Source organism: Carcharodon carcharias, chromosome 10 (genome assembly GCF_017639515.1).
Source record: "Carcharodon carcharias isolate sCarCar2 chromosome 10, sCarCar2.pri, whole genome shotgun sequence".
NCBI classification, from domain to species: Eukaryota; Metazoa; Chordata; class Chondrichthyes; order Lamniformes; family Lamnidae; genus Carcharodon; species Carcharodon carcharias.
The window spans coordinates 119,593,127-119,737,305 of NC_054476.1; the positions used below are offsets into that span (position 1 = coordinate 119,593,127).

General features: G+C 41.0%; 2 protein-coding genes across 5 annotated transcripts in view; both read right to left on the minus strand.

The window, feature by feature from the left end:
- Positions 1 to 231: 231 nt before the first annotated feature.
- On the minus strand, positions 232 to 91,659 carry dhrs11a (dehydrogenase/reductase 11a). Of its 2 annotated transcripts, XM_041197337.1 has the most exons (7): positions 91,335 to 91,659; positions 45,217 to 45,426; positions 29,427 to 29,521; positions 21,919 to 22,048; positions 18,661 to 18,753; positions 9,307 to 9,372; positions 232 to 3,364 (listed from the first exon to the last, which is right to left on the minus strand). In XM_041197337.1, exons 1-7 carry the CDS (start codon positions 91,464 to 91,466, stop codon positions 3,323 to 3,325), a joined length of 768 nt encoding a protein of 255 aa, XP_041053271.1. In that variant the 5' UTR covers positions 91,467 to 91,659; the 3' UTR covers positions 232 to 3,322. The 2 variants fall into 2 exon arrangements, with proteins under 2 accessions (XP_041053271.1, XP_041053272.1); XM_041197338.1 differs by lacking the exon at positions 18,661 to 18,753.
- A 30,238-nt stretch (positions 91,660 to 121,897) lies between these two features.
- The window catches only part of ggnbp2 (gametogenetin binding protein 2), a 58,177-nt gene continuing 35,895 nt past the window's right edge, over positions 121,898 to 144,179 (minus strand). For 2 of the 3 annotated variants that reach the window (XM_041197343.1, XM_041197345.1), the window contains 9 exons: positions 138,095 to 138,208; positions 137,713 to 137,922; positions 136,283 to 136,457; positions 133,253 to 133,444; positions 128,569 to 128,719; positions 127,552 to 127,677; positions 126,053 to 126,207; positions 125,248 to 125,490; positions 121,898 to 122,579 (listed from right to left, as the gene is read on the minus strand). In XM_041197343.1, the coding sequence (XP_041053277.1) occupies positions 122,382 to 122,579; positions 125,248 to 125,490; positions 126,053 to 126,207; positions 127,552 to 127,677; positions 128,569 to 128,719; positions 133,253 to 133,444; positions 136,283 to 136,457; positions 137,713 to 137,922; positions 138,095 to 138,208 (1,564 nt within the window). In that variant the 3' untranslated portion in view covers positions 121,898 to 122,381. The remainder of the gene's footprint in view (positions 122,580 to 125,247; positions 125,491 to 126,052; positions 126,208 to 127,551; positions 127,678 to 128,568; positions 128,720 to 133,252; positions 133,445 to 136,282; positions 136,458 to 137,712; positions 137,923 to 138,094; positions 138,209 to 144,179) is intronic. The other variant, XM_041197344.1, reaches the window with a different exon arrangement.

Below are 144,179 nucleotides of genomic sequence, written 5' to 3' on the forward strand. Positions count from 1 at the left end.
TACACAGAAATGGTAGGAGAACGTTTAACCACCGAGTACTGGTCCATAGTTGATGGTTAACAAAAAGACTTCCCAACAACGTTGCTTACAACTGGACCACAAAGTGTGGCTTTAGTGTTAGGTTGAAAGGCCACAAAAGAAAAAAAGGATCAAAGTAAATTCTGTAGCACCTGTGCTGTATTTTACAGAAGTTACTTTCCAAGGAGACAACATCAGAAATTATTCTTCACATTAACCGCTTAATTATTATTTTTATTGTATTATTCAGAGAAGAATACATACAGATATCTTTTTGGTCACAGGGCACTTAAATAAAACAGGGATTGTTAGCATAGTTCAGCACATTGGGGGAAACAGACTTTTGAGCTCTTGATAATCTGGAAACATGCTTGGAGTATGGGTAGTTGAGAAGGGCATAAGCTTATATGTGAAGGGGGTCTATCAGGACTGGTCATTATTGCCCTTTAAGTAGCTTTACGTCCCCAATCTTCAGAGTTATTCAATTTTTACTTATTCAACATTTAATATATTTATTATTCAGGAATACCACACAGAACATGTGTGCAAATATAAGAGTGGCTACCAACAATTATATAGGATTCAGCAGTTTTCCTAGAATATCAATGAGAGAAAGACAGAAATACCAACTGAGATGTCAAAACTTCCGTCAGGTGCTCTGAAATTTGGGGTGAGCGGGAAGAGCACATTAAATAGGAATGGGTGGTGACTGAGTAGCCTAACATCACACAAATGTGGAATGCTCATTTAGATAGGTACTAGAGAACTCCTAGCAAGACTCTACACGAGTGATGGTAAGTTGTTCAATCAACATCCAATCCAATCCTCACCTGGCTTTCTCACACTGGCCCCCACAATAAGAGTTATCATCTTTGAGTTGAGGGAGCAAACATATAGAAATACCCAGCAGGACTGCAGGGGAAAAAAAACAATGTCAGCAGCTTGAACTGGGAAATCTGTAGCATACTTCAGTGAAGAGGAGAGTGGCTGAAGTTTTATCACACATATTCCCTTTCTTTAAATTATTAATTTTATATTAAAAAATGCTAATTGTGCAGGGTAAGGCAAAACTGCGTCTAAATTTTGTACATGAATTATATGTGGAGCTAAGAACCTCAAAGTACAAGGTGATTCACAAAGTTTCAGGGCTGGCTGCTACAAGTAGTTGGAAAGTGACTTTCAGGCCAGTTGGGACCAATCAGAACTGAGAAATGGACTAGGTATCACCTTTACAGAATCCTCTGGGCTACCTTAGAGCAGCTCATTCTCTATTTTAAAAAATAAATTGTTGAGTATGCTCCCTTTCTGTTAGCTTTCACTGTTAAAGTGGCAATGCCACACAGTGAAATCCTGATAAAGGTCATATTGCCAAAACTGGAAAAAAAAAGGTGCTCCTTAAAACCTGCAAACTTGTCATTTTTTTCTTGCTGGGGTTAATGGGACTTGACACAACTTTAAGTCCCAAATTAAACCACTGTGATTTTCTCGCATGTAGGTAGAGAAAACATGATCAATAGAAGATGCCTGTTTTTTTCTAAGATATAGGTATCTTTAAAATTTGCATTTCCCTTTTTATTTTTATTCTTTAGGGAATAAGCGAATTTAAAGTAAATTAGCATCTGGATTACCAGGCAGCACAATTTTGGGAGTGAAGCATTTCTGGAAATCAGCTAATTGATGTCCAATGCAAGTTTGCATACTATCTGCTCTACTCCCATATGGTGGCCTCTTTGTAATAAAGATGATGTCACCTGGAAATACATCACCACAGACAAGACCACAAATGTTTATTAACTAAGCACTGCAGATCTGCGCTAAACTATCACATTATTCTGGGTTAACTGAGCGTTCATCTGTGGTATATAGTTCCTACGAATGTGGCTCTATTTAATATAAAAACAGAAAATGCTGGAAATGTTCAGTAGGTCTGGCAGTATCTGTGGAGAGTGAAACAAAGTTAACTTTTCATGTCAATGTGGCTTTATTTGCCTGTTGTGGTATATTCCAAGGTGACACCACCTTCAAAGAGCCACATTACAGCAATCTGACCGCAAAGACTGAACATCACTAAGCAGTGAACAAGATATGGATTCCAAGAGGAAGCACAGCATTGTTCAGTGCTTGAAATGGAGTTACTATTATAAATTACAGAATTACATATTCCTCAGTGGGAAACCTTTGAGAGTTATGCACATCCTTCTCTAACATTGTTGAAGTTATAAAGAAAACCTAGTAGCAGGAATTCTCAGCAGCTAAATTCAAGAATTACAAATAGGTGACAACCAATAGTACTCTAGTCCAGTTGGTCTAGGCTTCAATGGCATTAAACCACTAGAGAAGCCTCTTAGTTTTAGACAAAGGTGAAGGTGGTCATGAAAGGCAATGGGCAAATGTCCTTCAGTAAGCCACTAGGTGCAATTATTATTGCTAGGCCTTCCTTCTGTACAAGGAACATTGAAAAAAGAAAATAGTGGAATAGTAAAAATTAAAATGAAAAAAGTTAAGAGATTCAAAAAAAGTGAGGAACCTTTAGTTTGTTTTGGATCATATTCAGTGCCCTGTTAACATTCTAGTGATCTAGGCTTTTCCTTTTTAAAAAAAAACTATATATAAAAACTAGATAAACCAACTGTTTCCTGGTTCATAATATTATTCTAATCCATAATGAAGCAGCAATGAAATCATATTAAAAGTAATTAATGTCATCACTATGTAGCAATGAGACTGGTTACTTATTACAATTAGTTATCAATTATGCCCCATAAAATAACTCCTTCAAAACAGTTAACATTTTCACCCAACTGTAGTAATGGATTCTCAGTGCAAACCAGAATGGAGCTCAACAGATATGCACACCTACAAGAAGTCACATAACTGTTAGCATGGTTTAGCATAAAACAAATATCCAGTAAAATAGAAAGCCAGGTGGTCAAGAATCATTTTCTCCACATATATATATGCAGCACAATCATCCTTCATATATTTTTTATATCTTTACTGCTACAGTTGGCACTAAAAATGATCTGCAGCAATCAGAAGCAAAAGACATAAAATCAAGTTAAAAGGTTTGCCCTGAAATAAAATAATTCTAACATGTTCTGCTCCTACAGCAGATTTCTCAGTACAGGCAAACAATATTTCCTTGGAGAATGAAAGGTGAATTCTGCCAGTTAGGCAGGGCCAAATGAAATGGGACGTCACACAACCCTTAGCATCACATTTTTTTGAAAAAACTGTCCAGCAGAGGTCTCATGCCATTATCTATTTTGCCGATTGACAACTGTGGCTGCTCCTTTCTTAGCTGCTATGTCCGCTGCTCTGTAGGTCTCATCTGAATGTCTCCAATCTGAAGCCAAACCAAAAGCAGTAGTCAGTTAAATAAATCCAATGCATACTTTTGAACAGTAAATTTGGGAATTTTATAACTCCAGTAACAGCAGTATAAATATTTCATTATACAGAGCAGCAATGAAAACGTTAAGTGTGAAGAATGGTGCTCATTATTGTGGGGGGAAATACTGCACATTGATGAGTAGAATACATCCTTTGCAAATCATCTGTATGAAACATGCAGCAAGAACACTCCGACGGGCAAGGCTAGGAAGCATTATTTAGCAGAATGAGGAAACCAGTGGAATATGCCAATATAAATAAAAAATGAAGTACATGCTTAAACTGTCAATAATTAATGGCCATGAGGACCAAGGAAAGCTATCGCTAACCCACTGGGGTTTTTCTTCTGTAAGGTGGTGAGAACAGAAGTTTGAACATTTAAAAAGAGCTGCTAATAAACTTATTTTTATACAATTTTTTAAAAAACCAAGTTACATAAAATATATAGCACTGAAGCAGGCCATTCGGCTCAACCAGTCCACATGACTGGTTTATGCCCCAATCGTGGCTCCCTTCATCCTTCCTTACCCAGCATACCTTCTCCCTTATATGCTCATCTAGCCTCTATACCATTTCCCTCAATCACTCCTTATAGTAGAAATTTCCACATTCTTACCACAGATAAAAAGATGTAGATCAGTGCATTCTCTGTGTCTACTTTTATATAACCTTTCATAATTTTAAAGAACTCTGTAAGGCCACCTCTCAGCCTTTTCAGGAGAGAGACCCAAAGCTGGGGGTCTCCTTTCCTGATAGGTATAACCTTGCAGTTCTGGTATCAAGCTTGTATATCTTCAGTGGCTTGTATTTTTATAATATGGCAACCAGAACCATTAAGAATAGTCCAAGTGTAGTCTAGCCAAGATTTAGCATAACTTCTCTATTTTTCAATTCTATCCTTGCAGAAATAAACAGCAATTTGTATATTTTGTACTCCAGAGTTGCTTTGCTTCTTGGCCTCATTTTATATGTTTAATTTCCAAGTAATATAAAACCACCTTATTTCACTTCCCAAAATGTAATACCTCTCATCTATCTATAAATTGAAATTCATTTGTCAAACTTATCCATTTCTTTATAAGTTTTCAGTTCTCAATGTTGACTACCTCTCCAATTTGGTGTCCTCAAATTTAGAAATTGTGTTTTTGATTTGAAAGTTTAAATTGTTAATAAAATTTATGAGACTTATGTCATCCCAGTTAACTTTGAGTTTCAACTTTATCTTGACGAACAAACATCTGGTTAGGAACATAGGAACGAGAAGAAGCCATGTGACCTCTCAAGACTTTGCCGCCCTTCAGCGAGGTCATGGCTAATCTGTAACCAAATTCCCTGTACCTGCCTTTGCCCCAGATCACTTAGTAACTTTGGATAATATAAAATCTATCAATCTCAGATTTAAATTTAACTCATCTAGCTTCAATTGCTGCTTGCAGAAAGAAGTTTAAAACTTATACACTCTTTGCATGTAGAAGTGTTCCCTAATTTCACTCCTGAAAGATCTGGCGCTAATTTTTACACTGCACCCTCTAATCTGGGGCTTCCTGACCTGTGGAAGTAGTTTCTGTCTATCTTGATATCTTGAAAATTTCATTCAAATAATCTCATAATCTTCCAAATTTCAGGAAATACAAACCTCTGTGTAATCTCTCATAATATTAACACTCAGAATTCAGATTTCTTTCCGGTAAATGTACACTAAATTCATTTCAAAGCCTATATCCTTCCTATACTAAAAGCAAAATACTACGGATGCTGGAAATTTGAAACAAAAACAGAAAATGCTGGAAAAGCTCAGCAGGTCTAACAGCATCTGTGGAGGGAAAGACAGAGTTAATGTTTCGAGTCCGTATGACTCTCCTTCAGAAGTTAAGAGAAGTAAAAATGTGATGAAATTGATACTGTTTAAGGGGGGTGGAGCGGATAGAAAGCCAGCGATAGGTGAAGGCAAGGGGAAGATTGACAAAGATGTCATGAACAAAAGGACAAAGCGTGTTAATGGTAGTGGTACTGGCTAAAGGAGATGCTGATGGTGGCATTAAGGTCAGGAAGCAGAATGTGCTAATAGCAGAACAAGGGTAAGCACTCTGGAAAGAACAACATGAATAAGGGACAGATGGCCCTAGTGGGGGTGGGGTGGGGGAGGGAATGGTGGTGGGAAAAAAGATCGAAAATAGGATAAAAGGTGCGGATAAAATAAAAATGGCAATAAATTAAATTAAGTGGATAAAAAATAAAAATAAAAAACAATATTGAAGAAAGGGTATAAAAAAGGGGTGAGGATGGATGAGGGAGTTCAAGGTCTGAAGTTGTCGAACTCAAATGTTAAGTCCGGAAGGCTGTAAAGTGCCTAATTGAAGGATGTTCCTCCAGTTTGCATTGGGATTCATTGGAACATTGCAGCAGGCCAAGAACGGACATGTGGGCATGCGAGCAGTATGGTGCGCTGAAATGGCAAGCGACAGGAAGGCCTGAGTCATGCTTGCGGACAGACTGAAGGTATTCTGCAAAGCGGTCACCCACTCTATGTGTGGTCTCTCCAATGTAGAGCAGACCACATTGGGAGCAGTGAATGCAGTAGACCAAATTGAAGGAGGTGCAACTGAAGTGCTGCTTCACCTGGAAGGAGTATTTGGGCCCTTGGATGGTGAGGGCGGGGGAAGTAAAGGGTGCAGGTGTTGCACCTTCTGCGATTGTATGGGAAAGTGCCATGGGAGGGGGAATGAGGTGTTGGGGGTGATGGAGGAGTGGACCAGGCCGTCCCAGACAGAACAGTCCCTAAGGAATGCCAACAGTTGGGGTGAAAGGAATGTGTGTTTGATGGTGTTATCATCCTGGAGCTGGTGGAAATGGTGGAGGATGATCCTTTGAATGCAGAGGCTGATGGGGTAAAAAGTGAGGACGGCGGTGGGGGGGGCCCTATTGTGGATCTGAGACGAAGAGGAAGGTGTGAGGGCAGAGGTGCGGGAGATGGCTCGGACACGGTTAAGGGCCCTGTCAACCACAGTAGGTGGAAAACCTCGGTGAAGGAAGGAAGACAGACATTTCAGAAGCGTGGCATTATCAGAACAGATGTGATAGAGGCAAAGAAACTGAGAGAATGGGATGGAGTCCTTACAGGAAGCAGGGAGTGAGCAGTTGTAGTTGAGGTAGCAGTGGGAGTTGGCAGGCTTGTAATGAATATTGGTGGACAGTCTATTACCGGAAATTGAGACAGAGATGTCAAGGAAGGGAAGTGTCAGAGATGGACCAGTGAAGTTGATGGTGGATTGTAAATCAGAAGCAAATTTGATAAATTTTTCCAGGTCCAGACAAGAGCATGAAGCGGCACCAAAACATTTATTGATGTACTGAAGGAAGAGTTGTGGGAGGCGGCCTAAGTCGGACTGGAATAAGGAATGTTCCACATACCCCATAAAGAGACAGGCATAACTGAGGCCCATGGAGGTACCTAAATAAAAGATTTGCTATGGGTACCCACATGGGCCCCAGTTATGCCCGTCTCTTTATGTGGCATGTGGAACATTCCTTGTTCCAGTCCTACTCAGGCCCTCTTCCACAACTCTTTCTCCGGTGCATCGATGACTACTTCGGTGCCGCTTCATGCTCTTGTTGTAGAAAAATTTATCAATTTTGCTTCCAATTTCCTCCATCACCTTCACATGGTCCATCTCCAACATTTCCCTTCCTTGACCTCTCTGTCTCAATTTCTGGTAATAGACTGACCACCAACATTCATGACAAGCCCATTGGCCCCCACAGCTACCTCAACTACAGCTCTTTACACCCTGCTTCCAGTAAGGACTCCAACCCATTGTCACAGTTCCTTTGCCTCCAGCGCATCTGTTCTCAAAATGCCACTTTTCAAAATGGCGCTTCTGACATGTCTTCCTTCTTCCTTAACCAAGGTTTCCCACTCACTGTGGTTAACTGGGCCCTCAACCATGTCTGACCCATCTCCCGCACCTCTGCCCTTACAGCTCCCTCGCCCTCCCAGAACCATGATTTGCCTCCGCAGTCAAAGGAGCATCCTCCGCCATTTCCACCAACTCTAGCATGATGCCACCACCAAACACATCTTTCCTTCACCCACCCATCGACATTCCATAGGGATTGTCCCTCCGGGACAACCTGGTCCATTCCTCCATCACTTCATCCCCCTCCCGTGGCACTTTTCCATACAATTGCAGAAGGTGCAACACCTGCCCCTTTATCTCTCCCTCCTCACCATCCAAGTGCCCAAACTCTCCTTTCAGATGAAGCAGCACTTCAATTGCACCTCCTTCAATTTGGTCTACTGCATTTGCTGCTCCCAATGCGGTGTCCTCTACGACGGAGAGGCCAAACAGACTGGGTGACCGCTATGCGGAACACCTTTGGTCTGTCCGTAAGCATGACCCAGACCTTCTTGTTGCTAGCCGTTTCAACACACCATACTGCTCTCATGCCCACATGTCCTTCCTTGGTCTGCTACAATGTTCCAGTGAAGCCCAATGCAAACTGGAGGAACACCACCTCATCTTCTGATTAGGCACTTTACAGCCTTCTGGACTTAACATTGAGTTCAACAGCTACCGAACATGAACTCTCTCCTCTATCCTCACCCCTTTTTTTATACCCTTTTTTCAATATTCATTTTTTTTTTATCCACTTAATTTTATTGATTTTCGTTTTTATGCATCGTTTTATCCCCATCTTTCATCCTATTTTCGACCTTTTTTCCCACCACCATCCCCTCCCCCACCCTAACTGGGCCATTTGTCCCTTGTTCATGTTGTTCTTTCCAGTGTGCTTACCCTTGTCCTGCTATTAGCACATTCTGCTTCCCGACCTTAATGCCACCATCAACACCTCCTTTAGCCAGTACCACTACCATTAACATCCACTTTGTCCTTTTTTTCATGACATCTTTGTCAATCTTCCCCTTGCCTTCACCTATTGCTGGCTTTCGATCCAGTTTCAACTGCTCTACCCCCCCTTAAACAGTATCAATTTCATCACATTTTTACTTCTCTTTAGTTCTGAAGGAGAGTCATACGGACTTGAAACGTTAACTTTGTCTTTCTCTGCACAGATGCTGTTAGACCTGCTGAGCTTTTCCAGTATTCTGTTTTTGTATCCTTCATATGGTGGGCTGCCCAGAACTGCTCATAGTACAACTCCCTTGTATTACAATCTTTTAGATACAAATCGAGGCATTCCATTGGCCTTTGAAGACCTCCAAAGTTGCATCCTTGCTGACAATATATCCTTATGTATCAGGTCACTTTCCAAGTGTATGGCAACGACATGCTCTATCACTACACTGACAGCATTGATTACACCACCATTTTGCCTTTTTAATATCATGGAAAATACCATAACATTTTCCGGTATAGCACTGGAAACACCAAACCTTTATGTGGGTCTTGCTTAAAACTTAATACTCTAGCCTCAGACTCTATGCTCTATGTTTACTGAACTGCACTGGCTTCCTGTCCCTCAACACCTCAAATTTGACTGCTTCATCTTTACTTGCAAGTGCACTATAATTTCACCCCAATTTACTTCTGACCTCCTCCAGTCATCCATTTATCCTTCCAACCCTACCCTGACCTCCTTTGGTTCATCATTACGAAGCAGTCCTCAGCTATTCCACTCTATTCTTGGAACTTTATTTCCTTGCAGTTTTAAAAGTCGGCTCAAAATCTATCCTTTCAACTGTGCTTTCAGTCATCTTGCAGTATGGGTTTCTCCTGTGAATCATCTTGCAATATTTTAGGCATTAAGTACTAAAGGAAAGTGCAATTGGTGTTTAAAAAAAAAAGAATGATTGAGATAATCATGGAAGTGATTCTCACTGAAACTCAAACTGTGCAATGGGATATCTATAATTACTTGATGATGGATTGTTACCTGAACATGAAGAGGTGAACTCAAGATGTAAACAACAGCACTGGCCAAATCCTCTGCCTTCAGACACTAAGAAAAATAATATAGGTTGTCAAATAAAGTTCGATTTGCAACAGATAGAAGATGAAAATACAATTAATATTGAGTACGGTTCTGTACTGCACTAAACATGCAAAGTACCTTTTATGGGAAAGGTGGATAAACTTTAGAAGCAGCTAGCCCAGACATGATAGACTAAATAGCCTCTTCTGTGCTGTAAACTTTAATAATCACAATTTTTTTAGCGTCTTACTCTGATGATTTTGTTCAGTATGAAAGACAGTTGTTCAAGCCTTCTGATTGATAGGAAATTGTGATATATCTTACAAATGGTTCCAGTCGAACAAATAAAAGTTCTCTTGCATTACAAAGCAAGGGGAAGGCACAACCTCTTAATTTGGGGCTCACTGCCAGATATGGGTTCCAGGCTCAAGCATTGCTTGGATCTTTAATCACCCAATCAACTTAGCTCTCAGATTCACTGCTATTTAGGGCACTTTGTAGATAAAGCTATTTCCTAAACTTAAGCATATTTCTTGCAGCACTATTGTGGACTTCCTTGTCTTTGCCAGTGACATTTAGAAACAGCAAGAAGAATCCACAGTTCATCAGTTTTGTCTTTATTATTTTACTATAACTAACAAATGGCAGAATTCTACCCATAAGGTAGGTATTGAAATATGAATTGCTCAGATTGAAATATATACCATGGGTGAACAGGATAACTCACTTGGTTCCTGTAAGTTCATTCTTTTACTGCTAACACGAGGTCTAAAATCTGATCAGATCATGTTTCAGTCACTTTAGTCTCTTGTCCTAAGATTAATTGAAGAGGTGAAAGCTGCTTTAATTTATTTAAAATGTTTAAAATTTCCTTAACAGCAATAAAGGTAGAAATGACCTCTTGAGAAAGCTACCTTAACCCTTTTTTCAATAATACAGAAAAGTATTCTAAATTTTGAGTTTAGCACTCAGTATTTAGGATACACTTTTTTTTCCCCCCCCCCCCCCCCCCCCCCCCCCCCCCCCCCCCCCCCCCCCCCCCCCCCTCTGTGATAAAAAGTGCAGTCCATCCTGTAGGTCAGTTCTAAATGGTTATATAACACAAAGTGCTAATCACATTAAATTATCTGGTGTAGGCTCATTTTCAGAATTATTAACTGAGGGAGGTTCCCATGAGCTACACACACACACAGACACACACACACACACACACACACACACAGACACACACACACACACACACACACACAGACACACAGACACACACACACACACACACACACACACACACACACACACACACACACACACACACGCTTACTGCCAATAGTTTCTGTTGCCCGAAAGCTGGCATTGATGTTTTTTTTAAAAAGATACATCAACGAATAGTTTGGCCTCCTCACTGCAGGGCTGCTAAAACGTAGTGCACAGTACTGAACCTGAGACTCCTGGCTGATTCCCAAAGATATATGCAGACACACGAGTGAGAAGCTGATAATGGCAAAAATAGTGAGACATTGCCAGCATCCCCTCTCCTGAGAGAGGGGTTATCAAAGTGCATGGAAATTTAAACTAACTCTCTCTGATATTACATTGGGATAGTGTTTAGAACCTGGGCTGTAACTTCACAGAGATAGTGGTGCATTGTCAGAGAATATTGCTGCATCTCATGCCAAATCACATCACATCACTTACATGAGGATTAGAATTAGCTGTGAATCCCCTAATTTTTTTTCTTTATTCATTCACAGGATGTGGGCTTTGCTGGCTGGGCCAGCATTTATTGCCCATCCCTGGTTACCCTTGAAAAGGTGGTGATGAGCTGCCATCTTGAACCACTGCTGTCCATGTGGTGTAGATACACCCACAGTGCTGTTGGGAGGGGAGTTCAAGGTTTTTGACCCAGCAACAGTGAAGGAACAGCAGGATGGTGAGTGACTTGGAGGGGAATTTCCAGGTGGTGGTGTTCCCATCTGCTGCCCTTATCCTTCTGGGTGGTAGTGGTCATGCGTTTGGAAAGTGCCGTCTAAGCAGCGTTGGTGAATTCCTGCAGTGTATCTTGTAGATGGTAAACTGCTGCTACGGTATGTCAGTGGCGGAGGGGGTGAAGGTTTGTGGATGTGGTGCCAATCAGGTGGACTGCCTTCTCCTGGATAATGTCCAGCTTCTTTAGTGTTGTGGGAGCTGCACTCATCCAGGCAAGTGGGGAGTATTCCGTCACACTCTTGACTGGTGCCTTGTAGATGGTGGACAGGCTTTGGGGAGTCAGGTGGTGAGTTACTCGTCACACAATTCCTCTGACCTGCTCTTGTAGCCACCGTATTGATATGGCTAGTCCAGTTCAGTTTCTGGTCAATGGTAGCCCCCACCAGGATGTTGTTAGTGGGGAATTCAGTGATGGTAATGACATTGAACATCCAAGGGGCAATGGTTGGATCCTCTGTTGTTGGAGATGGTCATTGTCTGACACTTAGTGTGGCACAAATGTTACTTGCCACTTGTCAGTCCAAGCCTGGATATTGTTCAGGTCTTGCTGCATTTGGACATAGACTGCTTCAGTGTCTGAGGAGTCACAAATGGTGCTGAACATTACTGATTGCACAAACACTTCTGACCTTATGATGGAAGGAACGTCATTGATGAAGCAGCTGAATACTAATGCTGAATATCGAATACTGATGATAATGCTGAACCCCCTAATGCCTAGAATGCATTGCCGAGACCCATTTGAACAACAGTCAATTGGACAACGTTGTCTATGGAACCATAGTTCAGCTCAAGTCAGGGTCTCAAGGAGAGAAGGTTCTGAAAAACCAGTACCAATGTACAAGTCCATTCCAGGTTTTACCAATCAACTCTAATTGTGATTTGCCAGCTGATATAAGTTACATAGGATTTCCACTGTATCTTCAGTCAGCTGAGTGCAGATTTGCAAAGGTTAAAATTTAACATATGCAGAAATGAAGATATTAGGAATATACAAGGAAGTACAGAATAATTTTAATATACATAATCGTCAGATTATAGCACAATGGACTCCTAGGGTCACAGAATGATACTGCACAGAAGGGGGCCATTCAGCCCATTGTGCCTGTGCTGTCTCTTTGGTGGTGCTATCCAATAAATCTCATTATTCTGTTTTTCCCCCATAGCCCTGTACTTTTTTTTCTTTTCAGGTATTGATCCAATTCTTTTTTGAATGTTATTACCGAATTTGCTTCCCCACCCCTCTCAGGCCATATATTCCAGATCACAATTCACTGTAAAAAAAAAAAACTTTATCACCTTAAGTTTGTCCCCTCTGGCTACCAACCCTTCTGCCACCGGGAACAGTTTCATCTTATTTACTCTAACAAAACTATTTATGTCTTTGGATACCTTTATCAAAACTTCTCTTAACTTTCTCTGCTCGAAAAAGAGAACAACCCCAGTTTTTCCAGTCTCTTCACATGGCTGAGGTCAATCAACCTTGGTGCCATTTTAGCGGATATCTTTCACACTTGCTCCAAAGTCTTGACATCCTTCCTAAAGTGCGATGCGCAGAACTGAACACCCAATCAGGCTCAACCAGTTTTATAAAAGCTAAATGTAATTTCTTGTTTGCACACGCTATTGCTCTATTAAGAAAACCAAGCATACAATTTTTTCAAACAAAAAAATTCTCAATTGCCCTGCCACCTTCAAAGGCTTGTCTGCATACTGCCCCCAGCTCTCTCTGCTCCTATAGCCCCTTTAAAATCGTACCTTTTAATTTCTATTGTCTCCCCTAATCCTTCCTGCCAAAAATGTATCCTTTCACACTTCATCTGCCACATGTCTGCCCATTTTACCAATCTATTGCCTCCTGATGTCTGTTATAAGTGTTTCATTGTATTCTACATTTATGAGTTACATTGGAATTATGGCCTGTATACCCAAGTCCAGGTCACGAATATATTACTGAAAAAAAGAGACATTTTCCGTTGAAGCTTTTCATCCTGCACTCATCAGGGCAATTTGCAAGAAAATACCAATGTCTGGGAAACAACATATTTATACTGTATGAGAGGAAAGTGCTGATTGGTTGGCAAGTAGACTCTTTACGACCTATCTTATCTATGATCGATTCTGCACAACATAAATTATTCAAATAGCTGGGTGAATTGTTACAACCAGTTTTGAGAACGTTTTCCAGATACACGGTGAAGTCTTTCTTCATTTTTGCGAAGTCCATACAGGACTTGCATATCGATTGCAATTCTGTATCCCAGTGCTCATTTGACATTGCTAGCCTATTCACCAATGTTCCACTTATGGAAACCATATATATTTGCACTACAGCACTACATCATGGCGATCTAGATCCACCATCATTGCCTGAATCAGTAATCAGTGAACTTATGGACTGGGCAACTTGCGCAGTTGAGTTCAGTTTTAATACACCATGCAAGCCCAAATAGATGGTGTCGTCATGGGATTCCCTCTGGGCCCAGCTCTCGCAAATACCTTTGTTGGGTTCCATGAGAAACAGGTTTTCGATGAAATGACAGCCAATCTCCTACCCCTTGCAAATTTTCAATAAGTGGATGATACGTTTGCTATATTTAAATCTGCAGCTGCATGTAACAATTTCTTTACATGTCTTAATGGGTTCCAACCTGCGCACAGATTCACCTTTGAAATGGAGCAGTCAAATGAACTCCCTTTCCTTGACAAACTAGCTGAGAAAACTGCCAGAGCGTTCTCCACCATGGTCTACCACAAGCCTACCTTCACTGGTCAATGCACACGTTGGGATTCTTACAGTTCCACATGCTTTAAGATTGGCCTTAATAGCAATCTTGTAAATGGGGCTTGAACCATTTGTTCACCGTGTAAGCTTGATGCTGAAACAGGGCGCAAAGACATCCTGCAGGATAATGGCTACCCTGGTCAAGTCATTTCATGCTGTATATCACGCAAACTCTTGAACGGGCCCAAGGCCATCAATTTAAGCCCTGAAAAGTGACCAGTCTATCTCCAATTACTCTGAAACGGCATGGTATCTCAAAAATTTGAGCAACAGATGAAGCCAGCTATTTCACGCTGCTACAATGCAGTAACAACACGAATGCTATCCGCCACTAACAGGATGCTGCCAGCAAGCCAAAAGGACATTTTGCCTATCACATAAACGAGTAATGTGGTGTGTGAATTTCAGTGCCAGTGCAATGCTGGGTATATAGGCCGTACGATCTGCCAGTCTTTGGGAGCTATCAAACAGCATGTCCCAGCCACTGTTCATAACAGGCAAGGTGCGGATCATAGCCAAACAGCCCGTGCTTGCAAAACTCAAAACAGTGTCCAACATTAGATGTGATTCCACAATTGGACAACACTTTCTAAATAACCCTCAGTATGCTAAGAATTACATTGACAACCAGTTTAAAATCATTTAGACGGGTTTGCAGTGTGGCGCATTTGATGTGTGCTGGAAGTAACATATATTAATACAGGGCCTTGTTCTTTGCAGACAGAAAGGACATCTACATACATTGTGCCTGTTTCAGCTGAACAAAATGAGTGACAGCATTCATTGGTTCATTCCCCAGGGCAATGTATTGATTAATCAAGCTGCTTGGTTTAAATTGCAAACAATGCTTGACAGTTAACTGCCAATCACAATCAACTGATGCATTCTCCATAGCAACACTTGTACCAGAGTCCACTTGCCAACCAATCAGCACTCTCTTCTCATACAGTATGAATTGTTGTTTCCCCTGACATTGGTATTTTCTTGCAAATTGTCCTGATGAGTGCAAGACAAAAAACTTTGACAAAAAAATCTTTTTTTCAGCAATATTCAAGTTCAGTACTATCAAACAATTCATTAATATATATCCAAAAAGAGCAGTGGTCTTAATACCATTCTGTGGAACACACTGCATACTTCCCTCTAATCTGAAAAATTGCTCATCAATACTCTACTTTTTGTCCCTTAGTCAATTTTGTATCCATGTTTTAATTCCATGGGCTTTAATTTTTCTAAAAAATCTATTATGTGTTACTTAGTCAAAGATCTTTTTAAAAGTCTAGATACACAAAATCAACCACACCACGACCCTGATCAATCCTCTCAGTTACTTCAAAAAACTCAATCAAGTTAGCCAAACACCCTTTCCTGTAACAAATCTCATGTTGTTAGCCTATACCCTGTTAAATGCTTATTCATTTTGTCCCAGATCATTGTCTCTACTGACATTTGGTTAATTGGCTTGTAGTTACCAGGAATATCTCTGCCCCCTTTTTTTTGTTAAACAAGGATGTTAAATTTGCAACCTTCAAGTCCTCTGGCACCACTGGCATATCTGAGGAGATTGGGAAGATTGTGGCCAAAGCCTCTGCAATCTGTATCCTTACTTCCCTCAGTAACCTAGGATGTATCCCAGTAAAATAAAAGCAAAATACTGCAGGTGCTGGAAATCTGAAATAAAAACAGAAAATGCTGGAAAAACTCAGCATGTCTGTTATCATCTGTGGAGAGAGAAACAGAATTAACATTTCAACTCTGTACAACTCTTCTTCAGAGCTGTAGAGATAGATATGTGATGGATTTTATACTGTTAAAAAGAGGAGGTAGAGCAAAATAGAAGGTCAGGGATAAATGGGAGCTCAGGAGAGATTCGACAAATATGTCATGGACAAGGCAAAGGGAATGTTAATGGTAGTGTTAAAGGCTAAAGGAGGTGACAATAGTGGCATAAAGGTCAGGTAGCAGAACGTGTTAATAGCAGAACAAGGGCCAGCACTCTCACAACTCTTCTTCCAGTACATTGATGACTATATTGATGCCTTCCATGCCCTTGCCTGGGCCTGGAAAAATTTAAATTGGTTTTGCTTCCAATTTCCACCCTTCTCTCATCTTCAGAGTCCAAAATTCATTGAGGCAAGGGCGTAGGGGAATAAAACTGAGCCCTTTGCTGAGCATAAAACTTATAGCATCAGAGAGAGGAAGGTCAGTGGGTATAGTGAATACACAACAGGAGCTGGGATTAGAAATCAATTAGTCCAGTCCCTTCCCACCTACTTTCATGATTCCTCTGATGCCCTATGTCAAATTATCAATTGCCAGTTTCCTGGCCCTAACCGCCTCCTCTTCACTATGGACATCCAATCCCTCTACATCTCAATCCCCCGCCAGGATGGTCCAAGGCCTCTCCGCTTCTTCCTTGAATAGAGGCCCGAACAATCCTCATCCATTACCACTCTCCTCTGCCTGGCTGAACTTGTTCTCTCATTGGGCAGTTTCTCCTTTAACTTGGCACACTTCCTTCAAATAAAAGGCAAGGCAAGGGGTGCCCGCATGGGCCTCAAGTTATGCTTGCCTTTTTGTGGGATATGTGGAACGTTTCTTGCTCCAGTTGTACTCAGGCCCCCACGCACAACTCTTTCTCTGGTACATCGATGACTGTATTGGTGTCGCTTCATGCTCTCGTCTGGACCTGGAAAAATTCATCAATTTTGCTCCCCTTCACATGGTCCTACTCCAACACTTCCCTTTTTTTCCCTCGACATCTGTGCCTCCATTTCTGGTGATACACCATCTACCAACATTCATTACAAGTCCATCGACTCCCACAGCTACACCTCCTCAAATCTCGCTTCCTATAAGGATTTCATACCATTTTCCTAGTTTCTCCGCCTCCGTCGCATCTGTTCTGATGACTCAACATTCCAAAACAGCGCTTCTGACATGCCTTCCTTTTTCCTGAGCTGAGGCTCCCCCCACACTGTGGCTGACAGTGCCCTCAACCATGTCTGACCCACTTCCTATATTTCTGCCCTCAACCCTTCCCATCCCTCCCAGAACCTTAATAGGGCTCCCCCGTCCTCACTTTTCATCCCATCAGCCTCCACATTCAAAGAATCACTCTCCGCCATTTCCACCAACTCCAGCACAACGCTAGCCAGAAATACATCTTCCCCTCCCCTATCAAAGGAAGCATTCCCTCCATGAAACGCTGGTCCACTCCTATCACCCCTATTACTTCTTACCCTTCCAATGTAATCGCAACAGGTATAACATCTACCCCTTTACCTCCTCCCTCCTCACTGTCCCAAAGACTACTTTCAGGTGAAGCAGCAATTCACTTGCACTTCTTTCAATTTGGTCTGTTGCATTCTCTGCTCACAACGTGATCTCCTCTACACTGGGGAGGCTTAACGTAGACTGGGTAACTGCTTTGTGGGGCACCTTTGCTCAATCTGCAAGCATGACCCTGACCTTCCTGTCACTTGCTATTTCAATTCACTATCTTGCTCTCACATCCACATTTCTGATCTTGGCCTGCTACAATGTTCCAGAACAGCCCAGCGCAAACTGGAGGAAGAGCACCTCACCTTCCAATTGGCCACTTTACAGCCTTCTGGACTTAACACTGAGTTAAACAACTTCAAACCATGAACTCTGTCCTCCATATATTTTTTTTCCCCAAACCCTTCCCCCCACAAGACTTCGTCTGTAACGATCTCATGCTCTGCTTTCAGAGAGCGCTGACCCTTGTTCTGCTATTAACACCTTCTGCTAACTGACCTTTATGCACTATTAACACCTGCCTTAGTCTTTAACACAATCATTACCACTCCCTTTGTCTTATGTCCATGACATCTTTGTCAAAATCACCTGAGCTCCTACCTATTCCTGACCTTCTATTTTGCTCCATCTCTCTCCAACAGTATAAACCCCATCACATTTCGACCTCTCTTCAGCTCTGAAGGGTCTTATAAACTTAAAACGTTAACTTTGTTTCTCCCTCCACAAATGCTGGCAAATTCGTTGACCTTTTCCAGCATTTTCCGTTTTTATTTTAGATTTCTAGCATCTGCAGTGTTTTGCTTTTAATCTATATGTCTGTTTCTTTGCTGTAGATTCTATTTGACCCAACTGTTCCATGCCTGTATGTATGCTCCAGAGTCTCTTAATTTAATTATCTCTTCCCAATATACCCCATATCCCTCTATTCAGTTTTCCCTTATGTACGCTTCAAGCCTCCCCTTAAATATATCAATACTATCTGTTCCAACTGCTCCATTTTGTCAGCCCTCTGTGTAAAGAAATTTTTCTTCACCATTTCAGATGTCATAAGGATAGGGATGAAGGATTCATCCAGTTACATGCAGCATTTCATCAAGGTTATGCTTTGCTTCCATCCTCCTTGCCACGTTTTCAGATTACCTCACGTCATGCATCAGTGTCTGAACATCCCCTTTGGGCCTCAAAACACTTACAAAGTGACCAGGAAGTTAACAACAGAGACATAACAAGAATTTACTTGCATAGCAGTTTGGCTTCCATACCTTAAGGTTCTCATATATTGCTGCAGCTTTTTCTGGGTCATTATTATAAAGCCTAAATGCAAACTCTGTTTCCACCAATCCTGGAGATACAGACTGTAAAGGACACAAAGCAAAATTACTACAAAAACATTAACTTGCATTTATATAACACCTATAATGTAATAAAACGTCCTAAGGTGTTTCACAGGACCATAATCTAAAGAAAAAAAAGTGGATGACATGGAAAATGGCCAGACAGACAGAATGCCTGAGCATTTGTTTGTTAGCTAATTCCCTTAATTCAAACTGTGGGGGTTCACAAGCTCAAAAAACTAGAACTCTCTCTGTACTAATGGTAACAAGATGGCTTGGCAGGGGTGAAGAGCCTATTCCTGGGTCCCTATGTTAGCAAGAAAACTGAAATTTAAAAAAACTAAAAAACTATAATTTTCTTCAGTAAACAAAAAGTTATCCCTCTGGATTTTCCTTTCCACTTAAGCGAACAGAGTTGGCAAGCAGAAGTGCTCTTCCACACTTGACTATAAAGGACACAGAGAGATCACATAGCTGGAGGGCTTACCACCTGTATTGCTGGTACACTGACTACTGACAGTTACTAGGCCCTGATATTTATGGGGAGACAGCGGGGGAGTGTGTGGGGGGGCTCAGGATAGGAAACTCCGAAACATGGACTTCCTCAACTTCCTGCCCAAATTAATAGCAAGATGCACCTTAAATTTTTGCACTAGGTTCACCTCTTCATAACCTGCCTGACTGACAGGCTGTCTGGTTGTCAGGCAGGGAAGCCTGGAGTACCAGGCCACAGCCAAGCAAAGCACAGCAGGGAGGGAGAGGTTGTGGTTCAGTGGGGGAGGGTTTGGTGGTTCAAGAAAGAGATCAAGGCCTCAAGAAAGGAGAATAGACACTGTGGTTGGGATGGGGGTGGGGCAGTAAGGCAAAAGAGATCATGGGTGAGGGCTGGGGGAAAGAGAGATCATAGCCCCGGGGGTAAGGGGAGTGGTTGGTAGAGAGATGGTGGATTATGGGCTGGGTCAGCCAATCGCAGCGAGGGAAATGGGTAAGTTTGCTGGGTCTGCAGGAAAGGCTCCTGTTCCTCCTGGATCAGAAGCTGTGCTGAGAATGGATTTATCTGATGGATCAGCACGTCTTATTTCCATTTGTCTGCTGGGTTTTATGAGCCCCAGAATGGGGCGAAAATGGGTTAAAAAAATTAAGAATTGTAAAAATGTCAACGTGCTGTCTTAAAAGCTTTTACTGGCTGACCTATCCAAGAGTAGACTGGTCACAAACCGTGCCCCCATACCTCCCACCCCCATTAAAATTGGAAAAGGGTGGGCTAGAAATTTTTCATACTTTAACCCCTCACCCACACCCAACAGCCCTGCTCATGGGGGTCATTGTGGAATAGCCAGTAGGGGTAACATATTAGCCTGGATAGAAGATTGGCTGGCTGGCAGAAAAACAGAGTATGCATAAATAGGTCTTTTTCTGATTGGCATGATGTGACAAGTGGAGCCCCACAGGGGTCTGTGCTGGGGCCTCAACCTTTTACAATTTGCATCAATGACTTAGATGTGGGGGAACGAAGGCATGGTAGCTAAATTTGCAGATGACACAAATATAGGCAGGAAAGTGTGTTGTGAAGACATAAGTTTGCAGATGGATATAGATAGGTTGAGCAAGTGGACAAAAATCTGGCAGATGGAGTATAATATAGGAAAATGTGAAGTTGTTCACTTGGACAGGAAAAATTTAAAAAAACAGAATATTGCTTAAATGGAGAGCGACTGCAGAATTCCGAGATGCAGAGGGATCTAGGTGTTCTCGTGCATGAGTCACAACACGTTAGGATGCAGGTACAGCATGTAATCAAGAAGGCTAATGGAATGCTATCCTTTATTAAAAGAGGAATTGAACATATAAGTAAGAATGTTATGCTTCAGTTGTACAGGGCATTGGTGAGACACATCTCGAATACTGTGCGCAGTTTTGGTCTTCTTATTTAAGGAGTAATATAAAAGCGTCGGAGGCAGTTCAGAGGTGATTTACCAGATTGATCCCTGGAATGAGCTGGTTGTCTTATGAAGAAAGGTTAGACAGGCTGGGCTTGTTTCCACTGGAGTTTAAGAGTGAGGGGTGACTCGATTGAAGTATACAAGATCCTGAATGGTCTTGACAAGGTTGAAGTGGAAAGGATGTTTCCTCTTGTGGGAGTCCAGAACTAGGGGCCACTGTGTTAAAATTAGGGGCCGCCCTTATAGGACAGAGATGTAGAGGAGTTTTTTCTGAGGGTTGTGCAACTTTGGAACTCTGCCTCAGAAGACGGTGGAGGCAGGGTCAATATTTTTAAGGTAGAAGTAGATTGATTCCCTTGCCTGACAAGAATCTAAGGCTATTGTGGGTAGATGAGAATGTGGGACTCGAAACACAAACAGATCAACTTTGATCTTATTGAATGGCGGGGCAGGCTCGAGTGGCTGAATGGCCTATTTCTGCTCCTATTTCATATGTTTGCAAACACAGCTCCCCACACATCTTCAGGATCTGAAGCACAGATTAGAATTGATATTTTCTTTTAATGCCTATTATAAGAGATAAGAGTAGGCCTGTTCCGCATTCAATGTAAATATGGCTGATCTTAAATTTTAAATTATTTTCATCAGGAGCACCACAATAAAAGAGATCATGCTGAAGGAAGAGAACAATTTTAAATTTATAACATTACTGAGGATAATTTAAAAACTTATGAACAAACAAAATGACCAGTGCCATCACATACAGACTTCAACCAACTGGGAAGCATATGGCTGAGTAGTTAAATGTGTTGAGTCACATTATATTTTGTTATACAGACCAGGAGGGTCCCAGGTCCAGCCTGTACTTACTTAACTGATTGCTGGGTTAAGTTTACATGATTGACGAGAGTTCTCTGGTACTTTGTCCAAGCGACCAGTCTTCAAATGTGAAACTTGACACTGCAAGTCAGCAAGCTATTTGACTCTGGGGAGGTCAATCTGGTCTCCGCCCGTCATCCATACTCCACTCACTTCCAGCAGAAACACTACATACTAAGCAGGGGGTGGAACCCTGGCTGGTTTTCCTCATCCTAGTCAATTTTAGTGCCCTTGGAAGCATCCTGCTCTACAATTCTGTGCAATGGTGTTATTTGCTTTGGAAGCAGCTGCACTGCAATATTATCCCATTCTATATAGCCGATACAAGTAAGTCTCCTTTCATTACAACTCGTATAATTCTTACCGTGGCCCTTATGTGCGTCTTGGCTTCTCGGAGCTCTTGCCTTAACCCCTCAGTCAGGGCAGTTACTGCAAACTTTGTAGCTGCGTAGAAATGGGTGGCTGTGACCGGGAACACTTGGTGGCCACTCAAACTAAAATGGCAGAAGAGGGGACAAGAAATGGAGTCAGGTCTACTACAGCACATAAAGTGCCAAATAAAGCTTATAGATAGGACCTGAAGAAATATACATACCTACACAAGTCAGTTGCATAAACATGGCTTTTTTCCATGGAATGTAAGGTGCACAAATTGGCGCAATTACATTTAAAAAACAAAACCAGCTGGTCGACGAGCATCTTCAGGTGGGCTATTTTCCTGTAATGTTCAACTGTCTTTCTAAAGGGTTTGAAAAGGATGGGGGAAAAGAAGGAAAAAACTATTTGCTGCAGAATAGACAAGGAACGGAGCCCTAAGTCGGTCGTTTTTGTGGATGTTTAAAGCTTTATAACCAACAGTAGCAAACAAAGCCCAAGTAAATCATAATGCAGCAACATCTTGTGGATAACCTACAGCAACAACATGGAATTGACAACACCACAACAGTCACAGCAAGGCAAGATCATGCAGATTTGATTAGAGATCTTTTGGCATTCCCTTAAGCAGAATGGACAGTCTCCCGAGGTTGATACCAGATGCCTGGGGTTTTGATAGGGATTGTGGTAACTTGTGTTCTGTACTTCAAGAAAGAGTTGGATCTCTGGACTAAGCTTTGAATTGCAGACCTTTGGCTGCCTATTTGCTATTTTTATAAATTCATTTCAAATACACAAGTATTAATCTGGCACCAATATTTCTGGGCACTAAATAATAGTGCTAGTCCATACAAACATCTCAGTGGGTTGCTTCCTCACAGGAAGTACAGTTTAAGCAACTAGTGATGTGGGAGTTTTATTAGTGTTCAAGTGGGTACGTGATATAAATATTTAATCTGCATGCTGCCTCGAAATTACCAAATACCAACTGCACAGACTTATACAGAGGACAGTAATGACAAAGGCAGACCCATTTCGGCACAAAGACTCAGCTACTTTTGCCAGGGTGCATAACTGAAATGTCAGGTTTTAGGTCACAGGTTTGTATATGAATAGTCTCCAGTTGCTATTAAATTCTTCATTTAAATATAATCAGAATTGTTACAATGCAGGAGACGGCCATTCAGCTCATCATGTCTGCACTGGCTCTCCGAACGTATAATTCGAAAGGAGACAGGATTCACCCAAGACACCAGCTCTCATAGTAATACACTTAATTATATCAAGACAATCTGATACATGAATGATGCAAAAATGAGACCCTTTCGTTGGAGGCAGAAGGAAGACGCAGTTCACAATACATCAAGAAACAAGAAAAAGATAAATGAGATTTCAGGATGACGATTAACAGTTAAAAAACAAAACCTCTTCTAATATACGTCATGAAATGGATTATTTTAAGTAATAATTCGCAGCAATGACAAGCATGGATTGTGCTCTTTGCTATTGTACAATGTCAGACTTTAAAAACAAAACAGCACCTTGAGACTTCAAAGGCAGCTGACCTTCCCCATTAGGCAAAACCACTTCATTTTATCGCTTATAGCCAGAGGTCTGGAAATACCTTCTGCAATAAATCACCTTGAGTAACAATTAGGTACCTTAGGTACATATATATATATACTCATCTTTGAAGGTCAAAAAAATGCCACACTGGCAATGCTCCATTACCACAAAATTATTATTCATTTCTTGCCTTTTAGCATAGAGACCTACAGCCTAATTAATAATAATTAAAAAAAAATCACTGAGTTGTTGGTTTATGAGTCAACAACAAGATTATCATTCACAGGTTAAAGAGATACTTTCTTTAAATATAGTCGAAGCGGACAAGAGTGAATTGATTGCAATTTTATTTTGCTTCACCAACTGGGAGCCTTTGCATTTAATCATTTAAATCCTTTTTACTCTACAATGAAGGTAGCAACAAGTATTTATATAGTACCTTTAACATAGCAAATTGTCACAAGGTGCTTTACAAGAGCATTCTCACACAGAATTTGACAGCAAGACACGAAAGGAGATATTAGGGCAGGCTTGATCAAAAAATAAATTTTGAGGACCGTATCAAAGGAGAACAGACAGATAAAGAGGCAGAGGAGTTCATGAGAGGGAATTTCAGTCCTTAGGATCTTGGTACTTGAATGCCTCCAATAGTTGAATGACTAAAATCAAGGTTGCTGATAGGTCTGAACTGGAGGAGCGCAGATATCTCAATGGGTTCTAGGAGACAGCAGCTTGTCAGGAGCTCTTCACATTGCCATTCCCCCTGACCTAGTTCAGCCTGATTAGGGAAGCTGGTACCATTTCCCCACTTAGCTTGGAGCTAAAACTGCAGTCCGTGGGGGTTGTGGGAGGTTCAAGCGTGTCATCAAGCCGTGAGCCGTATATTTAAAGGACACTTTTGGTTCAGATGGGTAGCTTAGTTTCCATTTTTTTCTGGACAGGCAACTATAAGATCCGTGTGGGTATACTACCTATGTCTTTTAACTACTCACCTGCCTGGTTTCCACTGTACAGGTCACCACAGTGTGTTTTACCCACAGGAATACTAAGTGCCCTAATCTCTGTGATTTTTAAGGCAAAGGTGAATAAGGGGTCAGGACTTTTATTTTTAAAAAAAGGGGGAGTTTTTGGCTCTACCCATTTTTATAAATATGAAACTGAAATGAAAGTTTGTTGAGAAGCAAATTGATGAGGGTAAAGATTTTTTTTTTAAAAAGGTAATTCTCAATTGCTGCTTCCACTTATCCCGTCACTGGTAAAGATGTCATGAGGTGTTATTCCCATTTCAACCCCCTGTGGAATGTTAAGTGAGCTTACAAAGCCATGCACCAAAGAAACATATACATGGGGTTGTTTGAGGCCCACTACTACTCCTGCTACTACCCCTACTCCCTTCTGAGATAATCATGCCCCTTCCCCCATTTAAATCATTCTCACTTCAACTTAGAGGCCTACAGAACACACTCAGCATCATATGTAAGCAGCACCTGTTTCTTTTTAACTTTTACATAAACATTCAACAATGAAAGCACCATCTATTAAGTAAATAGCACTCAGCCCACTGTGCATTAGGTGTCATTTGCCCAACTCAGATTGCATACAGGTTTTAAAAAACTTGAAACAAGAGAACATACACATTTAATAGGTCAAAGTTTGAAAGCACTATGCTTTCATCTTAATAATGAAATCTTCTTCAGCAGGTTGCAATAAAAATAATGAAATTCTGAATGTCGTATTCTTTCCAGGATTTACTCAGGGATCATTTGGACCAACATTACTTTACCTGCAGCAATAACAGAAAATGCTGGAAAAACTCAGCAGGTCTAATAGCATCTGTGGAGAGAAAAACAGAGTTAATGTTTCGAGTCCGTATGACTCTTCTTCAGAGCTAAAGAGAAGTAAAAATGTGATTAAATTTATATTGTTTAAGTGGATGGAGCAGGTGAAGCTGGATAGAAGGCCAGCGATAGATGGGGGTAAAGGAGAGATTGCCAGAGATGTCATGGACAAAAGGACGAAGGGGTATTAATGATAGTGGCACTGGCTAAAGGAGGTGTTGATGGTGGCATTAAGGTCAGAAAGCAGAATGTGATAATAGCAGGACAAGGGTAAGCACTCTGAAAAGAACATGAGGTGACAGATGGCCCTTTGGGGGTGGGGTGGGGATGGTGGTGGGAAAGAAAGATTGAAAATAGGATAAAAGGTGCGGATCAAAATAATGAATAAAAATGAAAATAAATAAAAAAGTGGATAAAAAAAAGTTTTAAAAATTAAAACTAATGTAGAAAACAGAGGATAAAAAAAAGGGGTGAGGATAGAGGAGAGAGTTCATGGTCTGAAGTCGTTGAACTCAATGTTAAGTCTGGAAGACTGTCAAGTGCCTAATCGGAAGATGAGGTGCTGTTCCTCCAGTTTGCATTGGGCTGCACTGGAACATTGCAGCAGGCCAAGGACGAACATGTGGGCATGAAAGCAGGATGGTCTGTTGAAATGGCAAGCAACAGGAAGGCCTGGGTCATGCTTGCTGACAGGCCAAAGGTGTTCCACAAAGTGGTCACCCAGTCTGCATTTGGTCTCTCCAATGTAGAGCAGAGAATGCAGTAGACCAAATTGAAGGAGGTGCAATTGAAGTGTTGCTTCACCTGAAAGGAGTTTTTGGGCCCTTGGAGAGTGAGGAGGGAGGAAGTAAAGAGGCAGGTGTCGTGCCTTCTGCGATTGCATAGGAAGGTGCTGTGGGTCGGGTGTGGGGGAGAATGAGGTGTTGGGGTGATGGCGGAGTGGACCAGGTTGTCCCAGATGGAACAGTCCCTAAGGAATGCCGACAGGGGTGGTGAAGGGAAAGTGTGTTTGGTGGTGGCATCATGCTGGAGTTGCGGAAATGGCAGAGGATGATCCTTTGAATGCAGCGGCTGTTGGGGTCTGTTCAAGAAAGAACAGAACAGGAGGGCCCTCAGATAATCCTGGTGTATTATGGAGGTGTAGAGGGATTGGATGTCCATGGTGAAGAGACAGTGGTTAGGGACACGGACCTGGAAATTGTTCAAATGGTGCAGGGCATCAGAGAAATCACAGGATGTAGGTGGGGAGAGAGAACAAAGTCAAGATAAGAAGAAATGAGTTCTGTGGCTGACACGATCGGTCCACCGGGACAGTCCTGTTTGTGGATTATAGGCGAGGAGTTAGAAGCAGTCTGTCTGAGGTTTGGAGTCTATGAGGTGGAAGGAAAATCTCCAAAGGAGATGAGGTCAGTGACAGTCCTGGAAACAATGGCTTAATGTTCGGTGGTGGGATCATGGTCCGGGGGGAGGTAGGAGGAAGTATCTGAGAGTTGGCGCTCAACCTCTGCGAGGTAGAGATCAGTGCACCAGACAACAACAGCACCACCCTTGACGGCAGGTTTGATAACAAGGTCAGGGTTGGACATGAAAGAACGGAGTGCTGCAAGTTCAGAAGGAGACAAGTTAGAGTGGGTGAGAGAAGCAGAGAAATTGAGACAGCAGATGTCACGCTGAGAATTCTCAATGAAAATGTCAAATGCAGGTATGAGGCCAGAGTTCAGGTGGAGGGAGAATACTGGAGGCGGGTGAAAGGATCCGTTGAACGAGGGAACTCCTGCCCAAAGAAGTGAGCACGGAGACAAAGGCTCTCCACTTCTTCCTTGAACAGAGGCCTAAATAATCCCCATCCACCACCACTCTCCTCCGTCTGACTGAACCCGTTCTGTCACTGAACAATTTCTCCTTGAATTTGCCTCACTTCCTCCAAGTAAAAGGTGTGGCTATGGGTACCCACATGGGCCCCAGTTATGCCCGTCTCTTTATGGGGTACGTGGAACATTCCTTGTTCCAGTCCTACGCAGGCTGCCTCCCACAACTTTTTGCAGTACACTGATGACTGTTTCGATGCTGCTTCATGTTCTTATGAGGAAGTGCAAAAATTTATCAATTTTGCTTCTAATTTCTACCCCTCCATCACCTTCAAATGGTCCATCTCTAACACTTGCCTTCCCTTCCTTGACCTCTCTGTCTCAATTTCTGGTGATAGGCGGTCCACCAATTTTCATTACAAGCCTACCGACTCCCACAGCTACCTTGAATACAGTTCCTAACACCCTGCTGCCTGTGAGGACTCCATCCCATTGTCTCGGTTCCTTAGCCTCCGTCGCATCTGTTCCGATGACACCACTTTCTGAAACGGCAATTCTTACACGTCCTCCTTCTTCCTTTATCCACTCAGTGGTTGACAGGGCCCTCAACCATGTCCGACCCATCTCCCGCGCCTCTGCCCTCACACCTTCCTCTCCCTCCCAGAACCATGATAGGGTCCCTCTTGTCTTCACGTTTCACCCCACCAACCTCGGCATTCAAAAGGATCATCCTCTGCCATTGCCACTAACTCCAACATGATGCCACCACCGAACACATGTTCCCTTCATCCACCCATCGGCATTCCGTAGAGACTGTTCCTCCGGGACACCCTGGTCTACTCCTCCATCACCCTGAGCACCTCATCCCCCTCCCATGGCACCTTCCCATGCAATCGCAAAAGGTGCAACACCTGGCCCTTTACTTCCTCACCGTCCAAGGGCCCAAACACTCCTTTCAGGTGAAGCAGCGCTTCACTTGCACTTCCTTCAATTTGGTCTACTGCATTCGCTGCTCCCAATGCGGACTGCTCTACATTGGAGACATCAAATCCAGACTGGGTGACCGCTTTGCAGAACATCTTCAGTCTGTCCACAAGTGTGACCCAGGCTTTCCTGTTGCTTGCCATTTCAACAGACCATCCTGTTCGCACACCCACATGTCCTTCCTTGGCCTGCTGCAATGTTCCAGTGGAGCCCAATGCAAAATGGAGGAACACCACCTCATCTTCCGATTAGGCACTTTACAGCCTTTCGACTTAACATCGAGTTCAACAACTTCAGACCATGAACTCTCTCCTGCATTCTTACACCCTTTTTTCTACATTAGTTTTGATTTTTTAAATTTTTTTCCACTTATTTTTATTTTCATTTTTATTCATTGTTTTATCCCCACCTTTTATCCTATTTCAAGCTTTTTTTCCACCAATGTCCCCTCCCCCCACCCCACCCCCACAAGGGCCATTCTTTCCAGAGTACTTACCCTTGTCCTGCTATTATCACATTCTGCTTTCTAACCTTAATGCTACTATCAGCACCTCCTTTAACCAGTACCACTACAATTAACACCCCTTTGTCCTTTTGTTCATGACATCTTTGGCAATCTCTCCTTTGCCCCTCCTATCGCTGGCTTTCTATCCAGCTTCACCTGCTCCACCCCCCTTAAACAGTACAAATTTCATCACATTTTCACTTCTCTTTAGCTCTGAAGAGTCATACGGACTCGAAACGTTAACTCTGTTTTTCTCCACAGATGCTGTTAGACCTATTGAGTTTTTCCAGCATTTTCTGTTTTTGTTTTAGATTTCCAGCATCCGCAATGTTTTGCTTTTATTACTTTACCTACAATCTATTTCATCCACTATCACATCCACTGACTCAAGATATTCTGAAAAAGAATTTCATATTCTGGAAAGGGGAATTTTTTGCTCAGTGCTGCTTTAATGTTGGAGCTTTAATTTTTTTTTTAGCAGCTTACCATTGAGACTGCACACATCAACCACAGGGTATGTTTCATCATTAAAATAGGCACTGTGATGACAGGTTGTCATGGAATAAAAGGGAGATGAGAAAAGACAATTTCCCATGCAAGGCAACACTTTAATTCTCTTGAATATGACTCTTGTTCAGTACAAGAACTCTTCTGAAGAAAAGTCATTTATGAGTCAAAACATGAACCGAGTTTCTCTCTCCACAGCTGCTGCCAGACATGCTGAGTATTTCCAACACTTTTTTTATTTTAGATTTCAAGCATCTGCAGTATTTTGCTTTTAATTCAATTCTCTTACCAATTGATGTTAATAATGTGTCCATCATCAATATTCCGCTCTTTCATCGACTGGTAGGCCTCTCGGGTGCAGATAGACATTGCTATCACGTTAACCTGAAACAAAGATTGAAGACGTAAGTTCATCGCCCTTACAGATGACCTTCCGCAGGTTCACATTTGAAGGTTCTTGGGTAAAATCTACCACAAATGTCATAATTTAGACACCTAATAACATTTTGACAGGTCCCAAAACTTTTTTATTGAATAACAAACTGATTATTTTTAAAGCTTTAAGCACTAAGTATTACTGTCACTGGAATCATTATCACTAGTATTGAGGTCCTACCTTGGGTGTGGTGTAAAATAAGCTTTCATCACCAATCAATTTGACCGCCTAAGTCTTCATTAAGAAACATGTTTTGTTTTTTTTAAAGAAATGTAAACTTGGGAGAACTGCCCCATAGAATAGTCAAGCAACTGCCTGACATATAGTTAGGTGTATGATTCTATCAATGTCCCAGACTCCTCCATCACAATATCTGGGCATGTCAATTCCACTGAAAGGATAGACTCACCAGAGATGGAGTAGTGGTAAACAGTTGGGAGGTAGTGGCCCTGGGAGTCCTCAACATCAACTCCAGACCCATGAAGTCTCATGGTTTTGGGTCCAGCATGGATGAGGAAAAAATTTGCTGATCACTTCCTACCACCCTCCCTTAGATGGTGAATTGACACTTTTCCATGTTGAACCCCATTTGAAAGATGCACTGAAGGCAGAGATACAAATCGCTAAAAATAGTGAAACATTTTAGTAAAGCAATAAAAAGCAAACAAGGAACAAAGGTTCATTTTAAGAGAAAATTGAAGAGCAGAAATTATGTTAAACTTATATAGAAGCACAGTTAATCTACATTGGATTACCATGAATATTTCTTGGTTTCCATATTGTGCAACTGATATTGAGGTGCTGGAGAAAGTACAAAAAAGATTTACCACAGTGATAGTAGGTTATGTCTATCAGGAAAGATTTAACAGACTGGGTGATTTTCTCAAAAGAAAAGAAAATACATGATAGAGTTCTTTGAGATTATGAAAGAGTTTTATAGGGTAGACATGGATATATTTCCACTTGCAAGGGAGTTTGGAATTAGGGGCGATAAATAAAAGGAGAGTCATTATTAAATCCAATCAGGAATTCAAGAAAAATCTGTTTACCCAAAATATGATTAAAACGTGGCACTCCTTACCACAAGGAACAGTTACAATAATGAGCATAGATGCATTTAAGGGGAAGCTATATAAACATGAGGAAGAAAAGAATAGAAGGACATGTTGATGTGATTAGATGAACAAGGCATGTGTAGAATAGAATAGAAAAGCAGGGATGGACTTACGGGACCAAACATCCTGTTTCTGTGCTGTGAATAAAATAGAATAATATATACAGAACATTCTCTGGATGAGTGACTTCAAAAGTTCCTCACCAAGGGTGGTTTGATTGCATAGCCACTGACTGAGGTTGTTGAGTCCAGAAGGATACTTGCTGCCAGACTGCATTTGTGGCAGGTTGTGAGAGAGCTAACATAAGGGAATTTACCTACTTGACCTTGTCCTCACCAATCTACTTGCCCCAGATTCATCTGTCCATGACAGTATTGGTAGAAATGACCAGTGCATGTCCTTGAAGTCCCTAGTCATGCTGCATAGCATTACCAACTTGCTAACATTAAGACCCAACAGCTCAAAACTAGGCATCCATGAAGCGGTGTGGATCCTCAGCAGCACCAGAATTGTGTACCATCACAATCTAACCTCATGGTCCAAAATATCACGCACTCCTTTATCATTAAATTGAATAGTTCTTTCAAAGAGTCAGTTCAGACATGGTGGACCAAACAGCCTCCCTGTATGCTTTAAGTTTCAATGATTACCATCAAGCCAGCTGGCCAACACTGGCTCAATGAGAGCTACAGAACAGTATTGTGGGTGCAACAGCAGGAATATTGAAAATCTGGTACCAGTCTGGTGAACTTACAGCACAGGACATTATGCATTTAAACACCAAAAGCAGCATGCAATAGACAGAGATAAGAGATCCGATAACCAATGGATAAGGATTGTGAGGTGGACAAAGCTCTGTAACCCTGCCACATCCAGTAATGAATGGTGATGGACAATTCAGCAACTAACAAGCTCGATGAACATTCCCCATCTTCAATGATGGCCCAGCACAAGTGCAAAAGATAAGTTTGAAGTATTTGCAATCAGTGAATGATTCTTCACAGCCTCCTCCTGGAGTCCTACCATTACAGATGCAAGACTTCAGCTAATTCAGTCCAGTCCGCATGTCAGGAAATGGCCAGGTGCACTGGCTACGGCTATGTGCCCCAACGACGTCTCAGCTGTTGTGAAGACCAGATGCGCCAGAACTAGCCATGTTCCTAGCTAAGCAATCCAGTACAGCCACAATACAAGCATCTACCAGTATGGAAGGTTAGCCAGGTATTTCCTGTTGTCATGAAGGGATATTAATGTCTATAATGTTATTGAAATTTTTTTAAAAATTGGGCTTGTAGTAGTGTCTCTGTGCGTGTCTGAGTGTGACTTAATCGGATTAAAGCCAGCTAGTCAGCCAGCTTTGATGTATAGTAGCTTTGAGATGTCAATTAGATAAACGTAAGGAAGTTAAAAGGTAAAGTGCAATTTGCATTTTTAAATAAACCATTCAAAAGAATGGGTAAAATTTTGCACCCAGCTGGGAGACGCCAAGCAATGTGCTTATATTACTAATAAAATTGGTGGAATGAAAGGAGAGGTAAACTAGTAATATAATGGAAAATTTACATTCAAAGGGGAAGCTTGGTATAGACAGAAAGGAGTTTGTGTGGGAGTGTTAGGCATTTAAGATCTAACCAGCCTGTAAGCCTACAACTGTGTCTGCAAAGGAACCTCATTTTGAATTTGTACAGTCAAATGTGCTTTGCCTGGTGTCCATTTAACGTCTATGGGCTATTGTTGCCTTTGTGAAGATTTACCTGGGAGTGATTAATTTGGGGATTTGTTTAATAGTTATTATCGTAGTAATTCATAGGCATGTGTTTAATTTGTTGTTAAATTAATAAATGTTTAATTCAGTTTTATATAAAATAAACCTCTCGAGGCATGGTAGCTTTATTCCTGAATTCAGAGCTGCATCTCAAACATACCAATTGAAAATATAGGTTATGACAGTTGTTCAAATTTCCCTCTGGGATTTAAACAACTCAGCCTTTACCAACTGCTGTGCCACAACACTGTTGACAAAATAGTTGTATGCAACACAGCCAACTGCCACCCTATCAAACCTTTGCAGTTGTGAGCAAAGTGATGAAAGAAGTCAACAGCAGTCAAGTGATACTTAGTCATCAATAACCTGCTTACTGTGGCTCAGCTTGGGTTTCATCAGTCACTCAGTTCCAGATCTAGTTAAAGCCTTAGTCCAAATAAAATACCTAAATTTGAAGGGAAAATGCTGCAATGCATTATTAAGATAATAATAGCAGGACATTTAGAAAATCATAAAATGAAGCAGAGTCAATATGGTTTCATAAAAGGGAAATTGTGTTTGACAAAATTCTTAGAAATCTTTGAGGATGCAACAAGCAGGGTGGATAAAGGGGAATCAGTAGATCGAGCATTTGGATTTCCAAAAGATATTCGATAAGGTGCCACATGATGCTGTAAAAGGTTGTTTGGTGTTTCATAGAGAGATGTGGAGGTTCATATGGCTGAACATAAATCATTTATTATTAACCAATCATGTCTATATCCAAGGTACTGCCCTGCATAGTTGCCATCTCCATGCGGGCTCCTTCCAGGCTCTACTCTATCCAGTCATGTGACACTATACATCACTGTGGGTGATACTGTTCTCTTGTCCCACATTAACCCTTGCTCTGCCAAACACCCTTATGCTACACATGAAAGGTTAATAAGGGCTCATGGAGTTGAGGGCAATATATTAGCATGAATAGAAGATTGTTTCCTACTAGTTAGGCAGTTGTAAGCAGGTCATTTTCAGGTCGGCATACTAAGTAGCAGAGTGCCAAAGGGATCAGCGCCGAGATCGCAACAATTTACAATCTACATTAATGACTTGGATGAAGGGACCAAGTGTATTGTAGCCAAATTTGCCGACCATACAAAATAGGTAGGAAAGTAATTTGTGAAGAGAACACAAGTCTACAAAGGGATATAGATAGGTCAAAAGAGTGGGCAAAAGTTTGGCAAATGGAAGATAGTGTGAGGAAAAGGTAAGGTTGTCCACTATGGCAGAGAGAATAGAAAAGCAGGTTTAAATGGAGAGAGACTACAGAATGCTCGATATGGAGGGACCTGGGTGTCCTTGCACATGAATTACAAAAAAGTTAGCATGCAGGTATTGCAAATAATTAGGAAGGCAGATGGAATGTTGGTCTTTATTGCAAATCAGATGGAGTATAACGGTAGAGAAGTCTTGCTACAATGTACAGGGCATTGGTGGGGCCATACCTGGAGTACTGTACAGAGTTTAGGTTTCCTTATTTGAGGGGGATATGGTTGCTTTGGAGGCAGTTCTGAGGACATGCAAATGAATTAGGAGGAGTGAGCCATTTGGCCCCTCAAATCTGCTTGACCACCTTTGCTGAAGGTTCACTGGTTTGATTCCATCGATAAGAGGATTGGCTTATGAGAAAAGATTGAGCAGGTTGAGTCTATTCAGTGGGGTTTAGAAGAATGGGAGGTGGCCTTACTGAAACATAAAATTTGGAGGGGCCTTGACAGGATAAACACTGAGAGGATGTCTCCTCCCATGGGGGAGATCTGTAATTAGCAGGCACAGATTCAAAGTAAAGGGTCTCCCATTTAAGATGGAGTTGAGGAGCAATTTCTTCTCTCAGAGGGTTGTCTTGGAGTTCACTACCTTAGGAGCAACAGATACTAGGTCTGAGATTATATTCAAGGCCAAGTTAGACAGATTTTTAATCTACAAGGTAGTCAAATGTTATGGGGGGGGGCAGGCAAGAAAGTAGAATTGAAGCCACAATCAGCCATGATCTTATTGGATGGTGGAGCAGGCTCGAGGGGCCAAATAGCCTATTCACGCTCATATTTCTTATGTTCTTACATTAGAGAAACAGTGCTCAATACCAAGGCGGCATTAGACAGAGTATGCCATTAAGGGAGCCCTAGTGTAACTGGTCAATGGCCAAGAGTGGAGATCTCGCCAAAGGTGTAGTCATAAATGACACAATTTTCATGATCTTTCACAAAAATGCCGCATTTTAAAGACATTTGTTTCACAATATTAAAGCCGCATAATTAAACTGCATAATGTTGCTCCTTACAACTGGCACAACCTCATTGTACACCAAAACCATGGCAACCAACATCTGCTGTAGAAATTCAGAACAATTTTGTTTAAGCACAAAGTTAGTGCATACTGAACAAGAATTAAATCCCAACAGATTTTGATCTGTTCACACTGTATTAATCTCAGTTGAAGAATTCAAGCTCCAGCTTCCTGCTAAATGAATATTTTCTGCTCAAATCTGCTTTGTATTGTTACAACACAGTTGTTCAGAATTCAAACTTTATTGCCCCTATTCAATTTGCATTCTCAGGTTTTCGTGCCTCTGCATTTTGACTAGAGACAGTGTTGAAGAATGTCTAAAGATCAATTAACAAACAGGGTGAAAGCCTTTAAAAGGGGAAATGTATTCTTAATGACTTGCCACATATTCTACAACTTCATGAAGTGTATTATCTATTCATGCAACAATGCCTCTCAGTCATCCCTTGTACCATGTTGTGTTCATTAAGACTGGTGAACATGAGCTGCATGGAAGCAAACTGTGTGTGAAACACTGCCTGCAGCAAATTGGGAGTGCTGCCTACAGCCCAATTCCAGAAACTGGATGTGGCATCATGGAATCCTCCAACATGGAGTTAAGTCACATTTAATTCTTGGCGTTTCTTTTAAAGGCATAACAGGAATATCTTCTACCCTCAAGTTCTCTTGGAATAATTTCTCTCTGGTGTTGCCATTAATTGATTGTTTGACAGAACAATGCAATGGGGATCCTTGCAGAGATTTCATTGGGCAAAAACCAGCACATTACATGGCAGGGCAGCTCAGTCCCTTGTTATGTACCGCCTGCAACATGTGGGAAGTCCTAGACGTTCCTTGCGCTCTGACCAACCATGTGTGCAGGAAGTGCCACCAGCTGCAGCTACTTGAGCTCCGTGTTTTGAAGCTTGCGCAACAGCTGGAGGCACTGAGGTGCATCCGCTAGGCTGAAAGTTTCGTGGATAGCATGTTTTTAGACGTGGTCACCCCACAGCTTATGGAAGTGCAGACAGAGAGAGAATGGGTGACTATCAAGCAGAAGAAAGGTGTCAGGCAGGCAGTCAGGCAATCCCTAGGGTGCATCCGGCTCGTGAACCTTTTTTGTGTGGGAAAACGGTGAGAGTGACAGTTCCCCTGGGGAGTGCAGCCATGCTCATGGCACTCTGAGTGGCTCAGCTGCACAGGGTGGGGGAGGGAAAAGAGGGGAAGAGCAATAGTGGTAAGAGACTTGATAGTAAGGGGAACAGACAGGCGTTTCTGCGGCCGTAGACGTGACTCCAGGATGGTATGTTGCCTCCTGATGCCAGGGTCAAGGATGTCACTGAATGGCTGCAGGGCATTCTAAAGGAGGAGGGCAAACAGACAGAGATCTTGGTACATATTGGTACCAATGACAAAGGTAGAAAGAGAAATGACGTTCTGCAAGCAGAGTTTAGGGAGCTAGGAAACAGATTAAAAAACAGGACCTCAAAAGGCAATAATCCAAGGGTTACTTCTGGTGCCACGTGCTAGTGAGTATAGAAATAGGAGGTTAGTACAGATGAATGCATAGCTGGAGAGATGGTGCAGGAGGGAGGGCATTAGAATTCTGGGACATTGGGACCATGGGACCTGTACAAGGCGGACGGGTTTCACCTGAACCGGAATGGGATCAACATCCTTGCGGAGAGGTTTACTAGTGCTGTTGGGGAGCGTTTAAACTAACTTGGCAGGGGGATGGGATCCTGAGAGGAGGTTCAGCAGGGGGAGATACACAGCCAAAATTAGAAGAGAGAGCTAGTGAGTCTGAAAGGCATAGAAATTATAGGCCAGTTAAGGCAAAAGGGAGTTTGGCATGGTTGGATGGTATTTATTTTAGTGCAAGGAGTCTGATGAATAAGGCAGATGAGTTGCGGGCACAAATTAACACATGGAAGTATGATGTCAATGCTGTCACAGAGACATGGTTGAGAGGGGGACAGGATAGGCAGCTCAATATTCCAGGATATAGGGGCTTCAGGCGAGAAAGGGAAGGAGGTAAAAAAGGAGGGGGTATTGCAACATTGATCAAGGAACCAATTACAGCAATGAGGAGGGATGACATCTTTGAAGCCATATGGGTAGAACTGAAAAACAAAAAAGGAGCATTCATATTGCTGGGGGTGTACTATAGACCTCCAAACAGTCAGAGAGAAAAAGAAGAGCAGATATGTAGGCAAATTTCAGAGAAGTGTAAAAATAATAGGAATTTCAACTTCCCCAATATTATCTGGGTTAGTCATAGTGTAATAGGTTTAGAGGGAGCAGAATTCTTAAAATGCATCCAGGAGAGCTTTTTAAGCCAGTACGTAGAAGGTCATACAAGAGAGGAGGGCTCCTGGACTTAATTTTAGGGAATGAAGCTGGGCAAATAGTAGAGTTATCAAGTGGGGGAGCATTTTGCAGATAGTGATCATAACTCTGTTAGATTCAAGGTTGTTATGAAAAAGGACAAGGATGGGCCAGGAATCAGAGTTCTAAATTGGGGGAAGGCCGATTTTAATAAGATCAGATATGATTTGGCCAGAGTGGACTGGGAGCAACTACTTTCAGGTTATTCTGATTCAGAGCGATGGGGCTCATTCAAGAAGGAAATAGGCCAACATATTCCAGCAAATATAAAAGGGTGGGACCAACAAATCCAGGGAAGCCTGGATGTCGTGAGATATGCAGGATCAGATAAAAAGAAAAAGGGAGGCTTATGGCAAATACCAAGGGCTCAAAACAGCAGAAGCTCCAGAGGAGTGTAGAATGTGTGGGAGGGAACCCTTAAAAAGGAAATGAGAGCAAAAAGGGGGCATGAAAAAACATTGGCAGGTAAAATAAAGGAAAATCCAAATTTATTTTACAAGTACATTAAGAGTAAGAGGATAACTAGGGAAAGAGTAGGGCCCATTAAGGTAATTTGTGTGTGAAGCCAAAAAACGTAGGTAGGGTTCTAAATGAATACTTTGTGTTGGCGTTCACAAGTGAGAGGGATGACATGGGTATGGAAATCAGGCAGAAGGGCTGTGATATAATTAAAGAAAGGGAGGAGGTTCTGAGTGGTCTTACAGGCTTTAAAATAGATAAACCTCCAGGCCCGGATGAAATGTAGGCTGTTGAGTGAGGCAAGGGAAGAGATAGCAGGGGCACTGGCAATAATTTTCAATACCTCTCTGGCCACAAGAGAGGTGCCAGACAACTGGAGGACAGCCAATGTGGTACCGTTATTCAAGAAGGGAGGAAGAGATAAACCAGGGAACTATAGGCCAGTCAGTCTAACCGCAGTGGTGGGGAAACTATTGGAAGCAATTCTGAGGGACTGAATTGATCTATACTTGGAGAGGCAGGGATTAATCAAGGGCAGTTAGCATGGTTTTGTTAAGGGGTGGTCAAGTCTGACCAATTTGATTGAATTTTTCAAAGAGGTGACCAGGTGTGTAGATGAGGCAATGCATTTGATGTGGTCTACTTGGACTTCAGCAAGGCTTTTGAAAAATTCAGCGTAGGGGACTGATAACAAGGTAAGAGCCCATGGAATCCAAAGCCTTCTGGCAAACTGGATCCAGAATTGGCTGAATGGCAGGAAGCAGAGGGTGATGGTTGAGGGGTGTTTTTGTGACTGTGTGCAGTGAGGTTCCACAGGGATCGGTGTTGGGTCCCTTGCTGTTTGTGGTATATGTAAACGATTTAGACTTGAACGTAGGAAGCTTAATCAGTAAGTTCGCAGATGACACGAAAATTGGTGGGGTGGTAAATCATGAGGAAGAATATCTTAGATTACAGGAGGATATAGACGGGCTGCTCAGATGAGCTTATCAGTGGCAAATGGAATTTAATCCGGATAAGTGTGAGGTGATGCATTTGGACAGGACAAACAAGGCACAGGAATACACGATGAATTGTAGGACCCTGGCAAGTACTAGGGAGCAGAGGGACCTTGGTGCGCATGTCCACCGGTCCCTTAAGGTAGCAGGACAGGTAGATAAGATGATTAAGGTGGCATATGGGATACGTGCCTTTATTAGCTGAGGCATAGGATATAAGAACAGGGAGGTTATGCTGGAACTGTATAAAATGCTGGTTAGGCCACAGCTAGAGTATTGCATGCAGTTCTGGAATCCATATTATAGGAAGGATGTGATTGCACTAGAGAGAATGCAGAGGAGATTTACCAGGATGTTGCCTGGGCTGGAGAGTTTTAGTTATGAGGAGAGATTGGATAGACTGGGGTTATTTTCCCTGGAGCAGAGGAGATTGAGGGGGGACATGATTGAGGTTTATAAATTTATGAGGGGCATAGATAGGGTAACAGGAAGGAACTTTTCCCCTTGGTGGAGGGATCAATAACCTGGGGGCATAGATTTAAGGTAAGGGGCAGGGGCTTTAGAGGGGACGAGAGGAATAGTTTTTTCATCCAGAGGTTGATGAGAATCTGGAACTCTCTGCCTGAAAGGATGGTAGAGGGAGAAATCCTTATAACATTTAAGAAGTATTTGGATGTGCACTTGCGATGCCATTGCATACAAGGCTTTGGGCCTAGTGCTGGAAAATGGGATTAGAATAGTTAGGTACTTGTTTGACTGGTGCAAAATCAATGGGCCGACGGTCCTTTTCTCTGTGCTGTAGACCTCTATGACTCTATGTTAGTAAGGATGCAACAGTTCCATTGCCAATGCATACTCACTTCCCTGTGTTTACAATCAAATAACACACCTTGCAGAGAATATTTTATTCAGTATGTTGGAGTAAAAGATGGACAGCAAGTGAATATGAGCACGAGAGAGCAAGGAATACAACATATAGGCAAGTGCATTTTCTGGTTACCAATATGTTTATCAACCTAGGATTTCCAGCAGCATAATGCTGTGGCCTAATGCTTCTGCTGGCTTCATTTAATTTTCTGACTATTCACACAATGGGTCACCAAATAAAACAATAACCACCTGTTTTTATAAAGCACCTTTGCATAGGATATAATGCACAGAAACAGACAATTTGGCCTAACCAGCCTAAGCCAGTGTTTATGCTCTACTTGAGCATCCTCCCAACTTTTCTCATCCACATCTACCATCATGGCCATCTACTCTTTTCTCCCTCATATACTTCCCCTTGAATGCATCTAGCCTATTCGCTTCAACCACTCCATGTGGTATTAGGTTCCACATTCGCACCACTCTTTGGGTAAAAAACTTCTTCTGAATTCCCTATTAGGTTTCTTGGTGACTATCTTATATTGTTAGCCTCTCATTATCCTCTTTGTATCCACACCATCAAAACCCTTCACTATTTTAAAGACCTCTATTAGGTCACCCCTCAGTCTTTGTTTATCAAGAGAGACAGCCTGTCTTTACATTCCTGATATATATATCCATGGATTTCTGGTATTGTCTTCTAAATCTTCTCTGCACCCTCTCCAGTGCCTCTGTATCAATGCCTTGCTGGCCATAAAAAAAAAGAGTAAACCAAGCACTGGGCTTTATTTCTAGAGGGACAGTAGGAAAGTTATACTAAACCCACATCAAGCCTTGGTTAGTAACGTAATAAAACATCCGAAAGTGCTCCACAGGAGCATTATTAAACATTATTGGGCTGCCCCTGGAAGAAGTAGTTTCTCTGAGAAGGGGGAACTCTTCACTTTCTTCAAACTAGTTCACCTTTCATTGGTCCTTACCATCACCTGGCTCTCATCTGTGATTCCAAGTATTTGCTTGCATGCAAAAGCGGATACACTCCAGCAAACTGTCTTGACAGGCGGGCAAAACTAGGTGAGGGTAGGCAATGCGTCTCCCCATTAGTAAGTTAGGAAGCTTTTGCATTCTTTGAAACACGGACGGTTTATTCCAGGCACACAAACAAGTTACACCACTTTCATGCGACCTCTTTGAGCAGACTAGTCAAAATCAGATGGCAAGACAAGGTTCCAGATACTGAGGTTCTCTCCCTGTCCACCATACCTAGATTCCAGACTCCGTTAAAAAGAACTCAGCTAAGATGGACAGGACGTTACCAGAGTGCCTGCCAAAATTGATGGCAAGAGTTCAGGGGCCAGAAAAAGTACTTCAAGAGCACCCTGGAGGTATCATTGAAGAATTTCAACATTGCTCCTGAGAAAGGTTTCAGCTAATCCAGAACATCATGGCCTTTGTTGACTCTTCCACAAAAGCTCACATACGCACTCTAATCTTTTCCTGGGTCTCTGTACTCCAACAAAATTGACCATGGGCCTTCAATCCGAATGTTACAAAAGTAAAGTCTGCTGCAAGTATCTTTGACTTCAGTGGCATCGGTTGCTCATATAAGCAGATTCCATCATCATGTTCCAGAATTGACTCATGCTACCCAATATCTACTTTTACGATTTCACAACAGAGGAGATTTAACTGTAACTGTGAAGCTTTCAAATCAACCTTAATCCTAACAAATGCATTTTAAGATATAAATATGCGGCTTCCTCTGATTAAGACAGTCATGGATTCAGAGAAGGCTTATCGAAGGCTCAGAAGATTTTGACAAGGTGCCCCATAATAGGTTAATAATTAAGATAGGGTTCTGTGGCAGTGGCAAGCACTTCTTAGGTTGGAAAATATTACTAGTGGTACACAGCAGTCGATTTTGGGGCTGTTGCTCTTAACATTTTTTGAGACAAGTGATTTGGAGAATGGCCCAGAAATTCACAAATGATACAAAGATCAGTGCAGGTGTTAGGACCTTGGATGAGAAAAAGCAATCACAATCAGATGGGGAAATGGACCGATATCTGAAAGATGTAATTTAATATTGAAAAATGCAGAGATATGCATTTGAGTAGAGCTTATACCAAGCACATGGTTCAGAAAACACTCTGAAGCTGGAAAGAGACATGATATTAAAACAAGTGAATCTCTGAAGGTTCATGACCAGTACTGCAACGTCGTACCAAACTAAACTACAGCATTGGGATATGTTGCTAAGTCAATGTAATATAAAGCAAAAGGTATTACGCTGTCCTTTTAAGACATTCATTAGGTCAGATCTGGAGTACTGTACTGAGTTTTGGTTTCTTTAAATGGTAGTTGAGAAGCCTTCAGTTACCACAACTGGCTTACAGAACTTTATTTTAAAACTTCAGAAATACATAGGCTTAAAAGGAAATTTGATGAAGGTCTTTAAAATAATGAAGCAATTAGATTCTGTCCACACGGATAGGCCATATGAGACAGATACGATAAGGATAACCAGAGGACATGCATCCAAAATTTTTTAAACATGGGTCTAGGTTCGATGGTAGGAAGTATTTCCTTTTGCACAGGGTCCTCTATCTCTGGAACAAATTGCCAGCTAGTGCAAAGAGTATGGATTTACCGCAAGGGTGCAAAAAGGAGCTGGTTGAGTTCCCGACCATGGCTAATATCACAACTTATAACGCTTAATACCACCTACCTTTTGTGTCTCATGGAATTTGCTTTGTTTGCCTCTGGGAGTCAGAGAAGAATTACATAGATTCTTTTCTTCTCCCTGAATTAAACCAGGATTTCCCCCCCACCTCCGTTTTGCCTTTCTAAGGAAATTTAGTAGCCACTGGTCTACTGAAGTGAGGTCTGTGGGATTGGAACCATGATGCTCAGTGCAACAATACGAAAAAGGGACAGGCTCAATCAGCCAGCTGGTCCTTAGTTAGCCACCATTTTTGTATATTCATACAATATAGAAATTTTAGGGCAATGCCACAATATGTGAAGAGTACTCTTTTATGAGTCATAAGGCTAACAGATGCCTCTGATGAATGGTCCAATTTAGATAATGTATTGGCACATAATACAATCTGTACGGATTTTTCCACTGGATTGTTCCCATTCATATATGGATGTTAAAAATGTCAGACCAAATTGTTCACCAGGTACTGTGATCAAATTCAACCCCAAGATTAATTTTTTTTTGAGTTTTTAGATTTCTGTAAATTTTACTACCCCCTCCATCTTGTTGAAGGTTATGCAGGGCACTTAGAAAATCTTAATGCAATCAGGCAGCGTCAATATGGTTTTGTGAAAGGAAAATGATGTTTGACTAATTTATTAGAGTTCTTTGATGGAGTAACAAGCAACATGGATAAAGGGGAACCTGCTGATGTGGTGTACTTGGATTTCCAAAAGGCATTTGATGAAGTGCCATATCAAAGTTTACTACAAAAACTAAGAGCTCATGGTGTAGAGGTGACATTTTAGCATGGATAGAGAATTGGTTAGCTGCTTATAGGAAACAGAATAGTGATAAATGGGTCATTTTTGGGTTGGCAAGATGTGACGAGTGCAGTGCCATAGGGTTCAGTGCTGGGGCTTGACAGTTTACAATCTATCAATGACTTAGATGAAGCAACCAAATGTATGGTTGCTGAATTTGCTGATAACAAAAAGAGGGGTAACCGGGTAAGTTATGAATAGGACAGAAGGAGTGTACAAAGGAAGATAGACAGGTTAGATGAGTAGGCAAAAATTTGGTCAGTGGAGTATAATGTGGGAAAGCGTGAACTTGGCCACTTCAGCAAGAAGAATAGAAAAACAGTATGTTATTTAAATAGAGAAAGATTGCAGCACTCTGCAGTGCAGAGGGGTCTGGGTATTGGTACATGAATCACAAAAAGTTAATATGCAGGTACAGCAAGTGGTTAGGAAGGAAAATTGAATGTTGTTGTTAATGCAAGGAGAACGGAATATAAAAAGGAGGAAAGCTTTGCTAGTTGTACAGAGCATTGGTGAGACCACGTTTCAAGTACTGTGTACAGTTTTGGTCTCCTTTAGGAGGAATGTAATTGCTTTAGAAGCAGTTCGGAGAACTGGACTAATTCCTGGGGTGAAGGGTTACCTTTTGAGGGAAGGTTGTACAGACTGGGCCTGTATCTATTTAAGAAGAATGAGAGGTGACCTTCTTGAAGCATTCAAGATTCTGAGGGTGCTTGACAGGCTGGATGATGAGAGGATGTTTACCCTTATGGGAGAAACTAGAAATATGGGACAGTTTAAAAATAAGGGGTCTTCCAGTTAAGTGATGGAGACATTTTTTATCAGAGGGTCGTTGGTCTGTGGAAGTCTCTTCCTCAGAGAGCAGTGGAGGCAGGGTCATTAAATATTTTTAAAGCTGTGTTGGATAGATTTTTGATTAACAAGGAAGTCAAAGGTTATAGCGGGTAGACAGGAAAGTAGAATTCAGGCCACAATCAGATTAGCCATGATCTTAAAAAATGGCAGAGCAGGCTCAAGCGGTCGAATGGCCTACTCCTAATTCCGAATGTTCATATGTACCATATCCATGATTTGTATTAGAATTAGGATTCTGCCATAAAGTAGGGAGGGGGTGGGGGGTGGTGGCTGCCTTTCAATGTTACAAGCCCAACCATCTTCAGCTGCTTCAATGACCTTCCTTCCATCATAAGGTCAAGAGTGGGGATGTTTGCTGATGATTGCACAATGTTCAGCACCATTTGCGACGACTCTGAAACTGAAGCAGTCCATGTCCAAATACAGCAAGACCTGGACAATATCCAGGTTTGAGCTGACAAGTGGCAAGTAACGTTCGCACCACACAAGTGTCAGGTGATGACCATCTCCAACAACAGAAAATCTAACCATTGCCCTTTGATGTTCAATGGCATTACCGTCACTGAATCCCCCATTATCAACATCCTGGGGGCTTGCCATTGACCAAACTGAACTGGGCTAATCACCTAAATACTGTGGCTACAAGAGCAGGTCAGAGGCTAGGAATCGTGCGACGAGTAGCTCACCTCCTGACTCCTCAAAGCCTGTTCACCATCTACAAGGCACAAGTCAGGAATGCAATGGAATACTCCCCACTTGCCTGGATGAGTGCAGCTCCTAAAACACTGAAGAAGTTGGACACCGTCCAGGTCAAAGCAGCCTGCTTGATTGGCACCACATCCTCAAACATTCACTCCCTCCACCACCGATGCACAGTAGCAGCAGTGTGTACCATCTACAAGATGCACTGCAGGAATTCACCAAGGCTCCTTAGACAGTACCTTCCAAACCCATGACCACTACCACCTAGAAAGGCAAGGGCAGCAGATAAATGGGAATACCACCACCTGGAAATTCCTCTCCAAGTCACTCACCATCCTGACTTGGAAATATATCGTCGTTCCTTCACTGTCGCTGGGTCAAAATCCTGGAACTCCCTTCTTAACAGCACTGTGGGTGTGCCTACACCACATGGACTGCAACAGTTCAAGGAGGCAGCTCACCACCACCTTCTCAAGGGCAACTAGGGATGGGCAATAAATGCTGGCCCAGCCAGTGAAGCCCACATCCCGTGAATGAATAAAAAAAAATCTCATGTCGGGATCACAGGTAAGGAGGATTTTATGATAACAGCACACTAGAGGTATTCTTTTCCATCAGAAATGATGCTCTCTACAACTTTACAGCACTCATTTATTTACACTCACATCAATCATGTTCCTCCAAAATTCTGTCCGCCCCGATAACAACGGTTCAGGATGGGCCAGTCCTGCATTGTTGATACACACATCCACACCCTGGTGCAGTGTCTTGATGGCAGAAAACATAGAGAGGATCTCCTCTTCGCTGGTTAGGTCACACTTGTACGGGACCAAGGTACCTGCGTAGCCAGCACTCTCACATTCCGCTGCTAGTTTCTGCAAGAGGAGGAAATGGTTAAGAATCAAAAATCAAGTTTCTTCCCCTCTACTCACCTACCCTCATACTGAGTGCTATAAATCATGAAAAAGTAGAAAAAGTATTCAAATCTGGATTTTCCATTGCCATGAAGACATGCTTTATGTCAAATAATGATTTAAATCCACGAGCTGCAAACATGAACTGAACTTTTAAAAAACAGATAGATGAAAGCAAAAAACTGCAGATGCTAGAAATCGAAAACAAAAACAAAAATGTTCTGTTGAAGAGTCATTTGGACTCAAAACATTAACTGTGCTCCCTTCCACAGATGCTGCCAGACCTGCTGAGTTTTTCCAGGTATTTTTGTTTTTGTTTTCTTTTAAAAAAGATTTTTTTTAAAACAGACTAAAGTGACTTGAACTCACAGCCAAGATGACCACCTAATTTGAATTACTGTACATTCCACATTGAGATGGAGATGGCATGTCTGCAGAAACCCATTGAAAACAATGATCTCAGAGGAATGTGAATGAACTATATTTCTTAATCTATTAACACCACTTCCAAATATTCAACTGAGTGGAGGCAAACCATCAAACCTAATCACTTGAACAATGGGACCTTGGAATACACGATCATGTCTGAATTCAGTTGGAGAGAGCAGTCACATGACAAACCAAACTGTGTTTTAAGCACATATTTTGTAGCAGAAGAGGTCAAGCAGCTGAGGAGCTGAGAGAGATCCTTCCTCCCTTCATCTCGCCACTCGACTTGCAAGCATTTGGGGCCCCATCTGCTTTTGATCGACTCTCTCTGCACGTGCAGCAGGCAGAGATTTTAAAGTAGGAACTCAACGCTATGGTTGTGCCTCCAGGAGAATAGGTAGATCATCCATCTGCAGTTTTAAACCACTTCAATGCTGAAAGCAAAAAACCACAGAGAGGAAGCAGAAAGACCATCAGGTTAAGCCTGAAGCCAGCCAAGTCACCAAACTACAGACAGTAAATTCCTTTTAACTTTTATGGACTCTAATTGGTCCAACTTGTCCTTCCCCACTCTATCTGTATTTGTGTGTGTGAACTTCAAATGTGCACGCGAAATGCAGTGAGTGTTTTATCATTTTATTTAGGTTGGTTTCAGTATAAATTTTAAACTCAAGAAAACTTGTCCATTTGGTTCTTATATGATCACAGCGCATAAACCTTTAAGTAGCCGCTTGCAGGGGAGGCAGTGGCATTGTGGTTATGTCGCTGGGCTAATAATCCAGAAACCCAGGCTAATGCTCTGGGGACATGAGTTCAAATTCCACCACAGCACTGGTGGAATTTGAATTTAGTAAATAAATTTGGAATACAAAGCTGGTCTCAGTGATAGTGACCATGAAGCTATCATCAATTGTTGCAAAAACCCATCTGATTCACTAATGCCTTGATCTGGCCTAGATCCACAGCAATGTGGTTGACTCTTAACTGCCCTCTGAAATGACCTAGCAAGGGCAATTAGGGATGAACAATAAATGCTGGCCTTGCCAGGGATGCCCAAATCCCATGAAGGAATAAAAATAATTGACAAATGTATCCTTTTCCAAAGCAAAAAACCTGTTTGACCCCTCCTCATCTGATTGTGAAGGTACTAAATGGTGTTACAATCGCTTTTGACCTAGAAGGAAATATTCTTTTAAGATAATGGAAAATTGAGGGGTCAGCATTTTTAGAAGAGAGGCAAGTGCAACCTGACTGACTGCTTTCTCAGGCAGATTAGCACACAACATGCAATTTAATGAATTTACAATAAAAAAGAAAGTTTGCACCTCTTAAAGACCCTGATTCAAATCCATTACAGATTGAAGAAGTGAAAATCTGCACCATCTGCTGACATTCTTGGGCCTTACTAGGGCAGTTTGGCCAGTCTTAATGCATTTCTTAGCAAGGGCCTACAGCATGAATTTCTTTCTAATTCAACAATCTCACTCAGAGGCTACCAGGTGCCTGGCATGGTATTAGGACAAGAAAAATGTTTTAACGCCATAACTCTTCAAAAGCTAGGACTGGGACAGTAGAGGGAGTTTTATTCTGCATTTAACCTCGTTACATTTGAGCAGGCACTTGATTCTGCCTCCAAATACCCAAAATGGAAATGCAGTCCAATCTCCACCACTAACACCGCTCACAATGAGGACACAAAACAAAAAGAATAGTAAAGAATGGATCAGGAAAGCCCAAATGACACTTGCTTAGGAATAGATGAGAACTGATCAAAGCCTATGAAAATGTGCCTCAGTAAAGCAACATCTTTAGAAACGGTGGTGAGTGGAAAAAGAGATGACAATCAGATGGCCATTTTGCACATGATGAACAAGGCAGGCTTAGTCCTACTTAGTCCTTCTAGCATGCCTTTTAAAGAAAATGGCATTTTTGGCTAACAAAAATGATGGGGAACCAAATCTAAATCAGATCCTTCATGTTAAACCCTTATGAAGTTTCCACTTTCATGCTCATTACTGTCATTAGATTTGTTCATATCAAGAAAACAAGCTCAAGGGCAAGGTGATTGTGCAGAACATCAAGTCTAAAAATACATATGTAAGCGTATATTTTGTGCTGTTATCTGCAACATTGCAGCAGCAGCATGGAGGAGAAATGAAACTGTCCAGAGGTTGAAATTACCTATGGTTTTCACAGATTTTCCAAGAACCTGCTGAATCCAGAATTACACATCCGGTCATTACTTTGGTCTGTAATGAAGCAGCAAGTATACATCTGCACCAAAAACAATCATGTCTATTTTATAATCTCCTTTCTACCTTGCCCTCTCCAAGTTAGGTCAAACTCCAAATACATGAATCACCATCATTTAAACAAAGTACTAAATGTTAAACATGGAACTGAAATAGAATGATAGTAGGAGACAATATATAGGCAGTGCACAGAAACAAAACAAATTTTCATTTGTATTCGTTCTTTACAAGAACGGTTTCTACTTGTCTCCACTGTTAGATCCAATGTCTCCAGTTGGGTTAACTCAAAAGTCAGCCACAATTATCTCCATCAGGCTTAATATTTTTCAGCAGGATTAAGCAAACTATATTAAACAGCAGCTTATCAGGATTTATATTATTCTCATTCATGATGTATATTTTCATTTGTATATGCGCAACAATTTATATCAGTTTTGAAGACGTGTGTTATTTCCATGACACAATTGCAATTAAAAAGCTAGACTACATCAGTGCAGACAGTGCAAACCAGACTACATGAGGAACACTGCTAGAGTCCTGAAACTTAGCAGGAATGGAAGTTGGAGTTAAAAGCAATTTGAGGCAGATTATGGCACGAAGGTCAGGGGCTCTTTCTTACAAGACACCAAACCATAAAAATTTCATGACTGCACACCAAAAACTAATTCACTGCACCAAACACTTTGCGACAGCTGAACATGCTAAATACAGCTATTTATGATTTGAACTAGCAATACAACACTGCTCCCAGAACAGTAATTTTCTGTATTCTACACAGTGGGCATCTTAAAACTTGTTCTTGAGCTAGCGATAACATTTGCACTTACACTCATTCCTTTACAAAACCGGTTTCTACTTGCCTTTACAAACTGTCCCCCATAGAAGACCTTCATTTTTTTGAAGTTCAACTAGGGTAAAAATTAACTTTTTTTGTGATGTATTGCTCACAAAGTCTACAGGGTTTAAAGCTGCTTTTATGTTGATCTTGCCACTTGGTTTTCAACAGAAAGGTCTTGCACAGTTGGTGGCAAATACAACCAGACCAACAATTAGGTTAGCAAAAAAGACTCAATTTAAACCTAGCAAATAAGATCCAGACAAAAACATGCAACCTAGTCTTCCAGATTGCCACCAGTCTACATATTTCCAGTATTCATTGTACCGAATGCAGTGCCAGTCCCTCATCAAGGCACTGTGACACAACATTGCCAGCTATGTACACAAGACTGATGTAACAACAAATGTTTCATGGCTTGCTCAATACAACAAAGCAAGCTAATATTATGACATTCGTCCATCACATCTGTAGGCCGACCATTCACAGCGAACCTCTGTGTAATTAAAGTTACATCTTTGAAACTGGCTTCCATTAACATTGTTTACACATTTGGACAGCAAAACCAAAGAATGGTGCACGTGCGTCATTCTCCCAGGGCCCAACCAGCAATAATAAAGCAAATTTACTATTAAACAGCCACAGAAACATTCACTAAAACAAAGCAACACGGCAGGTCTTTTTCTACACCAAATAAGTTATTTCTTCAATATTCTGTGCCACAGAGCACTACAATAAGATAACACAGCCTGATGCTCGAGTCTTCCCACACGTTCAGATTCTTATCACTTCAACAGTCTAAGGAAGTATAGGTGACAACACACACTGCTGGGGACAGCAAATAAGGAAAAACTGGAAATCACATGGCACAAAAGGGCGAAAGATCTTAATAACAGCATGAGATTAGATTTAAAAAGTTCCAGTGCAGATTACATTTAAGACATGAAGTAGGGGAGCGAAACAAGGCATCAGAAGGGTTCAAATAACTTAGCAATATTTTAAGGTGATCTAAACTCTATGAAACGACATATCCTGACCCCACCACCCACATTTTTCCATCAGGAGGTATAGCTTGGATCTGCAGACATCATGGAGCGAATCAAGTTCCAGCAGGCTGCAAGTGTAGAACCCATGCCTTGGCTACAGAGAGTTCATTTTGAACCCATAAGACATAAAAAAGTGGCTAGGAATGTAGTAAGTGTTAAAAAGGAAACAGTGCAGACTGACTTAAGAACTTACTGACAGAGGGTTCTGTACTTAGCTGCTGGGTCACTGATTCATGACAACTGAACAAATCAAACCCTGTTTTTAAAATACATGAGATTCCAGGAGTTTTACTGTGTTTTGGGACTGAATCCTGTGATTTCATCTATTTTTCTGTGAAAACCACAAAATGAGTGCTGTTATTAAAATATCAGTGTGTAAGGACAGTTTGAGCGTGCAAAATTTTTGAGGCAGTGAGAGACATCACTCAAATGAAGGAGGGAATATAGAGGACCAAAGGATCATGCTACAGTCTTCATACTCAACAAGAACATGCAAGACATAAGATATTGTTGTCCCTTCGGCACATTAAGGGAAGAGGCTGAAGTTATAAATACGCTGTCTTAAACCATTAGGTTCTGCCAATCTTGCCATTTTAGATTTGTTTTCTGTCACAATTATGCTCACATGTACCCCATAATCTAAACAACACATTTACTGGAGCTGGTATTAACTGGAGTTACTGGGTCAGTTAGGCAAATGCTCTAGCTTACACTGACATTTGGAACACAGGCAAAGATATAGTATACACATTTCTCTAAGCAAAAATATACCTATAAGCAAATATGCCATAGGATGGCTTTACAAGCATTAAATAGAATTTATGTACAAAACAATGTTTCAAAATTAAAACTTTAAAAAATGTATAAAGTGCATTTGTTTTTTTCTTTTACAGGTCCTAAATGGTGCCACAGTCTGGGATAATATTCTTTCACCGCAGGCTTAGATTTGAATCTCTGGCACTCACTTTTCTTCCAAAAATACTCCAATGTCCATGATTAAATTGCTAACTTAATTTTGTTTGGGCATACTGTATATCTCAACTCAGCAAGCACAAACCTGTCCCTAGAATTACATCACACACAAAAAAAATGCCACAGCCAGTATAGGAAAGGATTGTATTCGTAACGCTGCTCATTGATTTGCTCAAGATAATGCAAAAGTTGACTTACCAATGAATCAAATTGTATTCCAGGATCCTCTGACCCACACTCACAATTCCATTGTACATTTGTTTAATACCTTATATCAGTAAAAAATGCAGAAGTGGACCCCACTTACTACAGCATTGGGATCAAAAAAATACAATGAACCTAAGATGACACACAAATTGAAAGTATGCCATTTTATCCTGTAAAGCGCTACTGCATCAAGTTATACCAACTTCAAGCAATGCCACCTGCTTTGAAACTCAGTACATCCTTGCAATCCATCCTTCCTTACACTTACCATTGTGTAGGCAATACATTTAGTATGTCTATTGCATCATCTATATACAGAGTGGTGTGCCCAAATTTCAGAAGCTGCTAAAGCATGTTGTGTACACGATGTCTCCATCCACTGATATGCTCGTACATCAGCACACATCATGGAGGATGATTGTAAGATAATATCCATTGCTTCAATAATGGAGCATCACAAGTAATTGGTGACTTATTATAAGTTTTTTTTAAAGCCAAACTTGGCCTGATAGGAGAATAATTGCTTTAGAAAAAACAAAATGTGGATAAGGTTGGGCTGTGGAAAATATTGAAATATCTACAGCGAAGCCATCCATAATACTCAGAGCTAATTAGGTTCTGTGATTACAATGCATAGGGGCAAAGCAAGAAAATTATCCAGGTATCAATGCAAATTACTGCCTAATTAATAATGATTCATATTCACAGCAACATTATTGTCTGGCTCTCTCAAAACATTCATGTTTCCAGAGTCATCCAGCTAACGATTGGGAGAAGATTGAAACATAAGTGGGTTACAGCCTGTACTGCTGGTATATTAGGATTACTGCTACACATGTTAAAATGTTTAAAATATGCAGCCAGGATAAATTTAGACAAGTCCATGTATATAAAAGGCAAGAAAAATTCAACTTGCACAAATAGATGTTTTTTATAATTTGTTTCCTTCATTGTTAGTTTTTGACATCGCCAAAGGAAAATGCATTGTTGCCCCTCTCCCCATTAAAAAGACACTCTGCCCATCAACAGCCACTGATTAAACAAAGTGAAAAACAAGCTTTGCATTTCAATTTTTCTAATTCATAAATGTCAGCTTAGTTCAGGTTGTGGGATCAAGCCCTTCTTTAGAGCAATCCACAGATATTCCACTCCAGTACAGAGAAGTGAATGTTAAAGTTTCAAGGCACTATATAAAAAGTTCTCCCCATTGGTCATGAAGATGTGCTTTATGCCAAACAATTTTAAATGCATCAGCAGGGAAACATGAATTGAATTTAAAAACAAAACTCTTTAAAGCAGACTAAAAGTGGCTTAAACTCATAGCCAAGCTGGCGACCTAATTTGCCTCACTATACATTTCACATTCGATCCAGTCTCTGGGCCAAGTTTGCTTATATCAACTAAGGCAAAAGTTTATAAGTATGACAATTTCACCCAGTGTCCTGGGATGGAGGAAGGAGGGGTAAAAACAACCAGGATTCCATTCTTTATCACTACTTAGTGATCCAATCTAAAAAAAAAATGAGCATTTGCAAATATAAATCGTTTTGTCTTCCACGGTCAAACAGACTACCTATATTCATTTGCTGATTCACACAATAGGCACAAACAAAGGTTGTTGTCCGTGTCCTTGGAACTACACCTAAATGATGCAACTTTGAAGGGGGCTTTTTGCAGAACATTGCTAATAAAGGATAAAAAGAAAATTGCTATAAACCCGTTCCAGGAAATTTTATTTCTAGGTCTTCCTCTGTACTATAAGTAACGCACATTTTATTGAAATGATCAGTGTGCAATAAAGATTGGCACATATTCCGCAAATAATTTTTCTTTAGATAGCAAAAATATACACCTTTTTAAAAAAGATTTAGTCTGTGTGGCACATGTTAAGAGCTGGATTACATATATTAAATAATATCTAATAATAAATTCTAGATCGAGAGAGTGTGAAATAAGCTTACGAGACAATAGCTGTGGAAATGCATTTCATGGCTGTTTTAGGACAACATTAATCATTCTAGTGCTGTAATTGGCATCACTCTACAGAACGTTCCCATTTTGAAAGCCTTGGGGACCAACTGGTAATGAAATACACCAGCTCGTCTATGATCTGCAACACAGAGTACGACAGTTTCAGGCATCGGGTGATGATCACATGATGTCTCACTTAAGCAGCAGCTAGACGGAGGCCGTCAGCAATTGCAGGCCCTAAAGCAGTACTCTGGAATCAGATAGTGATCCAGCAATTTACCAGCTCTCTCTTACCAGCTACAACATCCCTCTACAATTTAACATAGTAATATGCAGTTTAGGGAACTCTAAATTGGATTATGAAATCACAAATCAATAGTTATTCCAAATATAATTTTATGTACAACAACTATTCTTCAACAGTCCTAAAGTAAAGTTTCAACTGTGCACACTTCTCTGGTTTACCAACATATCACTGCAAATTAATTGAACAAATCATTATTGGACTGGTCTATCATTTAAAAACAGAAAGCTGCGAGGAAACAAATTTCTTAACGCTAATCCACATGTGTCTAACTCATAACACAAACATCATTCATGGTATCGGTGTGACATTCGGTTCTTCCAGGGGTCTTTCCTCCCCATGATGCAAATAAGCCTTTAAAATCAGACTTTTTTTCCCCTTCCCTATCTATTTGGTGTTATTTTCAGATGTTAAAAATGGGGACTTTTTCACTCATGCAATATTTCAGTTGGCAGGCATGCACAGGAGTCGGCAGCACGCTCACTGACGATTAAGAGGTCTGCTAAGCCCATTAATTAAGTAATTTAATTTTTCCCTGCCCATCCAACCTTACAGTTGGCGGGAGAATAGAAAAATTTGCATTTTTTGTGAAACTTCATCCATGGGCAGTTTCAACCAGTGTTTAAAAAAAAACTTTTAAAACTCATTTTTAACATGTCCCTGTTCATGTGGCAGAGTCACATGAGGGGACATGTTTTCCTTATTTTTCAAATGTTTATATTTAATGTTAAAAATCTTCAGCTCCGAGGCAGCTCTGTGCCTTCAGGAAACTTTCAATGAGGGCACCCACGCACATGCGCTGACTTCCGCACTCGCCCTCCTCCCCGTACCCCCATCCCCCACCCAGGCAGTGCTGAGCGTTGCAGCACATGATTCATGCTGATTGGCCAGTAATTGGCCAGCCAACATGAAATCACAGTCGGGGCCTGATAACGGGCAGTTTCGCAGCCACACCCAGGCCCACCTGCTGCACCTGCCCAATGAAGTAAAAATCCTGCCCATAGAATCCAACACTCTCACAATTTAGCTACTAACTGAGGAGAGGAAAAAAAAGACTATGCAGCTTTCAATAAACAAAGTCCATCATTTTAAAAAGGCTTTTAATCTGGAGTGGTCTCAACTCTAATGAAACTTTTAAAAATTCTTAGTATTTTGCAGCAGTTCAATTGTGCGCGCGCATGTGCCTGTGTGTGCCATTTCACTGAAAGGATCTCCGACAAATGCAAGTTATTTAACATACAAGACAGAGACACACGAGCAGGGCAAAGTCATAGTCAGCCCTGGAAACCAGCCAACACAGATCAGTGAACTCTTAATATTGTCAAATATACAATCCTGTGTCACGGACAGGTGATCTAAAAGGACAAGCCAGAAAGAAATACCAAAAACTGGCTCTCACCCCCACCAATTGTATTACTTTATCTTGCAGCCCATTGCTAAATATGGAATAGAGGCTGAGCTCGGGAAGGCTGTTCTCTAATGCAAATTTCTGCTAAGAACAATAGAAGATATAGAACTATATCACAGTAATATTGTTAGGCTTTGGACTATAACATTTATTGCGATATCTCTATTCTTTGGAAAGATTATACAGCTTTCAAGCCAAAAACTCACTTGCAATAGTCAGTAATTTGATGTTGATGCTGCAGGTTACATCCTGTTAAACAAACAACTAGTGACAGTTTCAATCCAACCTTTGCACCCATTCATTTATAGACCCCTAATAGCACATTACATTCTATTTCCTGTTACAAATATAGAATTTGGAACCAGGCAATAGACAAGGACTGTAGCAGCTATTGTATAACCCTAGTAGATTTAAGGTTGAATTGCTCAATTCACCCTTTTTTCGCCTGCGTATAATTCCAACAAAATGGATGGGAGTCAAATTGTTAAAGATATTAATCTTGAACCAAGTGGGAGTGAGAAGAGTCTCAATATCAGACCATTAAAACATTTACCATAAAGTGCATCATGGTCAATACATCATGCAAACAGAGCTAATAGATATACAGTATGGCAGACTAGGTTACTGAAACTCTCCAATTTTAGTAGGCCAGATTAAAGAACAAATGGTTGTAATCCCTCTGGCAGCACACTCATTAACACATTGTGTAAAATTTCTTACTTCTGCACTTCAAATGTTTTAACAATTGATTTAAAATCACACTCGAGAAGATTTATTCAAATGCAATCTAGTTAGCTGTTTTAAAGAAACATGTCTCAGCATAATTTGAATAAAATTTGCTACCATCATTCAAAACGATTTTCAGACTGCAGATTTAAGGAAGAATCCAATAAATTTCTGGACATAGCTTTTTATTGTTTGTTCAATTAAATATAGGTCAGTCAATTCTTGTTACAAAAACTCAAACAAGCCACAGCAAACAGTGAGGAAATAATTGGTTAAATTTATTGACAATAGTCAAATCAACTGGAGTCTTCACACTAGATAGTTACATAGTCAGAAAAGAATACAAGACAAACAGGATTGCAATTGTACAAAAGATCAGCTGGAAGACTGTCTTAGCATTAGATTGAACCTCTTTTATTGTTTCTCCCTCTACCCCACTCATTGGATAATAGACGCTTAATTGTAGGTATATAATTTAATTTTATCAGTGCTAGATTATTCAATTGTTTGGTGTTTACTATTTGCTTAATATATTAAATTTACCAGGTCTGATGTGATGCTCCATCACTTCTGAAGAGTGATGGGAGGTCCTAAGGGAGAATAGGACAAAATAATTACCAGTTTACTGCTCCAATCTCAGTCGCACTACTGAAAGTTTAGCTAGATCAAGCTACATACTCCCAAAAGGTATCAGGAGCTGAGGCATGCCCATGAAAGTAATCCAAGATACTACTGCTGAAAATCTAGACAAAGAATGGTAGAAAAAGCTCCAAGAAATGTAACAGTCAGCATATAGATTGTTCTCACTTTTGGTAATTATCAAAATGAGGCATTTCATCCTCTTTTATGTGGCAAAACACTTACAAAAGATGAATATTCTCCGAATTATAAATTTTACGTAGCACAAAACCAATTGATGGAAAATGTGACTATTTCTAGGCTGACTAACTTTTTGATTTTTGTACAAAGAATGTAATGTGGAAATCAGTCTAGGTCAAGATCGGACTTGTTAGTTATGCCTTCCCTTGGTCAAGTGACAGGCTGACATTCAAGGTCTCAGCTCATGGATAAGGAATGGTTAATGCAACGAGGCTTCCAGCAATATTCAGCACCTTCAGGAGGAAGAGATGGAGAAAATTGTAAATTAAGGGACGAATAAGAAGCTGGGGAGAAGGTGGTGTCAGAGACCCTTCTTGCCTTAATAACATTTGGGATTATTGCCAATATTTTCCAACTGATGGAATCAATTCCAACAATGTGATTGAGGCTAATGATCTAGACTAGTCATCACCAGAATCTCCCTCTGATTTTGCAATCAGGCTTTATCTTTGTATTGTTTGCTCTTGCTGCCGATCCTTAGCAAAAGTTTCATTTAGCATATGATCTGTAAATAAACAATGACCTCCAGCTGATTCTCCTGATAGTTAGGCCAGTGTTGGATCAGCCATTTAAACTGGATGTAAGACATCAACTGTTTGTGTAAGGCAGTTCTCCAACAGTTGGCTGCTGTTTGGATTATTTTTCCATTATATTTTCTGGAGAGACAGTGTTGCATTATTGGGTCTTTGTGCACCTTATTACTCTAGATTATTCAGGCTTGTTGTATCATTGATATCACTTATATTACAAGAGTCCCAAATGCCTGTGCCTTTGAGTGTGTACCTTTGCCTACAAATGTCAGCAAGCTTTTGGCAATGTGCCTGTGGAAGCAAAAAGCAGTTTGGTAACTGCTTTCAGGTACCTTACCATAACCGTTTGAAAGAACCCAAGATAGTGGAGCATCACACATCAGATCATATTTTCAAGTTTAACATATATGACAAAAAACAGGAAATAACCAGCTAATCCATCACGCTTGCCCCTCAATTTCAGGGTGCAACTGATGTACACCATGAACCCCATCTGCACGTGCCCCACCACTGCTAACAATGCTGTTATACTAAGAAGGTTTTATCCAACTCATGTAGTCAAAATAATAAGTTTCAAATGTTGCTCTTTGGGAGTTAGCTAGTGAGCATTATCTGTCATTGTGAAGTTCCTGATCAGTCTGACTACTCAAAATTTGCTGATTTGCACAGATTTGCTGAAGGACTTGTGATATTGTGACAGTCTGTAGGTCAGTAATACAGGGATTTAATGAGTTACTAAAAAATTGCAACAGCTGTGGATTTCAGCCAAACATTACTAACACTCCATCCAGTCGACCATGTACCCTCTGTGACCATAGCTGTTAGTCTCACTCAGCTGCATCTCACCACAGTTACCCTGACTCCATACCTGCGTTACTCTCCTGGAGGTCAGCAATTACAAACTGGAAGTGTTTAAAAGTAGCAACAACAGAGGAAAAAAATTAACCCAATAAGGCAGCCATAAAGTATCTTTTCTTTATTCTTTATCATAGTCACTTTTTTGTGTCAAGATCTCAGCAGCTATTCGATTTCCCTAATAGTACAGATGTAGCAAAGCCTTTCTTCTTTTGCCAATAGTTTTACTAATGGATGAATATTATATATACGCGCACAAAAAATGCATCAAAAGATTATGGGGGCTAAATGCACCACAAGCTAATCACACCTTTAAAGCTACTGAGCCCTCAAAACAATTATTTAGGCCGAACTCCTTAAATTAAGACTAGTCAGTGATCCCACTAAATGTGTGGGCAAGTTACTTACTGCATGTACAGTGTGTACATGCAAACTATTATTTGTTAATATACAGTGTTAACTACATTCACTCTGAGCTAAAAGCAAATATCAGTCACAATCAACAGTGCTGTAAGTGATTTACAAGTGTAAATCGCCAGACTACAGATGCTCAAAGTCCTCCAAGTATGGAATGTCTTTTATAAGCTGCATTGCATCCTCAAAATTGAGTTTTGTAATAAAACTTATACCACACAGAGAACAGATAGGGGTGACATAATCAAGAAGTATAGATGTTTCAGTTCTGTTTCTGAAGCCAAATTTAGTAACCCTTATGGGCATATTCTATACACAGCTTTTAGGTTATAATTGCTGACTTTTCATAGAATGGTTATTATAAATTCCTGTTTCTTTCAGGCATTCATTTTATACAATACCCATATATACCACAATATGTCATCCACCCAATTTCCACTACAGCCGCACAAAGTGAACATTCTTTACATGTCATCATCTATTCCTATCTTTACATTTGCACCTTTTAGAGAGTAGGGATAAATATACACAGTACTGAAGGCATTCTTAATACTAGGCAAAGCTTTAAACATGAATAAGCTACCAAAAAATTGTGGCAGCTACCAAACAAAAATCAAAAGTTAAAAGACAAAAATTCTTGGTCAAGGGCAATTTTAAAGGAAATTTATTCAGAAAGTTTAGGGATAATGAAAGAGGATCACATTGAATTTGATTATGCCCTCACCTAAAACACTTCATTCATTGTATTTTCCTGCTCTATTTTCTATTCCTAGCCAAGGGATATTGAAGATATTTTCATGCCCCTATTAATTCCCCAGCAGTTACTGGTAGGTGGCAGGGAAGGGAACAGAAAGTCGGTCAGCGTAACAGAACAAAAATGGAACCAACAGGTAAATTCAGCACTCAAGTATCAAGCCATATTCAAGAGAACATGGGTTAGCTGATTCAATACTATGGTCTAAACTTTCCAACCCATAATTCCTTCATCTGCAGATCAATGTTGGGATCAAAGAATGTACACCCTGGCACTTTCCTTGTGTGCTGGGCTCCACATTCTTCTATCCTAAATGGCAAGACTAATATCAATTTTAATAAAAACATGCTGACTCAAAAAGCACCAAAGTTTTCCATTAGCTGAAGGGCAAATTGCTGTCAAAGACAAGGGAATTATTGAATATTTGCTTAAAAAAATGTGAAGATCTGCTTACATAATTACCAGAAAAAAACTGCAAAAATAAATTATCCAGACGCAGAAAAAAATTCTGAGATACCGAACATGTAAAAAGCCCAAGAATAAAATTCCTTCCTCAGGCTCTAAATACAAGCAGTACAACATTAAAACTTAAATGGCTGACCTAAAAATGTCAGCAATTCCAGTTTCTCTGTTTTTTTTTAAAATGTGCTCACACTAATGGGCCGGAGGTGTGCCATTCTAAACTCCATTGACTTTGGCGGGAACATAAAATCCCACTGTCGTAATATTCCGGACATTGAGTATTTTCACCTCCATAATAAATTCCGCTTCTGCATCAGTTCACTTGCTGTTGAAATCTTCGTTCATGCCAGATTATTATTCCAATGCTCTCCTGGCCAAATTATCTTACATCTTCTGTAAATTTCAGCTCATCCAGAACTCTGCGGCTCACATCCTAACTCACACCAAGTCTCAGTCACCCCTATGGCTGCTAGTGGGCAATGCTCTGCTTTTAAGATGATCACCTTTGTGTTCAAATCTCTCCATGGTCTCACCCTCTTTATCTCTATAAGCCCTACAAGCCCCTGTCTGTTCTAGTCCAATCCTTCACATCTCTGATTTTCATATCTCCACTATTAGCCACTGTGTCTTCAGTTGCCTTGGCCAAAGGCTATGGAACTTCCTCCCTAAAACACTATCTCTCTCTCCTTCTTTAACACATTATCAATAAGCTTTTGGTTACCTGTCCTTATAAATCTTTATGTGGCTCATTTAAAAAAAAAATTCTGATTAACCCCGTTAGCTTTTTTACTACGTTAGGGGTGCTTTATTATTTATTCATAGGGGCAGCACTGGCTAAGCCAGCATTTATTGCCCATCCCTAATTACCCTTAACAGAGTAGCATGCTAGGCCATATCAGAGGGCATTTAAGAATCAACCACATTGCTGTGGATCTGGAGTCACATGTAGGCCAGACCAGGTAAGGACAGATTTCCTTCCCTAAAGGGATTAGTGAACCAGATGGGGTTTTATGACAATTGACAATGGTTTCAGTGTCATCATTAGAATTTTAATTCCAGGTTTTTTGTTGAATTCAAATTTCACCATCTGCTGTGGTGAGATTCGAACCCAGATTCCCCAAGGCATTACCCTAGGTCTCTGGATTACTAGTCCAGTGACAATACCACTACACCACTGTTTCTGCAAAATGCAAGCTGTTATTGTGAGAAGAGAACAAATCTATCATGACAGCCTAAAGCATAGATTAGAATTCAAATCAAAACATTCATGCAAATTTGTTTCACTGTTACACTCCAGTTACTTTCATCAATCTAGGAAACACTGTCTAGTTTAAATTGGAAGGCTTTAACCTTCAGCTGGTTAAGCCAAGCTGGTAAATTCGTCCAGAGTTTCTTTTTCCCTAATCTTAGTTATTAACAGATATTCAGGTGGTTTTTCAACATGGTTTTTGTTGCTGGCCACTGATACTTTTGGTCATTCTTTCAACAGTATTAGGATAAACCAAACACTTTTCATTCATTTGCATTTAAATTTGAGAAATGCTTTGAGTATTTTTTTGCAAACTTAGCTCTTCAATTAATCTCCTTGATTTGATTTGCTCAGTTTATAAGTATAACACTGCAGTTAGCAGCCAGTTCAATTTATGTACAGAGGCTTTGTTGAAATACCTAATTAGTTGTGAAAAGCATTGTAATTGGTATACTAGGATCTTATTTAATATCCATATTATTCATTATCCTGTCCTGCAGTGGCAGCCTTCCATCTTGTAAGATGATGGTTTGTGCCATGGCAGTCAACTCTATGTTAAGCTTCATCTGGTGTGGCTCAGGTGTCCTGTTCTGGCATGACAGTCTCAACAGTATTTGCTGCAGAAGACGACAGTGGACTGCAAAGGTGCATGATTCAATGGCCTCTGATTTCTCTGAGCCGCCTCCTCTGCCAGCTGAGCTTTTCCTTTCTGCTCACCTCTTCCCATGCCCTTCCAAAAACAGTCACCCTCCAAGGGTCATAGCCATCAATGACAGTCTCCCAATTGTCAGTGTTGATGTCTGCCATCTTCATCTCTTGTTTCCAGGTGTCCTTGCAGTGGAGGTATGGACACCCAGGAGATCCAGCAGGCAGTTCATCATACAGAAGATCTTTTGGTATATGGCTGTCATCCATCCAATGAACACAGATGAGCCAGCGCAATAAGCGCATGTTGATGGAATTAGCGCGTTCCAGGACATCCGTGTGGTGACCTTGTCCTGTCAAGAGATGCCAAGTACACATCTGAGACAGCACTGTTCAGTCTTTTCTCCTGCCTGGCATACATCATCCAAGTCTCACCACCGTAGAGAAGTGCGCTGAGGACACAGGCTTGGTAGACTCTCAGTTTGGTGTTCCTGTGAGAAGATATTGCTGCATGTCTCCATGTATCCTAGCTAATTTCTAAATCTTTCACCATGAATATTGCTCAACATAATTGCAAAGAAGCATATCACACTGAGGACATCCTCCATTACGTCATGTGGTACAATCACCATTATTACAATTTGGTTACAGACCAATGAACTTTTTGCTTAAAGTAGAAAAAGTTTGAAATCCCAAGTACTTACTAAGATAATAAAGCCACAAAATTCCATAGTTTTAAACAAAATAAACTTTACTATATAAAGTCAGCAAAGTTAATCTACAATATTTATCTTTAACTTAACATCCAGAATTAACGAGGTAAACATGAATTAACAGATAAACTGTGGTCGAACAGACCACACTGCACATTTAAATGGCAAATGCGACCAAGACAGATCCCATGGATTTCTTAACAACCCAGCCAGCTGTCAGTGACCACTGAGTCACAAAATCTTGTTAAAACTGTCTCCCTCACGAGGGATACCAACTCCTATCTTTCAAAGATCTAGCCTCTGAATTCCCTCAGAAAGTGCCCTGACTCAGATTGCCTCAAAGACTGCTCACTCCCAATGGTTCAATCTCTTCTCTACAGACTGCGCTCCACAGGATTCATAAAGCTGCACTCCCGCCTAATTGCTGGCACAATTTCAGCTCTTTTGCAGGCCACTAGCTTCACTTAAGCTAGCACTGCCCCAGGTTTCTCTGCATACCAGTCTCCTGGCAGCACAGAGGTCCAGAAATGGCTTCCCAGGACTTCTCTGAGCCCTAACTGCAAGAAACATCTCCCAGGGAAACTCTCAGCTGCACCTTTGGCTTCCAGGGCTTCTTCAAGCCCTTACTGCCTGGGAGCTTGTTAACAGTAGCACCCTTTCATATAGCCTCTCCCCTGCTACAGAACACTCCAACAAGCTGAAACCACAGAACCTTAAGCTCCACCCATCTCCATGATGACAGCGTCTTTCAGGCTTCATTCAGTCACTGAATGTTCTGAATTTAATTTAGCTCTAATTCTCAAGACAAAACATCTCTCTGACTGCACTTCTGTGCAAGCAGTGTAGACACCAAGTCTCTAGCTAAGTAAGTCCACCTGCTGTATTTAGATCTTGCCTTTCTAGCTGTTAATCCCTTAAGTCAATGTGACCCCAACATTTCAACTGTAATAGACTCCAAGCCGCTTTAGTTGCATTTATCCCATTTTCTGCAGTTAAACTTTAATCTTCCCAGAACTGAACATTACCTCTAAAATATTAACATGAGCCATAAACTAGATATTTGTCACACCAGCTAACTGGGTAGGTTCAGAATTGATCCAGCAGCTCAAAACTGGGCATCCATGAGACATATTGGGCCCTGAGCGGCAGAATTGTATTCAAACATAATCTGTAACCTCATGGCCTGGCATACCCCTCACTCTCCATTATCATTAAGTCAGGGCACCAAATCTGATTCAATGCGTGTAGAAAAACATGCCAGGAACAGCACCAGGTATACCTAAAAATCAGATGGCAACTTAATGAAGCTACAACACTGGACCACATGCATGTTTTAGACAGACCAATGGATCAGATCAAAGTGCTGCAGTCCAACAATATCCAGTCGTGAACGATGCTGGACAATTAATCGAGAGGTAGTGGCTCCACAAACATCCCCGTTCTCAATGACAATGGAGCCCAGCAGGTCAGTGCCAAAGGTAAGGCTGAAAGCATTTCTCACCATCTTCAGCCAGAAGGGCAGAGTGGATGATCCTCCACCACCTCCCCAGCTCTCCAGCATCACAGATGTCAACCTACAAGCGATACATGTGAACATACAAGTTAGGAGCAGGAGTAGGCCACTCAGCCCTTCAGGCCTGCTCAGCCATTCAATAAGATCATGGCTGATCTGACTGTAACCTCCCACTTATCCCCGATAACCTTTCACCCCCTTATTTATCAAGAATCTATTTACACCTGCCTTGAAAATATTCAAAGATTCTGCTTTCACTACCTTTTCAGCAAGGGACTTCCAAAGCCTCATAGCCCTCAGGAAAACATTTCTTCTCATCTCAGTCTTAAATGGGCGACCCCTTATTTTTAAACAGTGACCCCCTAGTTCTAGATTCTCCCACAAGAGGAAACATCCTTTCCACATTCACCCTGTTAAGGCCCCACAGGATCTTTTATGTTTCAATCAAATTGCTGTTTACTCTTCTAAACTCCAGTAGATGTAAGCCTTGCCTGTCCAACATTTCCTCATAAGATAACCTGCCCATTCCTAGTAATTAGTTTAGTAAACCTTCTCTGAACTGCTTCTAATGCATTTCCATCCTTCCTTAAATAAGGTAACCAATACTGTACACAGTACTCCAGATGTGGTCTCACCAGCATCCTGTACAACTGAAGCATAACCTCCCTACCTTTATATTCAATTCACCTCACAATAAACACTAATATTTTGTTAGCTTTCCTAATTACTTACTGTGCCTGTATACTAGCCTTGTGATTCATGCACTAGGACACCCAGATCCCTCTGGTATCACAGAACTCTGCAATCTTTTACCATTTAGAAAATATACTTTATTCTTCCTGCAAAATAGACAATTTCACATTTGCCCACATTGTACTCTATTTGCCAGATCTTCGCCCACTCGCTTAACTGTTCTATGTCCTCTCGAAGCTTCCTTAAGTCTTCTTCACAACTTACTTTCCTACCTTTGTATCATCAGTAAATTTAGCAACCATACCTTCAGTCCCTTCATCAAAGTCATTTATATAAATTGTAAAAAGTTGAGGGCCCAGCACTGAACACTCTGGCACACCATTCATTACATCCTGCCAACCAGCAGATGGACCATTTATACCTACTCTCTGGGCAGAATCATTCCAGGTTTGTAATAAGTACGGTATCAGGCGGGTAAAACGCCTGTTTTACCCACCAGCCGTGATGGCTGGTTTTCACACCATCATCCCAAACCCGCTGCATTACTTATGCATTCCTGGGAAACACGCCATTTTGATGTCAGTAGGCTCCAATGTGCCTACTACACCCATCACCTCGCTGCTTCATCATGCTAGGCCCCACATTTACAGCCGCAAAAAGGGCTTCCAGCCCAGAACTGCAGTAAAACATGGCCCTGAAAGGCAAGAAGACTGCAGCCCTCAGGTCAATGACTCTTCCTCAGAGCAAAGATGCAGATGGCATTCGATTCATACATTGTGTAGGGGTTTTACATTGGCATTGACCAGGCCACTAGGAATCAGATACATCAAAAAAACACTCTCCCTCACCAGTAAAGCTTTACATTCTGCACACAACATGGTTTCAGCTTCTTTTGTAAATTGCAAAAAGATTTTAAGCAATCAAATATAAATTAATTCTCATGTGTAATTTCATATTTCAATTCAATTCATATTCAATTTTATATTTTAGTTTATCTAATAATCTTCTGCAACATCAGGATACAATATTGAAGCAAGGGGATTTTAATTTCATTTGTAAATATTAGAAAACTTGGGAGCCTTGAAATTAAATCTCAATTACAGGCCTAAATACCAATCACTAAATGCATTTTCAATTCATTTCAAATCAAACGGTCATAAAACCTGTCCTCAAGTATTTCACTTTTAGATATCCTAGTATTAGTGCCCTCATTAATTCATATTTAATGGTTCAGTTAGACCCCTATCAAATTTTAACATTTTTCTAATGATGGCTAATCATATAAAATTTGCAATGCAAGTCCCTGGCTTTCAACACAATGTGGTTACTACTAACAAAAATGTCACAATAACCACAATCACAGGTGCTCCAATTCAATCAGCCTTAGCTGAAACAAACAAAATCCAGTTAGGCCTCAAAGTATTTTCCACTTGTGAAGCTGCGGTATGTTTTTGTGGAAAAAGCATCCAATCTAAAGCTCAACATCAGGACTAGATGTAACTGAAAGTAACAAACTAATTCTCAACTTCTTAAACATAACCATCTTTATTCCACCAAAATATACTGACAAAATGTTTTTAAGAAAACAATTAAATAGAAGTTCTGAAGAAGGGTCATACGGACTCGAAACGTTAACTCTGTTTCTCTCTCCACAGATGCTGCTAGATCTGAGTTTTTCCAGCATTTTCCGTTTTTGAATAAAATAGAAGTGTTTTATTTATGTCTGCTCCGAAAGTACAATTCCAAAGTTCATTTACCAGCTTAATTTCATAAAATATACCAGACACCACTAATCTGACCTCTGTAATCCAAGCAGCTAGTTCAATATTTTTCTATGTGCAATATATTACAGCTGAACTGAAGTGATGGCATTAGTAAGTGTCAATCCAGCTCGCAGCATAACACAGCTTAAAATTTTCAGTCACAGTCTAACTCAATGGCCCCACACAGTCATCAAATGCAGGGAGAAGTATTGTTTGACAATGAGGGTGTGGGAGTGGTCAAGCAACAAAATTCGAACAGTAACAAAGCTTTATTCAGCAGCTAGCATGATTTTGTAAGTGTTTCAGCTTGAGGTTGGAAACAGAAAGCTGAAAAGTTCCATTTCCCACTGCCACCCTTCAAATATTCCCTTAATTTGTAAAGTCCTTTAATTTGTAAAGCTCTTTAAAAGAATCAGAATCCTTACCAAAAACTTAGCTTACTGCAACTCCGCCTAGCCAGCTAAATCATGAATGAAACCTAGGAATCTGGCCCAGAATAGACACAGACTAGGAGTAGGGGTAAGCCACTCAGCCCAATAAAAATATTCAAAGACTCTCTTCCTCAAAAGGAAGTGGAGGCAGAGTTCCAAAGATTCTGGACACTCCGGAAAAAAATTCTCATCTGTCTTAAAGGAGCGATCCCTTTTTTTTAAACCGTGACCCCTAGTTCTAGATTCACCCACAAGGGGAAACATCCTCTCCACATCCACCTTGGATACAAGCCTAGCCTGTCTCATAAAACGTTTCTCATAAAACAACCCGCCCATTCCAGGTATTAGTCTAGTAAACCTTTTCTGAACTGCTTCCAACACATTTACATCTTTCCTTAAATAAGGAGACCAATATTGTACACAGGACTCCAGGTGTGGCACCACCAATGCCCGGTATAACTGAAGCATAACCTCCCTACTTTTGTATTCAATTTCCCTCACAATAAATGATAACATTCGATTAGCTTTCCAAATTCTTTGTTATACCTGCAGACTAGCCTTGTGATTCTTGCACTAGGACACCCAGATTTCTCAGAATCTCGGAGTTCTACAATCTCTCACCATTTAGATAATAAGCTTCGTTTTTATTCTCCTTGCCAAAATGGACAATTTCACATGTGCCCATGTTATACTCCATTTGCCAGATCTTTGCCCATTCACTGAACCTAAGTTCTTTTGTAGCTTCTTTATATTCTGTTCAGAATTTACTTTCCCACCTATCTTTGTATCATCAGCAAATTTAGCAACCATACCTTTGGACCCTTCATCCAAATCATTTATATAAATAGTAAAAACTTGAGGCTCCAGCACTGATCCCTGTGACATACCACTCATTACATCCAGCCAACCAGTAAATGACCCATTTATACCTACTCTGTTTCCCATTAGCTAGCCATTCTTCTATCCATGTCAATATGTTACCCCACACCATGAGTTTTTATTTTCCACAATAACCTTTGATGTGGCACCTCATCAAATGCTTTCTGGAAATTGAAGTACAACACATCCACCAGTTCCCCTTTATCTACAGCATGTATGACTCCGTCAAAGAACTCCAATAACTTGGTTAAACATGATCTCCCTTTCACGAAACCATGTTGACTCTGCCTGACTGCCCTGATTGTTTTTCTAAGTGCCCTGCCATAACATCTTTAATAATAGCTTCTAACATTTTCCCTATAACAGATGGTAAGCTAACTGGCCTGTTGTTCCCTGCTTTCTGTCTCCCTCCCTTTTTGAAAAAAAGTGTTACATTTGCTATTTTCAAATCCAATGGAACCTTCCCCAAACGTAGGGAATTTTGGAAAATTAAAACCAGCGCATCAACTATCTCTAACTAGTGGCAGGAGATTAATAGCACCAATGTTGGTGATAGAAACCACCCAAAAGATTATTACCCTTCAAGATAAAGCAATTATCCCTCAACTAATTCACCAGCAAAAGTTGTAACAGGTTAACATTAGGAGACATGATACTGATATAACCAATGCAATGACATGCCTGAGACACAGATCTGGTGGAAAGCAGAAGTACAACCCATGTAGAGTACTGACATGTATACAGACCTGTGAATAAAGAATGTTTTTTTACAAACAACAGTCTATGGTAGCATTTCTACGGGAAACCCTAAAGAAACCCCACCTAGAACCCAAATACAAGATAAAACATGGCAGCAGTTGGTGGTTTCTGTCAGCTGTTCATGTATACCAACTGAAACAGTGGCAGTAGAGTGTAAAGACCAAGAAAAACTTGGAGAAGGTTGCAGACCTGGACGATCTACAAATCCTTGGAAAAAGGAGGAGAAAAAGAGGTTGAAGATTTACCTGAGATTGGAGTATCATGGGTGCTGCAGATGCAAGCAGATATACAGGCCCAGAGTCCAGGCAGCAGTGAGTACAGAACACAATCTACAAGGCAAAGTACTGAAGTGGTAACAGATCCAGAGCTTAGAGTAAGCATGGAGTCTACAATGTCCCAGTACTACTCCAAGGCACTGAAGGCTCACAACAGGCTCAAAACTGGGACAATTGGAAGAAGAGGAGGTTCTCGAGATACAGAATGATAAGGTCAGTCCTTTACTCTATGCAATAGAGCCCATAGCAGGCAATGTCATTGCAAGCCAGGGCCTCAATGCAGCTTTGAGCTCATATGAGAAAGTCCTCCAGGCATTCAATTGTACTTCAGTGTTTGAAAGATTTTGATCATCGAGCGAGCAAAACTTAAGAGACAAAAACTAGGCAAACATGGATTCATTTATAAATGACCTGTACATACTCGTGGAGAATTGTGACTATGGGATCCTCTGAAATGAATTAATACACAATCGTATGGTGGTCAAGGTCTTAGATAAAACCCTTTCAGCTCTTTTGCAAATGCGGGAAGATTTAACTCTCGCAAAAGCAGTACAAATAGCATGACAGACCAAGCATAGAAAACAAAACAGAGAGGTCAATCATATGGAAAGTGATGTCCCTTGGAAAAATTAGTGAAGCCATTCAATATAAATCGGACAAAAAAAGAAAAAACGCAGTGAAGCAAAAGTCCACGCAATTGGGAAAAAGAGCGCCAACCACCACCTTGAGATGTCCTCAGTGTGGCAGGAAAACTCTGCACAAGCAGGAAGAATGCCCAGCAGGGGGATCCAAGTGCCACAAGTATGGGAAGTCAGGGCATTTTAAAATAGCCTGCAGATCAAGTTCCTATAGCTCACAGGAAGAAAGAGATAACAACAAAACCAAATAAAATCCAAAGAGCCACAGACAAAATACCCTTTTAGAAGTTAACAGAACATAAAATAATTATTAGAGAATTAAATTAGAAATTGATGGTCACCCCACAGAATTCAAGCTAGATACTAGTGCAAGTATCTCAGTATTATCTGATGAAGTAAAATTGTTTAACATATTACATTACAGCCATCCTCAATCCAGTTGCAAGGTCCAAACGGGGCTACACTAACAAGTAATAGACCAATACTTAGCAAGATTAAGACACAAGGATAAAAAAATTGTTGAACCCTTGTATGTGATAAGAACCAGGAGTCATCGTTACTGAGCAGAAAAGCATATTTGCAGCTGAAGCTCATTTACAAGGCTGATTGATGATATTGCTGACAAGCAATCTAGTGAGGTATTCAGGAATTAATTTCCATCCCTATTTCAGACTTAGGAAAGCTGAAAACAGAATATCACATAAACCTAAAGGCAGATGTTAAGCTTATATGTCTCTTCACGGCAAGAAACGTCCCTCACCCACTCTTAGGCAAAGCCAAGAAGGCGATTGGACACGTTATAGCAAGGGGTCGTCTCTTCAGTAACCATACTGACAAAGTGGTTTTTTGGAATGGGCACAGTACCAAAGTCTAATGGTTCAATTAGAATTTGATTGGGCTTGACTCGATTAAACAAGTCAGTAGAGCGCAAGATCCATCCAATAGCATCAATGAATGAAAGTCTCACCAAATTAGCAAAAAGCGCCCTCTTCTCAAAATTGGATGCCAACAGCAGCATTTGCAATCGTCTCTGGACAAAGAATCCAGGATGCTAACTACTTTTATCAGCCCATTTGGTCGTAATTGTTTTAACAGGTTACCATTTGAAATTGCTTCTGCACCTGAGATATCCTAAAGCACAAATGTGTCAAGATCCTGGAAGGGATGGAAAGAGTAATATGCCATATTGACGGCATTCTCATACATGGTTAATTGAGGGAAGAACATGACCATCGAGTGAGAGCAGTCCCCAGAGTCCCAGAAGAAGGTTTGACAAGGAAGGACAAATGTGAATTTGCAAGCCCTATAATTTAAATTCTTAGGGCACATTGTGCAAGCTTTGGGAATTACGGCCGACCCACGGAAAACCAAAACAAAAACAGAATTACCTGGAAAAACTCAGCAGGTCTGGCAGCATCGGCGGAGAAGAAAAGAGTTGATGTTTCAAGTCCTCATGACCCTTCAACAGAACTAGGCGAATCCCAGGAAGGGGTGAAATATAAGCTGGTTTAAGGTGGTGGGGGGGTGGGGTTGGGTGGAGGGAGAGAAGTGGAGGGGGGGTGTGTGGTTGTAGGCAAAAGCAGTGATAGAAGCAGATCATCAAAAGATGTCACAGACAGCAGAACAAAAGAACACATAGGTGTAGACAGTCACTGAGAAACACCTTGTCAAGCACCAGGAGAGAAATGGAAAGCAATGAAGGTGAACAAGGCAAAAGAGAGATACGATCATTAGAGTTCTCACGAGGGAGCATAAAAACATCACAATTACAAAGATTCCTTGGCATGGTCAATCTAGCAAGCAAGCTCCTACCAATCTTGGCAGAAATTAACGAGCCATTGCAACAGCTGTTGAGACAAGGTTAACAGTGGTGCTGGAATGTGGACAAGCTAAATTCTTTTGTCAATTTCAAAAATATCCTAATTTCTCCAGAAATTCTACAATCCAGAATTGCCAACAATTGTAGTAGTGGACACACCATCCGAAGGCTCGAACAGTGTTGTTTCAAGTTCAAAAAGATGGACAAAGGCGACCAATTTATTATGCCGCAAGATCTCTCAGGGACACAGAAGAGGTATGCAACCATTGGGAATGAAACATTAGAAGCCACATGGGCCTGCAACAAGTTCTCTGATTATGTCATGGGATTAAGGTTTAAAATTGAAACCGACCTCAAACCTTTGGTTACTCGCTAATCTAAAGGAAGTTGCAAAAATGCCACCTAGAATTCAATATTTCAGACTGAGATTTGTGAGATACGATTCAGTTAGAGTACATTCAAGTACCACCAGACAACAGCAGATGCATGATCAAGAATACCAGTGGAAGGATTCAAACTGGAAGATTTAAATTTTATTGCAGAAGTGGAAACACATACTTCGCTCACTACCGCTTACCAGCCACTGAAGAGATTAGACGAAATTAAACAAGCACAACAGCAGGATTACGAGTGTAAAATAAAGGAGTACAGCTGGAATGGATGGCCAGATTATACTCATAACAACGCAGTACTTCGTCAATACTTCAAACAGAGAAAACATCTCATAATCATTGATGATTTTAGCTTTTAAACAACAGGCTAGTCATCCCTAAAACACTTCAACTCAACATTCACCAGAAAAGCCATCAAGGTCACTTTGGAATAGCGAGATGCTGAGCAAGAGCCCAGCAGTCAGTCAGGTGGCCAGGCATCAGTCATTGAAGAATTAATCACAGATCGCCTTGTGTGTGCAGTGAATAGCCAACAGCAGAGCAAAACACTTGCACCCTCCCCTTTTCCTTCAAGGCCATGGTAGCACCTGGGAATGGATTTATTTGAGTTTAAAGGAAAAGTTCTCATCATCATCATTTACTCCTACTCCAGATAGTTTTGAAGTGAGTAGGCCACACAGTACCATGGCAGAGGCAGTCATTATACCACTAAGAAGAAACTTTGCGACACATGGCACCCCAGACATTGTGGTGTCAGACAACGGACCTCAGTTTACTAATGAGATGTTCCATTTGCGCAAGAACATGGCTTCATACATGTGACTAGTTCACCTAGGTATCCTCAATCGAACGGAGAAACAGAAAGAGGTCAGGGGTAAACTGTACCATGATTATGAGTAACCACCCAATTAGACCAGAAAATCTATTTTTAATAAGTGGTCACACTAATCAGATTCTTTGTGCATTAGGTCTGGTGATAGACAAAAGTGTGTAGTCAGCATGGCAGCAAAGATCATCGAATATTGACAAGGGAAAGAATGCAATTAGAAATATTGGTTTATTTGCATGAGGTTACACTTTGCAAATATTTGTTTCTGAAGCAAAAGTTTAGATTTTTTGAGGAATTTTTAGGAAATTTATTGAATTACTTACTATGGCCTGCCATTATTGCATTAACAAAGGCTGCATTCCCTGTTTTTATTAGTGTGTCGAATTAAGTTAAGCCAATTCCAACCTTTGGACTTTCAAACATTTTGTACAACATTAAAATGTCATATAGTGCCACAAAGAGAGCTATGTTCAGGTACATAGTATACTGCTGAGTCATGTGGTGTGTGCTGTGTGTGGGTGGAGGGAGGAGAAAGAGGGGGAAAACTTCAAATTCCTGCTCTGAATTTCACATGCATACCAGTTCATACCAGCTGGGCAGGTTGACCTGTCTAAATTTGCCTTTAACTGATCCAAACTGGTACTGTTGAAAAGGAAACATTCCACCAACATGAAACTACAGAATCTAACCTTAGCAGAAGAGACACTAAATCAGCTAGCTTTGGTATCTTAGTCTTAGAGAAAGGGTGAGCTGCGGACTTTGCAATAAGCCCAAGATATGACCAATAATGAAAGCTATTTCAAGGCGGTTTTTGTATCCCCTACTTTTTTTGATCCAAAAATACTACATAGTATCTGTTGTGTGACGTGGCTTCCATTTTAATATTTCTGAAGACCAGAAGACAACCATCTCTTTGGGAAGACATGTATAAAGTAACAGTATCTATATTGGAGCCACTCTGAGTGAGATTGTCAAATACAACTGAATTAGGGACAGTTTACACTAAGGACCAATGGCCAAAGGACATTAGACCAAGATTGTCAAAACATATATTATTTAATCTCACTTAGGATCCACACAGCCAGCAGACGGAAAAGACTGTCATCCATCAACTAGGACAGTCCCAGTGGTGAAAGGCCAGTATGTAATACACTGCTCTACCTAGTATACCCATTCTCGTTCGAATCTAATGCTATTTTAGATTATATTACAAGCACTGCCTCAATAGTCACTTATGATGAAGCATTCCATATTAAAAAAACCATCCACAGGAAAAATATTTCTAATTTCTCCTTTCATTCATCCAATCTTAATTCTGAGTCTTTACCATTGCCCTGTCACTGATATGCCAACTAAGTGAAACCATGTTTCACACCCACCCTCTCAAAACCAGGCAATTTTGAAAATTTGTACTAGTTCTCAACTTTTTCCATTCCAATGAAAAGTTCCATCATTATAATCGCATTCGTTTAAAACATCCGATAGCATTTGATGTTTATTTCGAAGAGGCAGGGCTTTGCACAAGTACAAAATTTGATGTTTTATTTACTGTGGTAAGATAAAATGTCTCCACATTAGAAAGGTTGTCCATTAAGCAGATACAACAGAGCATTAAATGAATACGCCAATATGCTATTCTTTGACATGTTGGTATGTGGGTTTATGTCTTGGACTGCAGCCTGGCCAGGCTACACACAGCAGTCTACAGCAGAACAAAAACAGAATTACCTGGAAAAACTCAGCAGGTCTGGCAGCATCGGCGGAGAAGAAAAGAGTTGACGTTTCGAGTCCTCATGACCCTTCGACAGAACTTGAGTTCGAGTCCAGGAAAGAGCTGAAATATAAGCTGGTTTAATAGTAACTATTGTTGTTGACATCTTTTGATGATCTGCTTCTATCACTGCTTGTTTGTCGCTACAACCACACCAACCCCCTCCACCTCTCTGTCTCTCTATCTCTCCGCCCCCCACACACACACCTTAAACCAGCTTATATTTCAGCTCTTTCCTGGACTCGAACTCAAGTTCTGTCGAAGGGTCATGAGGACTCGAAACGTCAACTCTTTTCTTCTCCGCCGATGCTGCCAGACCTGCTGAGTTTTTCCAGGTAATTCTGTTTTTGTTTTGGATTTCCAGCATCCGTAGTTTTTTTGTTTTTTTTTTTAGTCTACAGCAGAAGCTGCATAGCTCCTTGCAGAGAGGGATTTTAAAAATTCCTAGGCTTCCTTTCTGTTCCTGATAGTGTCAATTTATAAGAATTCTATTATCTGGGAGGAAGTGATCTGCCTTCTTTGTGGTGGATTAGTCGGACTACCACACAACTAACATTTACCCTGTTGTTCAAGGAATATAATTTGAGGAGCATGACAATTCCCCCTCTGACAAAAAACAAAGCCTTGTCCAATTCTAATCATCAGAATATCTTACACTAACAAGGACTGTAATCTCGCAATGCTACTGTTTCAAACACTGGTATACTTGCACAACCTAACTCTTTCTGGATTTTGAAAGATTCTGATCATTAGCAGAGAGTTAGTGTCATTTCAATGAGGCACTCTAATATACATGGTACCAAACCCCTGCAAACAAGAACTGACCAGGTGTTTGACATCCAAACTTGTGTTTTTAGTCAATCCTCAAGTGTCAACAGTTCAAGTACCAGATGAAATACAAACTTAATTTACTAAATAAATATATTGCCACGTAACTTTAAGCAAATGTCCAAGGTACATGCAGAGGTTTGAAGATGTGAACAATTAGTGCAGCTATAGAGGTAAGTGCTCTAAAAAGTGAATCAGTGGAATCTCCGAGTCAGAGATTTCAGTATTGAACAATCTGACCTCAAAGGTCAGATCGAAAAATGTCAGAGGTGGCATTGTGGTCATTAATCCAAATAGGTAACGAAGGAACAGATGCTAGTAAAACCACTTTTGAAGAGAAAAATTGAGCAATACAAAAAAAGCTGATTTGTACTGCAGTCATTAAGCAGATTGATCAGATTTGCTGGTATTTTCTGAGACCATGAAAGTTACAGCGTTTAGCTATCCTGCAAAGTTTGGGAGCAAGTAGTCGCATCGACGGCCTAATGCACTTAATTGCATATGCTAAAAAAGAGTTTAATACACTGTTGAAACTTTTTATACAATATATACTTAACAGAACACAAGGAGGAGAAAAATATTTCTCAGACACATCCATGGTAGTGGAATAACATTTTCCCAAATGTTCAGAAAGTAGGGGACTGCTCATGATTCCAAAGTGCTTTTCATAATTTTTTTCAAATATTTCCTTTAAAAGTGAAGTACATCATTTTTTTTTGTTTTACAACAAGCAGGCATTTTAAAACTTACAACAGAACCTCAATTAGGAACAGTGTCAATAATTTGCCATAGTGAACATTCCTTACATTGTCCCAACCCACAGTAGGTATTGAAAATTGCTGGATCATTGAAAGTGTGTCTAATGTTGCATCCTATAACGCTCCATTCACTGACAGTAGTAACGCATTGAAACATACAGACTTTGTTCATTAAAAAAAAACAGCATTCCTCTGTGGAAATTGCTGATAAGATCACTGAAGGCAAGCAATACCTTTAGCATTCAGATAAAAGCAAAAAACTGCGGAGGCAGGAAATCCAAAACAAAAATAAAAATACCTGGAAAAACTCAGCAGGTCTGGCAGCATCTGCGGAGAGGAACACAGTTAACATTTCGAGTCCGTATGACTCTTCAACAGAACTAAGTAAAAATAGAAAAGAGGTGAAATAAAAGCTGGTTTAAGGTGGGTGGTTGAGACAGGTAGAGCTGGAGAGGGCCATAGACAAAAGGAGAAAGAGGTGTTGAAGGTGGTGATATTATCTAAGGAATGTGCTAATTAAGGGTAGAAAGCAGGACAAGCAGGACCTTTAGCATTCACTTCTGTAGCTGGAAGCTTGTGGCTGGCAATGGTACAGCCCTGCTGGCCAGCTGTGAGTCTCGTGTCAGGTCCAGCAGCTGGAAATATTTACAGGTCTGTGGATGAGTATTGAGCCTAAAGATAACATCATAAGAAATAGCAGCAAGAGCAAGCCCATTGAGCCTGCTCCAGCATTCAATAAGGTCATGGCTGATCTGATTGTTTACTTAACTCCACTCTCCTGCCTGTCCCCGAAGACCCAGGAGCAGGAGGCCATAGCTCAACACACAGCTTTTACCTTTGCAGCAGCACCATCCTCCTCTCTAGTGGCCAACTCACACCTCAATGTACTCACACACAAGCACATGATGGCACTCCCTCCGGGGCAAATTTCCAGTACTCGAGATCCAAATGCCCTGGAGTAAGAACCCTGTGTGGCCATTTCTTGTGACAACCAGGGTGCACTCTGGATGATGTAGCCCACCCTTGGTCGTGCTCTCTCCCTCTCATGCAGAGGCCATCCTACTAAAACATCACAGGAGTCGTCCTCACATCAAGATGGCAGAGCAGGCCTGAGAGGCCAGGACGAGCGATGGTTGCATCAACAGCAAGGCCCAGAGCAGATGGCGTATTGGACGGGATGGAAAGGAAGCACATTTTACCACCTCAAAGCCATCCCAAACTCTTCCTCAGTAATATTAATCTCCAAGCCTCGTGAGGGGAGTGAGAGCCCACACGCAAGAACGAGCACCCCGACATAACCAGAAATGAGCTAGACACACCCACACAGCGCAGGGACACACGGACACACACCCCCTCCTCCTTCCTTTCTCCCGCTCTGCTACCTGGCACGTTTTAATGGTCATTTTTATTCATTATTCATTTTTTTTAAATCAATTTATTGCTTTGACATTGATTCTTTTTTGCTCAGCAAGTTGTTTATGTTTTCTTCATACCTTAACTGTTTGTTTTGAAATTCATGTTTAATGTGCAAAATCAGATCTCAGACAGCTGCTGCTAGATTTCTTGTTAAAGGAGAATGAGAAGCTCACAAGAATTCTGATTGCTTTTCGGAGGGCTGACAGAAGGGGTCATTTTTGTTCCAATAGAAAAGGGAAGTGTTGGAAATGCTCAGCACATCTGGCAGCATCTGTGCAGTGACCCTTCGTCAGAACTAGTGAAAATCATGGGCCTGAAGCATTGACTCTGTTTCTCTCTCCACAGTTGCTGCCTGACCTGCTGAGTATTTCCAGTATTTTCTGTTTATATTCAGAGTTCCTGCATCTGCTCTCCTATTATATGCACCATGCTGGGCATTTCTAACTGTGGTTAGTTTCAATTTAAAAGTGAGAAAATATTTATCACTCAATATAAAGTGTAGTTTTTCTGTTAATCAAGTCTACTTGTGTGGATAGAAATAGTTTAGAAGAGTAAGAGGTGACTTGATTGAAACATAAGATCCTGAGGGTTCTTGACAGGGTAGATATGGAAAGGATGTTTCCCCTTGTGGGAGAATCTAGAACTAGGGGGGTCACTGTTTCAAAACAAGGGGTTGCCTATTTAAGACAGTGATGAGGAGAATTTTTTTTCTCAAGCGGGTAGTAAGTCTTTGGAACTCTTCCCCAAAAGGCGGGTGGAAACAAAGCCTTTGAATATTTTTAAGGCAGAGGTAGATAGATTCTTGATAAGCAAGGGGGTGAAAGGTTATCAGGGTTAAGTGGGAATGTGGAGTTTGAGGTTACAACCAGGTCAGCCATGATCTTATTGAATGGCGGAGCAGGCTTGAGGGGCCAAGAGGCCTGCTCCTTGTTGCATGCTCATAGTACATTATTGCAGGTGAATTGATTGGTACTAATTTAGTGGAAGGTTTTGCCTTTTAAACTTGGAATTGAAACTAGGAGTCATGTCCCAACAGAACGTGTCACTGTTAGTTCATGATATTCTCATTTGTACATTGTTCACAGTGCTCAAGTCTTTTGGATGTTGCTGTCTGGATATTGCATAGGCCCAGATTCAAATCTTTCCTTAAGTAATTCATTGTTTGACATTTAAACCAGGCAGATTGGCACTGATAGGAATAAACTAGTGTCAAGCTGCCTGGTTTAAATTTCAAAATGCTTGGCAGTTAACTATCACCATTAGGCATTGTCCTTGGCAATGCCTCTACCAGTATCCACTTACCAACCAGTCAGCAGTCTCTTCTCATACAGTATAAATTTGTTGCTTCCCCGAAACTGGTATTCTTGCGATTGACCTGATCACTAAGATGAAAAGCTTTGACAAAATGTCTTTTTTCAGCAATACTCAAGTTCTATACCACCCTACGACTAAATATGTAGTACCAGCGCTTCATATCAGATGCTGGATGCGGAAATTTGTTTTAGCTCCATTAGGGCAACTCAGCTCCTGGCCTCATTATAACTTGGTCTAAACATGGACAGAAGAGCTGAACTTAAGTGGTGAGGGGAGAGTCCTTGACATCAAGGCAGCATGTGACTGTGTGGGGCATCAAGGAGCCCTAGAAAAACTGGAGTCAATAGGAATCAGGGAGAAAACTCTCCACTAGTTGGAGTCATACCTAGGACAAAGGAAGATGGTTGTAGTTGTTGAAGGTCAATCACTTCAGTGCCAGGACATCACCGCAGGAATTCCTCAGGGCAGTTCCTTCAACTCCTCAGATACTGAAGCAGTCGGTACCCATATGCAGTAAGACCTGGACAACACTCAGGCTTGGGCTGACAAGTGGCCAGTAACATTCACACCATACAAGTGTCAGGAAATGACCATCTCCCACAAGGAATTTAACCATCGTCCCATGACATTCAATGGCATTATCACTGAATCCTCACAATCAACATCCTGGGAGTTAGCATTTACCGGAAGTTGAACTGGACCAGCCATATAAATACTGTAGCTACAAGAGTTGGTCAGAGGCTGGGAATTTGCAGACAGTAACTCACCTCCTGACTCCCCAAAGCCTGTGCGCCATCTACAAGACACAAGTCAGGAGCGTGATGGAATACCCTCCACTTGTCTGGATGAGTGCAGCTCGAACAACACTTAAAAAGCTCGACAGCATCTGGGACAAAGCAAGCCCATTTGACTGGCAACCCATCCAAGACCTTCAACATCCACTCCCTCCACCACCACAGTGGCAGCAGTGTGTAGTACCTACAAGATGCACTGCAGGAACTCACCAAGGCTCCTTCAACCAAACCTTCCAAACCCATGATCTCTACCATTTAGAAAGAAAAAGGCAGCAGATGCATGGGAACACCACCACCTGCAAGTTCCCCTCCAAGCCACACACCATCTCGACTTGGAACTGTATAGCTGTTCCTTCACGGTGGCTGGGTGAAAACCTGGAATTCCCTTCCTAATAGCACTCTGGGTATACCTAGATCACATGGATTGCAGCAGTTCAAGAAGGTGGCTCACCACCACCTTCTCAAGGGCAATTAGGGATGGACAATAAACCTAACTTGATCAGTTTGCATCTGGTCCACTACCATTTCACTCCAAATGATTTTCATAGTATGGTTTCTAAGACTATAATGCCTGGGATGCATTTCAAGTAATTAATTTCTAGTACTAACCATCTTTTTTAATCTTACCACCCTCTCAGGCAACATGTTTTATCCTCACACAAATAATAAAATTCTTATACCCATTTTAATCAGTTTGCTTCGGCTTGCAATGAGATATTGCTTTACTTCCCCATACGGAGGTTGCACTTTGCAAAGTTATTCTGTCACAGCAATTACTTGTAAATCATTTTCTATAAACAATGGAATATGAAGCTCTTTCACTGTGTATCCACACTTGTCATAAAAAGAGTACTTTCTTCCCCTCCAATGTAGGGGTAAAATCTTTAATCCAAATAGTACTATGTAGCCTCCTTTTAGGTCAGTTTATTATAGAAGACAGTGAACATCTTCATTACTCAATGTTTATGAGCAAACGATCAGAATTAGTAATCCAACCAATTATATATAGAATGGCAGCTTTTAGCTCCTTCAATTGGGGCCTTGCGCTTGGAGCCATTTGTTGAATCTTAAAGAAGAAACAATATTAAATACCCTGTAAAGTTATCCACTGCATTTAGTTCAAAGTGCACTTGCAGTCTTGCCTCAGACTTGTCCCATATACATTCGAAATGTCTGAATCGCCCCTTTATCATCCTTCCATTTATTGTTTTTGAGCCTGAACCAGACTGTTCATAGCCTTGGCATCATATTTGACCTCAAGCCAAACTTCAATCCACATTACAGCACCATCGCTAAGACCTTCCATTTCCACATCCATAATGTCACACAACTCCACCCTTGCATCAGATAATCTGCTTCTGAAATCCTCATTCATGCCTTTGTTAAAACAACTATTTCAACAGACTCCTGGCTGACCTGCCTTACCCAGTCCCCCCTCTGTAAGCCTAACGTCATTCAAAACCCTGCTGCCCATGTCTTTACCCACCCATCAACCCTGTGCTTGCTGACCTACATTTAATCGCAGTCAAGCAAATGCCTCAATTTTAAAATTCTCATTCTTGTTTTCAAGTCCCTCCATGACCTCATCCCTCCCTATCTCTATAAGCCCTTCTAACCCCAGAACCCTCAGATATCTGCGCTCATCTAATCCTGGCCACTTGAGCATCCCCAATTCTAACTACTCCACCATTGGTGGCCATGCTTTCAACTGCCGGGGCCCCAAGCTCTGAAATTCCCTATCTCTCTTTCCTTCTTTAAAGACACTCCTTAAAAACTACTTCTGACCAAGCTTTTTGCCATCTGCCCTAATATCACCTTATGTAGGTGAAAGCTAAATCCTGCTTTGTAATGTTTTTGTGAAGCTCTTTGTTTCAGTACATTAAAGGTGCTACAATAAACAGTTTTAAATTATCAACAATAACCTAAGAGAAGCAGTCTGAAAGCAGACCTTTTGTTTCAGACTCTGATACAGCACTAAGTTCTGAAACTACATCACAAATAAGAGTGGATTTTCAGCCTATTATTCATGAGCACTCTATAACTAAATTTATTTGATTTACACAAAGTTCTTGCTCTAAAGCAGCCTTTTCCCTGTAGTCCTGAAATAAGTTTACCATTAATTTTGCTTTATAGCATCATTATGGACAATTTAGTGCTACAGTTCTACTTTAAGAATACAAACCATTGTATGACAGCTATGTTTTCTACCCATTTTCAACTTATGCACTTATTAACCTTCTTAATGTTCTATTTAAAGAATGAGATTGTAAGTATTTTAAGTTTCAAGTATTTGACGTTTTTCATTTTAAATATTATGCTTCTATTTTTCCCCTCATCTTTAGCTCTGCACTTCCCAGGCAAGACAGTTGGAAAATGATCTATTCCAGAATTCTTTCAAAACCACTGTTGAACCTCAGTTGGGTGCTAGAACAAGTTAAGATGGCTCATCTGGCGATTTTTCTTCCTTCATTGTTGGGAAATGTCTAATTTTTCATAGACGCCAGCCTTTGGCAGTACAGCCAAGATCAGGAAATTGATACCCAGAGAAATTAAGGTGTTGGAGCCATTGTTCTAGGCACTCCGTGATAGACATTAGCATGCTGCACCGTCCTTTGACATCTCTACATACCTTCTCTCAACAGTGATCTTTAGTGAAAGGGTAAAGATTCCTTCTAGAGAGCCTAGACGACATGCTGCACTCAAATATGAAATGGGCACTAATATCAGATGAAGCAAAGGAATTCATGAGATATATCAACTAACAGGTATTGATCATTGTGATGTTGCTCAATGCAGGCATAATATATTGAAAATGAACTCTTTGGTAACTGCACAGTGGAGCAGTTAGTCAACGTCAGAACTTTTACACAAGGGAATTGCTGAAAAGTTTCCTTCAAAAAAATAAAATAGGTAATCAAAACACAGCAACCATCTCCAAGCTGCCAGTGATAATAAAAATCTTTTTGTTGTCTAATTAGGTGACTATGAATCGAGTTTCAGTTGCTGTTTTTGTTCCACTATGCTGCTTGGTTATGTACCAAAGTATATTAATTGTATTCGCTATGTGTCTAATGGGGTGTTACTGCATTAAAGATGCACTCTTTAGATATGCTTGTAATATAATGCTAGTGACTTTTGTGTTCGTAAATGTGTAGGATGTTAGTGCATGATAGGAATATTTAGCTGCACCTAGCATTCACGGTCAACATCAACTTCCATATTAGGTACACTGGTAATCAGGTACAGAATGAAGAAAGTGAACATGCGGACATACAAACATATGAATTAGGAGCAGCAGCAGTAGGGGGGGCAGTGGTGGCATAGTGATATTGTCACTAGACTAGTATTCCAGAGATCCAGGGCAATCGTCTAAGGACCCAGGCTCAAATCTCACCATGGCAGAAGAAGAAATTCAAATTCAATAAAAATCTGGAATTAAAAAAGACCAATGATGACCACGAAACCATTGCCAATTGTCGTAAAACCCACGAATGTTCTTTAGGGAAGGAAATCTACTGTCCTTACCTGGCCTACATATATGTAGTTGACTCTTAAATCCCCTCTAAATAAGGGCAATTAGGGATGGGTAATAAATGCTAGCCTACCCCATAATGCTAGCCCATACCCCATAAATGAATTGGCCCCTCAAGTCTGCTTTGCCATTCAACGAGATCCTGGCTGATCTGATTGTAACCTCAACTCTACATTCCCAGCTACCCCCAATAACCTTTTGCCCCTATGCTTTATCAAGAATCTATAAACCTCTGCCTTAAAAATATTCAAAGACTCTGTTTCCAGTGTTCCAAAGACTTACAGCCCTCAGAAAAAAAATTCTCCTAGTCTCTGTCTTAAATGGCACCCCCTTGTTTTTAAACAGTGACCACCAGTTCTAGATTCTCCCCCAAGAAGAAACATCTTCTCCACACCCATACTGTCAAGATCCCTCAGGATCTTACAAGTTTCAAACAAGCCACCTCTTACCCTTCCAAATCCATGGATACAGCCCTAGCCTGTCCAACCTTTCCTCATATGACAACCCGCCCATTCCAAGTATTAATCTAGTAATCTCTGAACTGCTTCCCACACATTTACATCCTGCCCTAAATAAGGAGACCAATACTGTATGCAATAAACAACATTCCATTAGCTTTCCTAATTATTTGCTGTACCTGCATACTAGCTTTTTGTGATTCATGCACTAAGACACTCAGATCCCTCTGAATCTCGGAGCTCTGCAGTCTCTCACCATTTAGATAAGAAGTTTCTTTTTCATTTTTCCTTGCAAAATGGACAATTTCACATTTTCCCACATTGTACTCCATTTGCCAGATCTTTGCCACTCACTTAGCCAATCCCTATCCCTTTGTCGCCTCTTTATATCCTCTTCACATCTTACTTTCCTACCTTTGTGTCATCGGCAAATTTAGCAACTATACTTTCAGTCCCTTCATCCAAGTCATTTATATAAAACTGTAAAAAGTTGGCACACCCTGATCCCTGTGGCACACCACTCATTACATCTTGCCAACCAGAAAAAGATGCATTTACGCCTATCCTCCATTTCCTGTTAGCTAGTCAATCTTCTATTCATGCCAATAGGTTACCCCATACACCATGAATTCCACTACTCACACTAACCATCATTATGGCCTCCCCAAACAAGTTTGTCAATTTAGTGCCAATTTGTGGCCAGATTTGTACTTTACACACCCACCAGGGGCTGAGTTAAAGGCCTATCTTTGTAAAATTCAAGAAACTGTGGCTTGTGCTTTCCTATAAAGCTGCGGTTCAACGTGACCTCCCAAGAAACTTGTGGCCCGTGACAGACACGGCAGACTATATTTTGGTCATTCAATCCCATATGGAAAGACAGTGAGGAAGGTACTGCTCCCCAGCAACTGATTTATTGAACAGATGTTAAATATATGATATACACCAGAGGAATAAAAGGTATACTGAAACCTAACGTAGAAGCAGTCAAATCATTGTAAATTCCTAGTTTAGCAAGAAGCTGTGTTTCAAACAGTATTTTCATAAACTCCAGGTAATTGGCACTTTCTATGTCTTTTAAATCAATTAAATTAACCAATTTGATTGAAAAAAACAAACCTATATTCTACATAAAACATCTGTTGTCAGCTTACATTTGGCAGATTCACCATTTGCTTTGCGTTAAAACACAGCACTGGACAACATTTTACATTTGGATCAGAAATTGTACACAGGGAAATTAACAGCTTTGATGGGCTAGGATAATGTAGTATAGCTACATATGTGGAGATATATGAACTTGGCATGTTTTCTCCCTGTTCTACTGAAGTTGCTGACTCTATTCACCCACCACAGGTGCTCGTCACGTTCAAGTAGATCATAAAAATGGTCATTCTTCATGTGAAAAACCACACATTGAATGTTGGCAGGCTTTTTGATCATAGCCTGACAAATATGCTTGCTTCTGCCTTAACCAGATATCTACTCATGCTCTTTCCAACAGGGGTACAGAACAGCAATCAAGTTTTAATATACAGTGCAATTAGGGGGCTACAGTTGGTTAATCATCTAATTAACAGTGGAGAGAGGTCCTTTTGGTCAGTATGTTTTAAAACCAAACCACATGGTACATTGACAGCACTATTTAACTGATCAATATTCAACTTTGAAAATCATCTGAAAAGGACAATACTTAGTTTAAATGCATTTATTCCTGTACAAATGGAAAAACCACAATACTTCCACTCACTGAAGATTTCTCATTGTGATGATTTGGACATAGTTTTTGTATGCTCAAGACCAAGAATGTTTATGCTAAGGGAAGGAACTCTCCCCATTTCAGGTTCCCAGTGAGAGTCAGGTTGAGCACAGACAGATATAGAATAAAAAGGTCCCTCTATTATGCCTCAAGGTAAATAGTAGCCTTTAATGCAGTCACCACTGTGACTTTTATTTCTCATGCCAGCCACTCTGCCAGATAGGGTTCGTTCTTATTACGATCCAAGTGGAAAAACTGTAAACCAAATTTACTGAATAAGTCCCAAATGAAGAGATTACCAACAAGATTTGATTTTTACTTTAACACAAGTCAGAACCAATGCAACTTAAACAGGAATTAACAGGAAAATGATACTTCAAATAAAAAGGTAAATTTTACTTTAAATATTTGATGCAACAAAAATACCCCTCACACAACCACAAGAACCCACATCACTGCACACAGGTATGTGGCACCACTTGCAGTTCCAAAGTTCTCTAACTCGACCACTGGTCTACAGGATCTCTCACTTTCCCACTCAATCAATTCAATCCTCAAGTCACGTTCACTGGCAGCCGTCTTCCATCAGAGGCCCCTGGAGACAGTAATCACCCTAAGAGCACATGCTTGCAGAACCTCCTTAGTGAGGTTCACAATAATCTTGGTGGCATAGATTCCCCAGAAACGCCTATATCAGACCCCTTCAATGAACTCCTTTAAATGGTTTAGTCAACTCTGGCAAAACTGAGGCAGCAGGGTTAAAATTGTCAAATTCACAACCCAGGCTCTAACCATGTCTTCAGCCTTCGGCGGAGAAGAAAAGAGTTGACGTTTCGAGTCCTCATGACCCTTCGACAGAAACGTCAACTCTTTTCTTCTCCGCCGATGCTGCCAGACCTGCTGAGTTTTTCCAGGTAATTCTGTTTTTGTTTTGGATTTCCAGCATCCGCAGTTTTTTTGTTTTTATCTTCAGCCTTCTGTCCTGTTTAACTGTATTACACACACACAGCTCCTTGCAAATGTACCTTCTCTGTCCCCACCTCTCCTGCAGCTCTGCTTTGTGTCTGGCCACACGACATTTTTGTATTTTAACTTCCTTTCTGTTGGTACCGCTTCCAAGTCAAGGATCACCAGTATTTCTTATTATTCAAGAAAATAACAATTTATCCATTTGCAATCATACAAACTCTTGAAAGTCTCTTTCACACGTTCTAAAAACCAATTACACAGATTCCACAGACATTTTAAAGAGGTGAGATTGCCCTTGCTGTACTGCTTCTGGGTCAAAAGTCGTCACATTCCTCAAACTCGTTTCACATAGAACTTCACAGGTAGCAGATGAAGGAGACTCTCATTCCATTGGTCTGGGCTGTATTTGAATTTTGATCCCAGAGGTGAAAGGTCACTGCTTAACTCAACAGAAGACCCAGATGCCTTCATTAGATTAGAGAGAAGTATTAAAAGGTCAAGAAGCTGGAAGGCAGAATACAAAATTGCTCCAATTCAAATAAAAAATATAAAAGAGTGTAAATCAGTGACAGACAGGTGCCTGCTGCCATCAGCATAGCTGATTTCTTACTTACTTAGAGTCACTCTAAAGGTAACGCTGATGAATATGCTTACAACATACATGGTTACTGTACAAACTTTGACAGTGTAGTTACTTTGTGAATAGGTTGGTGATTTTCAGAGCAATGTTTACTGTTCAACAAAAAACTTTTTGTAGTCTGAGAGTTGGAACAAGAGCAACTTGCATTTAGTTTCCTTAATATAGAAAATCATCCCACAAAATTGTAATAAGAATAAATCTTAATTCCAGCACTTGCTCTCATGTACTTGCTCTCTATGACTGCCTTTTGTCCTTACAATTAGGTTTCTGCCTGCTTGCAGCACCAAGAGCATCCATCCTTGCTGACTGCAGCCATAATGCGCTGTCCATCTTTATCCTCCATCACCTCTTTACAACATCAACCACTCAATTCCCCTCCACAGTCCATCACTGTGGCACTGTCCAATTTTGGCTTTATAACTACCTGTTCGAAGCAAACCTTCTCACGTTGTCAGCTGTGGTACAGTTGATGGCTCCAGGTCAGAAGATTGAGGATCCAGAAACTTAAGCATATAATTTAGTCTGAAACAGCACCAAGTACTGAGGGTACTGTACTGTGGTCAGAGGTGCATCTTTCGGATTAGACTTTAAACTGAGAGCCTCTCTGCCTCCTCGGATGGACGTAAGAGAGTCCAGGTCACTATTTTGAACAGCAGCATGGAAAATATCCTGTGTCCCCTGGCCAACATTTATTCCATGACCAATATTTCTAACAAAAAGTGACTAGTTGGTCATTCTGACATTTTACTGTTTGTTGGTGCCCAAATTGTCAGCCACCTTTTCTACATAAAATGAATTCATTAAGTGCACCAAGCAAAATTTTGTAAAAATCAATACAGGTTTACCCAAGATGCTTTGTATAGTTTACAAAGTGCTACCTTAGCTTACAAGCAGAAAAAATGCCTTGAGGTGTTACAAGTTGAAGGAGTGTCTACATTTCAAAAAGTAATGCAACAGCTGTGAAGCATTGTGGGCTTTTTAAAAGGCACTGTATAAATGCAAGTCTTTCTTTCATCTAAAAAAAAACGTCATGTCTGAGCAGTCCTGGGGGTCCATTCAATATCACACTATTGCATATCTCAATATGCAGATCTAACTCCAAATGCAAGCATAAGAGTATAACAAATAACAAAAATACAAGTCCCAAATTCTGTCTGAAGCCCTTGAATTAAAAAGATTATCGCCAGGACCTTGAATACCATGCACCTGTCATTGACACCACATTCAGTGCAAATGTACATTTCCACTAGAAGAATGAGCCAATGCCAAGCAATTTCAGCTTAACAATGTTAAAGTGACAGAATAAACAGAGTCATGGTATACCTGATTCTAGAGAAAAAAGGAGTGAAACTCTGGACAGAGCAGTACCAAACTGCTTGGTCTGACTGTCACAGCCTGGAATGCAAATCAGGTTTGCCAGTTGTTTGGGGTGAGGAGGGCAGAAGGTCTGTTGAACTCTTGGATACTTTATTTAATTTAAAACGTTCAAAAAACAATTGATTCTTCCCTCCATGCTAGTTAAAATATTAAGATTTCTAATGTTCAGCAGGCCACTTTGCACATGCATGTGTCCAGAATTATTCACAGTTCTCTTCTAAACAGGGGAGATAGAATTTCTAGTCAGGCAGGAGACAAGCAGTGTAAACAGTGTTCTGCCTGGCTGAAATTCAAGACGAATAATTGCAGTGGGGGCTTTTTCATTATATTTCTCGATATTTTTAAATACTGTGTTAGAAGTTCGCTCTTTCAGAATTTCAGTGCACAAGTGACTGCAGGAACTTTGCCCGGAGTTTGAGCAACTGAAAACATCTTGGAAATGTGTAACTACAACATGAAACTGTAGCTTGTAAGTGTCAAGTTTTGGTCAAGAAGTATAAACAAACAAATTGGAATTAATCAGTCATCACATTAAGAACAATTCAAGGAGAGTACAGAAGTAGGGATCACTGTATTAAAGTAAGGGGTTGCTCACTTAAAACAGATGAGATATTTTTTCTCTGAGGGCCATGAGTCTTTGGAACTCCCTTCTTAAAAAGGCAATGGAAGGCAGAGCTGGATAGATTCTTAATAAGCAAGGGAGTGAAAGATTATCATGGGTAGGTGGGAATGTGGAGTCGAGGTTTCAATCAGATCAGCCATGATCTTATCGAATAGCGGAGCAGACCTGAGGGGCCGAGTAGCCTACTCCTACTCTTAATCCATATGCTATGTTCAAAATTACAACCATCTCAAAAATATGTAAATTAAGACTCACAGAAGCACTTTGGGAAATCAGGATATTTGATGTGCAAAGTTAATCTGCCTCTATTTCTATCTGAGTTAAAACCCATAAATCAACTGAATTTTGTTTTGTCAGCTTGCACCCATGTTTTGCAGGGCCAATTACACAAACTGGAAAGTTTGAAAAATGAATGCTCCTGGCAAAGGGCATATCAAAATAAGAGGAAGAATCAGTCTAACGGTACAGTCTTTAAACTGTGATATTAGCTGAAAAAATAGATAATTCAGCATTAGTCATCCTTTGAACTACTGCTGAACAATGAACAAAGCAATTTGATTTACACAAAGTTGATTCCAACATTCCCGAGGGGAAAGGGAGGGGGGCAATTATGAACAAAAAGAAATATAGTTACAGCTAATCTATTCTGCAGCTTAATAAAATGAATTCATTAAGTGCACCAAGCAAAATTTTGTAATGATCAAATTAGGTTTACCCAAGATGCTTTGTATAGTTTACAAAGTGCTACCTTAGCTTACAAGCAGAAAAAAATGCCTCGTGGTGCTGCAAGTTGAAGGAGTGCATGGATAATAACAGGTATGCATTCAAACTCCATACCAACCAAATGACCATGCATTATGCAACCAAGGTCTGGTAAGGCATGAGGTATGCCTTGGAAAGAGTGCATTTGAAAAGATTTTCAACGGCATGTTGCATCTTGAATGGTTGCTCTTTTGCGGTATGGACATGCATTAAGATCAACAGAAGTGCTGCAAGTTAAGAAGGGCTTGGCACAGGTGAGCAAATTGGCATGCAACCCTCAGAAACATTCCATCTTAGGTTATCCATCCAGTGCTTGGCTCTATCATCAGGTAGTCTTTAACTTACCAGACTGCTAAACATGCTGCCTTTGGCACCCAATCTCCATGGCTCCATGGTCTTTCAGATTGTGTAGTGTTGAGCCTGGGCACCACTTGCTATCAGAATTCTAAGAATTAGACATTGCTGTCTTTGAGATGGACACCCTGAATTGCTAAATAAAGCAATACTTCTCAAACCTACTTCATGTAGAAGCACATGTACTTTACTTGCCAGAGGCAAGATCTGTACCACTCAGCTACTTGCTCCACAAAGGAATTCCTTTTCATTTAATTCTAACAAACAGCAATCTCACAAAAACATATTCCTCAAATAAAAGCAGAAATGCTCCCCTGCTATTAAAAATAACATCATCAGTTGTACAGATAGAATTAAGAAGAGTCCTTGAAACTCCATCCAACAAGCAAACACTGAAACATAAGCAACAGAGATCAATTCTAAGAATTAGTCTGTTTGTGTATACATAATGCTGATCTCTAACCCTGGCTCCTGGTTGTGATTAGTAGGAACCTACCAGGCACAGAATAGATCAGCAAAATACAACAATCCTGACCTCTAAATTTGACAATTGTGAAAACTTAAAGCTTTACAAACACGATACTGGGAAGTTATTTTTTAGGTAGTCATGTTATAGCTTCTATTGATACAATGAAGGAGACATTTAATGTCAATTATTCTGAAACACAGGTATAAACAAGAAAACTACCTGTAGCAAGACATTGCTTCTTCAACTCTTAACATAACTGGAGAGACCTCAGTCTGGCAGTGAAGTCCGATGGAAAATCAGGAGGCACTTCAACCTACCACACTCTGGAATGTTTCTGAGGCCTCAACTGCGGAGCAGTTTTGCCAGGGGAGCGGGGAAAAGGGCAAGTTGCCTACTGAAATTTTAGAAATTACTCATTGGACGGACTGGGAAAATCATTTACAAAAGGGTAGTAGAGCAATTCAGTTTAAACCTGTTACTAAAACAGTGGCGAGATCAGTGCCCCCTTCATGATGCAACCCATGTTTCTTAAATCAGCTGCAGATAACCAATTATAAAACGAAGTTAAAGTGCATCAGCAAACAGTCAAACATGTCGGCATTTTTAGCTTCCGAATACTTTTAAACGAATTGCACGTTATTAATCAGACCTGCAGCGAATAGCCCAACGTTTTCCAGTGGCAAACTAAAAACTTGTTCTGAATACGGGCAGGTAGGTGACACAAATTCTTGCCAACCAGAAATGTCATTAAGTGCAAATATATTGGTCATCTTTACAGTGCTTGCAGTAGGTTGGAACGTCTTCAAAAGGCGTCTCACAGAATTAATTACTTTCAGATGCAGCGCCGGTTGTTGTGTGGGAAAAAGCCAAATAAGTTAATGGAAGTAATTACTGAGGGCGAGAGGTTTCAAGGTACGAAGTGAGGGCGGGGTGAAATGTGGATCGAGGATGAAAACCAAGCCAAATGACAGCGGTATCGCTCCCTGGTGAAGATCTCCTGGAAAACCACCCTAGGTTTTCCTGATACAAATCTACCAAAAAAATTCAGCAGAATTTTGTAAAAAACAGAATTGGTGACCCAATTCCTTAGAACTGTCGACAGAGACATTCGGCCGCACAGGGATGTGGGGAACTCCCCGGTCCAAGTTTGGTGATTTAGTTTCGTTCAGAGATTTGGAAGGTTCTGCAGAAATAAACAACCGCTTTGAAGCTGCCGGGAGTATGGTTTCAGCCAAGATGGTTGCAGACTGACATATGTCTGGCCAACAAATGATTGTCTCCGAGCTCCAGCTCAACGTTATCTTTAAAGGGCTGAGGGGGTGGGGTGGAGACAAACGGGGAGGCTCAGTACCCGGGGCCGGGCCTGGCTGCTCTCTCCCCCCACACAGAATCTGTCCCTCTTACCTCAATTTTATCCACACTCCGGGCACAGCCCACCACCTTCATGCCGTGCTGAACCAGCTCCCGGGCGATAGCCGCGCCGATCCCCATCGAGGCTCCGGTTACCAGAGCCACGCGTCCCTTCCAGCGCTCCATGTCGCCGAGAACCCACCCCCCCACCTTCCCCCCTTTCACTAGGTCTGTTCACGGAGATCGGGATGTGGGCCGACAAAACACCAGAGAAACCTTTCCACTGCTCTCTCTCTCTCTGTCTGTCTGTCTGTCTGTCTTACTCACTCTTTCCGTGGGGCGGGGGGGGGGGAAGAGCAACTTCCAACACCGCCCGCCCCCCAGCAATAACCCAGTCCCGCTGGAGGCGACGCCGTGCACGCTGGGATTTGTAGTCCGCCCCTCCTGGTCCTCCGGAGGAATCAGCGAAGCTGAGGACTACAACTCCCTAAGGGTAAAGCGGCGGTCCAGCGCAGACGCATGGACCGCCAGTCGCGTCACCCTCCCTCCCGGAGATCAGGTGGCAGCTGAATTGCGACAGGACTCTGATCTCTGGACAGATCTGCCAAGGTGCATGTGTCATAAGTCTACTTTCACATTATATGGGTCCGGAAATGAAAGCGTACAGTATGTTCTTTTGTTTAACAATATGCAGTTTCTTAAACAGCTTAAAACAAGGATCACCTTGCAAACCTATTGCATCAAGAGCCTGCAACAAACACCTAGAGTGGAGAGATGAGATCGAGTTACCAAAATCACAACACAAATCCAGTCCCCTACTGGTGTTCAAATAATACGATTCCCCAATTCCCCTTTAATCTTATTTTCAGCCACGTCTCCTTTGAAACTAAACTAGTATTAAAGTTTTAAAGTTTTAGATATTCAGTGCAGATGTCAAGATAGCTTCTACCACAGTGACACATAGAACTCGTCGATCCATTGTCAGTTTGCTCCCCAATGGTACCAAGAAACAGGTTACTGCTTTGGAGGTTGTTAAATTTTAGCTGAGTTTAAACAACGCAAACAGAATCTACAGAACGAGCTTGAACATGAAAACAAAATCAACAGCAAATATAAAATAAAAACAGAGAATGCGTTAACGACGAAGTAAGTCAATCAACATTTGTGCTGACAACAGAGACTATATGATTCAGATGGCGTGTCTAAAATGTTCATCGAAAATGTCGACTGTTTTTTCGATAGATGACCTCCTGCGTCTTTCTAGCCTTTCTATTTTTTGCTTTATATTACAACACCTGCGGTATTTTATTTTCAGGAAACTGCTTAGATCTCTTAAAGTAATTAAGTTACGGCCGCTACCTACAAAAATTTGTGTCCAAATTCCGCTCAATGGATTAACTGTAGATGTCAATAGATTAAAATTTTATTACTCGTGAACCCTGAAAATTATTTCAATATTCTTGCACAATATCGGTGCAGCGCTCTGCAATTATTCATATTCACATCATACAGTATCAAAGCGTTATACAGGACAGAAACAGGCCCTTCGGCCCATCGTGTCCGTGCGGGACATCAAGCACCTATCTATTCTAATCCCATTTTCCAGCACTTGGCCCGTAGCCCTGTATGCTATGGCGTTTCAAGTGCTAATTACTTCTTAAATGCTATGAGGGTTCCTGCCTCTACCACCCCCTCAGGCAGTGTGCTCCAGATTCCAACCACCCCCTGAGTGAAAAAAAATTCCTCAAATCCCCTCTAAACCTCCTGCCCCTGATCTTAAATCTATGCCCCTGGTTATTGGTACCTCTGCTAAGGGGAAAAGGTTCTTCCTATCCACCCTATCTCTGCCCCTCATAATTTTGTATGCCTTTATCAGGTCCCCGCTCAACTTTCTCCGTTCTAAGGAAAACAACCCAAGCCTATCCAGTCTCTCTTCATAGCTGAAACGCTCCAGCCCAGGTAACATCCTGAATCTGCTCTGCACCCTCTCCAGTGCAATCACATCCTTCCTATAGAGTGGCTACCAGAACTGCACACAGTACTCCAGCTGTGGCCTAACTAGTGTTTTATACAGCTCCAACATAACCTCCCTGCTCTTATATTCTATGCCTAGGCTATTAAAGGCAAGTATCCCATATGCCTGCTTAACCACCTTATCTACCTATGCTGCCGCTTTCAGGGATCTATGGACATGTATAACCAAGGTCCCTCTGATCCTCTGTATTTCCTAGGGTCCTGCCATTCATTGTGTATTCCCTTGTCATGTTAATCCTCTCAAAATGCATCACGTCATACTTCTCAGGATTAAATTCCATTTGCCACTGCTCTGCCCATCTTACCAGCTGGTAAGGTTTTCCTCCTCACTATTTATGACACCACCAATTTTTGTGTCATCTGCAAACTTACTAATCATGCCTCCTATATTCACGTCTAAATCATTAATGTACACTACAAACAGCAAGGGTCCCAGCACTGATCCCTGCGGTACACCAATCATCACAGGCTTCCAATCAGAAAAACAACATTCAACCATAGCCTTATGCCACTAAGCCAATTTTGAATCCAATTTGCCAAATTGCCCTGGATCCCAAAGGCTCTTACCTTCTTGACCATTCTCCCATGTGGGGCCTTGTCAAAAGCCCTACTGAAGTCCATGTAGACTACATCAACTAGTCACCTCTGCAAAAAATTCAATCAAATTTGTTAGACATGATCTCCCCCTGACAAAGCCATGCTGACTATCCCTGATTAATCCCTGCCTTTCCAAATGGAAATTAATCCTGTCCCTCAGAATTTTTTCCTATAGTTTCCCTACCACTGATGTTAGACTCAAAGGATCGCCTTTAAAGATAAATCTTTAAAATCTGATAAAACATGAAGTTTTAAAAATTCTCTAATCATTAGCCTTTGTATTTTGCTTGCAAAATGTTTTTCAAAAGTATACTTTGATGCCCAAAGGGCACCTAGAATCTCTCTCACAAACCACTGATTTACAGTCCATTAATTCTTTAAAAACAGATCTAGATATTTGCTAGAAAGACATAGGGTGCAAGCATAAAAGTAGGACCGGACTAGGTGGTCTGTGTGGGAGTAAAATCACTGGTGCTAACCTAATTAGATGAACAGCATGTTTCTGTGCTATAAGATTCCATGGTTCTGTTATTGTCCTCTACTCACCTTTTGAAGGCAGTGACGTAATGAAGGAATGGCTCCACTGGTGCCAGAAACAATTCACAATACCTCACCCAATGTGCATGTGTGATTATCAGCTGGTTATTTTGATTGAGTGGAAGTTACTGGCTGAAATCATTGCAGGTTTATGTGTTTTTTGTTTCTTGTTTTGCTTCTGATCCATGAAAGGCCAAGGAGCAATGCATGGTTGTTAATTTGGTCAATGTAAGAATCCTGCTAAATGTAAAAGTTTTGCTGTTGTATGTAAAAGCAATAGGAATGTAGAGGTTAGGGGTCCTGCTGATCTTCGTCTGGTCAGGTTTGGAAAGAAAAGTTTGGTACGTACTGACCAGAGATAAGCAGGAGCGGTGAGATGCCATGGATCTGGCAGAAGCAGAGATAAGTAAGCAATATCAGTTAAAATGTGACCTATGAAATCCTTTAGGAAGGCTGTAAAGCCCAGACGCATCTCTATCATAAGAGCTCATGCATAGACAATAAAATGATTACAAGAAAGGCCATTTTTAATAATTTGTTTGTAGTTTAGCCACATTTAATGATTAAGTAACCAAATATTTTGATTATTTAACCTAATATTATATTCTGTGTAATTATGTTCAAGATGCACACTATTACACTGTAAGAGCCTTTGACATAAGAACTTAAGAACATAAGAAATAGGAGCAGGAGTAGGCCATTCGGCCCGTCAAGCCTGCCCCACCATTCAATAAGATCATGGCTGATCTGCCCCAGACCTGAACTCCTCTTTTGTGCCAGCTTCTCATAGCCCTCAACTCCCCAATATTTCAAAAATCTATCTAAACCCTCTTTAAATACTTTCAATGATCTAGCCTCCACAACTCTCTGAGGTAGAGAATTCCAGACATGCACTACCCTCTGAGAGAAGAAATTCATTCACATCTCAGTTTTAAATGAGTGTCCCCTTATTCTGTAACTATGTCCCCGGTTCAAGATTCCCCCACTAGTGGAAACATCTTCTCAACATCTATCCTGTCAAACCTCCTCAGAATCTTGTATGTTTCAATAAGAACACCACTCATTCTTCTAAACTCTAATAAATAAAGGCCTAACCTGTTTAGCCGTTCTTGATAAGTCAATCCCGTCATTCCAGGAATCAGCCTAGTGAATCTCCTTTGAACTGCCTCCAATGCCAGTATAAGCTTTCCTAAATACAGGGACCAAAATTGTACACAGTACTCCAGGTGTAGCCTCACCAACACCATATACAGTTGTAACAAGACTTTCCTATTTTTAAATTCCAACCCCCTAGCAATACAGGCCAAAATTCAATTTGCCTTCTTAATTACTTGCTGCACCTGCATGCTAACGTTTTGAGTTTCATGCAGAAGAACACCTAGATCCCTCTGCGCTGAACTTTTTTGAAGTCTCTCTCTATTTAAATAATAGTCTGCCTTTTGATTTTTCCTACCAAAGTGCATGACCTCACACTTTCCTGCATTAAACTCCATTTGCCAAGTTTTTGCCCATTCACTCAACCTCTCTATATTCCCTTGCAAATTCCTTATGCCCTCATCACAACATGCCCTCCCACCTATATTTGTATCATCAGCAAATTTGGATACATTACACTCTGCCCCCTCCAAGTCATTAATATAGAAAGTAAATAATTGAGGCTCTAGGACTGATCCTTGTGGCACTCCACTAGTTAAGGTTCCAACCTGAAAAAGACCCATTAATCCCAACTCTCTGTCTTCTGTGTGTTAACCAATCATCAGTCCATGTTAACATATTACCCCCAATATCGTGAGCTCTTATCTTGTGCAATAACCTTTTATGTGGCACCTTATTGAATGCCTTCTGGAAATCCAAATATGCTACATCTACCAGTTCCCCTTTATCAACTCTGCTTGTTCTATCCTCAAAGAACTGTAGCAAATTTGTCAAACATAATTTACCTTTCACAAAACCATGTTGACTCTGATTGTGTTAAGCTTTTCAAAATGTCCTGCTATTTCTTCCTTAATAATGGACTCTAGCATTTTCCCAATGACAGATGTTAGGCTGACTGGCCTATAGTTTCCTGCTTTTTGTCACCCTCCCTTCTTGAACAGGGGTGTCGCATTAACGGTTCCCCAGTTCGCTGGAACCCTCCCGGAATCCAGTGAGTTCTGGAATATTTCGACCAATGTTTCCACTATCTCTGCAGCCACTTCCTTTAAAACTCTTGGATGCAGGCCATCAGGTTCTGGCAATCTGCCTGCCTTTAGTCTCATTAGTTTGTCAAATACTTTGACCCTCATGATAGAGACTGTTACAAGACCTTTCCTCCCATTAGCTCCTTGCTTAACTGATATCCTTGGAATGCTTATAGTGTCCTCCACCGAGAAGACCAATACAAAATATTGGTTTAAATTATCTGCCATTTCCCTGTTCCCCATTATCAATTCTCCAGTTGCATCCTCCAAGGGTCCCACTCTCATTTTAGCTACTCTCTTTTTATATACCCATAGAAGCTCTAGCTGTTTGTTTTTATATTTCTTGCCAAGTTACTTTTATAATCAATTTTCTCCCTCTTTATTAGTTTTTTAGTCATCTGCTGCTGGTTCCTAAAAAGTTCCCAACCCTCTGGCATACCACTAGTTTTCGCTGCTTTGTATGCCTTAGTTTTTGATTGGATAGTCTCCTTGACTGCCTTTGTTAACCATAGGTGGTTCATTCTTCTCATTGAGTCCTTCTTGTTTACCGGGATTAATTTTTGCTGAGCGTTATGTCTGCCACTGCTCATCCACTGACCTTCCCCTTAGTCTATTTTCCCAGCCCGCTTTAGACAACTCTTTCTTCATACTTCTGTAATTGCCCTTATTTAAGTTGAGCACACTGGTTTGAGATCCAAGTTGCTCACTCTCAAACTGAATTTGAAATTCTACCATGTTGTGATCGCTACCCCCAGAGGATCCTTAACTACGAGATCTCTTATTAATCCTACCTCATTACACATTACTAGATCTAAAATAGCCTGTTCCCAGGTAGGTTCTGCAATGTATTGCTCTAAGAAACAATCCCTGATGCAAACTACAAATTTGTCTTCCATGTTACCCCTGCCAATCTGATTTGTCCAGTCAATTTGCAGATTAAAATCACTCATGACAATTGTAGCACCCTTCTTACACGCCTCCATAATTTCCAAAATTATACTTGTCCTGCAGTAAGACAACTCTTCGGGGGCCTATAGACAACTCCCATCCATGACTTCTTCCTTTTGCTATTCCTTATTTCCACCCTAACTGATTCCAAATCACGATCCATTGCACCTATATCACTACTCACCAATGCACTGATACCTTCCTTTATTAACAAATCTACTCCACTCCTTTTCCACTAAGCCTATTTTTCCAGAATGTTGAATACCGTTGAATATTAAGTACCCAGTCTTGGTCACCCTGCAACCACGTCTCTGTAATAGCTATCAAGTCATATCCATTTATTTCTATTTGTGCCATCAACTCATCTTTCTTGCTATAAATGCTGCTTGCGTTCAGATAAAGAGCCTTAAGCTTTGACTTATTACTATTATTACTCATTCTGGTTATAATTTCTGCTGCACTCTTCTGCCCCTTCCAGTCACACTTTGATTATCATTCATCTCTTCACTACCCTGCACCTCTGCTCTCTCATGTATTTTTGATTTTCAAAACTTCCCTTCAATTAACACCCCCGCCCCCCAACTATTTAGTTTAAAGCCCTATATACAACCTTAGTTATACAATTCGCCAGGATACTGATCCCAGCATGGTTCAAATGAAGCCCGTCCCAACAAAACAGCTCTCTCCTTCTCCAGTACTGGTGCTAGTGCCCCATGAATTGGAACCCATTTCTCCCACAACAATCTTTGAGCCATGCATTTGCCCCTCTAATTTTATTTACCCTACACAATTTGCATGTGGCTCAGTCACTAAGCCAGAGATTATTACCTTTGTGGTTCTGCTTTTTAATTTAGCCCCAAGCTGCTTGTAGTCTCTCACAGAACCTCTTTCTTAGTCCTACCTATGCCGTTGGTACCTACATGGACCATGACAACTGGATCCTTCCCCTCCCACTCCAACTTGCTCTCCAGCCCAGATGTCCTTAACCTTGGCACGAGGTAGGCAACACAGCCTTTGGGAATTTCTGCCTTTGCTGCAGAGAACAGTATCTATTCCTCTAACCATGCTATCCCCTATTACTACTATATTTCTCTTTCCTCCCCCAACTTGAATGGTGCTCTGTACCATGGTGCTGTGGTCAGTTTGCTCATCCTCCCTGCAGCCTGTGCTCTCATCCACACTGGGAGCAAGAGCCTCGTACCTATTGGACAAAGGCATTGGCTGATGCTCCTCCAAAGCTAAACTCTGGATCTCCAAACCTGCCTTACTCACAGTCACACCCTCCAGTCCCTGACCACGGACCAAATTTGATGTAATTAATCTAGGGGTTGTGACTGCCTCCTGAAACACAGTGTCCAGGTAACTCTCCCCCTCCCTCATGTGTCATAGTGTCTGCAGCTCGGACTCTAGCTCTTCAACTCTGAGTCGAAGTTCCTCGAGCAGCCAACTCCAGCTGCATATGTGGTCCACCAGCCCCCCACATGCTACAGCTGCAACACATCGCCTGCTAGTTCTAGTTAATTAATTAATTTGGATGTTAAATATTTTAAAAGTGAATTTCTTAACTGTACTGCTCAGCTGTAAATAACGTCTCCTGATTTAAACCACTTGGCCAATCAAAAGAAACAGAAAAGATCACCTACCTTTGATGTCACACTTCAGCTTTTATGGGTAGAAACAGGTTGAAGGGGCTCTCTGCTGCTGGTTTTTATCACCCACTGCTGCTGCCCTTCTCACGCAGGTCCACTCTCCGTGTGCTCCTGGTTCTCCTATTGTTGTTTTAAGCTGTGAAACTCCCAGTTCTCCTCTCGTTCTAAACTGTAAAAATCCCAGCTTTCCTCTCGCTGTTTTAAACTGTAAAAATCCCGGTTCTCCTCTCGCTGTTTTAAACCGTAAAAATCCTGGCTCTCCTCCCACTGTTTTAAATTGTAAAAATCCTGGCTCTCCTCTCACTTTTTGAAACTGTAAAAATCCTGGCTCTCCTCTCACTGTTTTAAACTGTAAAAATCCCAGTTCTCCTCTCGCTATTTTAAACTGTAAAAATCCCAGCTCTCCTCTCACTGTTTTAAATTGTAAAAATCCTGGCTCACCTCTCACTTTTTGAAACTGCAAAAATTCTGGCTTTCCTCTCACTGTTTCAAACTGTGAAGATCCTGGCTCTCTTCTCACTGTTTTAAACTGTGAAACTCCCAGTTCTCTTCTCGCTGTTTTAAACTGTAAGAATCGTGGCTCTCCCCTCACTGTTTTAAACTGTGAAAATCCCAGCTCTCTTCTCGTTATCTTAAACAGTAAAAATCCCAGCTCTCCTATCCATTTTAAACTGTGAAAATCCCAGCTCTCCTCTCACTGGACAGAATTTTGCCCTCGGTTGGTGGGCGGGCCCCACCAGCTCGGCGGCGGGTAAGCGGCCAAACTCCGCCGACGAAACGGGGCCCGCCACCAATTAAGGCCCGCCAGCGGCCTGCCCGACAGGAAGCACTATGCCATCCCTCCAGTGGACGAGGTTTCATGTATTATCAGAAGCCCGCTGGGGCTCCTGGCCTGCCCGTCAGCCTTAAGGTTCGACGGGCAGGTCTTTAATTATCTTAATGACTCTGTCAATGGCCTCAATTGGCCATTGACAGGTCGGTGAGTGGACAGCTGATTTCGCTGTCCGCCTGCCTTCCTAAAAATTTAAAAGGACCAGGATGACGTTGGGGTTTCCTCCCGACGTCGCCCCACGTCATTTTCCCACCAGCGAGCGGGCCCCGCCCCCAAATCGCCGACAGGAAAATTCTGGCCACTGTTTTAAACTGTAAAAATACTGGCTCTCCTCTTGTTAAACTGTGAACATCCTGGCTCTCCCCTCGCTGTTTTAAACTGTAAAAATCCCATTCTCATCTTGCTGTTTTAAACTGTAAAAATCCCGGCTCTCCTCTCGCTGTTTTAAACTGTGACTGCGGAGGTATTCTTATCTAACAGGTGAAAATACATCACATAACCCTAGGCTGACAATACAAACACATGTTGTTCAACTCCCACCCACCACAATGTTACCCTTATTCATCTCAATTAAATCAATGCATCTGCAGGCAAATGTAGTAGTTGTACCTTCTATACCCAAGGTTTTAAGCATTGGAGAGCTGATTCCAATGTGGATGGACTTGTGTGTGTAATTATGGCATTTTAAATGGTGATGCAATTTTTTTTGTCTCTTCAAACTTTGAGTATTGAAATTTCAGAACAGAAAATAAAATCAAATACAAAAACAGAATTACTTGGAAAAACTCAGCGGGTCTGGCAGCATCGGCGTAGAAGAAAAGAGTTGATGTTTTGAGTCCTCATGACCCTTCGACAGAACTTGAGTTCGAGTCCAAGAAAGAGTTGAAATATAAGCTGCTTTAAGGTGTGTTGGGGGGTGCGGAGAGAGAGAAGTGGAGTGGGGGGGGTGTGGTTGTAGGGACAAACAAGCAGTGATAGAAGCAGATCATCAAAAGATGTCAACAACAATAGAACAAAAGAACACATAGGTGTTAAAGTTGGTGATATTATCTAAACGAATGTGCTAATTAAGAATGGATGGTAGGGCACTCAAGGTATAGCTCTAGTGGGGGTGGGGAGAGCATAAAAGATTTTAAGATATTTAAAAATAATGGAAATAGGTGGGAAAAGAAAAATCTATATAATTTATTGGAAAAAAAAAGGAAGGGGGAAACAGAAAGGGGGTGGGGATGGGGGAGGGAGCTCACGACCTAAAGTTGTTGAATTCAATATTCAGTCCGGAAGGCTGTAAAGTGCCTAGTCGGAAGATGAGGTGTTCCTCCAATTTGCCAACGCAAACCAGATGTGGGTGATCGCACCTTGTATACATCCATCCATTTGGAGTGGGAGTTGATAAATAAGAGGAATATTATGCCCAAAAAATGTCCCATGTAGTCAATGTGGAGGTGGACTCATGACCTTTCTGGCCATTCCCAAGGATGCAGTGGAGCAGAATGAGGAATTTTTGCACCTGTTGGCACTGCAGCGAGTTCTTGACCATGTTTTTGATTTCAGTGTCCATCCCTGGCCATCATAAGTAGCGGAGCGCCAACATCTTCATTCTGGACATGCTGGGGTGAGCGCTATGCAATTCTATCAATAATGGCTGTCTTCCCCTTGACTCTCACTTGTGATAATATGATGCCATCCTGGCAGGTGAGCTCGTAACTCCTGTTAAAATAGGGCTTCATTTTATCAGACTTTGGCTCGTAAGACCATTCCTGCAAGACTTGTTCCCTGACGTGAGACAAAACTGGACTGTGGTTGTCCCTGATCTGTTTGGCATTCACCGATGATGAATTCAGAAAATTTAATAACAAGACAAGTTCTTGAGGGATGGAGACATTCACATTGCTGTCCTTTTAGAGGTAATTGGCTCAGCATGTTGGCATTGGCAATCTGGCTTCCTGGCCAGCAGATAAGAGTATATTCATAAGCAGCTAGAATCAGCGCCTGCCTTTGGATGCGGGCTGAGTTGATTGGGGGTATTGCCTTATCTTCCCCAAACAGGCCTCATAGTGGCTTGTGATCAGATACAATGATGAAGTGGTGGCCATGGATGTATTGGTGGAACTTCTTAATGCCAAAAATGATGGATAAGCCTCCTTTCTCTATTTGTGAGTATCTTCGCTCCGCTTCAGAGTGTTCTTGAAATGAAGCCAATGGGCTGTTTGGAGCCATCTGTCATCCGGTGGGAGAGTACCTGCCCCTGCTCAATAAGGGGATGCATCACATGTTAAAATCAATTGTTTCTTTCGGTTGAAATGTACCAGTTGGGCCAATGAACATAGTAACTGCTTTACTGCTGTAAAAGCCCGTTGTTTTGGGGCTTGCCAAGTCCACCAGTGGTTTTTCTTAAGTAACCCGTATAATGGAGCCAGCACTGTCGACAAATTTGGGAGAAGACAACCGTAGTAGTTAACCATTCCCAAGAAGGACTTTAGTTCTGTGGCATTTTGTGGAGCTGGTGCCTCAGGAAAGGCTCTCTCCTTGTCTTCTACTGGGTGAAGGCCCTGTGAGTCGACCTTATGACCTCACTTCTTTTGCTTGGAAAATACATTTTTCCTTTTTCAAGCGTACTCCAGCTTGTGAGAAATGCTTCAATACCTTTCCCAAGTTAGCCAGGTGTTCTTCATCAGTGTCATGAAGAGATATTAATGTCTATAATGTTAATGGAAATTATTTTTAAAATGGAGTTGTAGTAGGTTCCTTGTCTATTTATGTGTTTGACTGTGTGTGTCTTAATTGGATTAAAGCCAGCTAGTCTGGGTGCTTTGATGTATAGTAGTTTGAGATGTTAATTAGGTAAATAGTAAGGAAGTTAAAAGGTGAAGTGTACATTTGCATTTGTTGAATAAAGCATTCAAGAGTGGGAATAAAATCTTGCACCTACGTGGGAGACGCCAAGCAATGTGTTTATATTACTAATAAAATTAGTGGGATAGAAATGTTATTGTTAGAAGATGTGAAGTTAAAAGCCTAGGATACCTTGGAAAATTTACATTCAAAAGGGAAGCTAGGTATAAAGAGGGAAAGGAGATTGTGTGTAAGGGAGAGGCATTTAAGTTCTAACCGGCCTGTAAACCTCCAACTGTGTCTGCAAATGAACCAAATTGCAAGGAACCTCATTTTGAATTTATAAGGTGTCTTTGCCTGGTGTCTATTTAAAGCCTATGGGTTACTGTTGCCTTGGTGGAAATTACCTGGGAGTGATTAATTTGGGAATTTGTTCAAATGTTATTGTGGTAGTAGTTTGTAGACATTTGTGTGTTTAATTTGTTGTAAATTAATAAATGTTTAATTTAGTTTTATCAAAAAAAACTTTTGAGACTCGGTGGTCTTATTCCTGAATTCAGACTGCATCTCAACCATATCAATGGAAAATATAACTCATGACAGTTGTTTCAAGTTTTCCTCTGCAATTTAAATAACCCTGCCTTTACCAACTGCTGTGTCATAATAATCAGTTAGTCCTTTTAATAGGACATCATTGAGATAAACCACCGCATGGAGTAGACCGTGCAGCAAATTTTCTATAGTCCGTTGGAAAATGGCACAAGATGCTGAGACTCTGGAGGATAACCTGATATACTGGTATAAACCCCTATGTGTGTTTATAGTCACAAAATCCTGAGAGGCCTTTTCTAGCTCGACCTGCTGGTAAGCGTGGCTCATGTTGAGTTTCATATATGTGGTTTCCCCTGTCAGCTTGGAGTACAATTCAACAATTTTTGGTATAGGATGCCTATCAAGTCTGGATAACTTATTAACTGTCAACTTGTAATCCCCGCATATTCGTACAATCTGGTCAGGCTTTAGAACTGGAACTAAGGGTGCTGCCCATTCGGGAAATTGTACAGGTTGTAAGACTCCCAACCTTACCAGCCGGTATAATTTAATATCCACCTTCTCTCGTAATGCATAGGGGACTGGCCCTGCCTTCAAATATCTGGGGGTTTCTCAGGGATTCACATCGATTTTAGCTTGCAGTCCCTGAATCTTCCCAAACTCTTCCCTGAATACAGGGCATATTTCTGTAATAATTTTTGCAGATCTTTCATTCTGAGTTGTAAAATCTCAGTCCACTCCAATTTCATTTCCTTAGGCTAGTTCTGAACAAGTAGAGTTGAATCCTCCCCTGCTACCACTATCAGGGGTAGGTTAGTAGACTGGCCTCCATATTGTACTAGAACCTTGCATATATCTTTCAATCGTATGTTTTTGCCAGTATATGTCTTTAGTGTGGCATCTGAGTTTTCCAGCTTTAGTGAGTGGCCTCCTCCATTCAGATACTTAAACGTGTGTTCTCCTATGTCGGCCATGTATCCACCTCCATTCGAAGGGATTTTCTGTTGACTTCTACTGTCATGTAGATTGGCTCTGTTTTACACATTTTTAAGTTGTGTAGCGAGTAAATATCTGACTTTGTTTCTTCTGGCTCCTCCATTATATAAATTTCACGACTTCTGCTTTCTTGTTTGAACTTTGGCCTCAATCTTTCTTTACAATATCGCGTAATGTGCCCATAGCGATGGCAGTAGGAGCATTTGGTTCTTTAAATTGTCAATCGTTTGTAGGCTGTCTGGTTCCAATTCTGCTATAATGAGTGTGAATTTATCCATTAAACTATTGCTTTTTGCTGGTCTGTTCATGGCACTGTTTCCCATCCTTCCACGGAACCCTGCATTTCTGTGCCATTACTAGTGGAGAACGGTGCTGTTTTGTGCTCCCTGGATTTGTTCTGAGTCCCTGACCACGTTTTCCATTGCAAGTGCCAACTACACAGCTTTGCTAAAATCCAAATTTGTCTCTGACAGCAACCTTTTTTTGAATGGTGTCTTCGTTAATCCCACACCCTAATCAGTCTTTTAACATGTCATTAATCGACGTCCCAAACTCACGGTGCTCTGACAATTGTTTTAAGGCTGCTACGTAGCAAGTGCCTGTCTGTCTGGGGGCGTGACACCTTGAATTGAATTTAAAACACTGCGTTGTTACCGAGTCTTTCAGTTGGAAATGGCTTGTCACAAGGTTCCTCAACTAATCAAAGCTCTTGGAATCTGGGGTGATGGGCACCATTAGACTACAAATTAGGCCGCATGTTTTACTGCCACATGTCTTCTCCCCCAATATGTCATTAGCCAAAAAGAAAAGCACAAGGCATTCAATATAATGTGACCAGTCATCGGTAGCCTGGTCAAACGGTTCAATGCGGCCAAGTTGTGGCATATTGGAGGGCAATAACTTCGATGACTATGGTGATGGTTTGCAATTGTAATGCACTTACGATCGGCCTGCAGACATGGCTAATTCTCTACAGTTGAGTTTTCACGGCTTTCCTCGGAGTCATTGACTGGTGGTGTTTTGCTTCATCACCAGTTGTTAGGTTTTAACTATGGGTCACTTTGCTCGTGAACCGGTTGCATGCTTATCTGTCAGCAGGCAAGACAATATATTACAATATATGGCAGATGTAGAGACCAATATGAAATGAAGCACATACTATTTTTTTTTTTTACACAGACAACAGAGTATTAACATGATGTGTGCTTCTCCAGCCAGACTATACTCCAGGCTAATATTAACATGGTAGCCCATGCTATGCAGCTATTGTGTCTTACAGTCACATGGTCAATCTCTCAGTCTCTTAAAGGTGATTAATCTCCAATTACCACAATATATAAATTTTGTTTGGAACCCAAAATGTGCGAAATTGACTTCACTCCTATTGCAGAGTAAACCTCACGCTTTTTGGACAATGTTTACTATAAAATTAAAATGGCTTTCTGCCAATGTGATTTATAGATATTTTTATTTAATCATCTAATTTCATCATATTTTGCCAGTAGTAATGAAAGAATCAATGGTCCTGACAAAGGAACAAGTGATGTGAAGTTTATTTTATTTTCAAATAAAGCAAGGCAATACATTAGCAACGATTAAAATTAGTACATTTACAGACATTTTTGATAGCATTAGATTAGCTCATAGGTTTTTGAAATGGATACCTTGAACTCGATGAGATCACCATGGCCATTGGATTCATGTCCATCTGCAGCCCGACCTGCCCCATGCAGAAAGTCCAGTGTCAGAAGGAAGCTGCATTCTACAGATTTTTTAATATACACAAAAACACAGTTTGTTCTTTTTATTGTTAGTTGTCTGGTCTGTCTAAAATTGGACAAGGATCTTCCAGATGCTGTTGCTAGAAGTTCAGGAGTTTATTTACATTTTACATTTCTTCTCTGCAGCAGTGTCCCCACTCCCTCATGTCATCAACTGCTCTTAGAGAGCCACAAGCTGATGGTGTGCCAAAAACAATCAGGAGTTGATCCATGGCTAAGGAGGAGGAGGACCTGGGGAATATGGAAGTTTGGGAATGAAGTTGGGAAATAGGGAAGGAGACTGGGGATCAGCAGAAAGAGGGGGAATCCGGGAAATGATAGCTGGTGAAACACGGATACCAGGGAATGAAGCTCAGGTGGAGAAAGAGAGAGAGACTGACAGAGACTGGGCAATGAGGATGGGGATCAGCAGAAAAGACATCCAATGAGGATGGAAGACTAGTGAGAGAGGGATTGAGGATCAGGAATGGCAGAGAATGAGAAGGATTCAGGGGGACTGGGGCTTGGGCAGGGAAGAGAGGGAGCCTGGGGTTGACGCTTAGGTGGGATATGGAGACAACAAAATGGGAAATGGGCTGGGCATGGAGACCAGTATTCTCTGCAGAGCCAGAAGCAGCAGCAATGTCATGAGTGAGATTGGAGTAGCCAATAAAGGAATGAAAGTAGCCCGGGACTTTACCGTGTGTTAACAGTGAAAGATTGTTTCCAGTGGTGGATGTATGTGGAGCAGAATATAGACCAAAAGACGCAAGGAGGGAATTGGAGGGTTCCTGTATTGAGGGTTTATTGAGGCAGACTAGAAAATTAATTTTTAAAAGAATGGGATAAATGTTTGAAAAGGAGGACTAATGAAATGATTGAGGCAATCATTACAGAAGATAGCACCAGCTCTTGAGGCATTGAATGGCCTCCTATTATATCATGAAATCCCTCCTTAATGAGTCTGAGGTGAGTTTAGGTCAATGTGCCTCAAGAGCAGTGCCTGAAATACTAGGCCCCTTTGGTTTAGTTTAGGGCTTTCTTAATCAACCAGCCTTGAAGTGTAAAGTCCAGCACAGATTAGCTGTCCAAGGCTCCCAGTTCAGAGTTGTCACATTCACATAAGAATCAGAGTTTAAATTCAAACCAAAGTCTTAAGGAGCTACAGAAATTGATGCAATAACATTTGAATGTCACGTGAGCAGATGCCATAGGATCACGATCAAACCTCCAAGTATACCTTTAATCAGAATCAACAATCATATGCTTCTTATTGGTTGAGCACAGTACAACAGTAGCTCTGGAAACTGGTTGTACCAACAGCGTCTATACAGAACACTAACACAGAAAAAATGCACAAGTATTTTTTTTAATTAGAAATCTTTCTTGGACTGCAAGCTGATTTCACATAGGTGGTAATGAGATTAAACCAGCAAATAATTTAAAAGCTACAAATGCTAGGAATCTGAAAAGCAAAGAAAATGTGAAAATGCAAGTTAATCTTCTGTAAGAGTAAGGTTATGACATGTCATGTATGTATCTTTCTTCAGAACCCAATTAACATCAGGCACTTGATAACTTGATTGATCTGCTCTGCATTTCTAGCAGTTCTTTTTTTAAATGAAACTTCATAAAAAACCTTTTAAATAGACCTTGTTTATATTTAAAGTTTTCTAGAATGATGTTGAGCATCTAAGAACACTACAGCATTTTCCTAGGAGGAGATAAGGAAACCAATTCATCCAAGCCAACTCACAAGGAAGAGGTAGTCTAAATTCTGGAAACATTGTTATCTACCAACATTTAGACTTAAAGTCTGGCTATCAAACTCTGTTATTTTGTCAGCTATCCAAGGAGTTTAACCCTAATTTAGATCAAACTTATTCATCTAACTGTAAATTTATTACCAAGCAGCTAATGTTGAAAAATTGCAAAAATGAGTTTTATAACCTCATGTTGTCTTTAGCAGATTTCTCAACTAACATGTTGAGAGAAGGGAGCTCATTGGCCTACTCCTTTTCAAAGGTGAGTTTGAGCACAGGATGGAACCCATTAAGGTGTGTAAGTAAATTCTTACATGCAGCTGTATATTCAAATATTTTTTAAAAAGGCATCATCTACATATTGGAAATACGCAAGGGGTAGGAGGTTAGGGGTCATTCTGTTGAAGATTTGATCTGTGGAAACTGACAAAAATGTTAGAGAGAGCTGGACCTAGATTGGAGACCATGGCAAGACCATTTATTTAGGCACTGTTATGGCAGGTGGATGGTAAATGCCAAGCTGCTCAAAGCCCAGTGGGAAACTTGAAGCAACTGATCTCAACTATTTGCAATTTGTATTTATTTTGAGATGCGGGCCTTGAATTCAGTAAAAAGGCCACCGAGGCTTAGAGGTTCTTTAAAAAACTAAATTAAACATTTATTGATAAAAGAAAAGATCGTAAGCCAATACATATGTCTACAAATTACTGCTATGATAACTCCTAGCTCCCCTAATTAATCTAACTCCCAGTTACACCTTCGTTAAGGCAACAGTAAGACACTTAGATATATGGGCAGCAATTTGAGGCTTTTCACACTTGTGTTAGATCTTACATAATGCCTTCCCTTGCACACAGCCTTCTCTCCTTTATACATGTTTGCCCCTTTGAAGGCAAATTCTCATTGTTTCGCTACGTCTTTGGACTTTACCTCTCTGATAATAAAAATCTATCATAGCACCAATTTTACCAGTAAACTTTGGGAAAAATAAACACATTGTTTCTTAACTTCTCCTAGCTCAGAGAAACGTTTCATCCCATCTTTTGAATTCAAGCTACTCTGGTTTATATAAAAATGCAAATGTTCCTTTTACACCTCACATTCTAAACCTTCACCCATGTTTACCTATTTAGCTTTTCAAACCTAGCTTCAATTCTTACATCAAAGGCTTCAAACCAGCTGCTTTTAACTCAATTAAGTCCAACACACACATATGTAGACACAGGCTCCACTATTGCTCTACTTTACAATAAATTCCAAAAAGTATTGTGAAAATTATTATATCTTCCTGACAGGCACACAGTTGTCATTAACGCTGAACTCAACTGTGAGAGTTTCTAGATCCACAAGTTCAATGAATTCAGATTCAGACAATGGTGGTGCGTCGATTGCCATGATATAGTGATGTGGTGCAAATGTCTGTGGCTTCCTTGAGCAGTACATTAGTGAATAGGATATCAATGTCAAACAAGCACATGGACACAGCATTACTATTGATATGCAGGTATTGTATAGTCTTTGGGAAGGTGAAGGAATCCTTCACCATGTACGTGGAAAATTCACTCTGAACTGGTTGAAGCAGCTTGTTCAATCATTTGGCCAATTCATGTTGTGCAGAACCAGTCATAGGTAATTCAGGGTGTAAAGGGATATCACTCTTGTGTGTCTTGGGAAGCCGATACATATGTAGGCGCAGTGAACCATGAGGATGCATCCTATCATATACACCACCAGGCAGCCCATTACTCTTACACAAGTCTAACAAATATTTTTGTAACTTGTTCTTGAACAGCTAATGGCTACCCCAATCAGATTATTGCTTGCTGTATATTGTGCAAACTCATGAATGGGTCTGGAAAGTGCCCAGTCTATCTCAGATTACTCTGGAAGGGTAAGATGTCTTGAAAATTTAAGTGAAGGATGAAGCTTGCTGTTTCGCACTGCTATTATGCAGCAACAACACAAGCGGTATTTTGCATTCACAGAGGCTGCCATCAATACGAAAAGGTATTCTGCCTATCAAGCAAATGAGTTTCAATGCTGGTGTGATGCCAGGTATGTAAGCCATACATCTCGGCAGCAGGCGGATCAAACAGCAAGTCCCTTTGGCTGTTTGATACAGAGTGTGGAACTCATTCAACTAGCTTGTACTTGCAAAGCTCAGAACATAGGGCTCAAGTAGATGTGATTCTGCAATGTGGCAGCACTTACTTAACAATCCCTAGTGTGCTAAGAATTATAGTAAAAACCAATTCAAGATAATTAGTTGGCCTCACATTGGAGCTCACTTACACTTGCTAGAAGGCAGACATATTTATGTGCAGGATCCTGTTCTTTGTAAATAAAGAAAACATGTCCAGGCATCCTCCCTTTCTCAATTAAACAAAAACTTGCGGGACAATGTTTCCATGGGGTATTCCCTATGGCAACGCCTTGACCAGTGTTGACTTACCTGGTTTGAATTTAAACAAAAGCTTGGGGGATACCTGTTGTCTGGTGCATTCTCCATGGTAACATCTCAACCAGAGTCCACTTGCCAACCAATCAGCACCCTTTTCTCATGCAGTATAAATTATTCCCTCCTTTGAAATTTGAAATTTTTGTATTCTGTCCTGATGAGTGCAAGACCAAAAGCTTTGAAAGCATGTCTCTTTTCACAGCAATGCTCAAACCTCTAAGCCTTGGTGACCTTTTTACTGAATTCAAAACCCACATCTCAAAATAAATATAAATTGCAAATAGTTGTGGTGGCTGCTTCAAGTTTCCTTCTGGATTTGAGCACTGTGGCATTTACCATCCACCTGCCATAACAAAATTGGGGCTCATCTGGGATATATTTGAAATTCCTTGAATGATTTGGAGTTGGTGAATCTGAAGGTTATGAGAATGCAAAGCATTTTGAATTCAGGAGTTGGTGTGAGGGAATTTTAAAGTGTTGAGACTGCAAAAATGACTGTACCCATGACTAAAACTTTTTTGGAAGTAGAAGGGGAGATGTTTAAATTTGGACAAGTTCTTCCAAAGTTTGAGAAAAAAGATGTTGAAGCATTCTTTATTTAATTTGAGAATATAGCTAGCCAGATGAAATGGCCAGAGGAAAACAGGTCATTGTTGTTACAATCCAGGTTGATGAGTAGAGCACAAAATTTATGCTTCACTGTCAGAAGAAATGTCAGTGAACTACGATGTAGTAAAAAAAAGGCTATTTTGAATGTATATGAGTTAGTTCCTGAGGCATACAGGCAGAAATTTAGGAATACAAGAAAACGGCCTGGGCAAACTTATATTGAGTTTGAGAGAGTAAAATAAAGTAAATATAACTGGTGGATACAGGCATTAAAGATAGAGACAACATGTGCAGCTCTTAGAAGTAATTCTTTTGGAAGAATTTAAAGATTCAATTCCTTCGGTAGTGAGAGCTCATGTGGAGGAACAGAGGGTTGATTCTATAAGACAAGGAACAGAGATAGCTGATGATTATGAGTTAGTTCATAGAACTAAACCTTTCTCTCATCACCCTTTTAATTCAGTAAAGGATTGAAAGTGGAAAGGTGAAAGGAAGGTGGGTAGTCAGGGAAAAGAAAGTGTAGGTGGAAATTTGTAGGATGTCTTTTCTCAGAATAAAAAGGAAGGTGCTAAGGGTAGAAGTAACATTCGAAAATTGAGGTATTTTCATTATAATGAAGTTGGACACATGAAGTCAGTGTGTTGGAAATTGCAGGGACAATCTGTTAGGATTACTAGGGTACAGTAAAGTTCTGGAAGTAGAAGTACTGTGGGTCCTGAGGTCCAGGCACAGGAAAACCAATGGTTTGTGTACAGGCAAAACAGGAAGAATCAGTGATAGGTAAAGAAGTGGGAATGTGTTCACAATTTACCCAAGAGAATTGAGGAGCAGGTTGCAGAAATGTTTAAAGATTTTATATATGAAGGGAAAGTCTTTCCACGTGTACAGGAATAGGTAAATATGTTAACATCTTAAGAGACACAGGGGCTAGTTAATCCTTACTGTTGTGGGATAGTGACATTTGTTGTTCAGAGAGAGTATTGCAGGAACAGGTGATAAGTGGGGTCCATAGAGATGCTAAACCTATTATGTTGTGGAAAGTAAATTTAAAGAGTAAGTGGAAAACAGGTGAGGTGATTGTTGGAGTAGTGGAAAAATTTCCCATTGCAGGGGTTCAATTTATTTTGAGTAATGATATAGCTGGGTCCCAGATGTTGGTGATGGTAGTTGAGTAGCCTGTAGAAATATTTTCAATAGAAGTGTTGCAGGGAGAGCATCCTGGATTGTTTCCAGATAGTGTGATAACAAGATCATAGGCTCATAGGTTGAAACAAGAAGAACAGGAAGTTCAAAGGCAGAGAAAAGGGGTGGAACTCCTATTAGCTAGCACTGTGTTTGATAACTTTGTTCAGAAGAAAGATTGGAGAATGCAGCTGAGGTGTTTAACTCAAGGCAGTTGGTAGAGTTACAGAAAAAAGGATATGAAAGTAAAACAGTTATATCAAACAGCTCACTCAGAAACAGAAGCAATATTCCAGAATGTTATTACCTTAATGGTAATGTTTTAATGAGAACATGCTGGCCATATCAAATTTCAGCAAATGAAACTGGTGGGAGGTGCATCAGATTGTAATTTGGATATAGAAATCAGATTCTGAGATTTGCTCATCAAAGTGCAATGGGAGATATTTCAGAATTAGAAAGATACAGGCAAAAATACAAAAACATTTTTATTGACCTGGATTGCATAGGGATGTAGTTAAATTCTGTAGAACATGTCACACATGTCAGGAAACAGGGAAACCACAAGCAGTGATTGAGCCAGCGTATTTAATTCCACATGCAGCATTTGAAGAACCTTTTACCGGGGTCATGATTGTGTAGGACCCCTACCCAAGGCTAAAGGTGGAAATCAGTACTTACTTACCATAATGGATGTGTCTATAAGTTTCCTGAAGCAATACTTTTGAGAAATATTACAACAAAGAAAATTGTGGAAGAGTTAACTAAAGTATTTCACAAGATATGGTTTACCTAAGGAAATACAATCAGATTAGGGTTCCAATATCATGTCACAGCTGTTTAAGGAAGTAATGAACAGTTTGGGGATAAAGCAATTTAAGTCAACAGCTTACCATCCTGAGTCACAAGCAGCTTTGGAAAGATGGCATCAAACTTTAAAAACTATGATGAGGGTGTCCAGTCAAGATTATTCACAGGATTGGGCTGGGGGAATTCCATTCATTATTTGCCATTAGGGATGCTTCTAATACATTGACTGGTTTTAGTCATTCTGAACTAATTTATGGTCATGAGGTAAGGGCACCACTGAAATTGATTCATGAGAAATTGGTGGGTCAAAATTCAGAAACTACTCTCCTGAATTATGTATAAAACTTGAAAGAGAGATTGGACAGAGCAGGTGTGTTAGCTGGGGAACATTTAAAGATATCACAGCAAGCGATGAAAGTGAAGGCAGACAGGAAAGCTACAGCTCGTAGTTTTGTTGCTGGGGATAAAGTGTTAGTTCTGCTACCAGTACTGGGTAACTCACTAAAAGCAAGGTTTAGTTGGCCTTACAGGACTGAAAAGAAGCTGAGTGTAGTAAATTATTTAATAAATACTCCAGATGGAAGAAAGCAGAGGGTGTGTCATGTAAATATGCTTAAAAAGTACTTTGACAGGGAAGAGGACGAAAAGAGGTATTAGTCGTGGTAGACAGTGAAAAAGAGATTGAAATGCAGGATCCTGAAATTGATTTTCCTCCAATCAAATTGGATAATGGGGGATAATTGGAAATGTAAACATAATATTGATTTACCTTCCAGACAAGTGTCAAAGTGATTTGGCGAAGCTATTGCAGTCACACAAAGCTATTTGTGGAAATAAGTTGGGGAGGACAAATTTAGCTATACATGATGTATGTGTAGAAGTTTCACCTTCAATAAGGCAACATCCTTATAGATTAAATCCAGCAAAGTTATCACAAATACAGAAAGAAATTGAATTCATGCTTCAAAATGTTAACATTGAGTCTAGTTGTAGTAACTGGAGTTCGCCTATTGTGCTGGTACCAAAACTGGATGGAACATTGAAAAGTGAATGCGGTGATAAAAGCAGATTAATTTCCTATATCACAGTTGGAAGATTGCACTGAGAAAGTGGGACAAAGTTTAACAAAGATTGACTTGTTAAAAAGATATTGGTAGCGTTATTGGAGACAGCAAAGGAGATATCGGCTTTTGTGATGCCAGATGGTCCATATCAGTTTAAAATCATGCTGTATGGTATGAAAAATGCACCTGCAACATTTCAAACACTGAGAAGCAAAGTAATTGCAGGTCTGAACAATTGTGCTGTTTATATTGATGACTTGATAGTTTTTGGCAGACTTGGGTGGAGCATTTACTGCATTTGGAAGAATTCTTTTGTCACTTACAAGAAGTCAATTTGGTGATGAACTTGGCTAAAAGTGAATTTGCAAAAGCGCAAGTTATCTAGGCCATCACAGAATCACAGAAAAACAGTGCAGAAGAGGCCCTTCGGCCCATCAAGTCTGCACCGACACGTAAAGAACACCTGAGCTACCTACCTAATCCCTTTTACCAGCACTTGGGCAATAGCCTTGAATGTTATGACATGCCATGTGCTCATCCAGGTACTTTTTAAAAGGATGTGAGGCAACCCGCCTCCACCACCCTCCCAGGCAGTGCATTCCAGACTGTCACCACCCTTAGGGTAAAAAGTTTTTTCCTCACATCTCCCTTAAACCTCCTGCCCCTCATCTTGAACTTATGTCCCCTTGTGACTGACCCTTCAACTAAGGGGAACAGCTGCACCCTATCCACCCTGTCCATGCCCCACCAAACCTTGTACACTTCAATCAGGTTACCCCTCAGTCTTCTCTGCTCCAACAAAAACAACCCAGGTCTATCCAACCTCTCTTCATAACTTAAATGTTTCATCCCAGGCAACATCCTGGTGAATCTCCTCTGCACCCCCTCCAGTGCAATCACATCCTTCCTATAATGTGGTGACCAGAACTGCACACAGTATTCCAGTTGTGGCCTCACCAAGGTTTTATACAACTCCAACATGACCTCCCTACTTTTGTAATCTATGCTTCAATTGGTAAAGGCAAGTGTCCCATATGCCTTTTTCACCACCCCACTAACATGCCCCTCCGCCTTCAGAGATCTATGGACACACATGCCAAGGACCCTTTGTTCCTCAGAACTTTCTAGTATCATGCTGTTTTATTGAATATTTCCTTGTCAAATTACTCCTTCCAAAGTATATCATCTCACACATTTCAGGGTTAAATTCCATCTGCCCATATGACCATCCCATCTATATCTTCCTGTAGCCCAAGACACCCAACCTCACTGTTAACCACTCAGCCAAACTTTGTGTCATCCGCAAACTTACTAATCCTACCCCCCACATAGACATCTATGTTGTTTATATAAATAACAAATAATAGGGGACCGAGCACAGATCCCTGTGGTACGCCACTGGAAACTGGCTTCCAATCACTAAAGCATCCTTCTGTCATCACCCCCCCGTCTCCTACAACTAAGCCAATTTTGAATCCACCTTATCAAATTACCCTGTATCCCATGGGCATTTGTCTTCTTTATAAGTCTCCCATGTGGGACCTTGTCAAAGGCTTTGCTGAAGTCCATATAAACTACATCAACTGCACTACGCTCATCTACACACCTGGTCACCTCCTCAAAAAATTCAATCAAATTTATTAGGCATGATCTCCCTCTGACAAAGCTATGCTGACTATCCCTGATCAAGCCTTGCCTCTCCGAATGGAGATAGATTCCCTCCTTCCGAATTTTCTCCAATAGTTTCCCTACCACTGACGTGAGACTCCCAGGCTTACTTCTACAACCCTTCTTAAATAGTGGAACCACATTAGCTGTTCTCCAGTCCTCTGGCATCTCTCCCGTGGCCAGAGAGGAATTAAAAATTTGGGTCAGAGCCCCTGAGATCTCCTCCCTTGCCTCCCTCAGCAGTCTGGGACACAAATCATCTGGACCTGGAGATTTGTCCACTTTTAAGCCTGCCAACACTTCCAATATATTGTCACGCCCTATATCAATTTGCTTAAGAACCTCGCAGTCTCTTTCCCCGAGTTCAATACCTTCATCCTCATTCTCTTGGGTGAAGACGGATGTGAAGTATTCATTCAACACTCTAGCGATGTCATCTGGCTCCACCCATAGATTGCCCCCTTGGTCCCTTATGGGCCCTACTCTTTCCCTGGTTATCTTCTTCCCATTGATAAACTTATAGAATATCTTGGGATTTTCCCTTTTACCAGCCAGAGCTTTCTCATATCCCCTCTTTGCTCTTCTAATTACTTTCTTAAGCTCCAACCTGCGCTTTCTGTACTCCACTAATGCCTTCGTTGATTTGCTTCCCTTCTACCTGCTAAAAGCCTCTTTTCCTTCTCATCATAACCTGAATGTCTCTGGTGATCCATGGTTCTCTGGGCTTGTTACTCCTTATCACCCTAGAGGGAACATGATGAGCCTGTACCCTCCCCATTTCCTTTTTGAACGCCCCCCACTGCTCCTCTGTAGATTACCCCACAAGTAGCTGGTCCCAGTCTACCTTGGCCAGATCGTGCCTTATTTTACTAAAATCTACTCTCCCCCAATCCAAAACATTTTTTTGTAACTTGTCTATTTCTTTGTCCATAACAAACTTAAACTGTTCCATAACAAAAACAGAATTACCTGGAAAAACTCAGCAGGTCTGGCAGCATCGGCGGAGAAGGGTTGACGTTTCGAGTCCACTAATTGTTTTTAAACTGTACCATGTTGGACATGGTAAGGTGACTCCAAGAGGTGTGAAAGTCAAGGTTATTGTGGATTTCCTACAACAAAACAAAAAGTTTTGAGATTTCTGGGCATGAGTGGATTTTACCAGAAATTTGCAGCACATTTTAGTAGTACAATTTCTCCATTGACTGAACAATTAAAAACGAACAAGAAGTTTCAATGGACACAGGAGTGTCAGAAGCAATTGAGTTTTGATAGTACCCAATTACACCAAACAATTTAAGTTGGCCATTGATGCAAATGATGTTGGCATTGGGGCTGTATTGTTACAGAATGACGCTGGAATTGAATAACCGATAGGGCATTTTTCATGAAGGTTGAATGTACAACAGAGAAGGGATTCAATGGTTGAAATGGAAACGTTGGGTTTGGTGTTAGCGTTGCAGCATTTTCAGATTTATGTTGTAAACAATTCGTCATAAACAATTGTTTACACAGACGACAATCCTTTAAAGATTCTGGACAAATTTCTAGACAGAAGTGCAAGGCTATTCAGTTGGAGTTTATTATTGCAACCATTTAATCTACAGATTATACATATGGCTGGACAAGAAAATCTGATTGCAGATGCATTGTCAAGAGTTTGAAACTTAAAGGGAAAATTGGACATTTAAAACCTGGATACTGAATTGGAATGATGTCTGTTGATATGAAGGATTTCTATTTGTGTGTGTAATAATGCATCTGGTAATGTAACAGTGTAAGTACATATAAATATAGGAGGTAGTATAAGGTGGGTTGATAAAATGAAGCCATCTTTTTAAATTATTGCTTTAAATCTATACCCCCCTGGTTATTGACCTAACAGAAATAGGTCCTTCATATTCACTATCTAGGCCCCCAACTCTATACATCACCACTAAATCTGGACCTCTGTTCCAAACAAACTCAGCCTACCCAATCTTTCCTTACAGCTAAAATTCTCTGTTCCTGGCAACATCTGTGAATCTCTTCTGTACTCTCTAGTAGTCACATCTTTCCTGTAATGCAGTGACCAGAACTGTCCACAGTTCACTAGCTGCCAGCAAGTTTTATACAGTTTTAGCATATCCCAACCCACGTTCTTTCCTTTTAATGACTGAGAAATAGAGTAAAAGTATCCCATATGCCTTCTTGACCACCTCATCTACTTGTGCTGCTAGTTTCAGGGATCTGTAAATGTGCACTCTGCCTCTACACTTTACAGAATGCTACCATTTATTGTGTACTCCTTGCCTTATTTGTCCCTCCCAAAGGCATTATATCACACTCCTCTGGAGTGAATTCCATTTGCCACTTTTCTGCCCACCTGACCAGTCCACTGATATCTTCCTGCAGTTGTAGCTTTCTTCATCACGATCAACCACAAAGCCAATTTTCATATCTGCAAAATTCATGCTAACAATCCAAATTGGTTGATACAATTCAGCATGTCAAATTTAGACATGAAATTATGCATGAAAAATTCACAAGCATGTATCAGCTGGTACATAATAAAGATGAAGGATTAATCTGGATCACTGAATTTTACTGGCAGGCTATGGATCCCAGTGTAAAATTAGTGCTAAGAGCAAACTTGCTTTATATTGCATAGTTATAGCACGCTCTGTAGCTGAGCCATTCAACAATTTATATTGGACAACATAGATGTAGTCAAGAGCCAGAGACAATTTGCATATAATAGGATCCTAGAACCAGCAATAAGATACATTACCATCATGGTATCTGAGTCTCCTGTTCACTAAATAGTGCAATAATTTTTTTTTACATCCACATAAGTAGGACTTTGGATTCAACTTCTATCTGAAAGACTGCTGATAATCAACCTGTTTGGCTACACCATGAACGCACCTTCCATGGCCATCAAGTCCTGAGGCACTTGAACCCAGAGCCTCTGGCCCAGAAATAAGGACACTACCACTATGCCACAAGACTGCTGCTATACTGATCTATAGTTCTAGCAATACAGATACATTTAGCATTCACCATTCTGGAGCAGTTTTTGCAGCCCTGCAGCAGCTCAGCTCTCCTTTGATGGCTCACCTGCCTAACTTTGCATCTTTTGACAATGTTAGCATGTATATTTCAAATAATTGTCTATTTGGGAGGAATTACAAGTGGTTTCAAACAATTTCAACTTAATAACCACAACAGATGCTGCTAGAGATTCTAAACCAGCACATTATAAAATGCTTCATTCATATCCCAACATAATTAGCATTAAAACTATAAAGGTTTTGCTGCAGTGGACCTGTAAAAAAAAAAGCTTAATTTATCCTGTGTTGTTACTAGAGTGTATGCTGTAAAAACAATGTTTCGTACTTATCTGAAGCTACTAAATCTTTCTTACTGTACAAATTTTATTTTATTTTGTAGAGAGGAAGTATTACAGTTGAAACAAATCTGAAGTTGGTTTGCAGAGAGCTTGGAAAATAGTTTTAAAAGGCAGGAATATAATTTCAAGCAGTCATTAAAATGCAGCACCCAATACTGTAAAAAAAAACAAGAAAACAACTTTAACAAAAAACTGGAATGGATTAGTGTTCATTAAGTGGAAAAAAAAAACGTTGGAGATCTAGTAAATTCATTAACCCAGCTGGGCAATGGATAAGGTGAGGTTTTTCAAAGCCAGTGTGTTAAATTTGAACAATGGAAATTATAAAGAAAGAGGGGCATTGGGAAAACACATTAAAAGGTATGAGAGTACATTGGCAATGGAAAGTTTTTAAAGAATTATTACAATTTAGAGCAACTATACATTCTTTCACGGCACAAAAAACCAAGAGTCAGTCAACCGTAGCCAACAAAGGAAGTTACGGTAAAAGCAAAAAACTGCAGATGCTGGAAATCCAAAACAGAAACAAAAATACCTGGAAAAACTCAGCAGGTCTGACATCATCTGCGGAGAGGAACACAGTTAACGATGAGTCCGTATGACTAGGAAAGGAAGTTAAGATTGTGTAAGATTTAAAAAGGCCCATGGCGTTGCCAGAAATAGGAGTAGACCGGAGGTTTGGGAGGATTTTAGAATACAGCAAATGACGACAAAAAAAAACTGATAAAGGGGGAATAGAATAGGAATGAAAATGAGCATAAAACATGAAAATGGACTGGGAAAGCTTCTAAGGGTATGTAAAAAGCAAATGTTTGGCTAAGACAAATGAGAGTCCATTACAGGCAGCATCAAGAGAATTTATAAAGGGAAATAGAGAAATGGCAGAGAAGCTAAATGATTACTTTACCTATTTCACAGAGGAAGATACAAGAAATCTCCCAGAATGAGAGTTCCAAGGGACTAGGGAGAATGAGGAATTGAAGGAAATTAGTATTAAAAATGTTGTATTGGGCAAATTAATGGGACTGGAAGGTTAAGTCCCTGGGACCTAATATCCTGTTTCCCAGTGTTGAAAAGGGTAGCTATGGGGATAGTGGACGCATTGTTGACCATCTTCCAAAATTCTACAGATTTGGGAATGGTTCCTGCAGATTGGAAGGTAGCAAATGTCACCCTATTATTTGAGAGGGACAGAGAAAACAGGGAATTAGAGACCTGTTAGCCTTACATCAATAGTGAAAATGCTAGAAACTAAAGAATATATAGACACTTGGATAATAATGATCCAATTAGGCATAGTCAACATGGACTTATAAATGGAAGTCATGTTTGACAAACCAGTTGGAGTTTTTCTTGAGAATTTTACTAACAGAATTGATAAATGGGAGTCGGTGGACATAGCATACTTGGATTTTCAGAAAGCTTTTGATAAGTCCCCCACAGGAGGTTTGTTAGCAAAATTGAAACACTTGGGATAGGAGCAAGTTTACTAGCATGGTTTAAGGATTGGCTAACAAGCAGAAAACAGTAGGAATAAGGGTCATTCTCACATTGGCTAGCAATGAATAGTGGGGTACTGCAAGAAGCAGTACTTGGGCCCCAGCTGCTTATACTATGTGATTTGGATCTGGGGACCAAAATGTAATATTTCCAAGTTTGCGGATGACAAAGCTAGGTAGCAATGTGCGTCATAAGGAAGATGCAAAGCAGCTTCAAGAGGATTTGAACAGACCTAGTGAGTGGGCAAGAATATGGCAGATGGAATATATTGTGGAAAAATGTGAGGTTATCCACTTTGGTAGGAAGAACAGGTGGTGAGAGATTTGAAAGTGTAAACATACAAAGGGGCTTTGGTGTCATCAGTAAGTTACTGAAGGCCAAGATGTAGATGCAGCAGGCAACTAGGAAGGCTAATTCGAGTACACAGGTAGTGAAATCTTGCTTCAATTGTGCAGAACCTTGGTTAGGCCATACCTGGAGTACTGTGCGCAGTTTTGAAACCTTATCTTAGGAAGAATACTTCTGCCATATAGGAGTGCAATGAAGGTTCACCAGACTTGTTCCTGGAATAGCTGGACTATCCTATGAAGAGAGTTTGGAGAAGTCAGGCCTGTATTCTCTAGAGTTTCAAAGAATGAGAGATGATTTCATCAAAACCCTCAAAATACTTAAAGGGATAGACAGGGTATTCCCCTGGTTGTGGAGTCTAGAACTAGGGGACAAAATTTTAAAATAAGGGGATTGTGAATCTTTGGTGTTCTCTACCCGAGGGCTCTGAAAGCTCAGTCATTGGGTATGTTTAGAGATTGACATTTCTAAATACCATTGACATAAAGAGATACAGGGATAGTATGGGGAAAAAGGAATTGAAGTGGATGATCAGCCATGACCGTAATGAATGGCAGAGCAAGCGTGATAGCCTACTCCTGATCTTATGTTCTTAAATAAGAACAGAATCCATAAGCAGCAGTTTGTCAACCACAAGAATTAATTTCCACAATCATCCTTGAAAAGATCATAGAGAAATTCCATAATTATTTTATTTCACCCATGCAACGCATCCTCAGCTTCAAAAGTAGTAAGTGGATTTAAAGTTTAAACCAAACCAAAAAGATGAAATTGCTTAATATTCCAAGTATATCCCTTTTTGCTGGTCTGTTCTCAAATCAAAATTAAATGGGAAGTTGAGTGTTTGAGACATGCTTATATCAAAATTAATTTGAGACAATTAGCATAAAACGACAACAATTTGATATGCATATCAATAAATATTCTTTATTTGTAAATTCTGCACATTGCGCTTGTACATATTACATCCAAACATCATTTGAAATGGATGTCTATTGTAAAACCTTAAATCAGAAGTTTCATTTTTCTCTGTACACATTTAATGGTAGGACATCTCTCGTCACTAGACATTTGTATAATTCTCACAGTAAAGAGAAACATTTAGTGAGTGGGAGAGGAGAAGCTTTGTTGAAAAGTATAAAGTAAGCTTTTGCAGACATCTGGCTGAATACTGCATAAGCTTCAAGAAAGCAGATGAGCAAAAATGTGCTCCCCATCACCAGCCTGGGAGAGTGTAGAAAGAAAAATAAAAATAAACCACACCACCAACTGTTCAAGGTAAAATTATGTAACAGGAAACAAAAATCTAAATTTCTTAAGATTGAGAGAGAAGGCGCAGTGGTCATCGAGAGTGTTTGTGTAGAAAAGAAGAGCTTCTGTTTCAAGCTTTGCTAGTTTACACCAGCTGTCGTCAGCCAACCATTGCAGACATTGTAGTCATTGGAGCGACAGTATTTGTTAAATTTCTCCTTCAGGTGCTGCCGGTATTGTTCTCGGTTGATATAGAAAGATTGATTATTTGTCATAAATGCCTGTATTTCATCTTGGGTAATGAAATTCTCCTCCTCAGAAGTACATTCAGATTCTTCCTGAAAAATCAAACCAGCAAATTACAGCAATAATTTATTTACAACACAAGGACTTGTGTACTACAAATCTTGTTAGCCAGCAGACAGCTGCAATATTAAAAAGAATGAGTCCATAACTAAGTCATTGACCTGAAATGCTAACAGTCTCTCTCGCCATAGATGTTGCCTGAACTGCTGAGTATTTACAGCATGTGCTGTTTTTATTTTACAACCATTACCATTTTATTTTGGAACTGTTACTGGGGTTATTCAATGAGAACAATGATGAGTGGATTGTAAGTTCAAAAAATATTTTGAATTTGCAGTCACCAAAAACTGTCCTGTTAGTAACAGAACAAATAACATAGATGTAGAAGTAAGTTTTCCCTCGTGAGATTGCATGAAGTTTAAGGAAATATAAAGGAACCCACACAAAAGGAATTCACTGTCTAAAGTATGAGATATTTTGATGCAACATGGCATTTCATAAATGTTCAGCCTCAAACTCAATATTCACTTCCATAGCTTTTTCTGGTAATTTGTTCCACAAGTCCAAAACTTACAGGTGATAAAGTTCCACCTGACCTCCGTTTACAGCTTCCTATTTTATCTGCTAGTTAAAACTCTTCCGAAAGTGAATTGACATTGAGAAGTTCAAAAGAATCAGATCCTGATTATTCACTTAAAACAGAATTGTTCCAAATAAAGAACTCAATCAAAATAACTAACAGTTAAGAATATTTCACAGGATGCAATTGGGAGGTTTCATTAGATGGAAGGATACTAAAAGCTACTGCTCATTTAACTCATCTATTAAATTGAGCATCTCCACCTTTGTCCACTCTTCATTTCAACATTCAATGGGCAGAATTGTGGAGAAACTATAGACCTCATTTTTCAACTTAATGAGAAAACTACATATTTGTCTGAATTGGCTCTCACTGACTGAACAGTAAGATCCAATTTCAATAATTTGAAAACTTTAAAATATGAATCAAGATAAAGACTACAACTGTAGCAACCAACAGTACTAGCAATGACCCAAAATAGCAATTAGTTTTATTTTAAAAAGTGATGATGGTTTCTGTGTAAGCATTAAGGGATATTGCTGGTAGATGGGGTTGATATATAAAAAAGAACTTGCATTTAATAGAACCTTTCAGGGCCTCTGGAATTTTTTGCTGAATCTAAGACAGCACCTGTGACAACACAGTAATTCTTCAATACTTCACTAAAATGCCAATCTAGGCAAGATGCTCAAATCCTAGAGTGGAATTTGAACCCTGTCTTCAGATTCATGATGAGCCCATTATCACTCAGCCTAGTTGGCAAGTTTGTTGGGACCAATACAGTACCTAACTTTTGGGTTAGAAATACTAAAAAATAAATTTAGTTATGCTTGAAGCACATAGCTGAACAAAATAAAAATCACTTTGTGGCTATTTTGCCTTAGAAGTGCAGAAAAAAATGTGCAAATCACAAGGCATTGGCCTAAAAATCACGAACATTTCTCAGGAGTACGAATGAGAAAACTTCAAGTGCCACTGAATCTAGCATTTTAGTTGATTGTTAGCGTTTCATTTAGCAAAATGTTAGAATTAACTCCATCTAGTCGTGACCCGTTACATCAAAAGAAATGATCAGGTGGACAGATTTGAAAATATTAAAATGCAACTTTAGTGCTGAAGACCCTTGCATCAGAATGAACTATCACACTACCAGTGTCTCCCTTTCTTTCCCAAATTTGAATTATGTAAAGTCACAAAGAAAAAATTGTTCCGATATATCATGTCTAATTGAAACTTGATTAAAATACAGCTCGGCCTGCTGCTATGCAGTGAGCCAATAAATTATTTGCCCTACACCAGCATAATTAAAATCAAATTTAAAATCACAGCCTTTTGGCACCATCCTGTGGCATTTGCGGAAGATTTATAATACCAGGATAACCTCATCTGTGTGAGATAGGTGCTTTGAAGGCTTTTCTAGTATTATTCTTCCTTCAGAGCCTTGCAATGTATGCTGGTTGAAAATACGTAGAAACAACAAATGCAGTTTTGGGCTATACTCACTTATTAAAAAGTGGAAAACTGCATTATCCCAAAATCAATAATGTAGTTTGGCAGAGAGACATATTACATTAGGATTATGTACATTTCCCCAACTCTCTCACCTGGAATATTCAACTATTGAAACTAATTTTGATGTAATACATTTTAAAAGCAAGAGTCAAATTTAATCAATCTTAACTGGTAAGTTGCACTGTTTCTGGTGCAACTTGTTTTGGCAATTTTGGACCAGCCAAAGAATTTTAATTCTCATCTTGGAAGTCAAGAAGATGCTCTCCTCCACTAACAACTTTTAAAACTTCAGTGAATTTCCTAAACTATTTAGGTCAATTTGTTCACTTATGTTGATACTTTCAAGTGGTAGGACTGTAAAAAAAATGTAATTAGTACTTCATTGAAACAGCTCTCTTTGCACTAGTAAGGTGGAAGAATGAATTGTATAGATCTCTTCAGTAAGTTTACAAAGTCTAGAAACAATACATTAGCACAATTCTAAGCTTTCTTCTGAAATATAAAGTGATCTGCTGACCATAAGCTATATTACTATATCTAACTGGATACCAGTTAGTAAAAAATAATTTAACTGTTTAAATATTATGAATTACAACTTCCATACTTACAAGTAGTTCCTTTAAGGTTTTTGTGCCTCTTCCCCAGTCAGGCAGACAGGGTGGTGGAATTTGTGAAGATTGTGAAAAATGCTTTTCTGACAGTATCTGTGCTACCCAAGCTGGCTGCTGGCCACCTTTCTCTAATGAGTTACAGCTATCTTTGGTTTTGTCATGATGTAACTCATTATGAAAAGTGTTACCCAAGTTTTCTTGTCTGCTTAGGTCCATGTTACAATCTCCAGTATTTTCACTCTAAGGAGAAAACATGGAAAAAAATTAGAATTTGAGCCTTTGGACTAAAAATTTGTTAACACTTTTATTTTTGGTCTCATTTAAAATAGAAAACTTGAGACTAAAGCACAATAGGTTCCTAAATCAAAAACATATGTCCAGTCACCTCAGGAAATACATCCAAATCTGAAGGAATGATAACCAAATCCACAGGACACAAGCATGCTTAGGAAGTGTGCTTAGGCATTGCAGTCATTCTCAATGGTCCCCCAAGGATAGGAAAGTTCCAGTAACTTAGAGGGGAAAATATATGCCTAATCTGGTTAAAAATAGAGAATGACTATGTTCATTACAGTTGCAAGAGTTAAAATCCAGGTTTCTAAAAAGATATTGTTCTCAAAACGATTGGAGTATATGCCACAAAAAGTTGCTAACTTTGGAAAATTTAGTTAATTCCACTGAAAGATCCACTTCTGATGGGGAAAGGCAGAGGATGAAATACTTATAGTATTAAATATTTACAGCATTAGTTACATTTTCCAGGCACATCTATGAAATGGCCTAAGACCACCAGAATACTTACATCATCGTCACATTTTACACCTTTGCCTTTCTTCTTTTTCTTCTTGTTTTTGCCTTTTGTGTTCTCTTCAGCAGCATTGGCCCAGCATTCTACACAACTGTCCACACCATCCTCCTCTTTGTCCTCTACACAGTGATGGACACAAGTGTCATCGCCTGACAAACGTGCAAAAACATTATGTTCATATACTCCATTGCAGTTTCATACCAAGCTCAACAAAAAAATTGGGCTGGATGCTGTACGTGAGCAACACTAAAATTCAGAATATACCTTCACATGTACAAAATGTCCTTCAAGTATGCACACTTAGAAAAACATCTGCTGTCAGATTTCCAATCAACCTAGTTTTCATAGCATAATTTTAGAAATCCAATAGCAACTACACAGCACATGTGCTACCACAAAGTAATTTTCATTGCATAACAAAGTTGAAAAAAAACAGATCATGTTTAAACCTGAACAATTGAAATTTTGCCAGTTTAATTCCTATACCAGGGGTTGGCAACCTTTTTATATTTGAAGAGCCCTTCCTTAAAAAAAAAGCCTAGAACTATTGAGAACCACCAAACAAGAACCCAGTATTTCTAAACCAAGTACATGGCAAATTGCATAAATTCAACACTTATTTTATATGCAAATGATGTACTGGTAAAAAGAATCAAAACCACAAATATACCTAACTGTGAATCGTCACTTGTTTTGACTTGACTTTAGATTTTTTCCCCCTTGCATCTAAAAGTATAAGCATGTTCAAGTTTAAATGTGTCAATTTGCATGAATTATGTACATGTATATCAGAAAAGAATGTAAAAAATGGTTAGTCATATTAATTTAATGGAAAGCAGCATGTTTCCACTGAATAGAAAAGTAAAAAGACAAAGGGTAAAAATGCTTTTTTAAAAGCAGATCTTGTAGAAATTGAATATTTTCACTATAATTTTGTCAGTAAAATCTTTAAAACAAACTAAGACATGGGACAATTTTTGGGTATTGATTCTCATGATAAAAAACCTAGTAATAGCACAGAATAATTAATTGTCTCAGCTGTATTAGAAACCATAACGGCCACAACCATAAACCTGTTTCTCGAACCAAAGGCATTATCTATAACCACACTTGTCAAGGTTGGTTGGTTTGAACTAATTTAATCTTCAAATCACAATTACCATATATTTTCTAATAATCCCTAAAAATTATTTTGCAGTCCAGAGTAGAAACTAACTTTGATTAAACAAATAAATAACCCAAAACAAGGAACTAGACGTAAACATTTTTCTTATCATTTTCTTGCCTGATGGATTTTTTTCTGAAGAAGGTTTTTATCATGATAATGTGACCCAAATGCAAAAGATTGGGACCTGCAATTGAGATGTTAAAGAGCTGCATGCAGCATGAGTTGCAGTAGAGAATGTCAGATATACATTTCATCCATTTATTTAAATATTGTTAAGTCAATATGCTGTTTTCAGGAATGCTCCAAGAATTTTAGTATCACTAACCTGTTTCATCATGATTGCAGATACCTTCAGTGCAAGCTACATCTGATCCTTCTCGGGAACCAGTCTCACTGCCTTCCATGCTTGATGAGTAACCACAGTCACTACCATTACAGTGTGGGGATAAACCTGAGTGAAAACAAAAACATACAAAGGAGAAACTTCAATGACAACTGTGTTCGCAATATTACTTTTAAGATTAAACCTTACTTGTATAGAAGTATATCACCTCATGAGCTTTGTACTGGGTACAACAACTTGTTAATTTTCTTCACTATTTCCTTATGAAAGTGGCTTAAAGATGTTTACTTCTTCAGTTTTGTGTCACTTAAGCTTCCATACAATTATAACATTATTTTAATTAATAAACAAGAGTCTGGATTCCAGCAGCTTTGGCTCCAGAGCAGCTTTGCAACAGCAGCCTGGGGTAGTGTCTTCAGTCATTGCCTGCCCTATAACCAAGCTTCATGCAACATCTGCCCAGTCAATTTAGCAGCTTGTAAGTTTGCAGGTTGAAGGCCTGCTTCAGGCAGATACTTCAATGCAGTGCTGAAGTGCTACATCAGAACGTGGTGGAGCAATAAACAAACAGAGGCCTTGTCTGTTGATTAAGATCCCACAGCATTAGTCAAAGAACATAGCTATTTCAGTGTCCTAACCAACATTCTTGCCTAATGACCACCAAAAATAGATTAGCTAATTATTCACTTGCTGCAATACCCATACTTCAAAGAGTACTTTGAAGCATTTGAAGATAAAAAGGAACCATAAATTATTATTTTTTGAACAAACAGGCTACCAGGATAATCCAAGGCCCTTGCTCAAAACAAGGCCGAAGCAAACAAGTACAGTAACCAGCCAGAATCTCAGGCTCAAAACTTGTTTAACTAAAAAGTGAATTCAGTTAGTTACACTCATCTGAAATGGTCTAGTACCATTAGAAGATTTTACAAAACAAAAGCTTCATCTCTGAATTTGCAAGATATTCTTCTACAAACATTGGGTATAACATGTACATACCTTTCTTTGTTTTGGGTGATCCAAGTAGATTTTCACTGCCAGGGCACGTGCATGAGGTACTTTCATTTGTAACAATTACTTCAACTCTACCATTTGCATCTTCCATGGTGCCACAGTCTTTACAACTACTCTCTACTGACTCGGATGTTGCCTGGAATGACATTCAAATACAGTATCCAATTAAAATAAATGATTGCCCTGGAAAACATACCATGGCTCTTTTAAGAGTGGTGTCTCCAATAGGACTGGAGTGGTTAAAAAGGGGACACCAGATCCAGGTAATTATAGGTCTGCAAGTTTAAAATCCATTTGTGTTGTATATTTGGAATATTTAAAGATAACCTAATTTCTAGAAGAATAAAAAATAGATGCAGCCAATATGGATTTCTGAAAGAAAGGTCGCCCTTGGCAAACCCAACAGTTGAGGTGGTAACAAATATAGTGCATGGAATAAATGCAGTGGATGTGGTGCACATGGTCTTTCAAAAGCCTTTAACAAGATACCACAGCCCTGAAGATGAGGGCAGAAAACAATTAAAAATGGTTTAGAAATGAAGGAAGGAAGGAGTTAAAGGCAGCCTTCTCAGTGGCTGGAAGATGGGTAACATTCCCCCAGAGGGGTCTGTCATGGGAAGGCTCCACTGTATATCTCAACAACTTGGATACATGGTTAGAGGAAATGCTGCCCAAATTTGTAGGCAAAACTGAAATGAGGCAAAGCAAATATTTGAAGATCAAAAGGAACTGCAAGCAGATATTGAAGAAATGGACAAAAACAAAACTAGGATGTATTCAGTAGCTTTTGAAGTGAGGGGTGATACATTTTGGTATACAAATAAAATTATACTTGAATGGGAAAAGCTAGGTGATGTGGAAGAACAGGAGGATTGGAAAGGTGGATTCAGGTTCACAAGACCTTAAATAGTTGCACATCAAATAAATATGGCAATATAAAAGCTAATGGAATACTCAGTTTAATGACAAAGGATATAATTAAAGACAAGTTGCAAAAGTCAATCAACCACAGTAAGACTTAAGTGAAGTAGTGTGCAGAGTTTTGGGTTCCACAGTGTAGGACAGATAGAGGCAAGAGGATACAGCACAAAATTCATTGAATGCTACCTGGTACAAAGACGGGCATGAAAAAACTGGTGCTGTTTTCATCATATTTGATGATAATGGAGTAATTGGGTAGAGATGTTTAAAATTCTTAAGAAATGGGACAGGGTGAACAGAAATAGACCATTTCCAGTGGTTGAGGGGCTAAACAAAGTTCATTGAAAAAGATTAAGTACAAGAGATTTAGTATGGAAAGAGACTTCTAAGGTTGTGGAATGCACTACCAAAAGCCTGGCGTTAAACGTTGGTATGATTTCTGCTTTAAAGAATAGGGATGATAGATGCTTGAAGGTAAGGGGACAAAGTCATGGGTACAAAGCATACATAACCTGTTTGTGTGGAGTATAGATACCAAATGAACTAGTTGAGCAAAAGGGTCTGCTTCTTTCATTTGTTGTAACTTCTATGCAATTCTTGGCAATATACAATCCAAGGGCTGACTCACTTAAGCCCTTGGACATTACAGCCAACAGGCAGTCCCAATAAAAGGGAAGTCGAACAAAATATTCTCCAGTAATTTTCATCCAGAGACCTGAAAGGCAGGACACGATGTATACAAAACTAACTTTCAAGAACATAATGTTTAATGTCCCTTAACAATCATACACCAGCTATTACTTTGACCATTGCCAGTTAACAAACATGGCAAAAGCAAGATATCTCAAAGGAGGGCGGGCGAGGGCGAGGGCGGGCGAGGGCGAGGGCGAGGGCGAGGGCGAGGGCGGGCGAGGGCGAGGGCGAGGGCGAGGGCGGGCGAGGGCGAGGGCGGGCGAGGGCGGGCGAGGGCGAGCGAGGGCGGGCGAGGGCGAGGGCGGGCGAGGGCGAGGGCGGGCGAGGGCGAGGGCGGGCGAGGGCGGGCGAGGGCGAGGGCGGGCGAGGGCGGGCGAGGGCGAGGGCGGGCGAGGGCGAGGGCGGGCGAGGGCGAGGGCGGGCGAGGGCGAGGGCGGGCGAGGGCGGGCGAGGGCGAGGGCGGGCGAGGGCGAGGGCGGGCGAGGGCGAGGGCGGGCGAGGGCGAGCCGGGCGAGGGCGAGGGCGGGCGAGGGCGAGGGCGGGCGAGGGCGAGGGCGGGCGAGGGCGAGGGCGGGCGAGGGCGAGGGCGGGCGAGGGCGAGGGCGGGCGAGGGCGAGGGCGGGCGAGGGCGAGGGCGGGCGAGGGCGAGGGCGGGCGAGGGCGAGGGCGGGCGAGGGCGAGGGCGGGCGAGGGCGAGGGCGGGCGAGGGCGAGGCGGGCGGGCGAGGGCGAGGGCGGAGGGCGAGGGCGAGGGCGAGGGCGGGCGAGGGCGAGGGCGGGCGAGGGCGAGGGCGGGCGAGGGCGAGGGCGGGCGAGGGCGAGGGCGGGCGAGGGCGAGGGCGGGCGAGGGCGAGGGCGGGCGAGGGCGAGGGCGGGCGAGGGCGAGGGCGGGCGAGGGCGAGGGCGGGCGAGGGCGAGGGCGGGCGAGGGCGAGGGCGGGCGAGGGCGAGGCGGGGCGAGGGCGAGGGCGGGCGAGGGGCGAGGGCGGGCGAGGGCGAGGGCGGGCGAGGGCGAGGGCGGGCGAGGGCGAGGGCGGGCGAGGGCGGGCGAGGGCGAGGGCGGGCGAGGGCGAGGGCGGGCGAGGGCGAGGCGGGCGAGGGCGAGGGCGGGCGAGGGCGAGGGCGGGCGAGGGCGAGGGCGGGCGAGGGCGAGGGCGGGCGAGGGCGAGGGCGGGCGAGGGCGAGGGCGGGCGAGGGCGGGCGAGGGCGAGGGCGGGCGAGGGCGAGGGCGGGCGAGGGCGAGGGCGGGCGAGGGCGAGGGCGGGCGAGGGCGAGGGCGGGCGAGGGCGAGGGCGGGCGAGGGCGAGGGCGGGCGAGGGCGAGGGCGGGCGAGGGCGAGGGCGGGCGAGGGGCGAGGGGCCGGGCGAGGGCGAGCCGGGCGAGGGCGAGCCGGGCGAGGGCGAGCCGGGCGAGGGCGAGCCGGGCGAGGGCGAGCCGGGCGAGGGCGAGCCGGGCGAGGGCGAGCCGGGCGAGGGCGAGCCGGGCGAGGGCGAGCCGGGCGAGGGCGAGCCGGGCGAGGGCGAGCCGGGCGAGGGCGAGCCGGGCGAGGGCGAGCCGGGCGAGGGCGAGCCGGGCGAGGGCGAGCCGGGCGAGGGCGAGCCGGGCGAGGGCGAGCCGGGCGAGGGCGAGCCGGGCGAGGGCGAGCCGGGCGAGGGCGAGCCGGGCGAGGGCGAGCCGGGCGAGGGCGAGCCGGGCGAGGGCGAGCCGGGCGAGGGCGAGCCGGGCGAGGGCGAGCCGGGCGAGGGCGAGCCGGGCGAGGGCGAGCCGGGCGAGGGCGAGCCGGGCGAGGGCGAGCCGGGCGAGGGCGAGCCGGGCGAGGGCGAGCCGGGCGAGGGCGAGCCGGGCGAGGGCGAGCCGGGCGAGGGCGAGCCGGGCGAGGGCGAGCCGGGCGAGGGCGAGCCGGGCGAGGGCGAGCCGGGCGAGGGCGAGCCGGGCGAGGGCGAGCCGGGCGAGGGGCGAGCCGGGCGAGGGCGAGCCGGGCGAGGGCGAGCCGGGCGAGGGCGAGCCGGGCGAGGGCGAGCCGGGCGAGGGCGAGCCGGGCGAGGGCGAGCCGGGCGAGGGCGAGCCGGGCGAGGGCGAGCCGGGCGAGGGCGAGCCGGGCGAGAGCGAGCGGGCGAGCCGGGCGAGAGCGAGCGGGCGAGCCGGGCGAGAGCGAGCGGGCGAGCCGGGCGAGAGCGAGCGGGCGAGCCGGGCGAGAGCGAGCGGGCAAGCCGGGCGAGAGCGAGCGGGCAAGCCGGGCGAGAGCGAGCGGGCAAGCCGGGCGAGAGCGAGCGGGCAAGCCGGGCGAGAGCGAGCGGGCAAGCCGGGCGAGAGCGAGCGGGCAAGCCGGGCGAGAGCGAGCGGGCAAGCCGGGCGAGAGCGAGCGGGCAAGCCGGGCGAGAGCGAGCGGGCAGGCCGGGCGAGAGCGAGCGGGCAGGCCGGGCGAGAGCGAGCGGGCAGGCCGGGCGAGAGCGAGCGGGCAAGCCGGGCGAACGGGCAAGCCGGGCGAGAGCGAGCGGGCAAGCCGGGCGAGAGCGAGCGGGCAAGCCGGGCGAGAGCGAGCGGGCAGGCCGGGCGAGAGCGAGCGGGCAGGCCGGGCGAGAGCGAGCGGGCAGGCCGGGCGAGAGCGAGCGGGCAAGCCGGGCGAACGGGCAAGCCGGGCGAGAGCGAGCGGGCGGGCCGGGCGAGAGCAGGCGAGAGCGAGCGGGCGGGCCGGGCGAGAGCAGGCGAGAGCGAGCGGGCGGGCCGGGCGAGAGCGAGCGAGCGGGCCGGGCGACAGCAGGCGAGCGCGAAGGAACACCTCAATTATTGTGAAGATATGGAAGAGACCTGGAAGGAGGCAAGCCTGCTCCTTACTAGCCAATAAATTATATAATTGCAGCAAATAAATGGAGCGGAAAAACTGAAATTAATGGATTCAAATAGGCATTCTGCCAATGGACAGGTTACATTTTACTTATGATCAGTAGTTATGGGCCGTCATTGACAAAAAGGTAAGGAGCAGAAATCCAACTTGTGCACACAAGGATTGTTGGATCAGTTTAATAATTTGGAAGTTAATAATAGTATTCTACCTACCTCCTCTTGGGCTTTAGTTTCTCCTGGAGTTTGAAGTGGAGTAGATATTTCACAAGCACATTTATTTTTACGTCTGTTCTTCCGTTTTTGACGTTTCTTTTCTTGCTTAAGCTCTCGAACTCTCTCCTCTTCAGAGAGCTCCTCACAAAGCTGCTCCAGTCGACTAATACCTTGCACTTTTTCAATTGCCATCTACAGAAGAAAGTTCATTTTTCTTTTATAAACATTACTAAAAAAGTTATTAGTCTATAAAAGCAAAATTTCAAGAATTATGTATCCATTTCACCAAAATATGGTTTCCTTATAGCTCCTTCACTGGTTAGAAAAATGGGCAGAAGACCAGATATTCACCATTTAGACTCGTGGTATACTCAAAAGTATACTACTAGCACACTTTGGTCACCCCAATAAAATCTCCAACTTGTCTATGCTTCCAAAAGTTTGTACATCTCATTTCAGAATCCTATTGTTCTAGTTCTTGATCACAAAGGCCTTCCACTTCTCAAGTTCCCTCGACTCAAATATTCTGTGAAAGCTCTGTATTTTAGGAGAATCCTATAATGACTATAGACTATTTACACATACATTTTTCTGCAGAGAGAAATTTAGTTTACAAAATTATATACAGCAATATTTTTATTTTTCTCACCCTGTCCGCAAGATGGTGTTCTAGTCAATTGAAATTGGAAATTATTTTTGGATATGTCCAAGCCATGAATTCTCAAGTAGTACTTGGCAAGAGTTGAAGGAACCTTTTGGTTAACACCCAGGAAATAGTACTACCATTTGTCCAATTTGAGAGAAATTTGATATCTATAATTTCTCAAAAGCAGCTGCACTGTTGCTTGCATTTTAACATGTAGAGAACAAACTGGGACCTTTTCCACCACTTCATACCTTAAAGCTCTGCATTGTTAGTGCCTCAGTTTAACTGAGTGGCAGACCCACAGAACAGTCCCAAGTGTTTAATTACTACCCAGGCACCCTCTAAGTGCTCGTGGATCTCAAATGAGGATGGATCAAGCTTAACTGCAATGCAGTCAACTTGATAACAGCAAGGCACATGAGTTAATGAGCTAGCCAAGAATGACCAGGGTTTATGGAACCACTCCCCAGCAGTTAAAGACTGGAGGGGGATGGGAAATAAATTCAATGGAAGCCCCAATGTAAATTTACATTATTAAAAAAAGTTAGAAATAACTTGAATAATGTGTATAAAAACACAAACAAGCACATATAAATTAGGAATGGATTAAAAAAAAAAGTGTTGGAGTTGACCACATGTTTGGATCATAAAAGTTTTAATTGTCAACCAAATATTTATTGGGCTCAAAAGCAATCCAAATCCAGGTCCTGAGGGGTCTGTGGATGTGGAAAGGGTGTTTCCCCTTGTGGGAGAACCTAGAACTAGCGATCACTATTTAAAAATACGAACATATAAAATGAGAGGAGTAGGGCATTCGGCCCCTCAAGCCTGCTCCGCCATTCAATAAGATCACGATGATCTGTTTGCGTTTTGAATTCCATATTCCCACCTAACCACAATAACCACTGAATATTTTTAAGACAGAGGTTGATTTGATTCCCTTGTCTAACAAGAATCTATGACCCTGCCTCCACCGCCTTAAGGCGGAGTTCCAAAGTTGCACAACCCTCAAAATATTTTTCCTCATCTCTATCCTAAAGGGGCAACCCCTAATTTTAAAAACAGTGCCTCCTAGTTCTGAACTCACCCACAAGAGGAAATATCCTTTCCGCACCCATTTTGGATTCAGGATCTTATTTACTTCAATCAAGTCACCCCTCACTCTAAGCTCCAGCGGAAGAAAGCCCAGTCTGTCGAACCTAGCCTCATAAGGCAACCCACTCATTTCAGGTATCAATCCAGTAAACCTTCTGTGAACAGCCTCTCAGCGCATTTACACGGGGACCAAAATTGCACACAATATTGGAGATGTGATATCACCAATGCCTTGTATAACTTAAGCATTACATCCTTACTTTTATGGTCAATTTGTCATAATAAAGAGCAGCATTCCATTAGCCTTTTTAATTACTTGCTATACCTGCATACTAACTTTTTGTGGCTTATGTACTAGAACTAGATCCCTCTGCACCTCGGAATTCTGCAGTCATTCTCTGTTTAAGTAATACTCTCCTTTTTTTATTCTTCCTGCCAAGGTGAAAAGCTTTACATTTTCACACATTATACTCCACCAGATTTCTGCCCACTCCCTGTATCCGTCTACAACCTACTTATGTACTCTTCACAACATACTTTCCTACCTATGTCATCTGCAAAATTAGATACCATGATTTCATTCCCCTCACTGAACTCATTGATATAAATTGTAAAAATAAGGGTCTCTCATTTGAGAGACAAGAGCAGAAATTTTGAAGGTAGTGAGCCATTGGAATGCTCTTCCCCAAAAGTTAGTGGAAGCAGAGTCTTTAAATATCTTTAAGACAGAAGTAGACAGGGTCTTGATAAGCATGGTGCAGTGAAAGGTTATCGGCTGCAGAGTAGAGGCTACAAATCAGATCAGCCATGATCTTATTGAAAGGCGGAACAGGCTAGAGGGGCTGAGTGACCTACTCCTGCGCCTAGTTCCTATGTTTGTAAATAAAATCAACTACATTGGAAATTTTTGGCAATTTTCCTGTGCTTTCTTTTCCCTAAACTAATTTATTAGCTGTAGCAGGGATGAAGGATTGGAAACACCTGGACAAGAGAAGGACCAAACACCTGATGTTTTATTCTGACTGATGCAGGGTATACGCTCTGTAATCTTCTCTTCCCCTAAGGAGGTACATGGCAGTGGTTTTGTTTCCTCATTGCAATACTGTTGACACTGCCAATTCATTGTGATGGTCTTCCACCATTTTCATTTGTTTCAATAAGATAAAATGCAGGGAATATAAAAATAGTTGATACAGAGGAAAGCATTACTTCTAATTTCAGAATATTCAGTACTCAAATTGCATTTAAAACAGCCAATCACATTTTACATTAGTAATCTAACACTGTACCTCAAAGCTTTTGCGCAGTGCATCAATACCAAGGTAGAAGAGCATTTGCCATGTCTGTTCTTCAGCTCGTAACTTTTGCCAAATTCTGTGCAAGCGTTCATACAGATGAATACCAAGACATGTAAGGACTTCTTCTTGTGCAATGTCTATAGTTTTTGCATGTCGCTCCCTCCGCCTAAAAGTAATACAACTGGTTAAATAACTTTTTAAAAAAGGTACTTGTTTCAACCTACACAACTTAACATCTTCAACATACGTTCAGAATGGAGAGTTATAGTGCAGTTATAATGTATTTAGAAATGGTAAATACCACATTGTTTATATAACATTCAAATGTCACAATGACTTATACAGCTTGTTCTAGAAAAGTCAAAATGCTCACTGTACAAGAACCTCGCTATTGGACCATATGTTATACCGCACCAAGAATGAAGTATTGATTAGAGTTAGCTTAGCATTCAGATGACATGATGCAGTACATGGAGCATCTAATGCAGAACGGATTAAATGGCCTGCATTTTTTCCTCCATTTCTTCTGGAGACTTAATTCCTCTTTCCATACATTTCCAGCAATAAATAAATGTCAGGTGCTCTATAAGCCCACTCATTTGGGCTAACATTAATGTGAGAAATATATACAAGTAATTTTGATTGTTAGCACTTTGGCAACACTAATATCAAGAATACTGTTGCATTACTGGCACCTGAAGTTGCTAAGGAAGAAGGATTTAAAATGGCCTTAAAACCTACTGCAAAATGTACTATGGAATCAAGAAACCAAAAAAACCAATTGCCTAAACACGTTGCCATGCTAAACTTCAAGTGCTATGACAGTTTTCCTATTTTCTTAGCCCCATCCAACAGAGAACTGTTCAAGGCCACAGAAGATTCAGAAATAACTTGTAAAAAGTCAGGGTGCAACATGGACTGTGTCTTCAAATTGGGATCTCTCAATTTCGAAAAATAAACTTTTTCTACCCTAACAAGACACATGATTTTCCCCATTATCACAACCTAAGCCACATTAAAAATTTGTGAAGCATTCTTGAACAATGCTCATGATAGAAATTGAATCCTCTTCAAAAGAGCCTTTAAGCCACCCTCCAAATGCCATCCACAACTTTCTTTTTGATCATGAAAACAGGCAACCTGCCCCATGTCTTGGCGTTGCTGGTGTGGCACACACACGTTCAGTTTCTTCCCTCATGTAAACAGTCTCTCAAAGTGCCCTGGAACAGATCTAGATCTCTCTGCAAGTTACAAACAAATGCTGTAAAGCTTCAGTCAATTACTGCTGCAGCCTTAAAATAGAAGCAATTATTGAATTCAGCACAAGTATTTTACACTTACATCATGACTAGAGTAAATGCATTTTTTTAAAAAAAAAGCAACCAAAAGCGCTAGATAGCCCACTCTAGCAAATTACATACTCATACCCTCCTGCGAACTCTGGCTCAGCACGGCCCAAGAGATGTGCAATGAAGTCAGTCTCACAGCAGACATGAATGTGTCGTTCATGGGGACAGCAACGTAGACCCTCATACAGAGCTGCACAGTAGCCCTTTTCTTTGCTGCAATCCAATTCCCCAATGAGAATGTTGTATGCCCGCAGTACTTTATTTTTACAATCCGTGCAAAACCTGCAAGAAAAAGCTCATGTGAACCAGAAATTTAAGAACATTATGGTTGTGTAGATAAATGTTGCGACTTTTCCTCAATACTCAATAGCTTCTGACTAACGTATATCTAATTAATTTCAATTGTTAATTCTGCACACAATATCATGCAGCATCCTTGTGCTAGATTACAAACCTGTGCTTCCGTAGATAAGTCTCTAGTGTTTCCAAAAGACAACTGGAGTCAATTAATACTACTTCATCCCTACATTCTTGGGACATTAGCTCCCACACATCCATCCAGCAACCCCTGTTAATATAAACAAAGGCAACATGATTTTCTCCATAATTTACAAAAAGCAATTAGATTACACATCACTACAACATACAATAAAGCTAGATAACAATTATCCAAACTTGCCACCATTCTGGATTGATGGTTTCCAGAATCAGTTAATTTATGATCTCTGAACAAAACAAAATTGATCTGCATATGCAATAGTGCCACTTGTTATATGCATTCATCCAATACTGTAACCATAAAAAAGGGAAAATGCTTGAACAGATCCACAGAATAATTTCTGATTTATGCTATAATGCAAGGAGCAAACAATTGACTCTGAAATTAAATTATTATTTGGTAGCTCAAATTTTCCAATCCTAAGGAAGACTTAGGTCTTTGGGAGCCATGGTGAGCATCACCCAGTGTGAAGTAATAAAGCTAAATACAAAACCAGAATAGAATATCAAATTACAGACACTTAACAAAGTTTTAGAAAGCACTGTTCAGCACTTGCTACTCAACTGTATTTACATGTCATTAAAAGCTTACATTAGGGTATTAAAAACAATAGTGTATATAGGGTGAGCACCAAGTAGGATTAAAGTCTAGAAAAGATGATGGTTTAGGGGAAGGAAGAGAAGGGAAAAAATATTGAAGCAAAGAAACCAACTTGTATTTATATAGTGCCTTTCCACGTTTTCAGGACATCTCAATTAATTAACTATCAATTAATTTGGGGTACTCATTTGCGATGTAGACAAACACAGCAACACCCCACAGACAGTAATGAGTTAAATGACCAGACATGCTTAAGTGCAACAAAAATGAAAAATGCTGGTGACACTCAGCATGTCAAGCATAGTATCTATGGAGAATCTGGTTCTGATGAACAACAATTGCCTGAAATGTTAGCTTTGCTTCTCTCTGCAGATATCATGGTCGACTTGAACGTTTCTGACAAAATCTGTTTCAGATTTTCAGTATCTCCAGTATTTTGTTTCATTTGTCTTAGTGTTTTGGTTGATCCTGCAATTCGTTCTGGGACTTGAACCCACAACCTTCCGTGATACAAGGTTGACAAAATTATGCAGAAAAGATCATAAAAGTAAATTTATATTATTTAGAGTACCCCAAGAAAGCAGGAATTCAGCAAAAAACAAATTCAGAACATATTATTCTAAATTTATTGTTCAATAATCTACAAAAACTGAGGATATTCAAAACAACTTAATGCAAGGAGTGCTAATGTACTGAAGAAATGACTTCAGTAGGCTAATGATCTTTACCCAAAGCAGTTACTTTAACTGGAGACCGGGCTAACAAAATCATAACCAAATTTCCTGCATAGCAGATAATTTTTAATATACATCTGATAACATACAATGGTGGATTACTGCCCCAAATAAAAATGTGCATTATGCTGCACTTAACATTAAATTTCTCAATATTTTACAGGGTTGCCAAGCTTAATTAAGGATATTCAACTAAAAAGTTGTGAAACCAGATGGTGAAATTATAGAATGCTATTCCTTTAACCCAATCACAATTTAACATTTCTAAAGAAAACCAGAGGTCAAGGAGCAACTGCATACATAATCTAGCTGCCTTTCCCCAGTCAACCAGTGTACAAAATAAAATATCCAAAGTAGCATAAGTGATCAAGATGTGGCTGAGGCCACCTTAGGACACTGCAGTTTGCCCAAGTCAACACAGCTTGCCCAAGTCACAGCTGCAATATATTGTAAAAGGCATGTGTGTTTCTGTTGCCTTAGCAACAGAAAAATCAGTTAATTGCATCTCTGCATCAGCCAGCACAACCCCAAAGTTGCAACATAAATGCACTGATTCCCTACAACAAAATTAACCCAAATTACTCATGATCAAATCACTTGTTTGACCAGCCATTTAAACACAGCCTCAATTCTCACATGGTGTTGCCCACTCCCTAGCCTAAGCGTAATGCTTTGCACAAGCCAGAACTCAAATCTAATTTGTTTCTTTGTATTGGATGGAATCAAAGGCTACATATTTCCAACTGTTATGGTCTGACCGAAGTTCTCCTGCAATTCCAGTTTTGGAGGATTATTTTTTTCTTGTAGCAGTTTTGCTCTCAACTCTCAAGATTAGGTCTCCTACTCTTGGGTTTTGCGATATTATATCCGTACTGAAGCAGCCCCACGAGTGAGGCTCTGGTTCATAAACTATGCTCAAAAGGATACTATTTCATATGTATTTCTTAAAATTAAATGCATGATTTCCATTTGAGTTTTATTTAAAAAAAAAACTAGCAGAGATCATTTTGCTAGCTAGAACTTCCTACACAATGACAGGCCATTTATTCCATTTCTAATCCCAAATGCAAGATGGTCTAATTATTTATAAAATGGAATTGCTGACATTTAACCTACTTTTTTTAAACCTAGCCATTGGCACTGCTAATATTTCCATAGGACTTCAGTAGGAAGGTAGCCAATATTGAAACTAGTTTCTGCATAGAGATGAAATTATAAAATTCAATACTTGAAATGTGATAGAGTATTCAACAGGTTACAGCAGAGTATAGTTAGATAAGGGTTCAATGTCAGACAGAACATTTCTATTTGCGGCTTCAGCTTGATGAATTCAGATGATTTCCAAAATAAGCACCAATAAAAGGATATCCATGCCAGGGATTAGTTTCTCATCAGTTGCTCTGCAAACCACTGGCAACCTAAATAGCCACTATTCCAATGCAATTATTAGCAGGAATGACAGAAACACTGTTTACTAGAACTCTACAGTAGCTATACTAACCTAACATGTGATCCTAGCACTTTTTCATTTAAGTCAGTAACGCACAGGCACAGGACCAAGTTCATGTTGCTTGAACTAGCAATACCCCAACCACCTCCAAGTCTGGTGACCAATCATCTTGAATTTTCATAAGCAGTCTGAATTGAGCTTGCAAGTAAACTACCAAAAATAAAATTTCTTATGTTAGTGACTACACTTCAAAAGGTGTTTACTTGATCTAAAGATTTTTGTGATGTCTTGAGATCATGAATGGCACTATATAAATGCATCTCTCTCTAAATGCACTGTTTGCTACTGAACCATAACTTCAATACCTCATCTGTGCTAAGTTATCTGATTGTCAATGACATAAAAGACCTTTAAAAAAGGTTTAAGGGGGAGGTGGGGGAAAAAGGTAAAAAGCCAGGGTTTCCACCTGACTCCTGTCCCAGTAGTCCCACCATCTGGAATAGAGAAAGAACGTCGTTAAACTCATGTATCCCTTGCTTAAATAGCCTGCCAACATTTATCATCAAAAATAACCACTTATGCAAGGGATCAGAGGGCTACCAGCATACATTTAACTAAAGCCTCAAAATAAACAATGTATCTTTTATTGGGAGGTGGGGGCACAATAGGGAAGAACAAACCAATAGAAAAAAATACCATATGACTGGAATGTAAATTCCAGTTTCACAAATACAAATAGAATTAATAGATAACTGTGCCCCCCCAAAATGATAATTATTCATGTCTCCTGAATGTGTAAAGCATGCTTTCAAATGCACTGCAATTTAACCTGTTCTGAACAGTGCATGGTTAAGGAAGCTTTACAGTTCTTGATAAATATCTTACTAGAAGTACGGTTAGACAATCATTTCTGACTCTCTTAACCTAGCCCCACCTTTAACTTGTGCTTCTGCCATGAGATATAACAAGTTACAAGAGGAACATGCATCGGAGTTATGTCATGCTGTCATATCCACTAGCTATCACAAACCAATAATTTGTTTGCTACTGGTCAATTTCTAAAAGCAAGCCTCTGCATGCTTATTTTGAAAATAGTCATTAAGTTAATTTAGTAAGCATCATGCCAATAAGATAGTAAATCAACATTCAGTAATAGTTGTTATTAACAATGTACTTTGCAAAAGGAATTGTGTTTGATGGCAAGGATAAATTTGGTTAAAAGCCAAGTATGAACATGACATGTTAATGTTTACAAGAGCACTATGCACCTCAAATAAACTACCTCTACATTTATCTCCCTGTTACCTGTGTGGTGGCTGAAAAGGTCCAAAGTGAAAAAGGATGCTACATCTGACTTCCTCCTTGCTGTCTCCATAACTTTTCTTATCTGACCCTAGTGCTCTCTCTGCGTTTCCACTGCCACTGTTCCCTTCACTGTAAGTTGCAGAAGAGTTAACAGGCTCAGGATCATTTATGCATATATCTTTCTACCCTTCACCTATAAAGATGTACATCAAGTGTATTAAAGATACCAAATCCTACAACTTTTACTGCATTCTGAAACAAATTTCAGAATTCAAATAACTTAATACATTGTTAAATGGGGTGCTTTGGAAAACCAGCCCATTATAAAGCCATGACATCACAGATGTTGAAATGCAGCTTCATTTCCCTACTTTAAGTTGTCAGTCTTGAGCATGCATTTTTAAGAAGCATATCAAGGAAGGAAGGAAGACAATTGAATCTCTGGGTACATAACTAGCTGAAGCTGCATCAGCACATGACCTGAAGACAGGCCAATCAGGCACCCCTTCAGTGCAGGCCTTAAGTATAAGATTTGTTAAAAGCTAACTTTGGGATTTTTGATGCATGCACAAAATTAGCAATATTGAGGCTTGAAAATGTCCTTAATAAACAGAGTCAAAAGCACCCAAATGCCAATTTATGCTACTCAACAATAGATGGTTCCAAAACAGAATAGAGAAACTATAAAGTGCATAAAGCCTGATTTCTGGAATTCGTAGTTTAATCCACTCCGCACAAAAAAGTATATTAGCTCAATGATCAAACTTTACCACTTGGTGGTGCTGTTACTAACACTAATTGTACTCCAAGATTATTGTACAGCTAGATGAATCTGCTATGGAACTCTAAGCAGGAAAAATGCAATTTTATCCCACGCAACATGCATAGAAATACAAGGCGAAACATTTTGGAGGATAAAAAAAGACATACTGAAGGAGAGGTGCAGACAAACTTCAGGGTTCAGATATACAAATTTAATCAGAAGGAAAAGCTGGTAAAATCCATCAAAAAGGTGCAGAACTGACTCATGATGTTTTCGTCATGAGAGGCAACAGACTGAGGCTCCAGTCAGTCAAAAGTAAAGAAATCTCATTAAATTGTTCAAAATTCTTTAATAATATGATAAATTGGGAAAACAACAAATTTGTTGGTGGAAGTAAAGATATTTTTGAAAGGTGCAAAAGGGTCAGGGGAAGGAGAATTTTTTTAAACATATAACTCAAGGCGGCTTGTTAGGACATGGCATGTCTTATCAAAAGGAGCACAGTGACAGCAAAATCCAGTTTAAAAGGAATTGAATCTATTTGAAAAATAGGAAAGGTCAGTAGAATAGAAACAACTTCATATCTTAAAACCAGCAGCACAGATGAATGGCTGACTGACCTTCACACGAATCGCATGATTCTTTCTCTCCCAGAAGGCACACACTTACCCGTATCTAGAGAGCTCCAGTCAATGTTGCTGATAACTTAAGTCTTAGACACCCTCCATTATGCACTGTGAGTGTTCAACCAGTGGGGACCATCCAGCTCAACAGCACAATGTACTATTTAACACTCGCTACTTGTCCAATCAGGACTACCCTGTTAGGACACAAGGCTTTCAAACTGGGATCCAACAATCAGGCTTCTGCCCATCTCAAAATTTCTAAACCCTTCTGTACGTCAATTAGGTTATATCTGAGAGTCCAAATAAACTAATTTCCATAATTTTACCATTATTTTCCTTTAAGCAGTGGTTTACCCTTAGGAAGATATGAGAAACTACTTCTGGAACACATCAACTATTGGCAGAGATTTCCTTGCAGAAGTTAAAAAACCAGTGCATCAGGAAAGTGACTTGAGGTTTATCTGGAACTAAGTGGAAACAGATCCCAGCTTTCAGTTGCAGCACGAGTCTTCCAAGTCCCATTCATGAGCTAATCAACCGTGCTCCCCCCAAGTATTATGGA

Excerpts from the sequence above, each read along its gene's own strand:
- dhrs11a (XM_041197337.1), bottom strand. The coding sequence starts at position 91,466 with ATGGAGCGCTGGAAGGGACGCGTGGCTCTGGTAACCGGAGCCTCGATG. Across the intron at positions 29,522-45,216 it reads TTTGGAGGAACATGATTGAT|GTTAACGTGATAGCAATGTC; the intron begins GTGAGTGTAAAT and ends TCTTTGTTTCAG. Across the intron at positions 22,049-29,426 it reads CACATTATTAACATCAATTG|TTTGAGTGGCCACCAAGTGT; the intron begins GTAAGAGAATTG and ends CTGCCATTTTAG.